The sequence below is a fragment of the Oreochromis niloticus genome, linkage group LG16 (assembly GCF_001858045.2).
Source record: "Oreochromis niloticus isolate F11D_XX linkage group LG16, O_niloticus_UMD_NMBU, whole genome shotgun sequence".
NCBI classification, from domain to species: Eukaryota; Metazoa; Chordata; class Actinopteri; order Cichliformes; family Cichlidae; genus Oreochromis; species Oreochromis niloticus.
The window spans coordinates 30,532,607-30,652,177 of NC_031987.2; the positions used below are offsets into that span (position 1 = coordinate 30,532,607).

Below are 119,571 nucleotides of genomic sequence, written 5' to 3' on the forward strand. Positions count from 1 at the left end.
ACAGTTTAATGTTAAAATGGCAATCCTTCATATTATACATATAAGAATTTTCTTTAAAGCCTCCAACACATACAAGTATTAAATGCTGTCTATCTTTTTAAACTGCAGTGAACTGTACGACTGCTAAGTAGGCTCTGAGGTGGAAGGCATGCCAGCTTTATCATGCAGGCCTACAAATTTAAATGGTTTTGAACATGTTTTTTTCCCTCTTGAATAAAATTTGAATTTTGATCATCCATCCATCCATTAATCCATCCATCCACTGTTTTCCACTTATCCTTATCAGGGTGCGGGGAGGCTGGAGAGGTCTTAGGGCGAGAGGCAGGGTACACCCTGGACAGGCTGCCAAGCTGCCGCAGGGCTAACACATAGAGACAGAAAGCCATTTGCATTTACATTCACACCTATGGGCAATTTAGAGTTACCAATTAACCTGTTCCCACTGACTGCATGTCTTTGAATTTTGATCATTATTTACACAAAAAATAATAATTGGAGATCACAAATGAGGAAAAAGTTGCCTGTGGATGAAGGTCTTTGTCACCACTTTCCTCCTTATGTCTGGGTGATATTCCACTGTGTTAAATCCCCCAACTAAATGCTGGAGGTCTCTCATTTATGTCTGACAGATCAGATGACCCTTGTACTCTAGCTGTGTCTGTTTTGAATTGGCTTTAACGTTAAACCATTTCTTTTTAACTTGAGCCACAGTCTGCGTCTCAGAGGATACAATGGTAACTGTCTCTGTTATTGTAGCCCAAGTTTCATTTTTCTTTACCATCGTCACACCTGCAGAAACACTTTTGAAAAGTATGGAAACCTTTTTTTTTGCTTCCACCTCAGAGACGATTGTTTCGATTTCTTCAGTAGTAAACTTGTTTTAAAATTTTGCTTTCTTTTACTCACCACATTTTTGTAACTTCACCACTTTTTTGGACTCACCTGGAGGTAAATTTGTTTCCTTATACAGAAAAATGGATGTATGGAGGTGGTGGTATTCGAATTGCAGGCAGCAAGCACGAGCCTGCTGATTTAAAATGAGTGCACTGCGGTAAGAACAAAATTGGCTGGTGCATACGTCATAAATCTGACAGTAATTTTTCATGAAAACTCATTTTTTGCACAGACTAAAAATGTTTCCACACACATATTGGTAAACGAGGGATGGCTGTAGCTCGGGAGGCAAAGCAGGTGATCAAAAGGTTGATGGCTCAATCCCCATCTGCTCCAGTCTGCATGGCAAATATCGCTGAGCAATATAACCCCAAGTTGCTCTTTAATGCATCATTGGAGTTTGTGAATGGTAAATAGAAAACATTTACATAGAAAAAGCTCAGAAAAAAAGTGCTTGTATGAATTAGTGTGAATGGGTGAGACAATGAAGTGTTTTAAGTGCTAAGAGTAGCTAAGAACCGCTCCATTTACCATTTGCCATGTCCTTTGGACAAATAAGACCAAAGTGGAGATGTTTGGACATAATCCATAACACTACATGTGGAGAAAACCAAACCAATATCAGCACCTCACACCAGCTGTCAGGCACAGTAGTTTAATTTGGGTTCTTTTTATTTTGCAGCCTCGTGGCCTGGGAACCTCACAGTTACTGAGTCAACCATGAACTCCTCTTTATTTCAATACAATATTTAGCTGTCTGACAGCTGAAGTTTGGCCCAAGCTGGCTCATGTAGCAGAACAAAGATCCCAAGCACAGCAACAAGCTGATAAAGAGAAGAGCCAAGGTGCTGCAATGGCCCAAAGTACAGACCTCATAGGCATCCTCTTCTTTCTGAAATCAATCACCATGTCATGAGTTCTTCAAGACTACTCAAAAAAAAAAATCATCAAATAGTGTTCTGTACTTCTCCTCCAGCCCATCACTAATACTAATCATGTAGATGATTACATCATCCACTTAAAAAACTAGGTTGGTATTTTCACCTGTGGTCCTGCCATGGCATCACATGTGATGTGATGAAGGTACTGGTTTAATTTTAAGATTAGTCTTAAAACTTTTTTTGATAAGGCTCATAGTTGGCTTTGATAACACTTAGTTGGATCAGAAGACCCTTGAACCATCTCTTAGTTGCTGCAGGCTGTGTGGCTTCCTGAGCACTTCTTGTCCACTGTGGTGTTTTCACTCCCATGTGTTTATGCTCCACTACAACATTCATTACCTTTTGTCTCCTCTCTCTTAAAGTTTGAGTTTTGTTGTTTCTCCCTGTGTTCTCATTTTTTCTCTTCTCTTTCCCCAAACCTTCCCAACTAGTCATTATAGATGGCTGCCCTTTTCCTGATTCTGGTTCTGACTGGTTGATGAAAAAAGGTTTCTTCCTGTAAAAGAAGAAACAATCACTGGGCAAGAGTTTTTCCCACTGTTGCCCAGTGATTGTCGGAGATTTTCCTCTAATATGGTTGTTCACTTCACTAAATAAAGCACCTTGAGGTAACTGTTATATGAACTGGTGCTAAGTAAAGCGATGTGAAACAGAGTCAGGTTGTCAGGATCACAAACAACTGGCTAGCACAGGTCCTGAGAAGCTTGAGGTTGATGCCATCAGGACAAGCAGTATGTTTAGATTCTCCAGCTGTCTCCTGACCTGGCCAGAGTTCACCTTGGGGGAAGAGAGGGAGAAGGGCAAAACCACTAAAGGTAATAAAGGTGTGTGAAGTCCAGGGTGTACAGTGCAGGAGGTAGCAGAAAGCTGTGAACTAAACTTGTTGAAGAAATTGTTTAGCCCATTTGTTCTCTCCAGGTTCCACTGGTTGTCTCCATTGGTTACCTTGAACCCAATGATTTTCTTCATTCCACTCCACACATTCGTTGTGTTGTTCTGCTCGTGTCTGGCCTCCAACATCCTCCTGTAGCAGTCCTTGCATTTCCTCAGCTTCACCTTTGCTACACACTGAATTGAAACTAGTCCATAATTAAAATCACTGGAGTTCACTAAATTCCCCATCAGTTTTCAATTGGTTTAGTTTGCTACATATTTCTAATAGAAGTTTCTGATTTTAAAATGATTCTTGATCAAGCCAAACCAACATACTGGGTTTGCCGAGGAGAGAGAAGTGAAATAGGATAAATACAAAATGACTAAATGTAGGGTGATATTGAGAACACGTGCTAGAACACAGAAGCAGTGATATTTTTTCAGCTTCTTCTTCTTTTGCTTCTTCTGCTTTTTTCCTCTCCATTTCCTTTTTCCATTCCTGCCATGGCAGTTATGGAACTGATTACTCTTTCAGCAGAGGAACTGCTGCTTTATGTCATTAGGTGAGGTGAAGTGAACTGGACCCAATGATCTGGATATAGGGAAATAGACAGTGGTAAAAGTGACTGCAATTTAAACCTGTGTCCTATTAAATAGCACACTTACTTTGGTTAATGAGGTTCACTGAAATTTCAGCTACTCCCTGTGCTGTTTCGGCCAGTTGTACAAAATTTGTAGTTAAAAAAAAAAACCCATACGCACTATTGCTTCAACAGATATACACAACACATAAACTTCATGTTTTCTCTTTGGTTTTTTTTCACAGATGTACATTACTATCTACGGAGATTAGATAGCAAGTGTATTTAATTATACATCTTTTTCCATCACTCTTATTATTGACTTTGTCCCAAACTACATCCCCTCATGCTGGCTGCTGCAGTAACCTAATTTCCACTCTGGGATCAGTAAAACCAGTCAACGCATCAGTGCAAGTCTGCCAAAACATACAGTAAATTTAGGAATTTACTGATAGATCTGATAGACCCTATGCCACTTGCTTAAATTAAGTTGGCAAAGGTATGGTCTGACACAGGCCCCTCTGCTGGCAACCGCTGCCACTCAGAATTGTACTCTCAATTAGAATGAACTTGGCCAGACTTCAAAGGCTGTTGTAAACCATCAAATTGACCCTTTGAACTCAGAAAGGGAAACTTACTTATTCACAGAAGCTTTTTGGGGAAATTCTGCTGATTCAGGTCGACATTTATTACACCACCAAATAACTAACAGACTCTAACGGTGCAGTTATTATGATAAATAGGCTAATTATCAGCTTTGATCAAGCCAGAGTCTCAATGTGAATCATCTTTGACTATGACAGTCATGTGTTCTTACACCTATCTGCTGTAAATCGTGTGAACCTGCAAAAAAAAAAAAAAAGAAAGAAAGAAAAGTTGCAAGCAGTCTTATTAGGTCAGGGGTGGGGAACTCCAGGCCTCAAGGGCCAGTGTCCTGCAGGTTTTAGATATCACCCTGGGTCAACACACCTGAATCAAATGATTAGTTCATTACCAGGCATCTGGAGAACTTCAAGTCATGTTGAGCTGTGTTGGATCCAGGACACATCTAAAACCTGCAGGACACAAGCCTGTGTGGCCTGGAGTTCCCCCCACCCCTGTATTAGGTGATATGAAAAGCAGAGTGGCATTACTAAATCTATTTTAGCTCTGAAAAAATATCAGTCTCTTCTGCGTAATGTTTACCATGTTGTCTCTGTCTGTCTCCTGTTGGATGCCATATTGCTGTCTACAATCCAGCTAACAAGAGCTGCAAGTGTTAAAAAAAAATTCTAAAGTTGCAAAAAGAAAAAATGAAAAGAAGATCTCAGCAACATTTTTGTGGTGCTGAGAGTGCAAATTGCACTCTCAGCTTACATTTTAAGGCATCCCGTTAGTCATACGTTGACCTGAAACACAATGTATTGTACGGTTTAGTCGTGCCAATTTTGTGCAAGAATAGCATGTTCTGTAGCTTCTTGTGGTGCTGTTAATCAGAGAGCTGATTGGATGTGATTGAAGACACCTTAAGTGTCTCTACACAACACTAATCAATGGATAAAGAGCTGTAAGTGTTAGTGTGACTGCTTGTTAATGACAGCGGTTCCCGGCTACCCTCTGGTGGCCGGTATTTGTTGTGCAACAATAGAATGAGATCCCCACAACATCACAAACGTTGGTTCAGTCACAGTGCTCTCTGCTGGCAGTACACATTTAGTGCATCAAATTGAAAGATTGCATTTCGACATTTTCAGCAATATTTGCTTGAGTAAGGTCATGAGTGCTGTAACAAATGCTATCAAATTCAAGTTCTTAAAAGGTTTCTGGACTGGTCCAAAACTTTGTGTTCAAGGCAAATGTGCACACTTTTTACAAAAGAAGATTAGATAGTAAATGCAAATGCATGCCCTAGATGAGAGCAAATCCCAATAGCTCTATGAAGAATACACCATGGTACATGATTAACCTATAACCAGAAAAGGGTTACTGCGGCCACTCCCTGAAGAGGCCCCTCAGCTCAAAGGAGAACACTTGTTGGCCAGGCCTTACCCCATTGGGACAAGCCAGGTACAGCCATCCTGTGGGTCCACACCCACAGAAGATGCTGTAGCGGTTGGGTGCAACGTGGCTCAGACAGCAACCAGTGGTCTGATGGTCCAATCCTCAGTTACTGAAATTAGGTCCTGGATCATGGAATGTTACCTCTCTGGCAGGAAAGGACCCCGAGCTGTGTGAGAGGCGCCATCTCGATATGGGTGAACGGCCTGTTTAAGGGCATGGCAAAGAATTTCTATTGGATTTGAGTCAACACTTTGGCTAGGCCACGCCACAAACCCTCATTTTACTTTATTTTTTGACCAATTTTTTGACCAGTGGACTCACTGCTGTGTTTCACATTATTGTCCTGCAGCAACATCCAACTCTACCTGAAATTCAGGACACAAACTGGTGGCTGTATGGTCTCCATCAGGTTTTTCTTTCAGCAAGTTGTCCAGGTCCTGAAGCAGCAAACCACCCACAGACCATCACACTACCACCATCATGTTAGACTGTTGGTATGATGTTATTTTTATGAAATGGTGAAATGTTAGTTTTACACCAGATGAACTGCATTTTTTTTATTATTTTTTTTTTTAACTTTTTATTTACTCAGGTTATATTTTTCCAATGTTAAAATTTGGTTTTAACATTTAAGTTTGACAAATATGCTAAAGACTAAGAAATGAGAATGGTGAAAACTTTCACAGCACAGTAGAAAATAGGGAAAAGTATAATAGGTGGATTTAGTGGATCTTTATTTTAAAATCTTTTTTTTTTCTTTAGTATTATGTCTTTTTTCTTTTTTTGTCTTTGAAGTCACTTAATATGCATGTACTGGACAGGAATGACATTCCTGTAGAATGTCTACATAGTAAAAGCAGATACCAGAAGTTCAGATAAAAGCCTGTTGACCACCAAATGTAAACAACAAGACTGAATAAAATCAAAGGCAGAGCCAGATTTGTGAATGTTTAATACAATAATACAGAAAACAACTGTACAGTATACAGTGCACACTCTCACACTTTCTCTCACACAAACTCACACTCAAAATCTCACCCACACACAGAGTCAAAGAGCACACAATAACTATAGCACACATTGCATTAACAAACACAGTGCTCACAGAATCTAAAGAGCTTTGACTTTCAGCCATTTTGGCTCCGGCCTTTGACTCATTGCTATAGAAACTGGTGTTTCTCTTGTCACCGTGTTGATTCTATGGCACTTTTCTTTATTCACAGCCAAGAGGAGTGACAGTGGCCGAGCACAGGAACAACAAGAGCTGCCTGAACTCTGGGCTGTCGATTTAAAGGTAAATCTTATTTATTTACTCATGATCACACTTCCTTGGACTCAGTGTTCGTCATCATTTTCCATCATAGTGCTAATCTCCACAATCTCTACAATGATGGAGAATACAGTGTAATGCTATCCTATGGGTACATTGGCCCAGAATACGATAAGATGGCCCATGTTTTTAAAAAAAAGGTCACATGTAAACATGTAAAGAAATTCACATCAATTCACTGCTGCTGCTCTGCTCTCTGTGCGTTCAAACAAATTGTGTGTGTTTTTTTGTTTTGTTTTGTTTTTTTACTGCTATTAGCCATGGAAAAGGAAAAGCCAGCTGAATGGCAGTCATAGCTTTTTGGCTTCCGCATGTACACATTTTTCAAGTGAAACAGACTCTTCAGTCAGGGCTCAGATTTATTACAATCAGTTCTAACACAGAACTGACTCTGATTTGATCCTACAGATGAGCTCTGATGTCTTTTTTGGAGATTGCAGAATACTTGGTTAGGCTTAGCAGCCAGCAAATCCCTTATTAAATCTTTGTTAATCTTTAGTTACCAAGCCTCTCACCTTGGAGCTAATTCTTTCTATTAGCTTTCTTAAGTACAGCTCCCCCCTTCACCTTCTACCTAACCAGTAAACATTTAAAAAGATACTAATTAAATAAGCAAATTCAATATCAGCTTAATGTCAAAAGTGGAAAAGAAATAATAAATTACATGCTGTTTCCATGTAGTGTATTAATAGCATATTGTTTAATGTTAAACTAGAATTTGTTGAAATGTATACTGTAAAATGTGGAAGCAAGAACATGTGATATTTTAGATTATTCGAGTTTTGAGCAGCAGCTCATGACAGCTGTCAAATCATATTCTGTGATCTGTGACATCTGTGAACTGCAGCAGAGCAGCAACTAGGTCACCTCCAGGTAATGTTCACTACATTGTGCACGCAAACATTAGTTATGCATATAATACAAAATTTAATTTAATATTTATTACTTTGAGGAGGCATGTTAGACCAGCAGAAATAGTCAGGGCGGGGTTAATGAATATTATATCATAATATTTCTTCAAGTTGTAATTGAGATTTGATAAGAAAATGAATTGAAAGAGTGATTCAGTTTCAATGAAATGCTTTTGACTCAAATAAGACACCACTAATGGTGTAAACAAGCTGTGAATAACATCCAGACTCTGTCCTTCTACACAATGGCTGTATGGTTTTTTGCTTAGCTACATTTACCACTAAGCTAATTAAGCTCATTGTATGATTTTTATAACCAAACTGATTTTGGCAAAACATAAATAACTGAAATTTGATAATACATTTTTATACTGTGCATTTCAAAAGCATCGTGACTGTTTAGCCCCCAAAAATAGCCTAAGTCCTGCAGGCCAGAAGAAATAATTCTGTATGGTATTAATAATCTCAGCATAGTTAATTATGCCAATATGCAATCGGCCCCATTTAGCTTGCTACTTAGGCGGTACGATAAACAACTGCTGTAACATCATCCAACATGTTTTTGTTTGACATCATGGGTAGAAGTGTGAGATAAAAAGGAGCAGGAACAAAGAACAGAGCAGCAATCACTTTTCACACTCATATTATAAGTTTAAAACATCACACCTGTTGTTGTGCTCAGCTGCATTAACAAAACCTTGACAACTGCTTCTTAACAGCTCAGTTAATTATTATTCCTAATAACAGACATTCAGTCTCCCATCTCCCTGAATAGGGTTTTTCAGCCGCTCCACACTCTTTGGTTTTGACCTACCTGCCTGCCTCTGTTTTTATTTAAATGATGACATCTATTTCACAGACAGCATTCCTCTGAATCTCTAATAAAATCACAAAACATTTTCACCACGGTTAATGGGCCATGAAGCTGCTAAGAAGCTGTTATCTAATGAATCTTTTCACTCTGAATGTGATATTTTCATGGTCAGTTGTAAAAAAAACAAAAGGTCTAGTGGCCCTTTTCAAAGTCACTGAAGGACCACTTAGTCAGCTGCTGTGTTTAAACAGAGAGTGTGAACTCTGCACGGCAACGCCCTGTTGCCAGGGTCGTCTGCCACAGTCAAATACAGTGGTACGTTTGGCAGAGGGCAGTCAGGCATTTTCAGGCACTTCATCATCCTCTTTCTCCTCCTCTGGGGCCTCCCCTGTAAAGGTTACCACAGCTAATGGTGAGTTTGAGAGTTAAATGTCAGGAAGTTGTTACGTTTGTTGTCAAGTTCATACCATTCAACATTTGGTCTGGTGACTTGTCATGAGATTCACCAGGAGGTGAGCAGTCAGAGTTCTGTGGCTGATCGGCAGGGTTACGGTGGCTGGTTGAGGCTTGTGATTGGAGGTCCACACTTTCTTTTTCTTCTTGCGCCTTGCTGGCCAGCTCTGTTCACAATAGGCAAACACAGGGAAATATATAAATTTTCAACTGAAAAAAAAAAGTTCCATCAAATCTGGGGATCTTCTCCAAGCCTGCGTCCTTGATGGTTTGAGACTCTTACCTGTTTCTAGGACTAGTGTTGGAGAAGTTTACACTCAGTTCAGTGTTTAAATTAAACCAAAATAACTCGCATTCATGTCACTGACTTTTGTCACTTTTGAGTTTTTCCTTTGAATTTTCTCCTGCCTGTTGTACCATGGTTGTGGTTGTGTCAGTGTTGGAGGTGTTATTTACCTAGCATTAGCTGGATTGCTTGGACACTTATTTTAGTTCATAGTCTTGCACCAAGTTTCCCTGCAGCCTACAGGACACATGTTTTTTACATCTGATATTTGGTGGATATTTACATTAATGGCAAAGCTTGTGTGTGGATACATCACCACAGCAACCTGACTGGCAAATGTTTCCAGTATCAGATTCTATCTCAAAAGACGATACACTGTCCCACTATATTACATTCCCAGTATATTAGATATGATATGTGGTGCTAAGCCAAAAATCATACCTAACTCAAATGTTGACCACCCAAAGGTAAACAGGTGGCACTTGCACAAAACTTTAGAAAAAGGTGGACAAATCTCAGTTCAACAATTTAACCTCTCACTGTATTGCGGTCATGTCAACAAGGCAAAAATGACTTTGCAGTGGAAAAAAGCATATCGATTTTGTTGGGATATTTATGGGCAGCACCGTTATTAAGTTTTTTTTGTCTTACAAATTACAGCAGTCTACAGCTGAGCGTGTGAAAAAAGCACAACAAGGCTAAAAACACAAAGATGGTAACTTATATTAAAATAAGGGTACAATTTTCTTTGGCAGAGCATCTCAAGAGCATGTTTTATCAAATTGCAGATAAACATTATTTTCTCCAAAGAGACTTTTATATATTTCTCTTTGTTACACTGAAAAACATCTCTTTTTTTGAGAAATCACTTGTAGATTGTTGGATGCTTTGTCTTGTAATGGTCCAAAAGTGCAAAACAAAATAATAATACTCCAAATAAAACATTTTTTTTCTAAATTTGGTTGTAGAAACTTTACCTTTAGGAATTTACCTCAACTGATTCTGAGTTTCTTGAACATTTGTTTGTGACTGTGTGTGTACCGTGCACAGATAGTTCTTTCCATCTGTCCTTGTTGCTGGTAATGACACCAGAGAGGTGCAGCTTCAGTGCCGGCAGATCAATGGCTGTCAGGGAAAAGTCCATCTGTCCGTCATCACTGTTCCCATGGCGAACACTACTGTGTCTCTGCACTGACTCCACGGTAACTGAACCACTTCCTGTTAGACTGAAACAGAGGGAGAGGTGTAAAGAGATGAGAGGGACTGCCTTTTCCATCCGTTTATGCACAGTGCCACCGCAGATTTCAATCGGGCTGAGGTCTGGACTTGCAAAGACTTGTTCTGATGTGGATTAAGAGTTTCAGCTGTTATCAGGTCTGCTGCTTCTCTTTCGTTGTGGTTATTCACTGAGGAATTGTTCATGTTAAAAACCTTGTGTCTAATACACATGTTGAATAAGTCACTGAACCTACAGCAGTAATAGCAGCAGTACCTGGATCTCCTGTTTCCAGTCTCTCTGGCCTTCCTGTCCTCTTCTATTAGAGGACCAATCACCTTCTCTGTCGTGTCAATCAGTACACTGAAGGTTGGCTCCACAATGAAGTCTATGAAACCTGAATCCCAAGAGAAATGTTAGGATAATAGAAGAAGAGAGAGGAAAATATATAACAAGCACATCATTACTAATAATAACTTAATATTGGTTCTTTTTCTTATAATAAATCACTACCAGATAGTAAACATGAGAATAAAGTTTCACCAGCTGTTTGCAAATCCAGCACAAGTTTATGAAGTCCTTTCTCATTGTGACTCTTACCTATCTGAGACTGGGCAATCATGGTAGCTTTACGGTCACAGAGAGGAGAAAACGGGAGCCCAAGTTCAACCTCTTTATCTCCCTGGAAACAATGTAGAAAGTGGGACAATATAACACTGTGTCTTCAAGTACTCAAGTTAACTTTATGGGATTTGCATTCAGTTTCTGCTTGAGCCTTACACAATAAAACACAATGGAGACATCCTCCTCTTTGGAAACCAGCTAAAATATTTTCATCATTACAACATGGGCAATAGAGTCTTTCAGTGTTTCAGAGTGTTTCAGTGATAACACAAAAATGTATTCTTACTGATACAAGTTGACTGGAATTCGTTGGGTGGACTCAAAAAAGTTAAGTGTTGTATAACAAAACAAACAGCTATGCAGTATGCAGGTATCTGTAAATGGTATAGAGCTCATACAGTTTCTAGTAATAATATCAATTATGTCGGCTATGACAACTGAAAAATGCAGATTTTATTCATTCTAAATGGCTAATTAGGCTAACGTTACCTTTATTTGTTAATGCAGGAACAATTAGTTAATTTTTCTTGACTGGTTGATTCATTTTTAACAAGAACCAAAAACATGATTTCCCAAATAGATCCAAAACGCCATGGCTCTTTGTGAAAAAGTAATTTTCCCTCTGCCAGATTATAACAAGAATTTACTGTGGTGTATCACAAGTTTGGAGTTCAATTTCTCTAGCCACACCTGTTCTCAATCAATAAATCACTTAAGTAGGACTTGGCTGACAAAGTGGAGTTGACCAAGGTAGTCATCTGCCACAATCCAAAGAAATTCAGGAACAAATGAGAAACATAGTCACTGAAGTCTCTCAGTCTGGAAAAGGTTATTAAGTCATTTCTAAAGCTGTGGGACTCCAGCGAACCACATAAATGGCGGTGAACCTTCCCAGGAGTAGCCAACCGACAGCAACGACTTATCCAAGGGGTCACAAAAGAGCCCAGAACAACATCCAAAGGCTACAGGTCTCACTTGTCTCAGTTAAAGTCAGTGGTGTGAACAACTCCAAGATAAGCAAGACACAGGGCAAAAATGGCCTGCATGCCAGAGTTCCAAGAAGAAAAACACTGCTAACCAAAAAGAACACAAAGGCTCATCTCACATTCGCCAGAAAACATCTTGATAATCCCAAAGACTTTTAGGAAAATACTCTATGGAACCATGAATTCTGTTGTCTACCTGCTGCTGTTCGTGACCTCAAGCTGGAGCACACTTGGACTCTGCAGCAGGACAATGATTCTAAACACACCAGCAAGTCCACCTCTGAATGGCTTAAGAAAAACAAAACGAAGACTATGGAGTGGCCTACTCAAAGTCTGGACCTCAATCTGACTGAGATGCTGTGGCGTGACCTTTAAAAGGTGGTTCATGCTTGAAAACCATTTAGTGTGGATGATTTACAACAATTCTGCAAAGATGATTGGGCCAAAATCCCCCCACAGGGCTGTAAAAGACTCATTGGCAGTTATCGCAAATGCTTGATTGCAGTTGTTGTTGCTGCTAAGGTTGGCCCAACCAGTTAAATTAGTTTTAGGTAGCAATCACTTTTTCACACAGTGATTTTTTTCCCCTTAATAAAAAACACCTCAATTTAGAAACTGCATTTTGTGTTTAGTTGTGTTATTGCTGTCTAATATTTACATTTGTTTGACGATCTGAAACGTTTATACGGAAGAGCATTAGGGCCACTGGAAAAAAAAAAAAGTGGGCATGTCTCTTTTTTTCTTCTTTTCCTGAATTCTGAGAAAAAAAGTCAGAATTCTGACTTTAATCTCAGAATTCTGACTTTAATCTCAGAATTCTGATTTTTTTTCTCAGAATTCAGGAAAAGAAGAAAAAAAGAGACGTGCCCACTTTTTTTTTCCCAGTGGCCCTAATCCTGTTCCGTACATTTAAGTGTAACAAACATGCAAAAAAAAAAAAGGAAATCTGGAAGGAGGCAAACACTTTTTCACATCACTGTATATTAGGAGTCAAGTGAAACTGATTTACTTGTAAGTCTGGAAAAATTAATTTTGCAGTAGGCATTACAAAGAGAAGGGTATCACAATTCTGTGTTATTATATGGAGAAATCCTGATTTAAAGAACCTTCTAAATTGTTGCTAAGCCATGATGGGAAATAGCAGTCAAGGGTTTACTAATACACTTTTACAAAGTATACAATCACTGACAGTGCCTGTGTTACACTGATTTTTAGTGTTTTATTGTTTTACAGAGGATGATTCCTTGGCTTGATTTGATAGTTGATTTTAAAGTCCATGAGGATCCTCAAAAATGAGAACCCTCACTGACAGATGTTTGTACCTGTCTAAAAAATTCCTCCATCAGACTGTGGGTCCAGCGGTAGTGCAGTGGCCATGCTTTGGCTGGATGGCTGATGTCTGCAGCATGAAGCATCAGAGACAAAACCTTCACTTTGTCTATACTGGAAAGAAAAAGGAAACAAAATAATTTCATTAATATCTGTCATTCAAAAAGAAACCATATTACCTTGAACAAAAACTGAGCATCTACTTTTTTTGACCTGTAGAAGATCAGCTAAGATGTCTTCTGAGACTGACTTGTGAAGGAAAGAAAGTGCTCTGCTACAGCATCTGATGTGTTATGTGAACAGTGCTGTGCCTTTTATTTTGTATTTTGATCATATTGTGCAGACTGTACAGTTCTCCCCGCTGCTGCAGCAACAAAAGCAGAACCAGCGTGTTGACAGGCTGATGACAACGTCTTCCCCCAAAATTCATCCAAGCGTGAGCTGAGAATCACGACAGCTGCCAGCACCCCCTCCATACACACTCAGACATGCTTACACACAGAGACACACAGATACACATGAACACACCTCCGCAGGTCCAGCAGGACTGACAAACATAGAGGAGATACTGGACTCTGGTACTATTCCTGTGATAGCTCCTACAGGGACGCACAGGGCAATCTGGTCCAGCAGCCTGCAGGAGCTTATGTTGGGCCTTTTCACCACACTCCCACAGATGATCTGGTCGTCTCTGTCAGATAGACTAGCCTTGCACAGTCTGCCGGAAAATCTTTTATGAAACTGCAGAGGAATCTAATTTTACATGTTTGAGTGGGAAAAGTCATTTTTGTGTGAAGAATGAAAAGTATTCGTAGTTCAGGGTATCAGCGGGTTTAGAAATGGTAAATATTAGATTTTTAAGATGAAATTGAAGAAGTCTATTTACATAAGAAAGACAGAAAGACATGTTTCACTCAGAGAATTTTATTTACCTAAAAGGTTCTTAGAAGTCTTACAAAGTTCAGGGTTAAATCAACCAGAGGCTCGATATAAAACAATGTGGTGACCTGAGACAATAGAAAGTGAACGACAACTTCAAGCGACAACGGCCGAAACAACCATCGTGTACAAGAAGTGGGCCTACTGGAGAAAAACCTTTTCTACACCTCTATCATGAGCCACTAAAGTGACTACCAGTGAGAGTGAAAAATATTGTTGACTGACATATCACCTGGTAGTAAATACATCAGCCGGAGCATCTGCAGGCGACCAGCTGTCAGCTTCAAAGCACTGCGCAACAAGCCTTACTTGATCTTTCTAATGTCCAGCTCAGGGCATAATTCTGGTCACAAAAGGAAATCTATGAGAACAAGATGAGTTCTCCCATTCACTTTATCAGTCTACAGTGTCAGCTTGATAGTTTAGCAACATATTGAATACAACATGATGCTCATTTTGTAAATTATGAACTTTATCAGAGGGGAAAGGGGGATGAAGGAGAGTATACCTTACTTCCCAGTGTGACTTCCCAGTGATTGACTGGTACTAGCTATTACACCATGTGTGCCCAGTATGCCTTGGTTACTATGCTCAGCTGGAGGTCTCAAGACGGGACCTCACTAACAAATGGGTGACATGATGGTGGCACCATCTAAGCTATAGTCTATGGCTGTGTGCTAACACAGGAACTAATTTTATGCCATCGACACAGCACCATCTTAAACATAATTAGCTGCTGCATCTGTTGCAGTGTTAGCTTTCACAGCTGTAAGCCGACCGTTATCGTGAGCTTTCCTCCAAAGCCAACAAATAAGTGACATTTTTCACGGCACGATTTTATAATTAAAGGCTTTCAGGTTTATCGTTTCTTCCAATGACAGACTGCAGACATTCTAAAGTGATATGAGCCAACATTATCTGGAGTCACCAATATGTTGTACAAACTAACCAAAAACATTATCTATAATATCTTATCTGCAAGAAGGACCCTCTCCTGAATCAATTTTATTGGCAATTAAGGCCTCAATTTTGCATGTGGGAGAAATTAAGGATCTGCAAAGATCCTGTTTAATAATACAATAAATTGACTTTTTCCAGTTTGCCAGTTACACAAAATTTGTGGCCACAGCAGGACGTGACATGCTATTTTCATGTGGTGGAAATAAACTGATAGAATGAATCTGTTTCTTTTTACTTTTCCATCTGACCTGGAAAAGTTTGGTCACAATGATACATTTATGCAAAATAATATATTTATTTATTAAATAAAGTTGTGGAAAATATGAAAAGTACACGAAGGCATGGATACATTATGTTTTGTTTTTTAACAAAACAATGTATCATTGGCTATCACTGATCTAATGATAGCCAGTTATAAAGGTCAGAGGTCACTAATAACGGCTAGAGTTCTGACCTGTGTGTCTGTGTTAGGGCATTCCTCATGGTCTTGATCTGCTGGAAATGACAGGACATGTCTGTTGACATCACCATCTCTATCACCAGAGACCTCAGCTCCCTATGAAAAATAAATAAATAAACACATCCAGTAATCACCAATCAGTTCTCATCAAAGAGTCCACACCTCTGAAAGTTTATCAACTTGACATTGTCGGGACACTGTGGGAACTCAGTAAATAATGAAGGTTTAGGATAAAGGTTTTGTTTTAAAGTCTGGCTTAAAACACCTTTTGTTTCATTCTAAGAAATGTATTATAACAAAGTTATATGTGTGTGTGTGTGTGTGTGTGTGTGTGTGTGTGTGTGTACGTGTACGTGTACGTGTACATGTTTAGACATCTTTGTGAGGACAGAAAATTGGCATGCTACTGTACTTGTGGGGACCAACAGTCACTTATCAGGACAAAATGCCCGTCCACACGAGTTTGACGGCATTTTAGTGGCTCAAAATGTGGTTTTAGTGTCAGGGTTACATGGTTATGGTTAGGTTTAGGCTGAAGGTTAGAATGAGGCATTGATTTCTGGTTAGGGTAAAAGGCTACATCTCATTATGTCAATGAGATGTCCCCACAAGGATATGACTACACACACATACACACGTGTGTAGAAAACACTTTAACCAAGGAAACATATTTAAAATATTTTGAGTCACCTGATTTTTACAGAATCTGCTGGGAATTCTGTAAATATCATCAGAACAGTAAGTATTTTAAAATAGCCCTTTCATTGTCTCTTAGAGAATGAGTTCTGTACATCAACACAAAGGACACAAAGTGGAGTTTTGTATGTAGTTGTGATGTCAAAGCTCAGGGTAAGGGCCTTTGGTGCATTAAGATGGAAGCACAAACATCAAGCAACGGCAGTAAGGGCAAACCTCCAGTCATCTTTGTTCAGGTTGACCAGGATATTCATGTCTTCTTCTGCCATCAGCCTGTAGGCAGCGCTGACATGATAGTTCTCCAGCACTGACCTGTCATTGTACAGAATGGCCACTTCCGACCTGACAGACAGACAGACATGACATCCAATCAGATATCTTCTGCAGTTTGTATACAGAAGCCCCAACATCAGCAGATTTCCTGTTGTTCCCCTACTTAAGATTCACATCTATTCTTTTAATATTTTAAACCACACTTGCTGAAATTTTTGAAAAAAAGAAGGGTGGGGGGACTCCAGATGAATCCCACTGTGTTTTTCCTAGAGCCTCCATAAACCTGTCACCATGCTTTTGAATCAAGCACCTGGAACTCTGTTGGATGAATTCACAACTCATCCAATGAACTGACAGATTTCCATTGTTTTATTCTGTAAGATAAATATGTTTTTCATGAGTCTTTAAACACAGGCCTAATTAATATGTGATGTACTACATGACAAACTTTATATTGTTAACTTTATATTGTGTTTAGTGTTAAATGTCAAATATCAATTATCTTAAGTTAATTATCTTGAGAAAAACTGTCCCTCTCAAATCAGATCCCCTGATAACCTACATGAAGTGTTATCATCTGCATTACCTGGTGTGGATGTGGAAGTTGTTGGTGGTTCCTGTGTGTTCAAAGTCGTGAACTGCTGCGGCAAAAACCATTGCAAGAATTTCCAACTCGCTCAGCCAGTGCTGCACACATACACACACATGATTAGTTAGCTTAGTGAGCTGTCTTTGCAAACCATGTGCAGACAGCACAGTTACACAACAAGATTGTGACAAAATGATGTCTACATGGGTGTTTTTGAAAATTTACTTCTGTCTTTGTGTGGGCTAATTTAAGGTTTGGACATCAGCAACATTTTGGAAAATGAGGACATGCTGCGTAGTCCTAGGAAAGACTGTTTGAGGATTCAGCTTTTAAGGGTCGGGTTTAGGTTAACAGCAGTGTAAAGGGATGCCAGAGGTTCCCCACAAAAAGATGTGCACGTGTGTGTGTGTTACCATCAGTCCAGTGTGTAGCATCAGAAAGTGGGCTGTCTGAGTGACATCAGCAGCATGGATGAGGTTGTGGTAGGGGTTCCTGTGTTTGCTGTAACCGTTCTCAAGCGCTTCAACAAACTGCACCAGAGCCTGCACAGGAATCTGAACACAAAACTGTAAGTTAGCACAAGGACTAAATGTACTTTCCCCAGTATTAAGTCCGCCCACCACCAGATTTGAACAAAGTTAAACCGCGAGTACCCTGAACCTGTTGATGAGGTCATAGCGGGTCAGAAGGTCGTAGACTAGGAACTTGAGGGCGTGCTCTCCTGTGGCCTCGTGGAAGGCAAAGACATCAAAGGACCACTGATCCACCTCCTGAGAAATGCATCAACAAATACCATCTCACATGTAAGCTATGATTACAGCAGGGGGGTGTGACATAAAGCTGGTGAGACCTGAGTGAAATGAAGATTTCTGCCAGTAGAGGGCGCTGTCCTGATAATGTTTGCTCAAACAAGAAGGATATAAAACTGAGATTAATTATTACATTTGCGTACAGAATTACATTTAAAGTCTCTCATTGGGTCGTGCTTTGCATCATGCAAGAAGCGTGGACTAGAATAATTCAATTTTTTTCTAAGTTTGTAGACAACAGGAAGTGCAGAGGAGGAAACATATATCATTAGTGTACTAAATCTACATTGTCCTTCACCACGGTGTCTTGCCATTCTCTGCTTCCTTCATTTATTATTTATCTCCTCCTTTCCTTCTCCGCTTCATTTTTTTTGTCAATATTTCATTTTCATGGCTTCCTTGCTAATAACCCCTTGCTATCCAAAGAACTTCTGTTTCCTCCTTTCAGTCACTGCTTTTGGTTTTTCCACCCTTCTTTTCTTTATCTTACTTTCCTTTTCCCTGGTAAGCTATCCAGGCTGTACCCCGCCTTTTGTCCTTTGACAGCTAGGACATAGGCTCCAACACCCTCCCCCAGTCCTGACTTGGACAAGGGGTTAAAAAAGGCTGGCTGGCTGGATGGATGGATGTTTTATTAGCTCCTTTTATTTCCGCCTTCCCTTTACAGCTTTACCTTTTTCTTGTGTTTCCCCTCATACTCTTCCCAAATCCCACTTTTTCTTCTCTTCCAAATGTCCTCTCTTATCTCCTTTCATTGCCATATCTTTACTTCATTCCTTTCCTCCCAACCAGGTCCTCACTTCCTTCTCCGTCTCCTTTATCATTACCCCTCTCAGTCTTTCTCTAGCTTCTCCTTTCCTTTTTCCAATTCGTATTTCCTTCCATGCCTTCTTTCCTTTCCTTGCCTTCTTGCCTATCCTTGTCTTCTTTCCTATCCTACCTATAGCCTTTTCTTCATTCTTTTCTTTTCTACTTCCCGTTCTTCCTCTTGTTTTCCTCTCACTTTCTTCTCCTTTTTGCCCATTCCCAAGTCCTCCCTGACTCATTGACTCATTCATTCCTCTTTTCCTTTCACATTGCCTCCTTTCCATTTCAACTTTCTTCCAGTATTTCTTGTCTGCCTCCACACTTCCATATCACTTTATTATTTTTTATTTTTATTTTGCTTCCACTTTACTTCCTCTACCTTACTTTTTTACCCTCCTTGTCATTCTCACTTTCCTTTTTTCATCATCCTGGATTGCTTTTCCCTCCGTTTCCTACCTTCTTACACACTTTCTTACCTTCTTACAGTCTTTTTTTCCATTCTTTATTTTGTTTAATTTTTTGTTTTTCTCCCCCTTCATTTCCTTTTAAGGCTCTGAACTCAGAACTCTTACTGAAAAGGTTTTAATTTTTTTCAATTGCTAATCAAATGCAGGTTTAATAGAATAAAATGTCACCTGCTGCCAGTGGGACCGCAGCAGTAATTTTTACCTTCAGAGCTGTCAAAGCTGTGGGAGGATAGGTCAGACCAGCCATGTTGGACGTCCGTCTGTACATCCTGTTGTCACACACACAGATAAAAATATCACGCACTAATTTCACACATTGATACAGGCAGTGGCATGCATATAAACATTCCCCGCACAGACCCCCTCCAGCCACTCTCCTCCACAGTTTGTGACCAGGATGGATTGTTTGTTGTCATGGTAACCGTATTCTAAACACACACACACACACACACACTCAAACACTCACAGACACACAATGAGCGCTGCTTCGGTGCAGCAGATATTTTTTGATTTCATGCGTCATTAAGCTGCAGCAGATGAACTGATACCATTCTATCACTGCGAGTCATTTACAATATAATGATAGTGGACTTCACAGTTTCCCTATATGATCTCCATCTCCAGCTCTCTTGCACGCTAACATTGTTACACTTCATGTTGGACCCCTTAATCACATCTGCGGTGGAATCAGCCGGATGTTCTGCCGTTTATTTTGAAGAAAATCTATGACTGTTCTCTGTTCTGTCTGCAGGTGTTCCAGATTTCTGCTGCAGATAAAAATAACTGAAATGACTAAACATCTGAAAGTGCTCGTTTGAAATAATCATTTGACAGAATTCTGCGACGCCTCACTGCTTTTCTGTACATATATAACAAGTTTTAAGATAAATTAGCATATAGAGCACTAGGCTCAGAGGTTAAGAGAAACCTCTGCATGTCAATGAAGTGGCAGGAAATACATTTATGATGTTACTGTAAAGATAAGATACAGTTATATTAAAAAGTATACTTTTTATGTTGTTTATGGCTCTTCAACATCATATAAAAACAATTCACATATCCAAGAAAACTCTTTTGCAGGTGCTAGACTATGGAAGAAAAATGTCAATAGCAAGAAAAGGCTAAAGTCTGCACAGCCCTGTTTTCTCAGCAGTCTTTTATTAATAAAGGTCTGTCATGGTAAGCTTGGGTTCCTGTTTTTAGTTCATTTAAGGGCAGAAAAATGAAGTAAATTCAACGTGTCATAAACTGCAGATCTTCTAAATGACCAAAAGTGAGTCAATGTTCATAGACTCACATGTTTAGCTGTAATTGCAAACCACTCTGAAACCCTGCACTGTAACCTACGGCATAACTTGACATGCACCTCCCTAGAAATGTAACTAAATATTGTGATTGGCCTGTTCAAATTCCTAATGTGCATTTCCTGCTACTTTTTCACAGAAGTTTTTTAATTTATCAGTGAGAGAATAAAAATATTGTCATGATCTGAGTGATGTCTGGTGTTTTTCTGTTTGGGTCCTGTGTTCTCCTGTGTCCACCCATGTGCCCTGATTGCTCACCTCCTTCTCTCACCTTCAATCTAACATCTCTGGAAAGAGAGATGGAACAACTGTTCCATCTCTGCACGCAGTAAGAGTAACTCCCAGCAACCCTCAGGTTTACTCAAACAGCTAGCCACACCTCATAGGCCCTGGTCCCAAGTAGCTCTGGACTTCATTACCAGGCTACCCATTTCCTCCAGGAAGATCGTAATCCTCTCCATAATAGGCCGGTTCTCAAAGTTTGCTCATTTTGTTACTCTTGAGAAATTACCCACAGCTACCAAAACCACCCAACTGCTCATTGATCATGTTTTCAGGCTCCATGGCATTCCGCTGGAGATCATTTTGGACAGGGGTCCTCAGCTCACCTCCCAGGTCTGGAAGATCTTCACTGCAGTGGGAGCCAGCGTCAGTTCCAGGTTTCACCTGCGGACCGACAGCCTGACCAAGAGGCTCAATCAAGAGTTGGAATTGGCTCAGTTTTGTTATAACACAGAACTCAGCCATCTGGTCCTCACAGTTCCCATGAGTAGAGTACAGAACAACTCACTCACCTTATCTGCTGCTGTCTCTCACCTTTCAACGTATCCTTAGGTTACCATCTGCCTATGTTCCGAGAAGTAGAGGCAGATCTCACTGTTCCTTCCATTTAGCACCACTTGCAGATAGCGCATTTAGGCCCAGAGGCCGTACTCCGAACAGTCGATCAGCACTGCCACTATGCAGATTGCCTCCAAACACCCACTCTCAGATATGAACCAGGACAAAAGGTTTGACTAGCCACTAAAGATATTCATGTTAAGGCCATCTCTTGCAAGCTCGCTCCCTGTTTTATTGGATCATATGAGATCGAGATTGTCATCAGCCTTTCAGTGGTTAAACTCAAGCTTCAAGCATCCATGCACATCCATCCCACATTCCACATCTCCCAGGTCATGCCCGTCCACTACAGTCCATTGTGGCTCTTGTTCTCCTGCCAAGCCTCTGATTAAACTTACAAGCAGTGCAATCTCCTAGGGGTAGGCAACTCCAGGCCTCAAGTGCCGGTGTCCTGCAGGTTTTAGATGTGTCCTTGATACAACACAGCTGATTTAAATGGCTAAATGACCTCCTCAACATGTCTTGAAGTTCTCCTGGTTATGAACTAATCAATTGATTCAGGTGTGTTGACCCAGGGTGATATCTAAAACCTGCAGGACACCGGCATGCAAGGCCTGGAGTTGCCTATCCCTGCCCTAGACGCTGGCTCCTGGTAAAATCCACCAAGTCCTCTTGCAAATTCTTTCCCCAGAAATGCAACTACTCACTGTTCTCAATTGCCTGACTTCCTGCTCAAAATCACTCTTGGATTTCTGGAAACAAAAGGTTGGAACTTCATCTTTCACACACCTTGCCATTCAGCCAGACACTCTCTCGGCTACCCTCACTTTTCACCTGCAAATAAATCCTAAACTATTGAACTCATACTCCCCTTCGGTCGACCGCACTGCAGTTCACAATTTAACCTCCCTCTCCCTCCTTTTCAGTGCTTCCACGTCAGTGACTTTTGTTACAATCCCCACGTCATCTTTTGTATATCTCTGTGTTCAATACAGCTTTATTAAATATCATCATCGTTTGTCCACTGAGTCTGCTTTTCAGTCCGCTCCAGTGTAGTAGCATTCTGGCCAGTGACAAATACAACTAATAATAATGATAGCATCAATGTAAGGACTCAAGTGTCAGCAAATTCCTGGAGGGAGATCGCTAAAACTATTGGAATGAAGGTGAGGGAATATGTAATGAAGTGGAAAAACTTGAGAAATAAATATGTTTGACCCAGGAGGAAAAACATCCCAGCATTTTATTCATTTCTATCGACTGGCACCGCATATAAAACACTGGGCTATTACCACAAGCTTAAATGCCCGCAATAATGTCGTCCACTTATATAGGTTTTGTCATAGGCTCTACAAAATTCACTTCTCACATAAATTTAAATCAGACCTTAAGGCCATTACACATTAAGTGCATTGCAAGCTAGGCATGCTTTTCTGATCCAAACTTGTTTTGTAAAGTATGCGCAAACCAATGTGCTGCGCTTTTGTGAAAAATTCATCCTACAGACTTGGAACTACAAGCACACATGTTGCCAAATAATGATCTGATTGGTCAGATCTGTCAATGCTGGCTGTGTGGCAGGCAGGAGTAGGACCCAAACGCAGGACTCAAACACAAAGGGATAACTAAAAGAGGCAGCTTTTATTTGCTGTATCAAAATGCTCAGATACTAAATTCACGAAAACAAAACCTAACACTGGAAAATGAAAACACGAAACTGGAAGAAAACTAGAAGAAAACTCAAGGAAGTGATGGACACGAGGAGCCCAGGAGAACACACACCAATATGGACAACACAACAACAAGCAGAGGAAGACAGAGGACTTAAATCCACAAAGAATAATGAGGGGATAGGAAACAGGAGGGAACACAGCTGGTAGTAATCAGGCACAATGAGACAGGGAGAAGGGAAACTGAACTCACTCAACACGGGACGAGAGACTGTCAAAATAAAACAGGAAAGACACTGAGACGCAGAATAAGAGACAAGGGCTTGACACTGGGACCGGGGGAGAAACAGAAGCAGAGAACAAGACAGAATGAGGACACAGAGAAGACGAGAGACATGACAGACTGGGGAGAACACAGACGAGACCAAGATGACCACAGCTTGAAAGGGAGGAGACTAAATGAACAAGAATCTAAGAACTAGAAATAGAAATGACAAAACTAGGAAGATATGTACTATTTGAATGCAATATGTCCAAATGTTACACACTGAAAGTGTTGAATTTTGAGGAGAATTGATCCTCAACAGATACACTGAGTCGACATAAAGTCACGATGAGCTGCTCCTGATGTTTCTAATCAAGAAAACAAAGAAAGAGAGATTCTGGGTTCATCCAAGTCTCACAAGAAGGCAGCAGCAGGGAGAAATTAATGGTTTGATCCAGGATTTGAAGCTGTATCACCACCGCATTCACACATATTTCAGGATGTGAGTGGGGAAGTTTGAACTCTTGTTGGCAGAGTTGGAAATAACTTCTGAGGAGGCAGAGAAATCATTTCAGAGAGCCGACTGGCCAGAGTAGTGTCTAGCTGTGTGTCTGGGGTTAGTATTATTTTACTATTACCATATAATTGTACCTGTGCCTATTTTGAGCTCCAAGCACACTTGTTGCTACATATAGTGGTCTGATTGGGTCAGATCTGTTATTTTGGAGCTGAAAAACTGGAAAAATCAAGCTTGGTTGAAAAAATAAATGCTGAAATACTCCATATCCAGCGAAATGACAAGGTCAGTGTGAAAGGTTGCAGTAAGAACAGGTGAGTACAAAAAATATTTTTCTGCACAAAATATTTGTGCAAAAGTACAAAAGTCATTAGAGTCAAACAGCAGGATAAATTTTAATCTGATGTTAAAACAACTGTTTTATCTTCCTTTACCACCTTCCTCTTTTTCTTCTCAGATTGCTCTTTCCCTGCCTTTGGTGCCTGTCTACATTTCTACAGCCTTTTTTCAATTTTTATTTTGTTTTAGTTTTTTTCTATTTAAGGTTCTGAGCTCTAAAAAAATGAGCTCTGACTGAAAAGGTTTTTATTTGTTTTAACTTCTGATCAAATGTCGGTTTAATACAATAAAATGTCACCTCCTGCCAGCGAGACAGCCGCAATCGTTTCTACCTTCAGGGTCAGAATATGCCAGAAAACTCTCTCCAAGTGCTGGACTACAAAAGAAAAATGTCAATAGCAAGAAAAAGGCAAAGTGTGCACAGTTCTGTGCTCCTACAATTATTAATAATTACCTGTCATGGTCAGCTGTTTTTAGTTCATTTAGCTCTATGGATAGTTTCCGCCTGCACAATATTATGGTCCCCATTAGAGTCACACAGCAGGATAAAATAGGGTATGCTTTACTGTGTGATTGACGAGTTGCTGCAGTATGAGGGTGAGTGTAGAATTCCTCAGTTTCTAAGTCAAACCCAACATTCATGAAATGTAATCGTATGAATGCCTCAACATTGAATCTGGTCCACATGTACCTGCAAGAGCATTCACAAGGTCTAGCTGTGGAACTGGATTTGAGTCACAGTCAGTGTTGGAACTCATCCCCTGGTGTTCAGGACCTATGAACCAAACTAGGAAAGCCACTTCGCTTTGGAGCTGGCTTTGTGTGCAAAAAGATGATCAGGTTCTAGCGAGGGGCGAGTGCAACTAGAAGATCAGTATTGTCTACAGTGTGATTGTATGTTGAGGTCTTAAGAGTGAAGTAAGGTCATTTTAAAAAACAAGCAAACACATAAAAACACCCAAAGTGGAGAGTACAGTTATCAGAAGTTCATTTGTGGAGTGTGGCATACTGTTCATAGTAATTATTTTGGAAGAAAAGAATAAATCAATCAAATTGCAAAGCTGGAAATCAGGGAGGAGGTAAGGGTGGACTGATAGGTCAACCAAACATGAAAGCCTGAGTCCCTCGCACTTCACGTTGCTAATGGTGAATTCTATGGCAGCTACAACTCACTGAGTTTCATTAACATTCCAGGCTTTTTTCACATTGCTAGTCTCTTCCTGAGTAAGTATAAAACTTATAGTTATTTACAATTCAACATTCATTTCTGACTCTGAGTTGACTCAATCCTCCCCTGTGACCCTAAATTGGATAAGTGGATGAAAACTGATGAATGAATGGGTGGATTATGGGTTATTATGCTTACATAAAACCGGAATATCTATATATCAGTTGAGAAGTTGCAGCACACATTATTATTATTATACAGATTTGTGAATTGTCCTGCAGGACTCAGTTCATGTTCATAACATGTTTTTTTTTTTTAAATTTTGTAACAGTCTTATTATATAAGGAGATAATGGGCAAGGTCAGAGTTACTTCATTATTTTCTAGGTCAGAGCACCTGGGAGGACATAAAGGAAGAAAGTGAGTCAGTATATAAATTCACTCCAAGCTCTGCAGCCATTTTAATCCTTGAATAGGTCAGTTAACAGCTAATGGGGTGTGAAGCAGAGGTACTTAGAATTGTCTGCAGTTTTATACACACTGAACAATGATTTAAAATGAGATTTACAAAGCTTAACTAATGCCTGCTATGTTTAATGGCCATTAGCAGCAGTTAGAGTGAGAATCTCATTGCTGGTGCAGTTGCGAAGGCACTTTCTCTATTCATGAGCATTTGTTTTGAATTCACAAAACCTGAATGCAGGCTTTTGGAGAAATTATGGGACTGAAACAATTTGTGAGTTTCTTTTCTTCACACTACCACTCCCTACAGTATTTCTAGCATGCTTATTAGTGAACACAAGCCTTCTTTTTAACTGATCAGAGCAACATTTACCTCTCTACAAATATCCCAGCCTGTACTGCATGAACAATGCTCCTGAATCTTGGCTTCTCTTCAGGGCGACGCTTGGCCACACCCATCTTCCTGCTGAAGGTGCACGCCAGCCAGTCACGCACCTCGCTTGGCACCGACTCCGCCTGCAAGTCACTGAGCTCATCCTCAGTGTCCAGCAGGCGCCTGCAGAGAGAAACAGTCACATTTTTGGAAACTGATGATAAAGCTTTATTTTCTATACAGCCATTCATTCAACAGCCTGCTCAGGCTCACCTGGTCTCATCGGTGTAAACAGCATCCAGCATGGCAGCTGCAAGCTCCAAGTGCCTCCGGAGCTCCTGCAGGTCCACCACACCACGGTCCATCTGCTCCAGGACCGCCTTCAGCCTGACAGCACAAACAAATATACAGTGCATTACACTAATTGAGTTAACACAGTAGAAGAACAAGTAAATGATGCAAAAGCTACAGAGTGTGTAGTATTTGTTTTCTTTTTTTTCCACTCTTTTTTAACAATTTGACGCTGTTGTCAGTTATTCAGAGGTTGGACACCCAGTGTTAAAGGGCTAGGTAACATTTAAAATCCTGTCAGGACCACTTTATTTGAAAGGAGATTGTTGTTTATATCTGCAGTAATCATATTTGTCTGTACAGTTCTGTTCTGTCTTTCCATGTGCATACATCGAAAGCCAAAAGGTAAAAAGAATGCAACAAAGGCCCCTAACACAGCAGAGCAGGCATCAGTTAGAAAACATATGGCATTGATTAACGGCATGTAATGCTTTGGCTGGAGGGAATCTGGGTTGCAAAGCAGCTTGCAGAGGCAGCAGTATCTGTATGGAAGATGAAGCAGCTTAAATATGAGTGAGTAGAATAAATTGAAGAATGTCAGCCTGGACATCAGCTGATGTGTGATCAGCTGATCTGGTGGAACTGCAGGCTGAGCTTTACTGTCCGGCCTGACAGAACTAATGTTATGCTCAATTTTCTGTTAGATGCAGTTTAGTCACAAACACAACAAGCACTTTTAATTCGGTTATATGGCATTAATTTTATACTTTAATATAATCAGGTATCTTCTTTTTCTTCTTTGCTGCTGTGTATATCATTCCTCGTATTTACAGCTTGTATTAATGTAGTTTGTGCTGCAGAACTGTCAAAGTACTCCTGCCTCTTTTCAAGTATTTTTGCTTTTTTGTTTCCCTCAGTGTCAACTTTAGTTATTTTTATCACCGTGGAGCTAAATTTGTCAGCTGGGAGGTAGTATGTGGTATGTCTGTTCTCGGCTGAAATCAGAAATTATGTGTCATCATGACTCTTTTTTTTAAATACCCAATAATTCAGGCCTAGTTCCAGAGTGTCTCAGTGAAAGGTGTGGTACTTCTCTTTGTTCAGGGTGCAGACATCCAGCTGCCATTACCATGTTTCTCTGTATGTTTGATTCTGGTATTGTTTCCCCTAATAGGAAGGCACATCTAGGATACTGGACAACCATTGACATCCTCTGCCTCTTCCTCCCATAGTGTGTCATTTTTTTTCTGTCTCTCTGCTCTCTAACTAGTTCTCCTCACTCCAGCAGATGGCTTCTCCTCCCTGAGCCTGGTTCTACTAGAGATTTCTTATTATCAGGATGTCCTGAAAACTCCCTGAAAAGAACTTCAGTTAATCCAAAATACTGCAGCAAGAGTACTGACAGGGACTAGAAAGAGACAGCATATTTCTTCTATATTGGCTTCTCTTCATAGGCTCCCTATTAAATCCAGATCAAATTCAAAATCCTGTTCAAGGTCTTAAATAATCAGGCCCATCTTATCTTAATGACTTAGTACCATGTCACCCCATTACAGCACTTTGCTCTCGCACTGCAGGCTTACTTGTTGTTCCTAGAATATTCATAAGTAGTATGGAAGGCAGAACCTCTAGCTTTCAGGCCCCTCTTTTGTGAAAACAGCTTGGAGTTTGGATTCGGGAGACAGACACTATCTCTACTTTTAAGATTAGGCTTAAAACAATTTTGATATGTCCTTTTTGATCAAGTTTATAGCTAAGGTTGTACCAGGTGACCCTAAATCCTCCCTTAGTTATGCTGCAATAAGTATAGGCTGCTGAGGGATTCCTGTGAAGCACTGAGCATTTCTCCTCCATTACCTTTTTCACTCACCGTGTGTTTATATATGGAGGGCCAGGAGTGACACCAGTCTGTATTTGATTATGAGTTAGTTTTTTTTTTCCCATCTACCATCCCATCACAGCCAACTGGTTGTAACAGATGGCCGCCCCTCCCTGAGCCTGGTTCTGCCGGAGGTTTCTTCCTGTTAAAAGGGAGTTTTTCCTTCCCACTGTCACCAAGGGATTGATCATAGGGGGCTGTGTGATAGTTAGGGTTTCTTTCTAAAACTATAGGATCTTTACCTTACAATATAAAGCCCCTTGAGGTGATTGTAGTTGTAAATTGGTGTCATTTAAACAAAACTTAATCAAAATGAATTGAACTGTATGCCATAAATCAGAGTAAATTTTGTTTGTGCAGGGCTCGCAAAATTTCAAAATCCCTGGTAGCCCTTCGGGCAGGGACTCTTCAGTTTGTGGTAGCCCAAAATAAATTTAAGTAGCCCGAATAAAAAAGAGAGCAATTTTTTTTTGATTGATGTTTTGTTTCCTGTTTTGTTTCCGTTACAATATTATACTTTAATGTATAATATTGTAACGGAAACAAAACATTAATCAAAACATTGTTGAAACACAAATTAAACATTGTATAAAAATTACAATCATCAACTCAAATACTTGGTTCTAATTGAACAGAAATTTCTATGCACTTGTAAGAACTGTGTAGAACATGAATCAGTCTGTGACAGGTCCTGAATTTGGAATTTCCACTGAAGTCACGGGTAAGAGATAAGTGAAACCAAGATCTAGGACATTTTTTTTTTTTGAAATTTGCAAAGACTGCTAAATTTTGCCAATGGTAGTTCACTCTTTGCAACATAGCACACTGTTCTAAACAGATTTTTCAGGTTTATTTTTAGTATGTTCTTTGCAATTGGTGTTTGTTCTGGGAAAGATATTGCAGACTGAGCAATATTGCATTTCTTGCATTTCTCATGGGTTCTAATGGGGGTCTTTCTTAAAATTACTGGTCCCAGTAACAAAGGCGCTTGTCGACTCAGAAATCGAGGGAAAACCAACAACACACCCGGCAGAACATTATGTTATTTACAGGGGTGCACATAAGTGGTCCGCAGGTGCGCATTTGTTGTCAAAATAAAAGACGCGCACCAGATAAGAAGTTGCAACGCGCGTTTGCGTACATATAAAAGGCACTGTTTTTGTCCGCTACAGTGGGATTTCCACGGCATATTCTGCACCACATCTCTGTGTGTTCATCATTTGTTTGAAGCCAGCTCACCTCCTGCAACCACTTTTCCGAGAATACGCGCTTCTTTTGCGGTTCGGACTCCTCCTGACATTTCTTTGGAGGTGGAGGAACACCAAAGTAATTGCTTAAAGGAGCTTGCTTCTTCGACATCTTTAGGAGTTCTAAACAAATGTCTGTCCTCCTCCAGAAAATCTGGAGGTGCGCGTTGCAACTTCTTATCTGGTGCGCATTTTTTTTTTTTTTTTTTTCTTCTGACAGCGAATGCGCACCTGCGGACCACTTATGTGCACCCCTGGTTATTTAGCTTGTCATATTCCAGCCACAGAAATTCTTTTGTCCATGAAACCATAAAGCTGCACTTTCTTTTTCCCTCATAGTCTGATTTGTCATAACTTTTCCGTTTTGTGGTAGGCTTTTCTTTGGCTGCCCCTTCTTCACCCTGACTTGTCTTATTTGGCTCAGCAGAGCTAAAATATATATCCTGCTGCTTTTACACACGCACTCACATAACGGTCAGCGATTCTCTGCGCAATCAACCTCTCACATGTTTAAGCTTGCTGTGGGAGATTTCACTTGTCAGGTTTGAATAGTAAGCTAATGAGTGATAAGACGATGTCAGAGGAATTGGTGCGCAATTAATCGTCACTCACCAATCAGTACTGCCGCTCTCTATACACAGTTCGCGCGATCGCAAAGTGAAAGCAAAAAACAAGCGCAAATTCAAACGCGATTTCAATATGTCACATATTGACAGTGGCTCCCCGATGCCAATGACATAATTACCCAGCTACATTTCCAAAAGAATGCAAAAGCATTGACATATATTTTTCCTTCCTATGATAGCCCGACGGGCAGGACTGAGATAGAATTTGGCAGCCCGACTGGAAAATTCGCTAGCCCCGGGACGTCGGGCTAGCGATTTTGCGAGCACTGCTGTGGTGTCAGAAATGTAGTTCCTACATTATAACAGTATTGTGAATTATTCAGAATGGCTTTCGCTAATAAGCTTTGTCTGTTAACGCGAAGTGCATCAATCAAAACCTGTGTAACAGTCCGTCTGCTTTACTATACTAAATACTGTACTTCACTGGATTTAAATGTACATATACTGTATATGTGTATGATATCCTGCACCTCACGACAGCAGTGATATGCTTTTAGTCTGCTTGCAGTTTTCACACACCTGCTAACTGGTGGATTTTCATTCTTAGCACCCACACAGCTGCTGTCCTGTTCACACCACAGAACCAGAACATGAAAATCTGCTTCCTCCAGATGGACACATGACACGCTGCCTCCTGTCAATCAGCTGACACCCACAGAAAACGACTGGAGTCTCCTCCGGGAAATAAACATGCTGCCTTGTAGAGTGCATCTTCCTTGTGTCTTTGCCAGCCAACAGCGCCCTTATGCCAGTTTGAAAAGTTCTCAGAAGGGTTGACCTATGACTTACTTTTAAATGATGAAATCAGATTAAGTTACATATTACAAACTAATGACTTCATAGAAACACAGTTTGTACATTTTTTTTGAAAGTCAATACAGGTTAATTATAATGTGGCGAGCTCAGACACGGAGGAGACAGAGGTTTCTTGGGAGCACCCGTTTATTTATCTCTGCGCGAGAACACTGCCGCTCCCTCACTGCTCCGCGCGGCAACCACACAACAACAACAAAAAAAGGCGCTCTCTCACCGGAAACACAGTCGCCGAGAGAGCGCGTCACTCGTCACCATAACAACATGACAACAAACACATAACTGTAATAACAGAACCCCGAACAGCCCTGGCCCGCTACAATAAGCAATATACTTATAAGCTCTCCAGGCTTCGTGAAAGACAATTAGTGCTCTTGTTTGGATGTTGGCTATTTTCTGTCAAGAGAAGTGGTTCAGTATGTTGATGTCCTGTCTCTGGGGAGGCCAATCCATGACTAATACTGTTCTATTGCGTGGTTTTCTATCCAGTTGTGCTTTTACTCCACTAGCAGTAGTTGATGCTAATCATCAAGTTTTCCAGATGGTATTGCCTAGTGGATCAAAATCTACTTTTCTGTACTCATAATTCCAAGTTTTGACAGCCACCCTTCCACTGAGACAATTTCTGATGAGCCTTTGGCAATCAGTAGATCAACTGAAAGGCCAGATGCATCTGTCAGGTCCTTTATTAGGTCTAGGTCTTTTAGCTGGGTGATAAAACGATAACGATATGTATTGCGAAATAACTTTTTCTCGATAGAAAAATTAAACTATTGCGATAGGCCTCATCCCTCTTGTCCTCTTAAAAAAAAAAAAGAACAGCCAATCCAAATTAAGTAGCGCAGAGCCGAACCAATCACAGCCGCAGGGTCACGTCACGTGACTTGTTACGTCCAGCACAAGCGCCAAAGCGCACATGTGTATTTGTTTTTGCAGCCGTGCAGCCCGGGTAATGGAGGAAATGAGTTTGCCGACTACAGAAAAATCAACCGAGAGCGTGAGCGAAGGTTACCGAAGAAAAAACAGATGATGGTTCCAATGCCGGAGAGCTTGTCGAACGGAAGGGCCACAGAAGTTCCGTAGTGTGAAGGTATTTCGGCTATTTCAAGTCTGACAAAAAACAGAGTAGCGCGCACTGTAAATTGTGCCGAAAGCAAGTCTGGAAATACAATAAAGCGGTGCATGCTCAATCTCTGACTGAAAGCGCTAATTCGTCATTCGGCTTTTGTCAGACTAAAGTAACTGTTAAAAGTGTTTGAAAAGCTAAGCTATACAACAAGGAGAGATTGAGAATTTCCTTTTAGTTCTCAGTTTATTTGATATTGACAAAAGTTAGTCAATTTTGTCTGTTCTTCTGTAAAACGACCTAAGATTTATTTTTAGAATTAATATTTTGTTTCTAAGTGGAATTGACAATTTAGTAGTCTGTTTTGTTTGTTCTATTTTGAAACTTAAATGCTTTAGCGGCTGCCTTTTGTGTAGTTTGCAATATTTGCCTTTATTTATCTGAAACTGAAGTCTCATGTTCCTTAAGTACATCTACCCTGTTGAACTTATTATGGGAAATAAATATTTTAATTAAAACAAGCTGCTAATTATTTCACATTTTACTTGTGAGCAACGGCACATTTAAATCTTACAAATATAGTTATTTGGCTTATATCGTGATATATATCGTTATCGCCTGAAATGAAAAAAACATATCGTGATATGAAAAAATCCTATATCACCCAGCTCTAGTCTTTGCCCAAGGACATGACTCTCAGATACAATTCATTTGCTGTAGATTTGTTGTAGTTTTTTAGGCCTGCTACTTATTCTTTTGTCCTCCACTTGTACAGTTTCCTCAGTTTTGTTTTGTTTTTTTCAGACAGACAGCACATAATGCTAAGACCTGCAAGTTTACAGCAAATAGCTCTCTGGGAATCACCATGTTGGTATACAAATACTATTTTATGCCTGTCAAATTGTTATCATTCACATTTTTCATACATTCAACTAAAGAAATGAGAAGAAATTACATGTTTTTCCCCACCTAGTAACAATGTGACTACTTAATTTAAATTGGTTCTTTGATGAGACACTGGTTCATCCCTTGAGGTAGGTTTCTTATTTAAGCTTGAATGACTTGACTTTTTATTTTTTTTTGCAGGGTGGTATTTGTATTTTTACTAAGGTAAACAATCTAAAAGAAATACTAAAAAGTTCGTCCAGATAACGTAAAAGAGGTATTACGACCAACAAGAATGCTTGATCTGGAAGGATGGATGGAAATGCTGGTCATCTTTAACTGCAGTATAAAGTGATATTTTTTATGTAGCGGACTGTCGACAGGGTGATTTAAAGACTCTGCTGTGTCCAAGCCTTTTAACATTGCCATGGTGACCTACCACCACACTGTAAACTGTATGAAATCTGTTTTAGTTGCCATGGTAACAGCTGAAGTCAGAGTAGGAGACGGTGAGAAAGATAACTTCAAGACTAGAGAGATTGTGATTCAGGTGCGTCATTTTCAGGTGTCAACAAAACACCATCTGTTTTCTTTTGTAATAACTTGAAATATTCCATGTTATTATTAGTTATTATTATTAGTAGCTGCTGAGTTTTACAAATGTCACTGTAGGTTAGAAGTTTCTAATGCGGTGCGTTTAAAACTGTTTCAGTAAAAGACACAACCCCAACCACAAAGGTGAAGTCCCTGTATTCAGTGAGACTTGAAAATAGCCGGAGGCCTTTTTGTGTGGAGTTATATGCATATTCTCCCCATGTTTTCCATGGGTTCTCTCCAGGTACTCCGGCTTCCTCCCACAGATCAAAGAAAGGCAATTAGTGGGGTTAGGTTAACTGGTGATTTCTAAATTGCTCATGCGAATGGTTGTCTGTCCCTCTGTGTTAGGCCTGTGTCACAGTGGCAAACTTTTTAGGATGTACCCCCCTCTCAGCCTATGGTAGTTGGAATAGGCTCCAGCTTCCCAGCAACCCTGATAAGGATAAGCGGAATAAAATGGATGGATGGATGGATGGATGGATGGATGGAGCAAAGCAGCCGTAGGGTTGTTTTCCACGTGACATCTATTTAACTAGACAAATGGAAGACACCCCATGCTGGCAATTAGAAAGAATGACTTCAAGTTCTGGATCCAAGATGTCTATGTTTACAGTCTATAGTCACAAAGCTAAAAGCAATATCCCCTGAGAACACACACATTTACAGTCAGATTTGTTTCAAAATTACACAAAATACGTAAAGAAATAGGGAGGTTTTTTTAAAAGAGCTGAAACGTGTTTTAGTGTTGCACGTCAAACAAGGCCTACCTCTGGGAGTGTAACTGTTTTAGACAAAGACAAAGTTATTTTTTCTTCAGAAGAATTTGTCCTTTTTATCCCCTAACTTTTAAATTTCAGGGTAAAGCAAGTAACACCTTTTGTGTGTTGATGATGGTTTCCACAATTCTAAAATAACGTGCTAATTCATTTTCATATTTTTATGATGCATAATAAGCTCAGTGTGCTTTTATGGTGAAAAAAATCTTTGTGCACTTAATTATCAAAGACTTACTCAAAACAACTGCAGAAAGGATTTAATCATGATTATGAAATACTCAAAAAATATAGACTACTAGTCAAAAGTTTGGAAACATCTTCTCATTTAATATTTTTTCTTTATTTTTACTACTTCAACATACATGTAGATACATATTGAAGAAGACGAAGGAGAGTGATGGAGTGCTGCGCCAGATAGCCTGGCCTCCACAGTCACCTGACCTAAACCCAGTCGAGATAGTTTGGGATGAGATGGACCGCAGAGAGAAGGCAAAAGGGCCAACAAGTGCTCAGCATCTCTGAGAACTCCTTCAAGACTGTTGAACCCGTTTGAGGTGACGACCTCATGAAGCTCATGGAGAGAACACCAAGAGTGTGCAAAGCATCAATCAAAGCAAAGGGTGGCTATTTTGAAGAGTCTAAAATATAAAACTTGTTTTGAGTTAATTCACACTTTTTTGTTTACTACAAAATTCCAAATGTGCTCTTTCATAGTTTTAATGCCTTCAGTGAGAATCTCTAATCTAAATAGTCATGAAAATAAAGAAAAACCTATAAAATAGAAGATGTGTCCAACTTTTGACTGGTAGTGTAAGTTTCACAGACCAAAAGACCAAGGAAATGTTGTTAAGTATCTAACCAACAGATCAAAACCTAAATATTTCTTCTACACTTTATAAAACAGAAAAAAGTGACAAAATCGGCAGTTTAGAGAAGCTGATTTTTTCTCTATTTTGTATTTTTCATTTTTCATTCATGCTTGTCAGTTGTCACAATGATTTTCTGCCAAACAAATACACAAGAATACAACTAATTGTTTCAACTCCCCATAAAAGCAATTGTGCATGTATGTGTGTGCCAGTGCGTGCCTTACCTTTGCGATGTACTTTTATATTTCTGCCTGTAAACAAACAAGAACAAACAAGAGTTAATCAAATCGGCCAATCACATGGTGAGTTTCACCATGTTAGAAGGCACACCTTGAAACAAACATGACAGACTAACAAAGATATTTCTTCTCTGAGTAAAGTCTTATCTTCATCAACAAAAACACATCTTCACTTGGAACTAATAAATAAATCATAGAGTATTCAGAAGCTTGAATAAATATCTATATCTGTATATAGAGATATATTTCATTTGTACTGGATTACTCATTAAATTGACAACATGATGTATTTTACAAGACTTTTTACAAGACCAGATTGCTCTTATAGTGGCCATCAGAAAAAGTGCCGGTTAAGGTACTTTGGCACATTGGCTTCACGTTTTAGACCTTGATGGCATGTCCATCATTTATATACAGTTTATGAGTGCACACCAAAGCTACCTGCACTAATGTTAGCGGGTTAGGTGGAAATGCTGCTTGGATTTACTGAAGTGAGTCAGGGGGCTGCATTACAGAGAGCAAACTCAAACACTGCATGCGAATAGCAAACTGTCATTTCCATTAACCTCGAGACAGATAAGAATGACATGCAACCACGGGAGCGTTACACTACAAAAATGGCAACTGCTGTTGCCTCAAAAGGCTTAGAAGATACGTAAAGCTAAACCATACATATATGATACATGGCCAACATACTCAAAAACTGTTTGTCCTCTATGTTATCAAGTTTTTAAAATGTCCCTCATTCCAATAAAATCTGAAAAGTCTGAAAGAGACCAGTTAGTAAATCATGTTTTCTACCCAGTTTGTGTGCAAGGGCGGCTCAGACAAGCACTCCAAAGCTCTGGAGCAGAGGTTTTCGTTCTGGGAATTGAGCCGTCCCAGCAGGGTGTCAAAGAGTTGAACATGGAGAGCGGAGGTGAAAGGAACCCATGAATGCTGGGTATTTTGTGGAGATTGGTGGCTGATTTGGTTGCTTTTCAACACTGTCAGAGGTTCCAGCAACAGCAGTGGCTCATGGAGGTAATTTAGGTACTTTAAACCCGTTAGTAGCAGATTGCAGCAATTTGCATCAAACATGGAGCTTCCTATGAGTCATAACACAGCCAAATATGAACACACAGATATGATACACCTCCTTTTAGATTCAGTGTACGGAGGATAGTAGCATATTCTGCAGGCATCATAAATGAACATGTTCTTGATAATCAGCCTGAGAATCCTCACATTTCTATGTTTCCTTTTATAATAGGCACATGCCAAAGAAGAACTGCAGATAGACTGCTAACAATGAAAGAAACTATAGCAGTTTAAGTGAATGACTGACTCTGTTACAATACAATTCGTGTTTATATCACCAAAAGCCCCCAAATTATTAGAACCCTACACAAAGAATAATCATGACTTAAAAGGGGTTCAGGGGTTTGCTGTCAGCTTTTTTTGTCCTACATCAACCAGGGATCACACATACCCTAGCCACTTTTTTTTTCTTTGAATATATTTCTAGTGTCACACTCCATTTCAGACTCAATTTTTCTCATTCATTTCTCTGAGCGTGATGGCTGACAATGATGTCACTGCCTCCAGCTCAACATTTGAATTCACTGAGGTTGATGATTCCTGTCTTACGCCAAAGGGGGGCGTGGATATTTTCCCAACAAAGTTGCATCAATAAAATGTTTGGAAGCTTCTAAATGTGCCAGCGCAGACAACCTTTCCCTTTCCCTCTAAAACACAGATGCCTCATAGTAAGGTCCAATCTAGGGAAACAGCACCTGTTAAATGATTTATTGTTAATTTTGTGAAACTGTAAAGCTGTTGCACATGATTACATTTTACCCTGTTATGTGGTGAAGGATGCAAAGTAAAGCCAGTCCATGCAGACTGTTCTCTGATAAAGGCAGAGGCCAAATTAATGAACAGGGTGCCTAAATATAACTTTGTACTGACAAATGATTTGCTGGATGAAATATTAGTCTGCAGATTTTTGTAGCGATGAAAGGTTAAAGAACCTGACATTCCAATCGTGATATTGGGCATGCATGCAGGTTAAAGCTGTGTCACATGTAAAGAAACATATGTTGTATGTGTGTTTGGGATGGATTTTCAAGTAAATGCTGACATCTGACAGATACACACATTTCTCGCAATAATGAAAAAGCTCTCTTACAACTAATGTGTCATGTATGGAAGCTCACCTTTGTTACATTATCATCACACAAGGTCAATGATGTATAGGGGACAAATTTTACGTTTTTTTTTTAAACTATTTTTAAAAATTTAATCAAGTTTTTTTACTGCCTAAATTAAACCAAGTACTTATTGCTGACTAAAGCACACGGAGCAGGTTGTGAAAACAGAACACAAGCAGTATTTGACATGACTGGATGGAAACACATATTAAACAAATACTGACTTTTTAAAAAGCAGTTCATGGTTCCTTTTCTGTCTTTTTCACTTCTCTTTGCAGGAGCTATTTTGCTGTTTGTTTTTGGGCATGTTTTTTGCAACTCTTTTTCATTTTTCTGCTTATTTTGTGTCTTTTTGCAGTCAGTTTTGTCTCATTTTTTATTATATATCTCTTTGTTGTTGGTTCCTATCTCTTTAAAGATTGTCTTTGATGTCTCGTGAGTCTGCAGATATTTTTTTCCAACATTTTAAGTCATATTACATATTTGTGTCTCCTTCAAAGAATTATTTTGTGTCTTTATGATGTTGTTTTTTGCCACTTTTTAGTCATTTCTTTAGCTTTGTAGTCATTTTATGTCTCCTAGAAGTTCTTTTGTGTTACTTTGCAGTAAATTCTTGTCCCTTTGTAGACATTTTATGTCTTTTTGAAGTGTTTTTATGTCACTTTTTAGTCATTTCCCACCATACATTGGACGTTGGATGGACATGCAGATCTGATCTATATTGGGTCCATTGGTCCATAACCAATTCCGTCCAAACTAGGTCCACAATTTGGGCATCCAGCCATGACCCACTTTGGCCATCAATATGACATTCAATGTTTGAACTTTGGACTGAGTAATTTTTTTGTGGATATCTATAACAGGTACAGGAAATTTACATGATTAATAAATCTAAGGGTGTCCATACACCCTTCATCTGCTGATCAGAAGGTTTGTGGTTCGATCCATGGCTCCCCCAGTCTGCATGCCAAATATCCTTGGGCAAGATACTAACCCCAAGTTGCTCTCCATTGCATCCATCAGAGTGTGAATGTTAGTTAGGAAGCACTTAAAAGCATAGAAAAAAGTGCTTGTGTGACTGAGTGCGAATGGGTGAATGTGATATGTTCTATAAAGTGCTTTGAGTGCTCTAGGAGTGAAGAAAAGCGCTATATAACAATCAGTTCATTTACCATAAGTGCACATGGCACCAGGACACTGTAGGCCGCAGGTCGATGATCAATTTTGTAATTGTATCATCAGATCTGCAGCCATATGTTCTGGACACTTGGGTTAGAAGATGTGCTGAGCTGTCAACTGATCACCATGTGGTGGTGAGTTAAATCAGGTGGCGGGGGAGGATGCTGGACAAACCTGGCGAGCCTAAACGTATTATGAGGGTGCACTAGGAACGCCTGGCAGAAGCCCCGGTCTGCGAGATCTTCAATTCCAACCTCCGGCAGAGCTTTAACAGCATTCTGAGGGAGACGCATTGAGTCCGAATGGACCATGTTCAGCACCTCCACTGGTGAAGCTGCTGCACTGAGCTGCGGCCACAAAGTGGTTCGTGCTTGTCGTGGTGGTAACCAACCAGATGGTGGTAAGAACCAAATGTTGAATGCCAGTGGTGAAGGGAACCATCACGCTGAAGAAGGAGTCCTATTGGGCTTGGTCAGCCTGTGGGACTTCTGAGGCAGCCAATAGGTACAGACAGGTTAAGCAAAACGCATCCAGGGCAGTGGAAGCAAAAACTCTAGTGTGGGATGAGTTCAGAGAGGCCATGGAAAAAGACTGTCAGATTGTCTCAAAGAGATCTTGGCAAACCGTCAGGCGACTCAGGAGGGAAAAGAGCTGCTCTACCTACACTGTGTATAATGTGGGCAGAGCACTGCTGACGTCGACTGAGGACATTGTCAGGCAGTGGAAGGAATACTTCAAGGACCTCCTTAATCCCACTGACACGTCTTCAGTAGAGGAAGCAGAGTCTGGGGATTAGGGGGATGACTCATCTACAGTCGTCCCCCTCAAATACAGGAGGAACAATGCGGTTTTTTGTCCTGGTCGTGTAACACTGGACCGGCTCTTCACCCTCTTGAGGATACATGAGGGGGCATGGAAGTTTTCCCAACTAGTCTACATGTGTTTTAGGGACTTAGAGAAGGCATTCAACCATGTCCCTCGGGTATCCTGTGGGAGGTGCTTCGGGGGTATGGGGTGTCCGGACCGTTGCTACGGGCTATTCAATCCTTATACAACCACTGCAAAGACTTGGTCAACATAGCCAGCAATAAGTCGGGCTCGTTTCAAGGCTTCCACTGGTCTCAGACTCTCATCTCTGCTTTTTGCAGATGATGTGGTTCTGTTGGCTTCATCAGGTTCAGCCGGTTTGCAGCCTAGTGTGAAGTGGCGGGAATGAGAATCAGCACCTCCAAATCTAAGACCATGGTTCTCAGCGGGAAAATGTGTGAGTGCCCACTCCAGGTCAGGGACGACTTTTTGCCCCAAGTGGAGGAGTCTAAGTATCTTGGGTTCTTGTTCATGAGTGAGGGGAGAATGGAGCGGGAGATCGAGAAATGGATCGTCCTCATTGTACCGGTCTGTTGTAGTGAAGACAGAGCTGAGCTGTGGTGAAGCTCAGTCAGTCTACGTCCCCACCCTCACCTATGGGGAGTGAATGAAAGAACGAGACTGAGGATACAAGCGGTGGAAATCAGATTTGTCTGAAAGGTTCCTGGCCTCTCCCTTACAGATAGGGAGGGGAGTTTGCGCAGTGGGTTATATCTCTATGTAGTCATTTTATAACTCCTGAAGTAGTTTTGTGTTACTTTGTGGTTTTATGTCTTTTTTATCATTTTTTGTCATTTGCCTCATTTAATGGTTACTTTGGTTCACTTTGCAGTTGTTTTGTGTCTCTCTGCAGTCATTTATATTCTATTTGTAGTTTTATATTCCTCTTTTTTGTAGTTGGTTTAAGAGTCTTTGATGCTATTTTTTAATGACAGATGTTAAAAGCCACTTCAAAGCAAGGCTCTGGTCCTTTGGGCCTGGACCACTTGGGTTCCTGGGCCTGTGCCTAGCAAACCCTTCATGAATCCACCTGTGCTTGCAAGTAAAGAAAAGACAATTAAAATTCAGTCACCAAAATGTATCCCTCGCAGGTTTCTAAAATTTACAGTTAAGGTTGGCATTATTTCACACAGATTTGTTTCAGACATCAACAATGTGAATATGCACAAAAATAAAATATGGCTAAATAATTTGCTATTTGGTGCTTTTTACACAACATCACTCTTTCCAAATGAGGCCAAAGAGGTGGTACTGGTGAAGTAGCAAGATTTTAATGTTAATTTACATGTTTTGTCACCTTTGATAAATATGACCAAATCCCATTTGGAAAGTGTTATCACTTCATTACATGTTAATGAGGTCAGAAGAAAAGGGACAAATAGAGCTGATTTTGCTACTATTAATACCATGCAAAACAAAGTCAATGTCACCAAAATGCAAGCGTTAAATCATGCATCATCGAACCTAAAGACCTATTGGAATGTAAATTTGAACAGCAGATTACCCCACAAGTAGATGACGACGATCTAAACGCTCCATTTGGTCTGAAATTAGCCAGTCACAGCTCTGGAATCTGACCCCAGCAGCTAATCACAGCTCTGACACGTCTCAGCTTTGAAATGCGACTGTAGAGACCTGTTATTTCATGGTCGAATGGTAATTGTACGCCGGCCTGCGTGGGCGGATCAGAGCTGAATTACAAAGCTGTATAAGGCACGCTGATCAGTGCCAGGTCGCTGCATTGTTTTCTTAGTCAGAGAAAACTCTCCAGCACGCGGCAGCAGCAATAGTGACAGGTGAGGACAGAGAGTTTCTGGAGAATGACTCACACCCCTATCATGACTTTTCCAGGGTGACGCCTTCAGCAAAAGAATTTGCATTTTGCGTCTTTACCTTTTTTTTTTTCTTTGTCCTTGTACCAATTGTTTTGTGATTTCACCTACACATTTTCTTCTCTGCATCATTAACACTGAGCTTATGGAATGTATTTTATTTTGTGCACTGTTCTGTTTGCAATGCATCACTGCAGGGTGTGTGCGTGTGTGCGTGCGTGCGTGCGTGCGTGTGTGTGTTTTTGATGGTTAACTCCATCAAACCCGCCTACGTCTAGACCAAGTGTCCTGGAGAAAAAGCTGAACCTCCATTAAATTGAAGCAGTGTACACACTACACAGTATCAGCCTTTTGTTGTTTAGTTTCTTAACCACCCCATCAGGGTGGATTCAGATTGGTCCTAAATTTAATTTTTGAAGCATGACAACAAGCCAGACATGCAAAAACAATTATAAAGATTAGTTTCTACTTAATCTGACCTGGACAGTTTGGTATTTCTTTTAATACATCCTCAGATGGCAGAACGTTTTTTCCATAGCTGAGCTTTTTCAGCTGATTCCTGCTCTTTAATGTGTCAGAAAAAAGTTATTTTTTGCTTTTGTTTTTACACTTCCTCTGTAATTCCACTCAGCTTCTCACCAAAGCCTACTTATAAACAAAAAACAATAAACAGCATAATAAAAAATTATGCATCTAAATGTGTAAAAAAAAAAAAAAAAAAAAAAATCACAAAAGTAAATGAAAAGCTGTTCTATTCTCTTTCTGTCGTTTTCTAGTTTACTGCATCGAAATGTTCTGCTGTTACCACGGAAACTAAACTAGGGAAAATTTTCAAAAATAAACGAATAAATAAATATCTCCACACTTTTTTGTTTTCTTGTCAAACAGCTTTAAGCTCTGTGATTAATTTATATATGAACTTTATGTCTGCCAGGAGGAAATAATATTGTAATGAGCACAAAGACACAATCGCTCACACAAAGAACTAGGCAACAGCTGGTTTTGTGACCACTTGAATGGGTCTTAATCTTGTATTCATTCATGCTTGCTCTATTTAATTTGGAGAAAGTTTAGAATAATTTGTAAGTTTCAGAAACTTGCTTTAACAGGTGTCACAGGTTATAATAGAGAAGTCAATGTCACAAGGCCCTTCTAAATACAGAGTCCCCAAACTTAGGGAGGGTTGTGCCTGGAAAGGTCAACAGTGGCAGGCAGAATGTCTATAAATGGAACAGCAGCTCTGCTCTGCTCTGCTCTGATGATAGCAATACAAATGTACCTGGCAGTAACATGATGAAGTAACCTTAATACTTTTTTTTTTTTAATCAAACAAAAATTTGCAGTCTGTGAAAATGAAATGTAACAACAAGGCTTCTCTTTATTTTATTTTTTCTTTTCATTTTTGGTAACTGCACATATGAAGAGACCCAAAGTCTGGGGGAGCCTTGGCTCAGTCAGAACGACCATATTCGAAAGAAGATTTCTTTCTTTTCGTTTGTTTATATTCGGTTGCATGGCTCTTCTCTGAGAACCTCACCACCCTTCCTATAGTCTATGGATTGCAGGTAAACTTGGCTTTGTGGTGTGTCTGAACCAACTCAAACTTGATTCAATTCAAATCTATTTATATATATGCGACATGCTTTATATTGTAAGGTAAAGAGAAAACCCCAACAATCAGATGACCCCCTATGAGCAAGCACTTGGTGACACTGGGAAGGAAAAACTCCCGTTTAGCAGGAAGAAAACCTCCAGGAGAATCAGACTTAGTGAGGGGCAGCCATCTGCCATGACCAGTTAGGGCTGAGGGTAGGGAGACAGGAGGTTCAGAGATACTGTTATTCAGGGAGGAATGTGACGTGAATGTCCATATAGTTTTTCACAACCTCTCAGCCCATAGTTGTTGAGATATCCAACATTTCCATTTGTGGTGCACCACTCAACAGACTGAAACATGTAATAATGATTATGCTAGCTCTATATCCACTCGTCTGCCTGCATCCCTCGGGGTTTGGCGCTGCTAGTCTATTCTTCACATTACTTCCACTTTCCTGTGGTGTCAAACTTAATTTTGATGTCATCACTTTCGCCCAGTCATTTTCTTGCTTGTCTTCTGCAAGCCAATCATACTCTGTTCTGTGTGCTCTGAATCTCGCTGCTTTTCTGTCATCCTGCCTTTCAGATTCTCATTCGTGCAACCGGCCTCCTCCAAATCTCCACCTCATCCTCGCCAGAATAGACATCGTCCAAGTCTCCACCTGCTTCACCTCTCTGCCGTCCTTCCTACCATCGCTGGACTCTGTTCTACTACGAAGATCGGAGTCTAATTGCCAAACAATTATTAATCAAGCTCCATATTTCAATAAATCATTGAGAACTGTTCATTCGACTGGTCTCTTCTTAGTCACTGCTACTTTGCAACCAAGAGTGTTACTTTATTTACAACTATGCCTCACAGGTTGTTAGGTCAGAGGTGCCAACAATTCTTGAGTGTGATTAGCATTCAGGTGCAGCAGGGGATCTATTTACTGGGTGCACAGGCACTGAGGGGGGACACACAGGCACGCAGAGCTTCTGCTTACGCACAAGCAACATTACTGTCAAACTACAGATGCCTGTTGCCATTACTCACTACCCAAAATAAAACCAGCTTTGTTGTTTTATCTAAGACCTTTTCTCACTGAGCAGAAGAATCCTCCGGAAAACTAAACAAACCTCGGAGTGTGTTCACTCCCCGTGACGGAGTTCCCCTAACCTCGGAGTTCAGTCTTGTCAGGTTAGTAGACAAGCTGAATTCTGCATCTTTATTTTTACACCTCTAGTGTTTCTCATTCTCTCACTGTTGACAGAGAACACATTCACTTGCCAATGTTTATTAGAGGATTTGGCAAAAACGAAACACTTGTCTTGGCGTCAGCTTCTTCAACCAACACACCAACTTCTGCTGATAAATTTCTGTTTCTTTTTTTTTCTGTTATATTTTCCTCTGTTGCCAGCCGGTTACCAACACAAGATGCTGTATAGCAAGCAGGGTCTGTTAAACAGAGCAAGAGTATCCAAGGGGCATAAATTAAATGTGTGTGTTTAATGGTAATGATGCCATGCACATTTCATTTAACTGCTGATGAGAGATACTGTCAGTAAACCAAATACTGGTGGTGACCTGGTCTTCCATAAGATAGTAAATTAGAAGACGTATCACAGACATACACAATACATTGTGAATCTTGTTATTAAATGTTTTTGTGAACAGAAACTGATAAAATAAAGGAGAGTTTAACTTTAGCTGTCAAGAAAATACATTGGCAAATGTACTCTTAACAGCATTAAATCTATTAATTTTATTTCTGGACATAATTTTCCCATTTGAAACAAACACTGCCCAACAGATGAAAAGTCAGCCGTTCCAAAATATGCCAATATGGCTTCACTAATGCTACCTTAGCATTACAGAATGCTAAGTTAGCGTTCTGTAACTATCACCATATGTGAGAAGCTGGAAAAACAGACCAGCCAAATGCATCAGTCTGTATTTGCCCATTGGCTATAATGGGCTGTTAAATTTTGAATGAAGCAGCTACCATGGTTATTATGCAATGTCCTCTTTGCTGTGTTTGAATGATATCATATTACAATGTATTTCCTTGATACATATTTTCCTTTTTTGTTGTTAAATATTTTTTGTCTAATCTAATCTGCCAACAGAATGGAAAAGTCAGAAAAAACAGACCTAAGTGTAAAATTTTCTGGTTTTTTACATTGTGTTCACTACAATTTCAAAATTGTTAGATTACTAATTATTAAACTGAAGATGTCAAACATTGTCTGTTAACGTCAGGTTTTGTGATTTTGTAATGATTCAAATGTCATCTGTGCAATATTTCACCACTGTATATGTGTAAAATGTGTATGTATTCTGTTTCTGTCTTTACATAATCTCTTGATAATAATCTCTATTGTTACTGTTTTATGTATTTATTCTGTTGAATAGATGTAGCAAGTTCCTTGGCACCAGGTTATCTTATCTTATCTTATCTTTTAAATGCTCACTTGTAGCATGTTCGTAAATGATTCAACTTTTGATCAAAGCACCACTGCTCAGTCACAATCCACACTGTTATTGCCAGAGGCTAACGACAGAAGAGTCACCAGCATTGCTCAGGGGTGCAGGACGTTGCTGATTGAACAGACGGTCCATCTCACTGGTAGATGTGCTATTTATTTGCTTAAATTATTTAATAAACTACATATATAGGTATTTGCAGGCAGTGAAGTTAACATAACTAATGCAGGAAATATTGGAAGCCTGGTTGTTCTTGATGGCATCATTGCTTGGATGTTTTTGTGGATACTTGGATCATAAGTTAGCTAGCTTTTCCTAACAAATCCCTATTTTAATTTCCAAACCTCTTTGACAAATATCAGAAAGCCTCTGAAAAAAACCAAACTGGCATTTTCAGTTTTAGTAATTCTTAGAAAGAATGACCATGGCTGTGCCTCAGGAAGTATAGGTGGTCATCTACTAATCAGTTCAATCCCTGGCTGCTCCAGTCTGCAAGTCAAAGTGCCCTTGGGCGAGATACTGAACCCTGAGTTGCGTCTGATGGGTTCACTGGGGTTGAATGTGTGTGAATGTTAGATACAAAGCACTTAGACATAGAAATAAGTGATTGTGTGTGTGACTGGGTGAGAGAGACATGCTGTATAAAGTGCTTTGAGTGCTCAGGTACTATATAAGAAAATGTCCATTTACCATTTAGACTAAAGGAAGATCTGAAACTGAGAGAAAAAGATTTAGAATTTTAACTAGCTTAAGGTGGAAAAAGTGACCTGGTTGAAAGAGATCTGACTGCCTGTCATGGGCATGTCATGTTACCAAGACAAAGGGACAAACCACTTCAATCAGACATACAGACTTGTCACAACAGGGAAATGTAAATGTATGCTTTAATACAATGGGTCCATCAATGCTTTTCCTACTGTGACAAGTCAGCATGTCTGCAGGGAAACAGATTTGTTGACTAAAACATCAGTGTATGCTTTAGAGTACCACACTGACCTTATACATGGCCAGTTTAAACAAGAAAAAACAGGTTATTATCAGCACAGCAGAATCAGAGCTATCATTTCCTCATTCCTCCTTATTTCCTTTTTATTCCTCCTTGGGGATCTACGTTATTGCAATGAAACCTCACAGAGGATTAAAAAAGCTTAATTCTTACAAGCACAACGTACCTGGATTTTTTTCACTTGTAGCCATGCCATGCCATTCTGGAGATACAGCAGCTTTTAAAACATATGCATTAGTACTCTTTTTACTCTATACTATTCCTTTAAATGTGTAGTTTTTAGGTTTAACTGGACAAAACCAGAAAAAGAGCTACAACTAAACTGAACACAGCACTGTCCAGATATTTTGTATGTGACAAATGTTTCTGGTGAAAAAATAAAGAAGTCTTTAGACACATTTATGTGCTGCTTTAAAGACATCAGGCAAACAAATACAAAAGACTGGGAAAGTTATGTAAAAAAAAAATAAACAAATAAACACCCAAACTAATTTTTGACGGAGCGTGTCACAACTAAACTGCAAAGAATTTGAGGATTTCTTTTGTAATCTGCAGTCAATAAATCATTAAGTCTCTGAAGCTTGAGGAGTTTCTGTGTGGGAGTTACAAAGTTGGAAAGTAATGCTGAATGGATGTGAATACTTATGATTTTTTGGCCGTCCGTCCAACTAAAGATAAAATTTCGGATGAATTAAGCAGAAAATTGTGTCCTTCTGTGTTTTGGGGAATCGTGGGAGCAGCATACTTCAGGCTGAAGAGGAGCAGGATTATCCAGCTTGTTACCAGAGTATGCATCAGAGCCTGATTTGACGGTACGGTTATGCATCAGTGGTAATCGTCACAGATATTTGGATGTCTGTGAAGGCACCGTGAATGCTGATCAAGACATGTTCAAGGTAAAAAGAAAGTAAACAAGTATCCAGAAAACAATAAAAAATAATCTGTTCTTCAGCAGATCTTAAAATTAGGCAACTAAAACCCCAGATGAGCTACAAAACATGACACTGGTTTGCTGGTCTGGAGCATCAGGGCAGAACACAGCATATCGTACCAATGTTCAAGCAAGGTGGTGGTCGTGATGCAGCTACAGGACCTGAGCACCTTACAGTTACTGAGTCAGTTACTGTATGAACTCCTCTGTTTACCAAAGTATTCTAGAGTCAAATGTGAGGCCATAGGTCCAAAGCTAAAACTTGGCCTACACTGGATCATGCTGCAGGACAATCATCCCATGCACAGCAGAAAATCCACAATAAAATGACTGAAAACGAAAAGAATCAAGGTGTTGCAAAGGCCCGGTCAAAGTCCCGAGCTCAGCCTGATTGAAATGCTGCAGCTGAAGCGTTAAGCTTTGATTATACTGTCCACATCCGTGAACCTGCAAGGGTCCACTCAGGTCAGAGTGACGGAAATTCCATCATCAGATAATCAGTTTGAAGGTCTGTGCTGATGTCTGAATGCCTGCCAGTGTTTTTGAGACCGTGTGTACCCATCCACATAGACTTTACAATACAGTGCGACAACTGCACATGGGCCTGTGGAGGCAGACTTCAAAAAAGTATAACAGCAGTGGCTACTCAGCCACTGCCTGCAGAAGGGTAATCAAAACTGTGCCTCGAAACTTCAGTGAACTGAAAGAGTATGGTAAAGAAGAGTGATTCCAAAAGCTACTGAATTTTGACTTTTGTTAAAACAGCAGCGACACTGTGTGACATTGTGTGCTGCTGTTCATTTGAGCTTGAATTTAACTCATTTTAAAATTTATCTTATGCCGTAATACATAAAAACAGACTGACAGATAACTGCCAACTCTCATGTTCATACCAGGGGCACAATTTACAGTCACCAATTAGCCTAACATGCTTGTCTTTGGACTCTAGGAGGAAAAGCCACACAGGGAGAACATACAAACTCATCACAGCTCAACAGGAGGGTCAAACCAGCAACTTCCTGTTGTGAGTTGTAGTTCCAAAGATGTGGTTAAACACAATTTATAGTTGTTAAGTATGTAACCTGATGGAAAAATTACATGTTTTTTATATATTACAATACTAAAACTGTTAATTGTGTGTCATATGGACGATTTAAACATCTAAAACCAAAATGTACATATGTCAATTTGCTGACTTTAAACTGTAGTCGCTTAAAATCTTTACTTGGACTAACAGGATTCATCACATTATGCCCATAGGGCATTCACTGCTTTGAAATGCTCAGTTTGGGAGCATTTCAAAGCCCGTAGTCAGATTTGTCAAAGAAAGGATGCGCGAGTGATGAGGTTGTAGTTCACATGTAAACAGACTGAAGCATAAACAGGACATTCAAACATTTTGTGTTTGCGTGCCTGCCTTCATCTCTGTCTCTGTTTTCGTCCGTCTCCCTGCTGATGTGTTTTTCTTTGCTGAGAGTTTGCTGCATCGCAACGCTCAGTTGTTACCATGGCAACAATGGAGAACCAAAAAGAAAAAAAAGGCACGCTGGGCTCTTTTTTGTTGTTGTTGTTGCTTTTGGTTTGGTTTTTTTGTGTGTGTGTGTGATCGCCTCAAATTCAAACAGATGTGCAAGGCTGTACCGCTGCAGCGTAGGAGTCAGCCGCTAAGAAAATATCTGATAGACAGACAGACGAGAAGCTGTGACTTCATCAAACACACACACATACAGACACACACGCTTTCTCTCCCGTGTTAAGTGATGTTGCACGCCCACCGTTCCCCGCTCATTTTCTGTCATTCGTCTTCCCTTCCATCGTCGGTCCGTGCCAGAATCACCAAGGCAACCAGTCGACCGCACTGATGCCGTCCCTGAGGCTGTCAGTCTAACAGCAGCTCACGGATCCTCACAGCGTGATCACCAATTATCGATAGTGCTATTGCATCGACACACTGACATTACATCATCAGCCAGCTGACTGCGTGATCTGTGTTTACTCACATTCCTCTGAGCCGGATCAGGACCTGGTTGTTGTGATTCTGCTCCAGAGCGTCCCCAAAGTCCTGCGCCTCCTCAGACTGCTGTTGCTCCTTCTGCTCTTCCTCAGTCCGTGACATCTCCTCACACTGCACCTCCTCCTGCTCCTCCTCCTCCTCCTCCTGCTCTCGAGGTTGCTGCTGTTGCTGCAGCTCCTCACTCTGCTTTACCTCCTCCTCCTCTTGTTGTAACAACTCACTTTGCTGCACCTCCTTTTCTTGTTGCATCTCCTCAGTCTCTTCCTCCTCCTCCTCCTCCTCCTTTTCAAAGTCCTGTAGCTCAATTTCCTGGACCTCTTCGATCTCTACCTCCTCCTCCTCCTTCTCCCGCTCCTCTGCCTGTACCTGCTCCTCTTCCTGCTCCTGTTCCCCTTCTGGGTTTAGCATCTGCTCAAACAGCCAGTCCTCCTGCTGCTTCAGAACCTCCTCCACCTTCTCTTGCATCATCCACTCATGCGCCGCAACCTCCTCTTGTTCTAGCTCTCCCTCCTGCCCATACACCTCCTCAGTATCTCCATCCTGTTGCTGCACTTTCTCTTCCTCCAGGTCTTCCTCCAGCGGATGGACCTCCTGTGGCTCCTTCTCTACCTCTCCCTCCTGGTCCTTCATTTCTTCTTCCATATCAAGTTCTCCCTCCTGTTGCTGCAACTCCTGCTCCTTAGCCTCCAGCAACTTCTCAGGCAGCTGCGCCTCCTCCGTGTCCTCATTCATCTCGGTTTGTGGCAAAGCTCACCGAGCAGAGTTCAGTCTCTGTGAAGTGTCCGGACGTCTCTCAGTCCGACAGAGTCGTGAAAACATCAACACTGATCGCAGCCTTCAGTTCAGCAAAACTTCATCCAACTTTCTGTGATGTCACCTGACGAGCCCGGCCAGTCCAAAACGCTGATTTCAGACTGATTGGTAAGGGAAGTGGAGGGGTTAAAGGTCACGAAAATTCGGGAGGAGACAAAACAGGGAGAGCAAAAACAACAAAACACGTCTCACAGAGCTCTCGGAGCGCAGTGTCAGCTCTGTGCACCGACACTGCAGTGACAAAATGATCCCACTGAATGTCCCAGAGCATCGCCGTAGCAACGCAAGGAGGAAGCCGACCAGCAATAAAGATGGGATAGAGTGAGTGAGAGAGAGAGAGAGAGAGAGAGAGAGAGAGAGGAGTGGTGGAGGAGGACAAAAGAGAAGCAGAGAACATTGCAGTGCGTTTCCGTGGTAACCCAACAACGGTTGCCAAGAGTGATGGAATCCTGCAGCCGACAGACTGCCCTCCTCCTCCTCTTTCTCCTCCACCTCACCCCCTCCCAAATTCAAATGCACATAACTTTACGCTCCATTCAGACCCAAACAGCAAAGAGGCAGATTAATCTGTCCTCTCCTCACTCACCCGCAGTGCCTGCCAGAAAGACTGTACAGTGAGCTGTGTGTGTGTGTGTGTGTGTGTGTGTGTGTGTGTCGGTTGTTTTTAAACAATGATGATGTAATGTTCCTGAAAATGAGAGTCACAAATCCGCTCCAGTCAAGTGGTACAATCACACAGAGAAAGTAAAGTGCTAATGGCTCCCTCTAGAGGCTGCTATGATTATTACAGCCATAATTTCCTCATGGAGCTGGGATTTTAAAGCTCTGTAAACTTTAAAAACAGCAATTTGTCCTCTGTCTTTAGCCACACAAATGTGAGGACATGTTTCTGACTGCCCCCTAAGTTTAAAGGTTCCCAAATGGTTTCCTGGAGGAAAGATACAAAATCCCACGGCCAGATGTGCCATGGGATTTTGTAAAAAGTGTATAGCATTAGTGCAATTGGATAAAATGTTTTGAATTCATTTTTAATTTGTTATCCACATCAATTTTCCTAAAATAAAATGTTCCAGTGGCAATATGGTGGGAATTATGTGATCATGATAGATAAAAGTCTCTGGTCATGGTCAAATAGTCGGCAAAATAGCCTCATATAATGTGACCTACCTAACCATACAATCAAGCAGAGGTCTATCCACACTGTATGTTAAATCAAGTTGGAAATTTCACCAACTCTTATGGCTGCTTCTCAGGCACTTTGTCTCTTAAGCAAAACTGTCATTTCAGGCAGCAACCCTGACTGACAGTGAAGTGGTTTGTTAGAGCAAACATAGACTGCTTTCTCTTATGTAGCTGATCACCAGTCCACATGACCCTGAAATATGATATCTGTTGGGAGAACTTGGTCTTAACGTGCCAAGCAAGTTAAAGAGCTACTTAGAAAGCAAACATTGATTACCTCAAAAGAGCACTAGTCTCAACCACAGGCACCAAAACTGCTTGGTGGATTGTGTAATAGTGTGCAGCAGGGGTGGCAAAAGTACAGAAATTCTGTACTTAAGTAGAAGTACAGTGTTAAAAAGTAAAGAAAGTAAAAAGTAGCTCCTTGAAGGATGTTTCTACCACATTGTGTTATATTAATGTAATAACCAAATAATATTAGTAGATAGGAATACAAACTTTATATTAGACTAATTTTCTAATTGTACTGAGCTTGAACTTGTTAAATAGAACATGAGCAAAGAAAAAGAAGGAAAATAAAAATAGCTTTATTTTCTGTTGCCTACGCTGTAGATGTTGACTTTGCATCGAAACAGGGAAATGACGGTGGGGGTGGGGGAACCCTAAAATCAGTTGTAATGGCTCAGTATGGTGAAAAGAATCACAGCTCATGATCATTTCTACTCAGCAATCCACTAGATTTTCTTAATGTACAGACTGTGATCAGCTGACCTGATGCTACTGCTGGTCTGAGGTTTATTGCTCTTTGTGGATTTACACAACTGAATTCAAAGAGATTTAAGCAGATGTGTTATAAGTTGTTCATCCTCTACACTAACAGAAAATTCTTTATATTAACATTATACTAGACTGAATAAAGTTGGTAAAAAGGTGGAATTCAGTGAATGAATCTAAGCAACATGATGTAACCTAACTCTGACCATAAAACCATAGCCACTATGCACCAGCCACACACTTACTTTAAATCCATCACACAGCAAATTACCTGTTTATCATGCACTAACCTGCAGAATATTACTACATTCAAATAAGACAGTCAGTCTTCCTCAGTTTGATTTACACAATATGAAAAAACATAATGTCACATGTACAGACCCAATATCTAATTGAAAAACATGACTTACATGTAAGCTTTAAATTTCCAATTTATCAAGTGTAGCAGAGCAGTCCTTACCTTTAAATCTAACCTCTCTTCTTCCTCTCCTGTCTTTCTTATCTTTCTCCATCTCTGACTGAAGTTAGCTCACTTTCTTTTCTCTCCCTGTGAAATGCATCAGCTGGACTTTTACCTAGCAACACACTGTATGACAACTGCACACAAACAGTTTGTGTGTTTGCTGATGGTTGTTGAGCTGATAGAAATGTTGAATTTAAAATTACCTGCCACAACATGTTATTCCCTTTATGTTTGCTTCTCTTCTGTAGCGCTAGCTAGATGCTAAAGTCCCGTGACCTTCAGTCCTTCAGGTGTGTCAAAAAATAAACAACAAAAAAACAAAAAAAACAACAGCCCACTCTGATTATGGCAAACGGTGGGTGCATTATCCGAGGATAACTGCTAACTTAGTGCAAAGTTACATGTTCATAACAAAAATCAATGCAACAAAGGTAGAGCATAGTTCCAGTTATACTTCCACAGAAAGCCTTATTATTTGTCAAATAAATCATCATCATAAGGCTGCCAACACCATGGTTAGCACATATACTATGGTGCCAAAAGTATTCACTCATCTGCTTTCACACACATATGAATTTAAGTGAGTTCCCATTCTTAATCCATAGGATTTAGTATGATGTCACCCCCACCCTTTGCACCCTTTCCATATGATTTAGGAGCATGTTTATGGGATTTTTTTTTTTTTTTTTACTATTCTTCCAGATGTTGGACGAGAAGTCTCCTATCTAATTTATCCCAGAGGTTTTCTTTCAGGTTGAGGTCAGGACGCTGTGCAGGTTAGTCTTCCACACCACTTCTTCCACACTAAATTCATTCTATGTCTTTATGGCATTGAATTTAAAGAATTATAAAGATATTCATTACATCTATTAAATTGGGTCCTTTAACATGGGAGTTTGTGGGGAATTGGCTCTCTTGGTGACAGTCTCAAGTGGAACTGTAGTGGAGCTATAGAACTGTAATTCTATAGCTTTGGTTGTAGAGCCAGAATTTGTCACTATGTTTATTAAGCAGGATTTTTTTCTCCCCCAGATGTTTGCTATGTCTGCAACAGGTTCATTTTTCATCCCTGCATGCATCTTACTCAGCAGCAACAACATTCTTACCAGGTGTTGTGGGTTTCCAAAATGCAGAGGTTGGTGGGTCCATAGACAGGGTTTTCAACACTGCACCCATTCCTCATTTGATTCTGCAGCTGATTCACAGCGGAGTCACCTGATGAGGTGGAGAAAGGAAAAGTTTGATTTAAAAGTCATTGTTGATATTGAAAATACTGAGTTTGACAGATTTTTTTATACTTTAAAACTGTGTTAAACAAAGAGTTTCTGAGTGGAATCCTGTTGTTTTGGAGTCTGTCTATGCTTTTAAGGTGAAGGGTAGGATTATAATAACTGTGTCCATGTTCCCCAAATGAGCTGCTCTTGTGGTTGTAAACAAGCCCTCAGGGCAACAGTTTCCCTCTGATTGGCCAGCTGGCTAATTGACTGTTAATGGTTTCTTCACTATAAGCACCAATGCTAAAGAGACAATTAAAGATGACCATGTGGGCGACTGGAGGAGTGTGTGTGTGTGTGTGTGTGTGTGTGTGTGTGTGTGTGTGTGTGTGTGTGTGTGTGTGTGTGTGTGTGTGTGTGTGTGTGTGTTTCAGTAAGTAATATATTCAGCTTTTTGTTTGTCAAAAGGCTTTTTAGGCAACAAGTAGCTCATGAACGAAGCTGAGCAACATATTAATTAACTATCTGTCAGACAGACACTTTGACAAATCCACAGTTTTTATACCATCTGAATTTTATTAAGTGGACCTTAATGGTCACTTTCAGATTTTAAAAATAAATTCTGTTTATCAAAACTTTATCTTTTTTATATAAACTATTTTAAGAAATATAAAGTTGGAGCAAAGATGTGGAGTCACTAAAGGTTACACAAGATCTTACAGTCACGTCAATATGTATTTGGACAATAAAATTGTTTTTATAGCTTTGCCTCTGCACATCACCACAAGGGATTTCAAATCAAGCAACCAAGATGTGACTGAAGCACAGACTTTCAGTTTGAATTCAGCAGCTTTTATAAAAGTATTTTTATAACTGTTAGAATTACAGACATTTTTATACAGAGTCCATTTTCAGAGGTTCAAAACCATTTAGACAACTAACTGATGTGCAGTTTAATTGCCAGATGAAGCCTTTTTTGCAGTTATTCCATGTCAAACTAAGAAGATGAAAGCTGTTGATTCCAAATATAGAACTCTTATGTGGTATGCATTCACTGGAACTCTTATTGTGAGTTTCAAAGAGATGTCCCTGTGAGTGGAAAAGATTGTTTAATAAATGTAAATTACCACTGATTACACTCAAGAACAAGAAAGCCAGATTAGACCATATATATGTTTATAATAGGTGGATGGAATGGTTCCTATATAGTGCTTTCTACTCTACTCGAGCACACAAGAACATGTCATTCACACATTTGTACAAGTGCTTTCTATCTGGCATTCCCACTCACTCATGAACGCATCAGGATCAACTCAGTGTTCAGTACCTTGCTCAAGGATACTTTAGCATGCAGAATGAAGCTGTCAGGAATCAAACCACAAACCTTTAACCTCTGCTCTACCTCCTGAGCCACCACCATATGAAGTGTGGAGAAGGAAAAAAAATAATCTGAAATATAACACATCATCTGTAAAACATGAGGCAGGCAATGTTATGATGTGGACATGTATGTGGCTGCCAGTAGATTTTGATAACTTGCTGTTTGCTGATGATGTGATGGCTGTACTTTCTGCTGAGATTCACCCAAATGCTGTAAACTGATCAGAAGCCACTTCACAGTAAAAATAGATAATCAGCCATAGCAAACTGCAAAATCACCCAAGACTCAACCCAGTTGAACAGCTTTTCTTCAACACAAAACTAAATGCAGGGACCCACAAACAAGCAACAACTGAAGACAGCTGCAGTAAAGGCCTAGCAGAGTATCTCACAGGAGGAAACACAGCATTTGTTTAGTTTGTCCAGGTAATGTTGAGCCTCTGAAAATAGGTGATTATGTACAAAAATGGCAACAATTAATGAAATGAAATGTTAACACAATACTTTTTTAATACCCTCAAATCAAAGCTGAAAGTCTGCACTTCTGTCACATTTTGATTCTTTGATTTAAAATCAACTGTGTTGGTGTACAGAGGCAAACCAAACAAAAATTGTCTCACTGTCCAAAATCCAATGAACCCAACTGCACTGTGTTGACTTGCCTATTAGTAGAAAATTATGAGAGATAACTGATTTCATGTAGCACACTTAAGTTTGTTAGTATTTTTTCATTCTTTTCTTTTTGAATATTATTCAGTTCAGTTCAATTCAGTGTTAGCACGAATTCACAACAAAAGTTGCCTCAATGTATTTTGCTCTGTAGGTTAAAGAGAAAACACCAGCAATCAGACAACCCAGCCATTGGCAACAATGGGAAGGAAAAACAGCCTTTTAACAGGAAGAAAGCTCTGGCAGGAGAGGGCAGCCATCTGTTGAGTGCTTATCTTATAAAGTTACACCAACACACAAAAGACTAAATATGACAAGTCTCACTAACACTCTGTTTTAAAGAAATATTTAAATATCAAGTTTATCTGATTTCTTTCAACAGCATAGTTTGTAACCCAAACATTTTATCAGTAGTCTATCCAAAGAAGTCTATGTTTAAATGATTTTCTGTTTTACATATGAAAGTTTGTCATACTCATCATATAGATAATTATAAAGATCTATAATTTATTTTTTAAAGAGGAAATATAGATAGGTATGGGGAACTAGAAAATGACTGTCTGACCTGAAACTTTCTGAACAAGCGAGCCATCACGAGGCATCACTGTCACTGCCGTCTTTCTGTCCAGCACCGAGCAAAAGGAGCCCATTGTCAGCAGTAACCACAGAAGCAGGAGGAGGAGGAGGAAGGAGGCTCCAAACACGCGGATGCTGTGTATATATTTTTACCTGTTGTAGATACATCTTCCTTCTGCTTTCATCCACATGCTGCTCAGTGTGGCTCTGTGGCTCTTTCCAGATGTTGTTAAGCTCACTTACTCTCTCAGGAGAGGGGAGATCGTTTACCCTTTCAAGCAAGTGGGTCCTTGATGTGTGTGTGTGTGTGTGCTTATGTGTGCATGTTTTTGTATTACTCAAGCTGTGGGGGTATAAATCTGTATACACAGTGACAAGCTGGCATCAGGTCAGGGCAAGTAAGGCAAGCAGTACTTGTCTAATGAAATATAAATATAAACATCAGTTAAGACGTGAAATGAAACCACTGCCTCTCCTTTCATCCTTATCAGTGTTCTGTCATAATAATTCTTAAAACTTCTTCTTTAAAGTACTGCCACCCTGTGGCCACAGTTGGCTATTGTCTCTGGAATCAGGCTTGCTCTGTTTTACTATGAAGTTACTGAAAAATGTATGTCTGTGATTTATCATTGTACCAAATTAGTTGCCTCTTACTTTGTATCTTGGCCAACATGTATGACGTTGAGGAATTAAGGCCTTTACACACAGGACATGAAAAATACTTTGTATGTTAAAATTATTTCTCAGACTCATCTATTCTTATTTCAGCCATTCACAGTGACAATGTAATTTCACAGATTTGAGGCATTTATTTTCTGAACCAAGTTCCATTTTCTGACTTCAGACGATTCAGACCGCTGCATTTGGTGAAAAGTGCTCCTGAAGCTCAAAATACTCACCAGAGCTGGTGTACAAATGGTAAAATAATACTTTTTTTTTTTTTTACCTCAGACAAATAGCTAAACAGTTTTACTGCTTCCTCAGATGTTGTTCCCAACAAAATACCCCACTGACAACCTGAAATATGTATCATTGCAACTTCAACTCCTTGATTAAACGATGAAATTCTTCTTGTTACAATCGGTTGGTGTGGACTGCACTTGGTCTGTAATGGCTATTAGAGTCCAGTGTAAACACTTTTTTAGGTTTTGGGGTTTTTTTACTCCTGTACCACATAACTAGGGAAAAGCTTAATGACTGAGCAGATGTCAACTTGCATTTTGTTTTAATTTACATCCTAAATATTTTAGAATTGAGTGCGAGGCACAACAGCTCCTTTGTGGACAGAATACTCCTATACCACATGTTGTGTCTGGTAACAAAACCTTTGAAACATTGAAGGATGCTCCACACCTGAAGTATCCACATATAAGATCAAAGCCAATTTTAGACTACTTTTGCAATTAGACCACCTAAATGTTGACAGGTGTGGACTCACTGGTGGATTTTTCTCGATTTTCCACAGGGTGACGTTCAGAACTGCTGGATGAAGCTGACATTGTTTTGAGTTTCTTGTCATTTGCTGCCCGCTGCACTTTTATACACCACCTTCATTCTTGCTCTTTAACAATCCAAATTGGGAACACATGCAAAATAAATCTATTTAAATCTATCTCAACACTATAGTGATAGTTGCTATTCATTAGATAGATAATACAGGAATGATTAACAACACCCACAAAACTTTAAAAATGAAAGCATTAAATATTTTAGCAGTACTTGGTTTAAGATTTGTGAAGCTTTGATGGTCATCAAAAACATATTCAATATTACAGAATGAACTGTCGCATGTTAAGCTATATTGAAGGGATTTATTTTTAATCCTTCATTCTGAATAATATTGCATCGTGGATAGAAAATTTGGTAACTGCAATCATAATAGTTTCTGAACCACGAGACTCCCAAGTACTTATTTTTCAGCTTTTTGTTGCCCCCAAATTAACTTTTTTCAGATGTCTTGATGCCATCAAATTTAAATTGAACCAATATTTTCATGAAATAGTAAAAATGTCTCAGTTTAAACATTTCGCATGTTTTCTATGCTCTCCTGTGAATAAAAAATTGGTTCTTGAGATTTGCATGTTATTGCATTCTGTTTTTGATTATATTTTACAAAATGTGGCAATTTTGGAGGGGAATTTGGGTAGTAATAAAGTAAGAACTGAAGGAATTTTTACCCCTCAGCCATAAGAGGCTGATGGGATATTGTCATCAGGCAGGCATGCAGGCAGCGTGGACACCTGAGTTTGTGAATGCAATAACTCAAGAACAAGGTGATGTAGAGTTCGAATCTTAGTGAGCTCAACCTCAAGGTCAGAGTTCAAGTTTTCTGGAAATCTTGTGAATGCCATAATTTGAGAATAAGGATTCAACTAGGAGGCTAAGGGTTATGGCTAAGAAGTACCACTGGCAACTGCCAATTTGACCAGCTCTTACTAACTCTGCTTCACTTGCAAGTAATTTCTCTGTTAGGAACCTTTCCACACAAATTTGACTGTTCAAAGGCACCAATACACTGTTTTGTGTTCTCATCCAGCACCTGCAGTCTCTCCGCTGTGTGTGCACGAACAGGCAGTTTGGTAACTACGAAAGAGCCGTAGGGAAAAAGGAGGTCTGACATCAGAACATTTTTTTTAGCTGTGAAAGTCTTATAATTATTAGTGCAATAGATATACAAGTCCAGCCTTTAAAAGAGACCCAGCATTTTGACTTTCTTGTGTTTTGGTGTCATTTTGTATTACTGTTCATGTTTTAGGCTCATTATTAGTCTCAAGTTTAGTCTGTTTTGGGTTTCTTATATTTGTGTGTCTCTGTACTCTGTGTCCCTCTCTGTATGTTTGTGTTTATCCCCACGTGGATGTCCTTGTGTCTTATTTCCCTTTTCTGATCCCATGTGCCCCCTCCTCGCGTTCATTCCATGTCGCCCCTTTCTGTCATGTTTATCCATATTTCCCCAGCCCATCATGTCTCTCTCCTTCTCTCGCTCTCTCTCTCTCTCTCTGTGTCTCGTGTCCCTTAACTGTTTCTGCGTCCCACTTGTTGTCTCCTCCCGTTATCTCCCTAGTCAATCTTGTTTCCCTGAGTGTTCTTTCCTCCCAGCTTCCGTGTCATCTGTCTGTTGTGCGTCATGTTCAGTTTTGTTTCCCCCTCTCTCGTTAGTTAGATCACATTCAGCTGTGTTCCCTCCTGTGATTTGTTCCCACGTTTGCCCTTGTGTGTATTTATGTCTGCAGTCTCCCTCACACCCAGCTGTGTGCTCTGTTAAATGGTTTAGTTTCCTGTATTCTTTTGTTCAGTTTTGTTTTCTACAGGTATGACAAAAAAACTTGTTACTGTCGCTTTCATAACTGCAAAAAAGTTACAGCAAGCATTTCTGTTCCAGTCATTGACATCTGTATTCACCTATTTATTTATTTTCAATTCTGGTTAGAAATAACACTCTGGAGTTTGTGGCTGCCCACCACTCCGAAACAATAAGGATGGGTCAAAATGAATTTCCCTCAGAGATACAAATCTAAATGACAGCATTCAAGCACAAAGACATCGCCCTCAAGAATTAAACACAAAGAGGTAAATCATGTCTCAATGAAGAGGAAAGAGAGAAAACATGCTGGAAATTTTGATGAATAATGATTATAAGTTTAATTGGATGGTACCTCTGGATAAGCCAGCCCTCTTCTCCTTAAAAAAAACAGACCATACATCATAATAATCCCAAATGTGTTTTTATACTAAACTACTTTAACTAAACTAACATTTTGTCTTTGTACTTCAGGACCCATTCGTTGCTGGTGTTTTGTAGTTCCTCAGTTGTTCCAGGAAGCCGGGGTTTGGTGAGGAGGTGGGGCGAGCTGACTTGACCAATGAGAGGGCAGCATCAAAAGACTGGCCATCGCATGACATCAGGTAGCCAATGACCACAGCCGGTGCACGTGACACCCCAGCGTTGCAGTGGACCAACACCACGCCTTTCTAATGGAGAAACGCACAAAAATAATAACATTAAAACCACATCATTAATAAAAGATCAATATTCCATTCTTTACCACTTGGGGCAAAATATCCTAATAAGTTAAGTTGTGTGTTTCTTATTTGGTAACAGTCCTCATCCATAGGCATGTGGGGTGATGAAGGCACAGCTCCTGTTTGTCACTCTTTCATCTTTGCTCACAGCTTGGTTAAGTTTAGCTTCCAAAAACTACTTGATTAGTATCAAATTGTGAAAAAGTAGTTCTCATAATCCATAGGTAACAGACAGACCTTTGCAGGCCAACATCCACATGTTGTTGCTGTCTATTTCCACTTGGGACAGTGTTTTAAAATAATCTTTGCTGTGTGCTCCTCTTTCAAGTTTGTGGTGTTGTTGGTTCTTTGCCCCTACCACAGAGAACATTACAGAATATTTATAAAAGATCAATATTACATTTGTCCTTCCAATTTCTTCAGCTTATTAAGGCCAGCGAGGCGTTACCAAGCCAGCCGACACATGTAATCTCTCCAACATCTTCTGGGTTTACCCCAGGGCCTGCTCTTGGTAGGACACGCTTGAAAAAACTCACACAGAAGGGGTCCAGGAGGCGTCCCAAATCGCTCAATTGGGACAAGATCAACGTTGAGGTCTAAAAAATAAAACCGGTGTAAAATTGTCTTATGCTGTAATGCTTTTACCTTTGGGAGTCACACCTGAGTTGAGCACTTTCTAGTAGTAGTAGGAGAAACAGGCTTTGTTTGGGCCATTGCCCCAACACTAATAATACCTATATTGCAACCCAGTGCCTGATTTTTCCCTTAATCCTTTGTTTGTTTGTTGCATTTAAAAATAATAATAATGGATTGCATTTATATAGCGCTTTTCGAGACCTCAAAGCGCTTTACACTTCCACTATTCATTCACTTCCACATTCCTACACTGGTGGAGGCAAGCTACAGTTGCAGCCACAGCTCCCCTGGGGCAGATTGACAGAAGCGTGGCTGCCATATCGCGCCATCGGCCTCTCTGGCACCAGTAGGTGAAGTGTCTTGCCCAAGGACACAATGGGCAACACAGACAGAGCTGGGGATCGAACCGGCAACCTTCCGGATACAAGATGAGCTTCCCAACCCCCTGAACCACGGTCGCCCTGAACACCAGTGTATCATCTTCACAGACAGATCCCTGGTCAGTTTTCTCCGTATAACTTCTAAAAGTTTTTGTATTGTAAACTTGGACATGGTGGCAACAGAAAGGGCCATGATAACAGTATTTAAAGTAACATGCTGTAAACTAAAGTGAGATATTTTTTCTGCCATTAACTTTAACGAACATAATTTAAATTTTATGTCATTGTTTGTTTGTTTTTAAATCTACACATTTGAAAGAAAAGAAATTAATCTCGGCACCTTATTCTTTGCATCCATAGAACATGGATGTCTACATTAGAGACAAGAAAATGAATATTAATTAATATTAAATTATATTCACTGACAGAATATAATTCTGAATAAACATCTCTCTCTGTCTGTTCTGTTGTCTGTTTTGTTGTTTTTGTTGCTTTTAAAAATATTAAATTTTGACTTTTCCTGATTCACCACATTCAAAACAGCGGAGCAGAGCCGTTGCTTTGACGTCAGGATGTCCAGGCTGATCTTCAAGTTCCAACAAGCTCTTTAGTTAATAGGCTTGTTTGTTTGTTTGTGTCTTTAGATGCACATTAGCTTCTCTATTACAGTCTGTATTTTCCTTCTCATGAAAGCTGTACACCATAAGCTGTGTCTCAGTTACCAGGCTGAGCACTCACTGAAGCCGCAACCAAGCTGATTTGACCAACATGCAGAGAAACAGCAAGAGCTATGAGAAAAAGTCGCAGTTCTCCATTAAGACTATTTGAGGTTTTTTTACACATTCAGTGATGTTGTGAAAAGCTGACCTCTTTATCAAACAAATATTTCTAAGCAGGTACAAAATTACAAAAACAGTCATTAAAGTCTGATTTGATGACCCAGTGGTGCATTATGTGAATTATTATTCTAATCTAAATCATCAGAATATGTGATATTTTATATTGTCTCCAAATTATTAGCAATCAGGGGAGAAAGAAAGTACTCACTCTGGCATGCAAAAAAATATTTTCTTTCTCCGGGTTGGGATCATCACAGATGATGAATTTGGGACAATTTTGAAAAAAGGAATTTCTCAGAAAATAAAGGTCATAATGCAAACTCAAAAGTAAATTTGGCATCAATTTAGTTACATTAATTTATATATTTGTCCTGCAGTCATGAACTCCGTCACATGATGCCTTTGTGGCTGTTGCTGTCGTCATGACAGCGCCCATATCTGAGCGTCATTACCAGCCAGATGGCCCACCGAGTAATTCGAGCCTGCATTTCAAAGTAAAAGAATCAGTTTGATTATCAGAGCTGGAATTACCACACACAGAAACATATCATTATGAGGATACACATGCACACACACATAGACTTCCTGTAATCAAACACCTCTAATGACTTTGTAATGACTCTATGTGTGTGTGTGTGTTTGTGTGTGTGTGTGGGTGTCATGTTAAGGTGAGCAGTGAGCTTCGCTGCTAAAAGCTTGTATGACACTGAGATCTGATCTGAGAGCAGTTTAATAAAACATGACCAAAACTAACCATCTATTATTTAAAACCAAGGATGAGGCGAGAAGGAGAGGAAACACGACAAGGTGACAAGGAGAGGTTACAAGGTGAAGAAGTGTTGAAACGTTTGTAACATGTTAACACATCCCTCAGTTTAAAACCCTTACATCTGACTACTTGTTGCTATATGCTAGTTAGTTTGTTAAGTACTTCATTCAGCAAAAATACCCAGCTCTGCTGTTAATATTGATTAATAGACAATTAATATAAATATTCATATTAATGTGTAGACCATGCCTATTCATCAATATTTCTTTTTTTAATTTATTTCTCTCTATTTAATCATCTGTAATAGTTTTCAAAACATGCAGTGTAAAAGCCTCAGACAGACAGCATGTAGTTAGCAACGAGATCACATGTGAGTTATGCCCTTTAGCATTCATGTTTATCATATTAAAGTTTATCGCAGCCATTCCCAAAGTCAAGAGAGCTGCAGCAATCTTAAAAAACAGAAAATCCCATGGGGCCCATGCAATCTTAAATCTTCACTCAAAATACAAGAGAAAGTATACGAGTAGAAACAACTATTCAAAAAACACACAACTATTATTGCTAATGCTACCCAGTCATATGGAAAGTGTTAAGGCCAATGTGTGACCCAGCTCCCACTGGGAGAAATTACAAGTGAAACAAATTTAAGAGTAATAATCAATATTACTAATTACCTCCTAATACTAGTTTTAATTCACCTTTTATATAGATAAATTTGTTTATGGATTTATTATTTAGATAAATCCACATGTAACTTAACATTAACGTTAATAATAAACACATGCATAAGAAATGATGTCACCTCAGTCTGAGCCTGCTGGATGAAGTCACAGCATTCCTGGAGGTGAGGGAGGAGATCGGTGTCGGGATGATCCAGAATACTGACAGTCTTATAGATGAACAGGTCCGGAAAGACATTCTCCACCCCAAAGGCCACATTCAGGATGTGAGACACCTGAGGAGGATGACGTTTCACTATCACTATACTGATATTCATAAAATGAAGCTTACCTGTGACTACACAGTCAGATAAACAGAGAAACTGGAACAGAAACATAATTTTGCTTTGATAGTAGTGACTAGAGATGGACCGATCCGATATTACGTATCGGTATCGGTCCGATACTGACCTAAATTACTGGATCGGATATCGGCGAGAAATAAAAAATGTAATCCGATCCATTAAATATCAAAAAAACACCTCACAAAACTTGCGACACGGCGTAACTCGGCTCATAACCGTAGCACGTCGGAGCAGTGTGCTCACGTGATAGAGCGGCTGTGTGTATTTGTAGCCTCGCTACCAAACCAGCATTTCATCTCCGAGGAAGTTATCCCAGAGAGAAGTAAAGCAAGTGTGTAAGTTCATCTCTGAATGTTTGTAAAGCATTCCCACGTTAAGCTTAACAACCGATATATGGAGCGACTGCCTCTCTCTCCCTCACCTTCCTGCAGCTACTTCAATCGTGAAACTGCTTAATGATCAGCTGATCGGCTTTTCTGTCGGGAGTCCGTGTCTCTTCTTTGTTTTTGGCCCACTTTGCACCAGAAAGAGGAAACCAGCGGCTGAACAACAGCAGCACGTTTAAGCTTGATAAGCTGTTGTTAGAATTTATTTAATATTACTTTCTACACCAGGATCCTTTTCTACCTAGCTGACGGCTGGTAACTGTGCAGGGGCGGATCTAGCAAAGTTTAGCCAGGGGGGCCGATAGGGCATAAACAGGGAAAAGGGGGCACAAAGACATACTTTTCTTTCTTATTCTCATTTAAAATGTCTAGCTTTTAATAAATAATTATCTGAATCTTACACCCAAAGTTTTAATCTGATGTAAAATGTATAGAAGTCCATTACTGTATATAGTAACTGTTAAGTCTAATATACCCTAGTAAGCTATAGTACTTTTTCCTTTGGGAAGGTACCATCTGTGCAGTCTGCAATTCTGTTGAAGAAAGATGTTGAATCTATTTAATTATTCTTGAAAAATAATTTATTTCTGTGCATTTTTTTTTCACACTGCATCAAATTAAAGTTGATTACATCGATTAAGCATCATGAGGTGGCGGGTGCGGGGTGGTTCTCTATTTTTTTTTGCTGGGAGTTTGCAACCCTATTAGTTAGGTTGCTTAATATTTCTGCTAAGTACTCTAATACCAGATTAAAAGTACTCTAAATACCAGAATAGGGAGGATGGAGTAGGTTTAAGTTTATTAGATTGAGCAGTGTTGCTGAACTATGAAATATTTTGGGTGCAGTGTATTTTTTACACACAGGTATAACAGAATAGCTTTAGTGTTGTTGTTTACTTAAACTTGAGTATGAACTTATACAAAATGCAGCAAGATATTAAAAAAACAGTTTTATTGATTAAAAAACACACTATATCGGATTCATATCGGTATCGGCAGATATCCAAATTTATGATATCGGTATCGGAATCGGACATAAAAAAGTGGTATCGTGCCATCTCTAGTAGTGACTGAAACTAACTCCTTGCTTGTAGGAAAAGAAGCTCACCTTGTGTTTTCTCAGCGTGCCAAAGTCATGTGCAGCATCCTGAGAACCTGCACACACACATACATAAAACTAGTTAGTGTGCGGTTTGACTCTCTCCAGGGTGCCGAATGAAAAACCTGCTGTGTGTATGCCCCAGCATCTACTGCAGGTCATGGGGTCATCAATGGTCTCCCACTAAATCAGTGAGCTCCGGGGTCACGTCTCCTCCTGTCTCTCGCATGTAGGGGCTCAAATTACGAGCTCAGAGGTTATCGGCACTGCTGGGCTGAAGGGGACATCCAGGACAGGACATGGGGAGGAGATGGGCTCATCTGCTTAATTTTTTTGTACTTCCTAAATTCATATCTAGGTGTTTATTCTGCAAGTGCTAAAAACTAATAATAAATAGTGAGGATAATTGTATTTATACATTGTAATTTTCAGTCAAAACAAAGCCTCTAAAAGGGGAGCACTTCCCCTTAGTACCTTTGCATTTTTTTTCCAGATTATTTGGCCTTTGTGTTGCTCCAGTCTCCAGGAGTTCCTATGTGGATTGAGTCTTTCTGGGTGTCTGTTATTGTAATCCAAAATTGGCTCTATAATGTTGAATCAGGGCTCGCTGGGTGCCACATTATCCATTACCAGACTCTTGTCTTTATAGTTGTATAGGAACAGCTTAAATTAGCTGCTGTTTCTGTCCTCTAAACCTCTCTCTCTCTCTCTGTAGAGTCACTGATGGTTGATTCATCTAAAATTGTTTTGTTTTTTTAATTTCCTCACTTTTTTGGCACAAGCTGAATAAGCAGGAATCTCATGTTTCCAAAGAGACACAAAATCTCTGTCTGTTTCCAAACACATCCTCCTCTATCACCATGTTTTCCACTCACCTCAGCTTTTCACTTGGCTGTCCAACAGAGGAAAATGCCAGTAAAATGCTGAACCCCTTTTAACCAAATGAAATCACAGCCTAGTGTTTTACAGTGGTCGTACTCTTTAATATTTCCAGGTATTGAGACAAGCGTTATTTGTTTAGGTTACTCACCCAGTAGGAGGAAGGGCTTGACAATGCCAACCTGCAGGTCCCAGGAAGTGTCAGGGACATATCCCAGCATCTTCTCTGAAGGGGGGGCAGGGTCTTCGACCACAGTGATTGTTGAACCCTTCCAAGTCTCAATGATGCGACGGCCACTCAGTGAGGTCACACGGGTGCACTGCTTCCTCAGCCGCGTCCGAGAGAAATTTTGGATCTCCTCGGTCAAGGACTGCATGCTCAGACTGACCTGGACTGCACCTGAAAGATAAATGGAAATTAATATTTCAAATAACTCCATGTCATCTGTTTAGAGAACCGGATGTGTACAAACGGGCTTACAGTTTCCTGCTGTCTGAGGCAAGCTGTTTTGTAAAATCCCTGCATCGTTTTAGAAGAATAGAAAGCACATTTTTCCAAGCCATTTAAATGGTTTACATCTTTGATGACAGGGAATGGGAGCGCAGAGAGGATAGCAAGATCAGAAAGTACTGACACAGACTAGCTGAATAAGAAAGCACCTCCCCTTAAGTTTGCTCATGTCTTTTGAGCTAAGGACCATAAATAAGCTCTTTGAATTTTAATTTTTAATGAATGTAACACTGTGGCTTAACAAGAAACCCCTGGATCACTTACAAGTGGTCTTAATAGCTGCTGTAAAGCTTTTTAATTAGGTCCTCTATAAGGTTTCATGTGACACTGATCTTGATTTCTTTTCTGTCTCCCCATCAGGTTCAGAACTCAGTTTATAATCCTGCTGATGGAGCACAATCATGCAATGATTCCCCAATACTCCCACATCACCACCAGTTACTGATGTTTACTGAATAGAAAGAAACAGCTGTTTACAGTTCATATTTTATTTTATTTATTTTGTCTTCTAAATTATTTTATTTGGCTCACTATTTTGTCCATTTTGATCATTATGCCCCAGAAAGGTCCAGTTTAAATTTGGTTGTGTACTTAAACCTCTGGACCATTTTGGTTCAAATTGACATAATTGACTCTGGCTGTGATTATCATCCTCCATCTTTGGATTTCAGGTTAACCATGCTTTCTCCAACTCACTTTGATTGTGTGGTGTGCCTCAGGGCTTTGTTATGGGTCCTAGATTGCTTCCGCTTCAGCACATAATTTGTAGAAGTACAGTTTGAGAGGTGTTATCACATCTGTTTCACTTTCCAAATATGGCTAAACTATCTTTTCTGTGCTGTCAAAAATCAGAAAGCCAGTAATTTCCTTTTTGTGTCCTTATGTGTGACCTTCCTGATTTTGTCACTGCATCCTGTTTCATTTATCTTTACATGTTTCACAGGTTTCACAAGTCCACGGGTTTCTTATAACTTCACTACTGATGTTTTCATTCATGATAGCCTGATAGCCTGATAGCCTGATTCATTTGAAAGCCTGATACTTAGCCTTGTCCACCCTAAAACCAGTCTTATTTGTTATCATCGTCCAGCTGGACTTTACACAGAGTTTCTGTCCAATTTTTCAGACTTTTTATCTGATTTAGTGCTCAGCTCAGATAAAATAATTATTGTGGATGATTTTAACATGACAGCCTCAACACGACATTTAATCGGTTATTAGACTCAATCGGCTTCTCTCAAAATGTAAAAGAACCCACCCACCTCTTTAGATCTTGTTTTAACATATGGCATAGAAAATGAACATTTAGTAATGTTTCCTGAAAACCCTCTGCTGTCTGATCATTTCCTGATAACATTTACATTTACAATAATTGATTACACAGCAGTGGGGAGTAGACTTTATCACAGTAGATGTCTTTCTGAAAGTGCTGTAACTAAGTTTAAGAATATAATCCACCCACTGTTATCATCTTCAATGCCCTGTACCAACATAGAGCAGAGCAGCTACCTGAACGCTACTCCAACAGAGGTCGATCATCTTGTTAATAATTTTACCTCCTCACTACGTACGACTCTGGATACTGTAGCTCCTGTGAAAAATAAGGCCTCAAATCAGAAGTACTTGACTCCCTGGTATAACTCTCATGCGTATACCTTAAAGCACATAACTCATAAGCTGGAGAGAAAATGGCGTGTCACAGATTTAGAAGATCATTATTTAGCCTGGAGAAATAGTTTGTTGCTTTAAAAGAAAGCACCCCGTAAAGCCAAAACATCTTACTATTCATCACTGATTGAAGAAAATAAGAACAACCCCAGGTTTCTCTTCAGCACTGTAGCCAGGCTGACAAAAAGTCAGAGCTCTACTGAGCAAACCATCCCTTTAACGTTAACTAGTAATGACTTCATGAATTTCTTTACAAATAAAATTTTAACCATTAGGTAAAAAATTACTCATAATCATCTCACAGATGTAATATCATCTACAGCTACTTTTAGTACCATTGATATTCATTTAGACTCTTTTTCTCCAATTGATTTTTCTGAGTTAACTTCAATAATTAATTCCTCCAAACCATCAACGTGTCTTTTAGACCCTATTCCTACAAGACTGCTCAAAGAAGTCCTGCCATTAATTAATTCTTCAATCTTAAATATGATCAACCTATCTCTAATAATCGGCTATGTACCACAGGCCTTCAAGCTGGCTGTAGTTAAACTGTTACTTGAAAATACATCTCTAGACCCAGCTGTCTTAGCTAATTATAGGCCAATGTCCAACTTTCCTTTCATCGCAAAAATCCTTGAAAGAGTAGTTGTCAAACAGCTAACAGATCATCTGCAGAGGAATGGCTCATTTGAAGAGTTTCAGTCAGGTTTCAGAGCTCATCACAGCACAGAAACAGCTTTAGTGAAGGTTACAAATGATCTTCTTGTGGCCTCTGACAGTGGACTCATCTCTGTGCCTGTCCTGCTAGACCTTAGTGCAGCGTTCGATCCTCCTCCTCACATACAAGGTCTTAAATAATCAGACCCTATTTTGCTCACTATGTATAGCACTTTACTCAGTCCCTAAGGACCCCAAAGCACTTTACACTACATTCAGTCATTCACACACTGGCAATGGCAAGCTACATTGTAGCCACAGCTGCCCTGGGGAGCACCGACAGAGGCGAGGCTGCCAGGCACTGGCACCACCGGGCCCTCTGACCACCACCAGTAGGCAAAAATGGGGTTAGTATCTTGCCCAAGGATATTTGGCATGCAGCCAGGAGGCAGCCTGGGATCGAACCACCAACCTTCTGATTAGTAGCTGACCTGCTCTGCCACCTCAGTTACAGCCATCCCTATTAGTTAGGGCTGGATCCGGTGACCCTGAATCCTCCCTAAGTTATGCTGCAAAGGGTGTAGGCTGCTGGGGGATTCCCATGATGCACTGAGTATTTCTTCCTCAGTCACCTTTCTCGCTCACTATGTGTTAATAGACCTCTCTGCACTGAATCATACTTGTTATTAACCTCTGTCTCTCTTCCACAGCATGTCTTTCATCCTGTCTTCCTTCTCTCACCCCAACCGGTCGCAGCAGATGCCCGCCCCTCCCTGAGCCTGGTTCTGCCGGAGGTTCCTTCCTGTTAAAAGGGAGTTTTTCCTTCCCACTGTCACCAAAGTGCTTGCTCATAGGGGGTCATTTGATTGTTGGGTTTTTGATGTATTATTGTAGGGTCTACCTTACAATTTAAAGCACCTTGAGGTGACAGTTGTTGTGATTGGGCACTGTATAAATAAAATTTAATTGAATTTTCACACATTAAATGGAAAATTCTTGTGATAACTTTTAGAATTAAGTGTGGCTGGACAGGTATTAGAGAGCTACTGCTAACATTATGTCTCCATCAGGACGTCAGGGCTATCATATCAAAATCTGCCAGTTGCTCTTCAGCCTAGACTCAAAATTGTGACTGTGGCTGTGAAGTCCCTGAACTTTATAAATCCAACTGTGACTTTATAATTACCATTTGCATTTCTGCATGACTTCTGATCTAAAAAAAAAAAAAAAAAAAAAATGCAGGAGCTTTTTAAAAATTTTGGTTCAGAAATAAATTTCCCCATCAGGCTGAACTAAAAAATGTTAGTTATCTTTTAAAGGGGATCCATTTCTTAATTTCCAATTATATGTTTTATGCTTACTCTACTAGTTTACCTGATTCAAAGTTGAGAATAATCCTTATTTATTTTATACTGCCGTTGGTGCAGCCTTTCAGATAATCCTTTCTCTAAAACAAGCCATTTTAATCCCTTTCCCTTTAGGGCCACACACACTTGGTTTTTCTCTGACTTTCTTCTGATTGGCTACCACTTGCAAACTAAAGGTTTAAAAACAGCCTGAGCTATGTGTCTGAGAAGATCAGGCAGGTCATGCAGACCTATCCTCACACAAATAAATGAGAGTGCTCAGATCAGGTAGTCCCTGTGAGCTGTTAGCTCACAGGGACTACCTGCCCTTACCCTGACATCATGATAAGCAAAATAACACATCTAATTTAAATATGCAAATTATTATCTAATTCAAATATTTTTTTAAAATCAACTATTTAGGTTCTGTCCACCTTGGTTTATTAGGTGGCTTAAATTTGTTTTGGATAATCTGACCTAATCATAATGTTAATTTCCTCACCTTGGAACAACAACCAGCACATACATGCTCTGTAATAACATGCACTATCTTTATACAGTACCTGTCTCCTCTGATTGTTGTAATTCAGTTCAGCTTGTATTAGTTTCTCTCAAGGTAGTCTATCTTAAATGCCAGAAACCAGAGAAGGCGAAGGATCCAGTTCAGTTTGCAGAAGAAAAACAGATGCGTCCCTTCGTCATCTTTTTTTTCACAGTAGACATGCAGTGTGGTTCAGATGCCTAATACTGACTAAACCTGGTTCCCGTTAGGTCAGGAACTCTGCTGGAGGTGAGCTGCTGCTGTGTAACACGAAACCTGCCGCCTGTCTGAATTTCACCTGTGCACTCTAACAATGACACATTTACCAAGTGCATAACAAACAAACAAAAAAACAAACAAACAAAAAAACTTAGACTTTACCCCAATCCTTTTCATTTTTCCTATGTACTAAATGAATAAATTCTCTTTCCTGTTTTGTTGCCTCGCTTTAATCTAGAGCACATGCAGATAAAGAAAAATGGCAAAATGTATACTTTTCTATATGATTATATGATAAAATTACAGAAGTAATGTCAGAATATTTTCAAGGAAGTGAGTAAAAAATGACTGGTAGTGTTGGTGTTGGATGTTGTTTCTTACTTTTTCACTAGAGGGAGCCACATATTTGCTTTTGTTAAGCAGCATTAATGAAAAACTACTTCAAATCTGTTGCAGCACCCAACGAACTGTTAAAATAAAGAGCTACAGCGATGTTTTTAATCTGATAAAGGCAGTTAGAATGAATTGTCAAATGAATAATAAGTAGAACACTTATAAAGACACCAGAATGCTTCTGATTTGTGGCAGCTGAACATACAAAACTCTGTCTGTGTACTTTTTATCAAATTGCAGGCAGGTGTGTCAGTAAAGTCAGCAAATCAACAATCTGACATTCACACGGACAGATGTGGCTTTTAAACTATTAAGTCATCTAAATCGGTGATGTCAACGTCATTTTACATCACGGGCCACAAATAGCCCACTCTGATCTGTGCAGACATATCCCTGAAACATCACTGTATAAGAAAAAGAAGTGCAGTTTCAATAAAATGTCTCTTTTTTATAACATGATAAAGAAATGGTGCTGTAGTACATTTAGATGTGTCAGATAAACTGTCAGCTAAATTCTTTGGACTTAAATTGTCCAAAAATAAATGTTTCAAATTACAGAGAAAGTTCTGGTGTTTTGTTAATGGTAATTATAAAATGGAAAGATGTAAAATTTTATTTACTTATTTATTTTACCATGAAAACGTTTTGTTTTTTTTAAAAACCCTGATATTTCTACAGTAGATGGTGGAAAAAACAGAAACTTTCCTGTCACGTTGCTGTTAATTGTTTATTCATCACTGTACTATGAATGGCTGTGGGGGAGATCTTCATCTATAGGACATCAAAGTATATGAAAGTACAGGTAAAATCCTAAAATGTATGCCCCCCTTCACACTGGACTGCTTTTTCAGCTTATTTACCAGCCATAAAGAAGGTTTCTACTATCAAACTACAACTTTACTCTGGTGTTAGTCTGTCATCAGTTAGCCGACTGCAGCTGGTCCAAAACCCTGCAGCACGGTTACTAACTGGCACACACAAGCGAGACCACATATCTCCCATACTGGCATCCTTTCACTGGCTGCCAGTTAGTTTTCGAATTAATTTTAAGATTTTATTATTTGTTTTTAAGGCGTTGCATGGGTTAGCACGCTCATACCTTTCTGATGTTTTAAACTGGTACACTCCTGCAAGATCACTGAGGTCTGCGGATCAAATGCTCCTGGTTGTCCCGAGGTCCAGATTAAAGTACAGAGGAGATCGGGCCTTTGCTGTGACTGCTTCTAAATTGTGGAACAAACTGCCCCTTCAAATCAGGACCTCCCCAACATTGGACACTTTCAAAACCTGAAACCCCACTTTTATTCCTTGGCTATTAAATCAGAGTTTGTACTACTTTTATTTATCTTATTTCTTACTCAAATCTCCTAATTTTATGATTATTTCCTTAACTTTTACCATGTCTTCCTATGTTTTTATATCTTTTGATTATCTTAAATGTACAGCACTTTGGTCAACAGTTGTTGCTTAAATGTGCTATATAAATAAATTTGACTTTGACTACAATCTTGCTGATAGATGAAACTGCATTGTGGGTAATGTAGGCAATGCTGTCAACAAGTAAGAAGATCATATGAAAGCAAAAAGGCCACTTTTTCTGATTCTGCTGCAGTTACTTTTTAAAACTATCCATCATGAATCTGACAGTGTCGTGGGAGTGCGATGTGAAATCAGTTCTCCTTTAACACCCCCGTGACTTCTCCTTAAACACCACCCTCAGGGCAATGCTCACGTTTTTAGCTCCAATTTCAGGCTCTGTAGCAAAATCAGTAATCATTCCAGATTACTTTCAGTCCTTTGCAATACCATCTGTGTGTGTGCGTGTGTATATGTGTGTGTGTGTGTGTGTGTGTGTGGATGTACTTGTGTGTGCGGTGTGCACATCTGTGTGTGTGTGTGTGTGTGTGTGTGTGTGTGTGTGTGTGTGTGTGTGGATGTACTTGTGTGTGCGGTGTGCACATCTGTGTGTGTGTGTGTGTGTGTGTGTGTGTGTGTGTGTGTGTGTGTGGACAGCTGCAGTCTTATTTTTGTTGGAAAAGATTCTGGTAGTTTCCAAGAATATGTCCACATACGGAGAGAACGAGTTTTCTTTTGGCTGAAATTTTCATTCCCTCAGCACACATGTTAGTGTGGCTATCTTTGTGAGGACCCTCAGTGACAGCAGCATTCCCACGCACCTAAACCTCATTCTAACCTGGACCCCTTTAGAGGTCTGTCCCAAAACTTACACTGGATCCCACAAGGACAGAGGTGCAGACACACATTCACGCAACGGAGTCAGGTTGCAGGTTTGTTTTGCTTCTCAGACAGTGGAGAGGAGAGAAAATGAGCAGGGTAAAAGGCTTTTTTCACTTTCACTGGAATGTGCATTCACTGTGCATGTATGTTAAAGAAACAGTTAATATGTGTGTGTGTGTTCATTCCTCTGATAAGATTTTCCTGCCAAATGCGAGAGGTGTTTTACGTCAGAAAAAAAACACACTTGGGAGAGAAACCAAAAGAAGGAAGCAATAGTGAGAGGAGGGTGGAAAGGAAGAAGGGAGGAAGGAAGGAATGAAGGAAGGATAGAAGGGAAAGTGCTGACTCAGTTATCTGCTTGTTGATCCATGAGTCACAAAACCCAGAGAGACCATGTCTGTGTGTGTGTGTGAGTGCTGGCTGTAACTCAACCCTAACATGGGAAGCTCCTCCAACATCTGACAACCATTACTGCTGTCAACACACACACACTGCTGTAGTTTGCTGCGTCATTTTCAGTTTTATTGGACCAATAACAGAGCTGTTAATACAACAAGCCTGCAGAGGTCAAAGGTCAACACCAGCCAGTGAACCACTGAATCAGTTACAGGTCCCCAGTACTTGCTGTTAGCAGGTCGTATCAAGTGCCTGATTGTATTTGCAACAACTATAAGAGCACAGTGTAAGATTGCAACCACGTGAAGAAACGTGACATTTTGTTTTATTTTCTTTTGCTAATTTCGGGTGTGGGTCCTTCTACTTTTGCTCTCTGTTTCCTTTAGTTATTCCACAGGGAATCCCTATTTTTATTGGAAGCTTCTCTGTATTGTTGTTATTGTTTTCCCACACACTTCATTAACTCTCAGTACCAACCGTAGCTCCCCCAGGGCTGAAAAAAAGGTGCAAAGACCCAGGTGGTTCCTCAAACGACCACCAAGCAAATCAGCCAAAGACTTTTATGTTTAAATCTCAAACTTTATAGCAGAAAAATGCTGTTTGCAAATCTCTATAGCTAACTTTCTCCTTCATAATAACTGTAAGGGGTTTTTTTTCCTTTGGGATGTGGACACTTTGCTTGACTTTGGTGCTATCTGACAAATAACATGGCCTTTGGTACTACTTAACAGTATCCATAGAGTCATAGAGCTTTCTAACTCAACCTGGTAGCCTTTAGATGGTAACGTAGCACTCCACCCTCTAATCTACAACAAATGAGGGGATGTCACAGTTTAGTTCACACAAAAGGTTGGATCAAACTCTATTCAGCTTTTCACTTTAAACATTTTGAATTTTCATAAAGATTATGCTTCTGTGCCCATGCACTGGTGATGGTCTGTTCTGCATATGCAGATACAGAATCTGTTTTACAGAGACTTCTTTCAGTGGACAATTTGTAATCTAGTCTTGATCAGTTGTAGACTTTGTGATGTGTCTGTGTTTGTACTTTAAATGCATATTTTTAATTTTTAATCATTTCAGCTTCTATTCCACTTTACATCAGAGGAAAACATTTTTGCTTCGCCTACATGATAGCTTTTGTCACAGGTTACTTTTCAAAAGAGAGCACTTTGAGACTTCTAAACTCCAAACATAACAGGAAATTTGATACCTGGGTCCAGAAAGTTATATCAGTATAGATTAGTTTGTGAAATTGTCTTTGTTTGTTCTTGTTTGAATTTGATATTGTTATTCAATTCAATTCAATTTTATTTATATAGCGCCAAATCACAACAAAAGTCGCCTCAAGGCGCTTTATATTGTACAGTAGATCGCACAATAATAAATACAGAGAAAAACCCAACAATCATATGACCCCCTATGAGCAAGCACTTTGGCGACAGTGGGAAGGAAAAACTCCCTTTTAACAGGAAGAAACCTCCGGCAGAACCAGGCTCAGGGAGGGGCGGGCATCTGCTGCGACCGGTTGGGGTGAGAGAAGGAAGGCAGGATAAAAGACATGCTGTGGAAGAGAGATAGAGATTAATAACAGATATGATTCGATGCAGAGAGGTCTAAATGGTACTATTCAAATGTCTTGAGGCATTGCAGCAGTTTATTGAAACACATACATGAACAGACAGTATATATGACAAAAATAAAGTTTGTTCATTTTTAACTATCCTAAAAGTCAACATTTGGTATGACCGCCTTTACTCTCTAACATAGCCTGAACTCTCTTCAGCAGCTTCCTTGTCATTTCTTTAAGCAGTCTTTAGCACTAGTTCTCCAGGCTTCTTGATAGACTTTCCAAGCTCTTCTTTGGACGTTTCCTGCCTTTTGTTCAGTTCTCTGTGAAGATGATCCACCACTGCTTCAATGATCTTGAGGTCTCGGTCCCCTAGCGTTCTTTTGTGTATCTCTATTCCAGTGTGCCTTTACTATATTTGCAGAGTGTTTGACAAATTTGTACGTATTTTTCTATCCAAACAAGGTTTTACTGCAGTGTGTTTGGGGTCACTGACATGTTGAAAGGTGAAACCACTGCTATTCACATGCTACATGGTATTGCATGTTGGATCAAAATCTGCATTCATAATATCATCAGTTATGACAACACTACCAGCTGTAATGCAGCCCAAACCATGACAGAGCCTGAGTTTTACTGACAGCTGCACACTGTATGCGTCCTCCCTACATACTGATAGCAATTTGAGGCAAAAAAAAATCCAAAGTTGGAGTTATCGTCTGAAAATGGTCAGGTACAAGAATTTTTCCCATTTGTTCCGGACATCACTTTCTGCAGTACATGGCGTTGATAACACTTCAAGTGTTTTCTACTATTAAAAAAAAGACAGCTTTTATTTTTCTCACGCTCTTACCTTCTCTTAAAGTTAACTGTATGAGGTCTAGCCACTGATTTCGTAAAATGTAATGGCACACACACACACACACACACACACACACACATCTACGAGCTTTTCACGGCTTTACTCGTGTTGACTTTTCATCTAAAAGGAATCTATCTTTTAGTATGGAGGATAAGAAGGAGGAAAGGAGAGGAGGAGAGGTGAGACGAGTCCAGGAGGGGAGCTGGAGAGAGAAGGAGGGATAGAGGAAGAGGAGGAGGTTGAAGTGTGCATAAGAAAGCAGCTCCTCCCTCCCGCTGTCTGCGGACCGGACGGCAGCAGCAGAAAAGCACCAATCAGCAGGAAAATCGCGTCTAATTTGGGATTTAACTCGAAGTGAATGAGCGAGACTTCACCGGAGCACGGACCTGCGCTGCCCTCACTTCATTGTGCCCCCCTACCCTCTGTGAACCAACCGACATGCTCTCTCTGGGGCTCGCCGTGTCTCTGCTGGCCGTGTCCTGCGCGCTGTGGCCGGCTGCGGTCCGGGCGGCGTCCTGCGAGACGGTGCGGATCCCGCTGTGCCGGTCCATGCCCTGGAACATGACCAAGATGCCGAACCATCTCCACCACAGCACGCAGGACAACGCGGTGCTGGCCATCGAGCAGTTTGAGGGGCTGCTGGGTGAGTTACTGCCCCTGAGTGCTCTGATAAACTTTTTTTAATTGGGCAGTTAATTAAGTCATTGAAGAACCTGGTGTGTAATTAACTGACCGTAGAAGCAATCGCACAGTGATTTTTCAGGTTCGAATGAAAACATGTAAACATTTCCCCCACAACTTTATTTTTAACTTACTGTTCACGATTTTTGAAGTCGCTAATAAGCAGTTAAAGCGCTGTTTTAGAGCGCACAGATTATTTAACAAGTCAGGCAAAGGCTGAAAGAACCTGGAATGACCTTTTTTCTCGCTGTGGTATCATCTGCACGTTGCCCTGACGTTAACATAAACACCTGACCAATCATAACATCGCTGTAATGTTATTTGGCACATAACTCAGAAATGATCAAATTAAAGTAAGGAGGCTTTAATGTACATACAAAAGGTGGAGTGACGAACAGATACTTGAATAGGTCACTTCTCTAAAATTACCGTGTTTTTTCCAGGGCCGTAATCATCATATATATTTGAGGGGACATATGCCCCCTAATCAGATATATTCAGATTTCCAACCTTCCAATGTACTTATGGAAACCATAAAAAATAGTTTTTCTTCTGTGCAATAACAGAAGATCACATCCTAAAATACTGATTAGTGAATGTTATCATGAACTAAATTGATGTCTTTATTATTATCATTATTATTATTATTATCGTTGTTGTTGTTGTTATTATGTGCACAGCAGTGGGTAGGTATAATCAGTGTCAAATACTTTACTCTGCTTTATTTACCTTCTTTCTTATATATGCATGTGATTGGGATTCAGTAATATTTTTATATCAGCTGTTGACCACCTGACCCTCAGACTTAGGTCTCTCACTCCCAAAAGTTGACTAGTAATAAATGCTAATCAAATATAAACTAATAAAATACTAACTACTGCCAAGTATTTCCTGCAGGAAAAATGTCAAGGCGTTTTGTGGTGGAGCAGGGCTGGATCTGGTCTGATCACTGAAACCATCGCTTCACTTAGAGATTATGGAAACCTTTTTCTATCTTTCTTTTTTGGCTCCTGTAGCAGTACTCTGTAATGGAGCAACCATATTTTGAACAGTTGGTCAGTAACAACCCACTTTCTGGTCTGACTGTAGCACAATCCAAGACAGCACACATCAGAATTATAGCTGGCTACAGGAGGAGGAACCTGAGCGTTTTCAGCCTCTTGGGTTCTCATGAATTTGGTTACAAGAGCGTTTAAGATTCTGAAATGATCTCTGAGCTGTGGACGTTGTCCAGGAAAAAGAGGAATTTCAATTGTTTCACCGCAAGGGATGACATTCCATTTTTTTTCTAATTAGCCAGCCAGTTGACCGTGAAGAATCATAGCATGAGTTGGTTTGAATACTGGAAATTGAATTCCTGGTATTTCCTAAAAATTCTTGACAAAAATCTGTTTCCATTTTCTGGGGAAAATAGCTGCGGTATAATAAAGTTTGAAAATGAGCCCGTTTGGCATCATTTTTAACTGGTTGAGAAGCTTGTAGTACAAAAGACTGATTTTTAAACCAGTGCGTTAGTATTCAAACTTGTGTACATGTATCTGGCATTTCTGCTGGAAAAATCTTTGTAATTATGTATTATTTGCAGTTTTGAATAGGATGGTAGTCTAAATATTTTTATTCAACCAACAATGCATCTGAGGCAGAAGTCATTTTTCTAGTAAAGCTGTCAAACACTCATGGTTTTAACTAATCAGTCGGCTAAACTAATCCGTTTTTTTGTCTTTCTTCCATATTCAGGGTGTATAACTGAATGACCAAGGAGCACAAACAAAACAATACAACCACACTCATTCAAATAGTGCAAAAACAACTCGGCTCTTTCCATTTTCCGTTTTCTAACACTGTGATCAAAATGTTGGTCCATTTGCTTTGTAGGAAGAAACAAGACTTGTAAACATGTCACTTTAGACTGTGGGAACTTTTGATGGCCATGTTAGTTGTCTGGTAGTAAATTGTAGGCAAAAATAAAAAATCAATCAGGAACATAATCAGTGGAGTAATTGACAGTGAGTTCTGACCCTGCTTAATCCTGCCTGGAGGCTTTTACTTTTCAAAAGTGTTAGCTTTGGCTGGCCATGGAGTCAGCATACTTAGAAGGTAAGCTGACCTTAATGCCAGCACACATCAGCTGGTCACCTATTGCATCCAATTGGCAAATTTTAGTCTTTAGACCTCTGACCTCATGTTCCTAAATATTAGAAGTATGGCCGTCTGTATCGACAACGCACATTTACATATAGTTATGAAAGTGCTGTGTTTTCTGAGCAGAAAATGTTTTCAGAACTAGAAATAATGAAAAACTTGGAAAACGGCACAGAAGTTTTTATTTATTTATTTAAAATGACCACCTTCTTTCCATTTTAATCTTGGCTTGTTGAGCTATAAATCCTGAGCAAAACTGTAAAAACTGTAGGGTTATGGGAGTTTTTTTTGTTTGTTTGTTTTTTAAAGATAAAGGGGTCTGGTTATTTTACTTAGATATAATAGGATGTATTCTTCTCCAATCTTTTCAAAAACAAAAGGTTAAGACAGCGGCAGTGCTGTTGTCTGAGATGACCATACACATTACACTTTCACCTGCTTCTATCGTGATATAAAGTAGTCTCCACCTCTATACCATTAACCCCTGTGCTGTTTACCTTCACCTGCACTGAAACTACTGCTACTACTAATGATAATAATAATGATAACTGGAATAATTTAGCCACACATAATAACAGTTCAACTCCAAATCTAACAGTCTTCCATCAGGGAGACTGTTTGCCTGATAAGTTAGCCCCACAGTGGAAATAAATAGGATTGGTTCGTTTTGCATATTAAAGAAAAAGTTATTCTTGATTCTTTGTCTTTTGAAATTGCCATGGTGCAATGCACAGTCTCACTGCTTATTTCACTCATATATATCCTAGCAAGTCAGGTTAACAAAGACTTAATTTTTATTGCAGGTGATTTTACATTGGTTTTGCATTATGTGATTTAAAAGTAGTTCAACCACATGAAATGTTATAGTTTTACTGTAGCTGCTAAGCAAGGCTAGTTAGCTCTTTAAAAAGCATAGCTTTAACTTTTTTCCCCTCATTATGATTTTATTTTCACTACCATTTGATGTATATGGTAATTAAGTATGTGGTAATTTTACAGTTAAGTAAAAAATTCTAATCCATCAGCCTGATAAAATTAGGCAAATTAGGTTTAAATAGTCTTTTCTCCTTCCACTCAAGTGGAATAGGTCATTATAGAAGTCAGTGGAAGTAGGATTGCCTCAGTCATAATGCATGAAATTTACATTTAATAAGTAAACTGTAACAGGAACTGCCTCGGAGCATATCTGCGGATACCAAATATTACTATCTCTCTGTAGGATTTGACAAGTAACATTGCTTTTCAATCCTGCACGTTCTCTACACACGCCATCGCTGTCTGGTTAAAAATAAACTAACTAAACTAAATATTAAAGGTTTGGGCAGGCTGCCAAAGTTACGTTTGGTTTGGTTATTTTGGCTGATCTCCTCCATCCATACTAACAGCAGTTGAACCATAAATTCCAAACTTTCAGAGGGTACCTCTCTCCTGACCTACTCTTTACATATTAACTCCAAAATTAAAATGTTTTGCTTCAAAGAGTCTTCATTACTCTACTATACCTGTTGCCACTGATTTCCAGTCCAGGTCTTGGGTAATTTTCCGTACCTCAGTTTTTTTGCCCCGTTTCCTTTCCTTAAGGATGGGTTCTTGACAACCACCCCTCGACTGAGACCGTTTCTGATGATGCCTCAAAGAGACAAACAGTAGATGGATCAGTGGAAGGGCCAGATGCAGCTCTCAGGTTCTGTGTCAGGCTGGATTTCTTTTATTTATTTAAGAGATACAGTGTGTAAAATGTCACCACGAGATGTCAGTATATTGCAGTCAACTGAATTCTGTTTCAAGTGTTTAATTGAGGCTACGGTAGGGACTATGGGACAGACAACTCGTGTGAGTGGTTGAGGATTTCCTGACCTTTTCTGTTAGTAAATGCTGCTTTCTTGCTGTTGTTAGTTGCTGTTAGCCTGTAGGATCCTTGCACACTTGGCAAATACACTGTCATCACGTGAGAATCCATTGACAAATAACTGTGACAACATCAGAATAAATAAGCCCATTTATGCACATTTTCATGTGTTAGAGCCCCGACCTCTGTGTAGGTTAATGAGACATGAGGTAAGGAGGTGGAAAGAGGATGGAGCAGTGGTGGAGGAGAAAAAGGTAGCCAATGTCCAAAGAAAATCTTTCACAATATACACAAATGCACACTGACTTTTTGTTTTATGATAAATTATATATATATATATATATATATATATATATATATATATATATAATATGCCTTAAGAAGTTTCAGTAGCCAGCAGCTGTACTTTATGGACATTTTTCCTACTAATTGGTGTGTTAGCATACTAAAATGTGCTAACTTAAAATGGTGAATAAGACACTTTAAAATAGGGCTGTATAATAACGTCCTTGCTGTAAAAGCCAACCTTTTTCTTACTTCAAACCAGCAGTTTGACTTGAATTCTTTTATCGCTTTCTACAACCATATTTTGAATTCTTTACTAATGTAGATTTAAGTTTGAAATATGTATACGTGTTCATTCTTATTTTTTCTCTAATCGGATCATTTCTCCCAGTTGTTTAACTTGTAATAAGCGACCGTTTCACATTTCCATGTGAGACAAGTATTGATAACTGCATATGTGGTCACATTCATCAGTAATCTTCCCTGTTTGAGGTTTCTGCAGTCTCATTTTCTGCCATATTAGTTCATGATTTATCCATGTCTGTCTTCAATAAATACATTTAGGTGCTGGCTGAACTTTGAGCTTGGCTGAGGTGGGTGGAATGGAGATTTTAAAAAGTGGTAAAAAGGACTCTGCTTTAACCAGAAAAATGTCCTAATGAAAGAGCTGTGGGCCAAAAACCAGGAAGCAGTTTGAGGTCACAAGTTCAAACTATTTCTGTGACTTCACTGTGAAGTGGTACAGCCAAACCTCAGACCCACTCTGCAATAAAAGCACTGATCCATCTCTACCCAGTGCTAAACTCTTTCTGGTCTCGTCCTGTTTGAAATATGCAGCAGGATGGCAGATGGTGCAAGTCCAGTGTTAGTTCAGCCAGGGGTCCCTGAATGCACCATGTCTTCACTGACATGAAGAAGACATGAGTCTATCACCGTCCTTAAATATTTTTACAACAAGTGTGGATATGAAAGCTTCTTGGTCGTGGCATGTAACGTAATTCTGAAATACCATTTAAAAGTTGAAGAACTCCCAGTAGCTGAGCACTTGGTGACAACCTCTCTGTCTTCCTTCTCTCACCCCAACCGGCTGCGGCAGATGGCGACCCCTCCCTGAGCCTGGTTCTGCCAGAGGTTTCTTCCTGTTAAAAGGGAGTTTTTCCTTCCCACTGTCGCCAAAGTACTTGATCATAGGGGGTCATATGATTGTTGGGTTTTTTTCTCTATGTAATATTGTAGGATCTACCTTACAATATAAAGTGCCTTGAGGCAACTGTTGTTGTGATTTGGTGCTGTATAAATAAAACTGAATTGAACTGAACCAGGAGAGAACTTTTAACAGCAAGTACCTCTGGAAGCAATAGGATTTGGGAGGGAAGCGATCTTTCTGGGCTAAGTGGAAAGACAGAGAAAAGTGTGGAAGGTCCCTTTATTAAGCGGTCTGTTTGAAATGGAGCAGCAAGCTTTGGGATAACTTTGTCTTTCTCCAGAGTAGGAGTCACAGGAGCTTCCAGTCATCACCAATGACTTGTGTTGCTACCACATGGATTTAAAAAGAAAATAAAAAAGATGTTTCCAGGATGGACACCATTTGCTAAAAAATGTCTGTTTTTTAAATGCTTGCAGGTGTTCACAACATATTTTCCTAAGTGCTCCAATTTGTCCTCATCATTTATTTTTTTAACCATATAAGATATTGTGTAACTTTCTTGAGTAACATTGCATGTTTGCTGTGTTAGACATGTGAGCTGTAATCCATAAATATTGTGACTAAAGCTGCCTCTGGCAAAACATCTGTATTTAGAGCTATTTGCACTGATTGCAAAAAGACATCTTTCCACAGATTGTGCCTTTATATACGAATTCCTGGAAAAATGTCTTTTTACCACTTGATTGCTTGGACGCTCTATGTTAACCTGCAAAAGTATTGAGTTTATGGAGGGAGGGTGTTGGGTGCACATGGAACTCATATTCACAGTGAGAGTGGGCAACTACACTGAGTTTACTTTACTTGGGAAAATCACAAGTTCTACTTAAAACAGTACAATGGCATAAAAGTTCGCACCAGGTGTACATGATACACCTGGTGTGGGCGGGGGAGTGACTCCAGGGCGGGTGGACTAAATTCAATAGCTGCCACCCCACTGATTTTTTTATTTGTCATTGCAGCTGCTCATGATTTATGCTCTCTAATGAAATTGCACATATAACCTGTGTTTCCCTTCTTGTTCAAGGTACTGGTTGCAGTCCGGATTTGCTCTTTTTCCTATGTGCCATGTATGCGCCAATCTGTACTATTGACTTCCAGCATGAGCCAATCAAGCCCTGTAAGGCGGTGTGCGAGCGGGCAAAGCTCGGCTGTGAGCCGGTGATGAAGCGTTACAACCACAGCTGGCCCGACAACCTGGCCTGCAGCGAGCTGCCACTCTATGACCGTGGAGTCTGCATCTCTCCTGAGGCCATCGTCAAGGCAGACGGACCAGGTACACTCATTCGCTTGTATTATTGATGTTATATGTGTGGCTGCCATTTTTGTCCTGAGACAGCCTAATTCTGGAAATTGTTCTGATGTTTCTGTGTTTTGGTTTGGTTTGGGTTTTTTGTTTTTGTTTCACCATCACAAAATGATGTTGACGTTGACAAAGATTATTAAAACATTTTTTTTTAAAAGCACAAAATCCAAAGAGGGGGGAAAAATATTAATCAAGTAATCACCATTTTTATAACTAATAAGACTTATGTCCAATGCTAATGTTCATGCTGGTACTTGAAGGATGTCCTTTATTTAAAATTGACGGTAAAAGGATGGTAACAGGAAGCTGTTCAGTGACTCTGGTTGAGATGCAGAAACATTAAAAACATCATAAACAACATAAAAAAAACTTTAAAATCAGCTCCTTTTTAGAGGTCTTGAATGAAGGCATGAGCGAGTATGACCAAATGATTGATTCAAATTTAAAATGTAATCTTTATTGAGCTTTTTGGACAGTTAACATCAGCTTGTGAACAAAAAGTTCATAAGATGATTATTTGAAGCCAGACACTGTTTAATTCATGTATTTGACCACTGGAGGAGCTAAGTAAAGTATACCAGGCTCTACTCTTACTGATACCACATACAAGTGTCTGTCAGCATGACCAAAGACTGTGAAAGATGGACGTAGCTACAGTAACATGAGCCCCTGATTGCTTCTGCCATTGCCTTTTTGGTATTTTGAGACCAGATGTGATAAGAAAGGGGTGACTCTGGTAATCCTGCCTCTCAACACTTAGAATGACCAAAATTACAAAGTGGACATGACATTTTATTCAATATCACTCAGAATGAGAGACTCAAACCATAAACTCGAAAAAGTGTTCATACAGGTCAGGGCTGATGCCAATTTTCCTGCAGATTTCTAAAACACCAGAATGGTCAACCCTTGTAGAAAAGAAGACAGATTTCAGTTGCTTTGCATTGGTTTCTACTTTTCAGACCTGAAAGCTACGTCCATCTTTCATAGTGTCTGTAATAATGAAAGGACCATCTTCATTGGAAGGTTAGCCTTTTCACCAAAGATACTCTGAGTGTCTCCTCAGAATACAGATATTGCTTCACTATTGAGATTTTTCTGAATCAAAAAGAGCAAATATTTTTCTTTGTGAAGACAAAGATGAATTTGTTCACGTGATCGCCCTTCAGCTATTAAACACAAACCTGCAGTTTCTAAAACATTTTTCAGTCTCACTGATTTGTAGTATTTGAGTTTCATTTAAAACATTGGGTTTTCGTTATTTAACATAGTTTCAGGGTATTTTTAGGAATTCTGTCAATTTCAACACAACTTTTGATTTTGAATGTGTAATTAAGTAACAAAATGACTCTGCAGATTAGTCACATAAGTGCCATAAAGGGCAGCTATATTCCATGACCAGCAGATGGCTGCGCCTCCATGTGCCTGGTTCTGCCGGAGGTTTCTTCCTGATAAAGGGGAGTTTTGTCTTCCTACTGTCACCAAAGTGTTTGTTCATAAGGTGTTCATCTGATTGTTGGGGTTTCTCCATGCTATTGTAGGTTTACAATAGTACAATATATATACATTGGCAATAACCCTAGCATAGGTGATCCACATAAATAATACCACGTATGATATCCTTAGGAGTGAAATATGACAACATGAAAATGACTCGTACTCAAGTTCATGCATAGTAAAACCAGTGACATCTTAAATGGTTTGAACTACACTCTTTTGTCCTCTTGAGAGTCTCGACATGGAGGCTACCTCCGATGAGGATCGCTCACTGCAATTTTTAGTACATATCAGTGTTTTCTATCATGCTATACTACTCTCAGCAGTTTGTTTCTGCTCCCTCTCAGATAACATGAGTCATTCCCTGTCCAACTTCACTCCCACAGACTTTCTCAAAGAGCTCCTTGATACAGGAGGCCCACTCATTTTACACTCAATAAGACCCTCACTGTCCTCTGCTCCTTCAAACAGATCCAGGACCAGCAAGTCCAGAAAAAACCTTCATCTCAATCCCCTTGACCTCCATAACGATACACCCACATATCTCTGTTCTGCCCCAGCTTGGCTTGGCTCAGCGGGGCTTTGGGATTTTCCCTTGGTGTAATTTGTTGGTTTGCTGAGGTTCTGTCGGGGTGGATCATTTAAGTCATTCCAGTGATTTTCTGTGGGACTCTGGTCTGCATGTTGCTTTACAGAAGTATGTTTACAACTAGAAGCAGCTGCAGTTTGTCAGTGTATTGAAACACCAGCTCACAACCCCAGTTACCTTTGCACACCTAGAGGTACAGGGATGCATGAGAACAGAGACTTGTACCATAAAGCTAATTCCCAGGTCGTTATCAGTGTATTATGCTTTTCCCGTAATTGGATGGCACCCCGCATAGCTCTTTTCCCTATCCTCTGTTGTTTTTTGGGTAGAGCTGCACATAAAGTGGTGTGAAAAGGTATTGCCCCCTTCCAGATTTTCTTTTTTTTTTTTTGGTATGTTTGTCACACTTAAATGTTTCAGATCATCAAACACATTTAGATATTAGACAATGATGACACAAGAAAACACAAAATGCAGTTTCTAAATTAAGGTGTTTATTATTAATGTGAAAAAGAGTGCAGCGGCAACTCATTCAAGAGGTCACAGAAGACCCCAGAACAGCATCCAAAGACCCGCAGGCCTCACTTGTCTCAGTAAATGTCAGCATTCATGATTCCCCATAAGATAGAGACTGGGCAAAAATTGCCTGTGTGGGAGAGTTCCAAGACGAAAACCACTGCTGAGCAAAAGGAACATAAAGGCTTGTCTCAGCTATGCCAGAAAACATCTTGAGAAAATCCTCTGTGGACTGACGAGACAAAAGTTGAACTTTTTAGAATGTGTGTATCCCATTACATCTGGCGTTTTTAAAAAAAAAAAAAAAAAAAAAAGTAACAGAGCATTTCAGAAAAGGAACAACATACCAACAGTAAAATTTGGTAGTGATAGTGTGATGGTCTGGGGCTGTTTTGCTGCCTCAGGGCTTGGTAGACTTGTTGTGGTAAATAAAACAATGAATTCTGCTGTCTACCAAAACATCCTAAAGGAGAATGTCTGGCCATCTGTTCATGACCTCAAGCTGAAGGGTACTTGGGTTCTGCCACCCACTGATCAAAAACACACCAGCAGATCCACCTCTGAATGGCTTAAGAAACACAAAATGAAGATTATGGAGGGGCCTAGTCAATGTCTTGACCTGAATCTGATGGTGTGACCTTAAAAAGGTGGTTCATATAGATGTAGCACAGCAGCCACCAGCGTGGCATAGTTTCTGTGCAGAACTGTACACCTACAAAATTGGTAACTGCAATACATATCTCTATTGACAGTTGTCTGGCTAATCGGGCTAATGCATTCAGGCAGTTTTTAAGTCTGATCTCTGTAAGTTCACCTCTTCCAGAGCAGTTAAACGCCACACCACAGGCTAATGTGCTAATCTGCCATAATGATCTAGTTTTTACAATATCGGGGGGAAAAAGAAAAGGAGAAAAAAACTGACTGGCCTATTAACCTTGTTTTTTTGGGGGGGGGGTTTGCAGAAACCCAGCAGATAGAAAGTTATTGTAGCATCTCAGGTCTGTATTAAGAACCTGGCTTATTGATACAGATTCCAAGGCTAAAGCCTTTTTTTACAGAGCAACTTTGGAAGTTTCTGAAAAATTGACATTTTCCACAGTTGCTTGTTCTGATATTAAATTCACGAGATGGATGAATGAAATGGATGAAAATATTCAGTTTGGTTTAGAGAAGGGTGTTGCCTGGATGTACCTTGCAGGAGGCAGCATTTATAAATAAAAAAAAATAAAAAATAAAATAATAATAATAATAATAATAATAATAATAATAATAATAATAATAATAATAATGATAATGATAATAAAGAAATCCAAAGTCCCACATATCTCCAAAGTTAGTTTTCCCTCCTTCTGGACCTTTTCCCACAACCTCCAGGACAGTCTAACCATCCATTTTGCAACTTTGCCCGGGTCCAGATCACAATGGTAACGGTGATCACGAGCCTTTTGTTAAAAATATTTTCCTGGTCAGGTGGGATGCAAATTTCCAGCCTCTTCTTCCAGTTGAATATCACTACAAAACCCCCTATCTTGAAGCAACCTCTACTGGCTCCTTTCTGTGTAAAGGGAGGAAGTTTCGCTTTACACATGTAACAGATGTCTGACTCAAAGGGTAAGCCCAACAAACTGAGGGCTATTCGTTTTAGTCGACAGTGCCTTGGTTAAAAGGTTAACGCTTGAGGATCTATGCAATGCTGTTGGTATTCATACACTATAAATAATGTTGCTCTTGGAACATTTATTGCAACTGACTAATCACATTGTGGTGATGTCATAGCTTTGCAACTAGGCAAAAAAGACCAAAATGTACTCCCACAGCAGCTTCAGAAAGTTGATGAGAGCCCATAATGTGGAACAAAGTCTGTGTAGGAAGCGGACTTCAAACTGCAGTTCATGTCATGTGACAACCAATGGGGTAATGATGACTTAGGTTTGGATATAAAGTCGTCGTCATCATAATAATAGTTGTGGTTATTTTCATTGTTATTACAATTTCTAAAAAAAAAAAAAAAAAAAATTCAGTTTCATAAAAATATACTTTGGTTAAAAATGAACCTTTTCACGAAATTGTCTTTCAAAGGCCTTTGAGAAAGCACTGAAAGTAAACTTCCCCTGATGGTTCTGAAGCAACATTAACAAAATTATGATGCTGTAAAAACATACACACAAAAAAGGAAACACTCCCTTTTAACAGAAAGAAACCTCTGGCAGAATGAGGCTCAGGGAGCGGCTGCTTGGGGGTGAAGTAGTGAATATCAAAGTCATAATGACTGTTCTGTGCAGTTTGTGCATTACTGACACTGAGTAATGATCCACTTGTTTGAGTTGTATTCCAATAAGACCACCATTTTTAATCACGAACCAAAATGAACAAGTTTCTTTCATTTCTGACAGCCATCTTTCTGTGTCTCTATAGATCCATACCACCAGGACCCAGCCAGGTGTAACCCAGGTAAGGCTAAACCTTAACATATCCATTTTCTTAACATGGTCTCTATGTGAAATATCTTCCAGGGTCTAAAAAGCAAAGCCTTAAGCCTACAGGATGGTCAGTAGGGGGCAACACCTGAGGGTTGCAAAAAACCCAAAACTTCTAGTCCTATGATCTATGTGAAAATGACTCTTTGACCCTTATATCTGTAAACACATGAGTTTTGGGGCTCACAGTCTCATTCTGGGTCATTATTGAATAAAATCTTTACTAAATGTTGTTATAATTTTTTTTCATTCATCATGTCAGAAGGATTATTCCAGCATTATCCAGGATATGATCATTAATCAATGATTGGTTGTGTTTAAAGAGTTCAGGAAAAACAGCTGTCACCCTCGATTTCTGTCTGATCCGCCCCTCGTTCATCACATCAAGTTTCAAAACCTTAAGCTGGCTAAAGTAGAAAATAAAACTGACCTTGAGGCCTCACAACCAGATTACACCAAATGGTGATGAATTGGCTGTGTGTGTGTGTGTGTGTGTGTGCGCGTGTGTGTGTGCGTGTATTTGGATGTGGAAACGATTGCATTTTTTTTCTGACCACTGGACTACCCGATGTCAGTAGTTTGTCTGCCGCACCTCAGAAGCTGGAAAGTCTGACACACCAATTTTAAAATTAGTTCAACTTGGGTAAAAGGTCAGCACAATGGGATCTAGATCTCTGTGTTCCACCCCAACGGTTTGAAAACCACTGGTATGAATTAACTATGAACCTGTTAAAACACTTTACTAAAAAGCGTGTCTTTCCTGGGTTTGATTCCCCTGACAGAATCCAGTCCAGACTTCCCAATGGACTCAAACAACCTTCACTGCAGAGGACCAGATGGAGGTAACTTCTGTCTAATGTCCGACCTTTGGTCTAGTTTACGTCATTCTACACCAGTGGTATTGATAATATTTATATTTGGCCCTGAGTGTAGCTTAATAGTTACAGTCAGACCACATTTGGCCAATTGGAAGTACAAAAATTGGTAACATGAGGCAACAGCTATGTTGGGTGCTGTCCAAATGGCCACGAAAGCAAACAAATTTGGATGTCATTTCAGTCCATGTTTTAAGAAGAACCAAATTCATAGATACCCTCAGACAAGCAACAATCTTGAGTGGATTTAAACTTGCGACGATGATCTTTCTTGGCTCACTCAAATTAGGCATTGCAAATTTAACTGGGAAATGTGGATTTTTAAGATGGAGCTTGGGAAAAACTTTCCTTTGTCAGTACTTATTTGAAAAGTTCTAATTTGTGTTTCCATAGATAGATGCAGATGTAAGTCAGTCAGAATGAATATGAGAACCTATGAGAAGAACAACTACAACTATGGTGAGTCATCTGAAGTTTTTGTTTAAAGTATTATTTGTATTTTCTTTTGTACACTTAATGTAAATGCATGATTTATTTGAGGTCACATTTTCACATATCTGTGTATAATTCTACTGAGATACAAGTCAGATCAGATGTTCTGAGATGATTTTGGAATCTTGTTTTTCATGTTTAGTACCTGGAAAAGCCTGTATTATGGAGAGAGTGTCATGTGTTGTTCAGCTTTCATCAGGTGGCTAATCTTGTATCATATTTGATCCTCAGATGCTATTGGTGACACTAATAATGAACCAAAGTCTTTAAAGTAATGTGATCTGAGTAATCCCATTGTTCCTTTTCACAAGTCTGTAAAATCAGTACTTGACTTGCTTTATACCTTAACTGCAAGAAGGTTTTTAACAACCTTGTACACAGATATTTTCTCCCTGAATATAAAAGTAAAAAACTTCTGTGCTCCAACTAGATTAAATTGGAGACAAAAATGCTTGAGGCCAGAAAGGCTTTTCCTGATGAATACAGCACGCAGGCTTGATTTGGCAAATCCAGCAGAGATTTCCATGTGGTCCTCACTAGTGCTTTTGGCCACAAAATCCATTTGGGAAAGCTTTTAGATTTTTATTTTTTTCCAAGCAATCATTAAACAAGAGCCCACTTTCAAAATCGTCTGATATAATTGAAACAGAGGAGTTTAGTAAACCTGGTAGCATGCCATAGTGCAGAAGGTGGTCTTTATAAATCTTACTGCTTGCATTCTCCCTTTGCTAATTAACACAGATTCTGATATTACACTGGAATCCAACCTGCCGTGCTGGTTCTGCTTACTTCTCATCCATCTGTGTAGCTTCCATTTCCTCTTTTAGTGGCCTTTTTTTTTTTTTTTTTGTCTTACAGTGATGTCTGTTTTTCTGAGTTAGTTGCATTCTTTGCTATGTTAACCCTGAGACTTCTGCATGGGTTTGTTTTTGTTAGGATGACAAGTTTAGCAAATTCCGTGCACTGGGCTGGTGCTGCTGGATGATTAATATATACATTTTTTAATTTACTTTTGAAGTGACAGGTTTGTAATCAGTAAGTCTAATAAACACATTTTAATTGTGAAAAAATAGGCCACAGGGCTTTTTGGAAGATCAGTTTCTTGACTGTCTCCTTATTGGCCTCATGTGTCAGCGCTTGAGATTTTCTTATGTGAGCATGGGAATGTCTTTGTAAGCTTTGTAACGTTTAGGCCAAATTACCCAAGTCATAGCTAGCTAACGTCTAACTGCCCTGAGCTGGTTATTTGTTTAGAAAGTGCATATATCAGTTTTATATCTTTTGATTTGTACCATTGTATGATTGTCTCCACTTGCATTTTGCTAGTGATAATGTTAGCAAAAAGGATACAGTTAGTTAGCTAGCTATAACTTAGCCAGATTTGTACAGTGCAGCTATATTCCAATGTAAGATGGGTTGCAGTTGCTTTGATGCTAGTATTACAGTAGCTAACATTAGGCAGAAAAACGATAGCTCAGCATTAGCATTGATATCCAAAGTCAAACTACCCTCCATGACTCAAGTTCCCTGCAGTTTAATTTTCTTTTCAGGCAGACAGGCTTCATTAGTCAGTGTTTGAGTTTCTTGCTTGCTGACTTGGACAAATTGCTCAATGCCAGTAGCTTCCTTATCCAAGCTGTGCTGTCCAGTAAAGTTTTTCACTAGTAAAATGCTGTATGCATGTGTTTAATAAGGTCTGGTACCAGGCCAAGAAAAATTAAATAATGATTCACACTTAAACCAGGAATTTAAAAAAACATAACAACAAAAGGGTGTGTTTTGATGGGTTGATGCGCATTGGTAAGAGGAATTTCTGAAAATCTCATATTCAATTTCCATGCTGGTGCCTTTGTTCTTCAGTGATCAGAGCAAGGGTCAAGGAGGTGAGGAATCGCGGTCTGGAGCCCACCGCTGTGGTGGACGTGAAGGAGGTGATCAAGTCTTCTCTGGTCAACATTCCCAAGATGACGCTGACACTCTACTACTCATCCTCCTGCCTGTGTCCTAAGCTGACTCCTGGAGAAGATTACATCATTATGGGCTACGAGGATGGTGAAACCTCAAAGTATGGGCAGTGGAAGATATAACTGATAATATAGTTATTGACATCAAGAAGTTGGTAAGATAGAAGTCCAGAACCTGTTGAGACTGGGCTTTATCTAGAGAAAAATCTCACTCGTAGATAGGGATGGGTATTGATAAGATTTTAACGATTCCGATTTCATTTTCGATTCTGTTTAACGATTTGATTCTTTATCGATTCTCTTATCGATTCTTTTTAAAAAAGGAGAACACACAGATCGATTAGCTTAGAACTTTGTTTTATATCTTCTCTTTGAACAAGATAGAAATTTAGGAGTAACATGGCCTACGGCTCTTCAATGGGGTGTCACAGGGTCCCCAGGAAAAAAAATTGTAAATGTAAAATAATAAAATATATATTCTTCTGCAGCAATAACAAAGTGTAACATAAATTATTCTGTAGCAATTAAACAAGAATATCCATCCAATATAATGTCCCTGCCTACAATTAAACACATTCACTTACCGAAAATCGGGGGCATCTGCTGTGGCAAATGGGTGCAAGCCTTTGACCACAAACTTAGTCACTGCTCGGTGACATTCGTCTATCCTGGCCTGAAAGGAGACGCTACCGGTAGACTGCAGCGAGAACTGCCAGCATCTGAGCCAGCCAGACTCTGTCTGTCTCATCATGGTCACCTAAATGCAGCGCACAGTAATGGCAGGTTTTGTAATAAGGCAGATCGCGCTAACATAATATGCACTGTTAGTTGATTATTTACCTGCCGTATTAACGGGAGAGGACGTGCAAACATTACCGCTGCTGCTGGGTTGAGATTCACGAGTCCGGAGCGGAATTAAAAACACGACATTCATTTAAGGTTATCGCGTGTTTTGTGAGCAAATGCTTTTGCATATTCGTAGTCTTTCCTCCTTTAAATGAAATATCTACTTTGCAAGTATTGCAAGTTGCCCTGTTGTCATCCGTTCTCGTAAAGTATAACCAAACTTTTGAGCGTTTGAGCCGCTTAGGCGCCGTGTTTCCTGCCAGGTAAATGACGCTCCGCAACGTGGTGACGTCATTCAGGGCGACTGGAATCGATAAGGGAATCATTTGCAAAAATGGCAAACAATTCCAAGGAATTGAAACAGTGGTAACCAGTTCTCAACTAGAACCGGATTTCGATACCCATCCCTACTCGTAGAACCAGTATGCTGTCAGACTTTCTGAGACAGCTTCTGATTGTCCCTTCGCTCTGCAGGGTCCTATTGTGATAAATTACTGATCAGAGCCAAATGTTACTTTTTTCCTTTTCTTAAAAAAAGTCGTATTGTAGTTTCTTCTTTTGCTAGCTTAAGTTAGCTGTTAAACTATGCCAAATATTGTTAAAAAAATTTTCTTTGCAGGTTGCTCCTGATTGACAGGTCCATTGCTCAGAAGTGGAAGGATAGAATTGGCAGGAAGGTCAAGGTGTGTGGTTAAATATACCTGATTTTGGTTCTGGGTTAAAATGGAAAGTCTCTAGTGTTGACTGGTTTCAGACCCTTTGCTCTCAACGTTTTTTTTCCCAGCTTCTGCCAACTATGAGCAAATTAACAAGTCAGGTAAAACGGAGTCAGCAATTTCAAATAAATTATCAGTTTTCTTTGGAACAGGCTTGCAGCTCTTGTTTTCTCACACTCTGAAGATTTGGCATTGTGACTGTGGCGAAACACGCGCCCATCATTGTCATTGCACATGGCAGCGTGCACCGAAACTGCTCAGCGCACTGTAGTTTGAAATGTACCAGAGCAGGAGCATCGGGATTCCCCAGAGACTTAGAGGGAGATTTCAACAATTGGAAAAACTGAACAGCTCTGCTGAAACCTTTAAAAAAAGATTCATGGACTGACTGATTCTTACATAGCGCTTTTCTACTCTCACCGGAGTACTCAAAGCGCTCTATACAACATGCCTCATTCACCCATTCACACAAGCACTTCTAAACTCAAGTGCAACGTAAACTACATTCACACTCCGATGAACGCATCGGAGGGCAACTCGGGGTTAGGATTAGTATCTTGCCCAAGGATATTTGGCCTGCAGACTGGGGAAGCCATGGATCGAACCACCAACCTTCCGATCAGTAGCTGATCTGCTCTACCACCTGAGCCACAGCCACCATGCTTTGCTTTGTTTTCTGTTTTTACTGCCTTTTTTGTTTTCTTTGAACGTGTATCATTTAAGGGAAGATTGCAGCAAGTCAGTCGCCATAGGCTTGAGCATAAATGGTTACAATGCTGTCACACTTTGCGACCAGTGACTAATACATTGATTGTAGTACCCTCTCCAGAAAAGCAGCAACCAAGGATCTTTATTAGGGATTGCATTTTTATTTGCTTATTGTCTCCAAAGATGGGGCTGATTCCTCCCAATCATTTCACTTTTCTGTCTTTCCTTCTGTCCAGAGATGGAACCAGATGCTGCACAAGAAAATTCAGGGTCGCCACTGAGATCTTCTGACTTTGCGTGCGTGTGACTGTGTGTATGTGTGTGTAGATATTGCACTATTACAGGCTGTTGTAGCTGAATGTAGTTCATCTCTTCATCTGCCACTGTTTGAAGTCAGTTTTGTCATTTACTTCCTTTGCACAAACATCAATTAATGTGTGTTTGATTGTGTGTGCGTGTGTGTTTACGTGTGTGTGTGTGTGTGTGTATACACCTAAAGCGCTCAGTTAAGATGCCAGAGGGAGGAGCTTAAAACTGCGTGCAGCCATGTATTTTTTTTTTTTTTTTTTTTTCCTCCCGCGGTGGCTTTGTTGGCTACACAGCTCCTCTTCATAGTTACAGTTTTTATTAATCCTGGATGTTGACCATGTTACCATGGTGATGGAATGGACGACATTTTAAATGATACGAAAGCCATTTGGACTTGGACATTTTGAATACATCTGTAGCCATGACCTGCCTTCCACTGAGCTCCTAAGAAAATGAAACATGGATATCGATGCTTTGTTCAGACAGCAGTGGGAGTAGAAAGCAGCAGAAACTTGTTTTCCTCATTATCAGTAGATCCAGTTATCGATGGATTACTGAATGGGGCTCATGAGCACAGGTCACAGCCTTCTGTTTTGACAAATTCCAACTTTAAAATCTGCAAAGAGCTTCAAAAAAGTCACATAGATGTGTAAAAAGACAGTAAATGACTGCAAAGATATGGATAACAAGTTGAAGACCAACAACCATATAAAGAGATAAAAATTATCAAAACTCTGTGTGGCACTGTTTTAAAAAAAAAAAAAAAGAAAAGCCCTTTTTAAAATTGCCTGTAAAATTTACATTTTGCAAATTTGTTAGACATGGATAACAAATTTTTAAACATTTTGTAAAGCTTTTTATAACCTTTTTTTTTTTTTTTTTTTTAAAGCAGTTGTACATAAAGAATAAAACCAAAAATCTTACTGCTTTGATATGGCATTCAGTATCAGGATTTCATGTTGGCTGATGGTTTACGTGGGCATTATGAGGGTGGGGGGCAGATGCAGGACATCAGTTTCATTATGCTTTAGTTTAACAAATGTTTATTCTCCCCTCAAATCTGACCAGCAAACATATTCTAACATGCATTTTCTGTTTTGGTACCTGTTAAAAATTAGTACTATATTTGTGCGACCCACACCGTGACAAATATAATGTTTTTTTCTGAGTAAAATTTTAAATAGAAGAGGAATGTCACCATAATTTAGAGGGAGTTCACCCCAAAATCAAATTTAATCCACCATATCACAGTGCATAAGGATGCGTGCGTCTGCTCATGACAGGATGTAAACGCTGATGGCGTCACCCTCGGCTGAACTGTAGTGTTGGTAGTGTCAATGTTTCTATGGCTGATATATCCAAAACTGAACATTCTGCACCAAAAATATTGATACATTTACATGCACATCTCAGTACATGTGAAAGTCAACTGTGGGTTATAAAACTGCAGGTCGTTTTTTTTATATTTGCAAGGGGTCTTTCATTATTTGACTAAAAAAAATTATCGATATGTGATAAATTCAGAAAATGACAGTCGGTAGTCAGAAAACACACATGATGGCAGACAAAGTCCTTAGATGTGTGCTTGTTACATTTCTCTTAAATTCGGTAACATTAATCTGTATTACATGGATCCTGTATTGGTACATATCTCCAACATTATGTCCAAACCTGTTTAAGAAGGACAGCCAGTCAGAAGAAGGTGATCTTGAATGGCATGTGAAGGGAGCTAAAATAAACTGCACCAAGGCCAAGAAAAATAAGGATTATCTTGAGCTGAGAATCATCCAAAACTAATTGAGTAGGATCGAAAAAATAATAAAAAAATCATCTTGGAAATGTTAGAAAACTGAATGGTTAACCAGTTTTAACAGTTCTCGTTAAAATTGTAGGTAGATATTGAAAAAAGGACTTATTTTACATGTTATTTTTGTTGCAACTAAACTCGAGGCTTTTATGGGAGTGATTTGTGGACGCAGCCCTTGACTTTGTGCAAGAGGCAAAGCAAAAACGTATTCCCATTATGATGTTCAAGTACTATATACTGACATGTAGCACACATGAAGTGCATTACCTTGACAGAATGTGCTGTTAGGTTAGCCACAAAATCTGGGGAATAGATATAATGATGATGAAGCATATAAAATAATGGCTTTTGCACAGATTGACAATAAAAATACTCTACTGTTGGTCGTATGACCAAGGTAAGTTGGCATCATTTGCCTTAAGCATTCCCTTTTTTGTGTGTTTGTGTTATGTGGTTTTCTCTCAGAGGAATGGCAGGCTTTGCAGACTTTTCCTTGGATGTCAATCTCTTACATCTGAAAAATGTATGACTATCACCTCTACTTTTAAAGTCATTTGAAAAACTTTTTGTTGTTGTTGTCACAGCAGCCATCCAAACTGTTACCATTTCCACCTGTGCAATCCCTACTGTGACAAATGTGATCAGTGAACAAAGTCTTTTTTTATTGAACTGCAATTTGCTGCTGCTGCTGTCTGAACACAGCCTCAGATAAACGGTATTCTCATTATTGCACAGTAACTCTGTTCATGTAAACACACTAACACTCAGTACCACACTGCTCTGTACTAACACTCTATGTTGAATTCTGGACTTCTCGTAGCAGTTTGAACCATTAAACATGATTTAGACAAGATAAGCTGGAGTGCGTCTGGTTTTTTGGGGGTTTTTTGGTTTTTAAAATCGGCCTTAAAATTGAGGCTGATCCATAAAGGGCTTCACCACCTTGAACTACACCAGATTATAAAAGCAATAGAGATGAAACCTCTGAATCTCAGTGTTTCTCATTGATGGGAGTAAAGTTTAACAAAGCAGACCAGTAGCAGCATGAACCAGCCACTGTGTGTGTGTGTGTGTGTTTGTACTGCTTCCAGTAGTTCCTGAGTACTAATTTCCAGCAGTGTTTTCTCAGCTGCAGTTTCCATGAGAGGGAAGAGAAAATGTTTTCATGGATTTACTGCCATTACACCTCCTTATCCTCCTCCGCTCTAGTCCTCCACGCTCTTCTCCTCTCTGGTCTGTGCTCCGTGTTGACTTCAGCTGACTGCCTGACTGAAAACACACCTGGTGCTAGGATAAGGTGTAGTCTGTTTCTGGAGGCTGAGTGGTTCTATTCATGTTCCTGAGTGCTGACACAGCAGAGAGTTTGACACTGGCTGACCTCGTTGAGAGAAGTTAAATCTTTCTTTTTTTTTTCCAACATCTGTTCATCAAGTTCTTAAACGCCCATTAAAATAAAACTAAAAGCACAAGTAGAAATTTTTCTTTGGCTTTTCTCATGTGTTGTCACATCTGGTGTTGTCAAATATTTGGTTGTATTTTAGCCCTTTTTGTAAGGGTACTTGACAACGTTTCAGTGCTAGCTTGGTCAATTTTCTCCTCAATGTTTTGACCCTTTTTCATCTTTTTTCTATGCAAGATGAATCTGATGTAGTCTGGTATATTGCCATATCCTAGGGTGTTTTTGCCCTAGCTTTTCCTATATCTTCACTGATCCTTGCCTTTTTTTTTTTTAAATTCAATATTATCAACATTCAATACAATATAATATTTATATAGCGCCAAATCACAAAAGTGGTTGCCTCAAGGTGATTGGTATTGTAAGGTAAAGACCCTACAGTAATACAAAGAAAACTCCAATAATCCTATTATGAGCAAGAATTTGGTGACAGTGGAAAGGAAAAACTACCCTCTAACAGGAAGAAACCTCCAGCAGAAGCAAGCTCAGGTAGGGGTGGCCATCTACTCGGACCATTGGGGGTCTGGTTGTAAGGTAAAGACCCAACAATAATGGGTTAGGGTTTTATCAGATTCTCTAATGCACGGTGTCAAATATGAGGCCCGGTGGCCAGAATCGACCCAGCAAAGACTCCAATCCGGCCCGCTAAACAGCTTTGGAAAATATGATGGAGGGTATAAATTTTTGAACTTTAAGTTATATTATCCGACATTTTACAGCTTTTTTTTCTGCTAATAAAGACCTCCCCCCACAGCCATTCATATTACACCGAAACTGTAATAGACAGAAAGTAATACACAAACAATTAAATGACAGAAAAGTTCTTGTTTTTTACTTTCTAATTTAGATATTTCAGTTCAATCAACAAAAATTTTGTTTTGAAACTACATGACAGTCTGGACAGTGAGCTACCAGAACTTTGACTGTAATTTTACAAATTATCATGTAAAAAGACTGAGACGTGCTGTGGAAATTGCTTTTCTCTGTGTTCCATTAGGATATCTCAGTATGTTAATTAAAGATCTTTACGCTGACAGAAAGGACAGTTTCACTCATCCGGCCCGCATTTAGATCAAAGTGGGCTGTATGTGGCCCACATACAGTTTGACATCCCTGCTTTAATGTGTCTCTGTAGCTGGTGTAGTCCAATATTTTGGTTATGTTGTTTCACATGTTGGTCAGAATTACTCTGATGTCTTAACCAGGGTTTAACCTATATATATCTATATATCTGTTTAAATCTAGTAATTTTGTAATGTGTTAGCAGTTTTTTATGTTATCGCCTTACATTTTAGCTCTAGTTTTTGGGCTCATGGTTTGAAACCATAGTCACCTAGCAGGGATTCATATCCCATTAATATCCTGACCTAGGTTTCTAGGCCGGGTTTGGTATTAGTGTTTTGGGGGGTTTAAGCCCTAGTTTGGTCAGTTATGACATAATGTTTAGTCCTTTTTTCTGTTCTGCTGCCTTTATTAATTTTTCTTTCAATATTTTCCAATCTAATGTTTTTCTAGTATAATTCAAACCCTGATTTGAGCCAGTATCCACTGATGCTTTGTCGCCAGTTCAGTCTGGTATTTGCCATATTTTGGTCTTCTAACCTTTTGATGTTGCAGTCCTGATTCAGATTAGTTATTATTTTTAGCCCTGGTGTGTTTCCATCTTGTGATGTTTTGGAATAGTTGGCTAAATATCTGTTTGTTAGCCACATTCTCTGAATTTCTTTTGGCCACTATTTTTTGTTGGTTTTGGGGCACTAGTTTTAACCAGGGCTTCATCCAGTACCAGTGCTTCAGTTATAGTTCATTCCAGTATTATACATATCCCTCATTTGGTCTGATATATGCCCTGTTTTTTGTGTCCAATCCTTTTTTTTCTGTGTTTTAGATCATGATGTCTTAAATTTAGTGGTCTTGGAGTTGTGCTAATAGGGGCTTCAGGGTCTTGTTTAACACTTGGTGGTGTTAAAGGTTAAACAAAATTTCTCCAGTGTTAACAACATCAACAAATGATCATGGAAATATGGAATCTTTTTTTTTTCTTAATTATGTTTTTTAATGATGATGTTTAATTTAATAAAATTAAACAGCTTAAGCATACACAGAGCTACTCTGGCAGGATTTTCTCTTGTGTGTTAATCATTGTGATAAGGCATGTAAAAGTTTGTTCTATGCAGCACACAGCGTCACAGGAAGCAGTGCTCTCCAACTCAAATACAGCCAGCCAAATCTCCAAGCGTCCAACACGGAAAGTAATTTTAATCTGACATCATCATCAAAACACACACGCACAGGACTACCAGGTCGGTTCCCACAATAACTCAGTGAGTGTTTGTCCAACTTGTTGCTCCATTTCACATAATGAAACAATAGAATGCACACGCAGTAAGTGATTCCAGTGGTTTATGGAGCAGTGCTGCGTCAATGCTGACCTCCAACTGCCCACAAAACGGAGAGAGAGAGAAAGAGGTAAAGGGGGGACTACATAGAAATGTCCTCCTCTAATAATGTTCAAGTGGAAAGTATCTAAGGTCATTTAGGTAATTACAGTAATAGAGAACATTTTAACTATTGGTCTTTTCCTGTGAGAATTTCTATGTCTGATGGTTACACTGTATGTAATTATATACAGATTTACATAGAGAGGAACGTGATGCTGTCCAATAGTATAATGTGTAAGGTTTGTGTAACAGGTGAATTACTAAAGGTAGACCTGAAACACAAACGCCTAGCATAAAATTTTTTATAGGTGTCACTGATCACATGGACACATAAAGTAATTTAGTTTTCATGTCCCCCATAAAATAACCCACGCTAACCTCAGTAATCGTCTCACTTTTCATCTACCGCATACACACCATTGTTGCTTCAGTAGAAATTAAGAGGGTTAGTAGCAACCAGGCCCTGCTAATCAAACCAACTCTATAAAATCAGAAGTTTTGGCAGTTTGTAGGTGTGCAGCATTCTCAGGTGTCTTAACACATTTTCAGCATTCAGCAAAAACAAACACCTCATAGCAGCTGTCAGTGGCAATGGTGGAGGGGTGATGATTTGAGCTTGTTTTGCAGCTGCAGGACTGAGTTGACCATGAACCAAACCAAAACCAAGGTGTTCTAGAGTCAAATGTGAGGCCATCTGTCTGACAGCTAAACTTGGCCCATATGGGGTAATGCAACAGGTCAGTTATCCCAAACACATCAGCAAATCTACAACACAATCGCTGAAAAAGCAATGAATCAAGGTGTTGCAGTGGCCCAGTCGAAGTCCAGAGCTCAAATGCTGTAGTGGGACCTTGTAAAGAAGAGTGGGCCAAAATTCCTCCTCAACAATGAGAGACTGATAAAGTCCTACAGAAGCAATTACTTCAACTTACTTACAATTACTGCTAAAGGTGGTTCTACAAACTAATTGAATCATGGCATGCACTTTCACAGGACCGCACAGAGCCCTGGGAAAACGTTTTTTTCACAGGACTATATTTGACCTTTTTTCTGTTTTCGACACCAACTGGATGGATTACTGCAAAATTCGCATTCCCACTGGGATGACATTAATTGTTGGTTATACCCAAGATGTGATTTGTTGCCAAACAAATAGGTTATCGGCAAAATCAAGAATAATCTTCACGAATCACATGGATTTAAATGGGTGTAGCTACTGTGACGTCACTGGTTTGTGAACTCCTTGAGATGAAAGTTTTCACTGTCATCACATCACAGTGTTGGCTTTTTCAAACTGGAACCAGCAAGCACGCTTGTTAGCTAACAACTTTAAAATCATGAGTCATTAGCCAAGACGCATATTCAGTTAATCCTGCTTTCTGACTCTTAGAATGACCAAAATGTATAAAACTGAAATAATGTTATATTAGGTATGAACCAAAATGAGTGAGCCCATCAGGAAAGTGCTTACTGCAGTCAGAGCTGAGAGCCCTTTCCCCAAAGACTTCTACAGGGTTTTTCATGCAACAGGTATCACCCCCTGGTGGCCATTAAAAGGCATTACCTAAATTGGCTTTGCTTCTCAAAGCCAGAGACTACATTCATCTTTTACACTATGGTGCAAATTAGCCAAATATAAGCATCACTGCTGCTTAGTAGATTTTTACTTTTGAGGTAGACTCTCACCTACTGCTACAGAAGACAAAGAAGAGTTTCTCATGATCATCAAGAAATCTTTAATGTAAACCTGGCCAGGGTTTCCCAGTGTGATCATCAGAGACAGATTAGATGAAAATTATATGCACAGAAACATTATTATCACCACCTTTTTCTGTCTTACCCAAGGCATGGATAAACTTTAGGCTTCAGTTCACAAGGTTAGCAGACCAGCTGCTATCTACAGCTTAATTTACTGAGTGTTTGCTAACTATAGTAGACGAGTTTTCTTCAGACCACATAATACAGAACCGTGACACAATGTAATGTTCTCATGGTAATGTAATGTGATGCAGGTCCGTTGTGGATAAGCCCGTGTTCCAAAGGTTGAATCAGTGCACAGGTTCCGTTTCCTGATCAACTCTTTCTGGGGAAGTCACTGCACAGAGGAGCAACAGTGACACCTGCTGCCCTTCTTAAGATACGCAGCCATTACAAACCATTAAAAAGCTCCGAATTATTTCAGTACAGTTTGTTGTTTTTGTTTTGTTTTGTTTATTTGTGTAAATTTCCCAAGATCAATGCATCAGTTTTATTTGTTTTTTACTGTGGAAATACATATTACATATAGCAAGTAATTAATGATTTAATTAACTTTAACGCATAACCACATCCATCAGTATAAACCGTTTTTTTTTACTCAGGATTTCAGCGGGCACCCAATCTTTGATATATTCTGAGCTCTTTTCAGAGACTTTATAAACCCTGTCTGCACGTATTTATCTTGTCAATCCAACTTTTCTTAAGCTCCTGTGTCCTGCACAATTTTCAGCCAGATGACACAGTGAGTGAACAGTGAGTGAACAGTGACACCTGCTGGTCAAAGTGTGAATAACTAAGAAAACATCTACCGCTGTGTGTTTACGTTCTGGAGTCCATACAGAGCATTGAGGTGGACGATCATGTTTTCTGCCACCTCATGTCCCTCTGGATGCACCCCTATCCAATCCCCCAAAACTCAGTTTGACACACAGAAAAGCAACACTGTTAAGAAACCATGAGATTGAAATGCTTGGCACTTTTGCTTGAGAAAAAAAAAAAACAAAGTAATTGAAACAGTTAATACTTTGTGATTATTTCTTTTTTTCTGAATCTTGTCAACATCTTTGTAAACTTTGAATTTAACCTGCAGCGATGGTTGTAAAACTCACAGGGATGCACACACATCTAACAGAAACAAACCGTTTTATTCTCAAACAGTTTTTACATGAGCAATAAAATACAACACTATGTCAACATTTGGATCTGTGAGTGTGTGTGTATGTGTATGTGTCAGTAACATGATCAATACACAGTGTCCCAAAGTTTTACTTCATAGAGTAAATAGAAACAATGGAGACAATTATAAACCAAACATAAACAAGGCAGAAGTGTTCAGTACATTCAGCACAGCAGGTAACAGTCTGTCCCAGTGTTCCAGCTGTAGTTTCTATAAAGGAGTGTTGACCGATTAATCATCTTGCTGGGACAATCAAATTCACTTCCGTCTCTACCTGACCAATCAGGTGGCTCATCTCCCTCACAGTACCGCCCGCTTCCATCACAGCTCATCCTACAACACACAAACGTGTCAGACTCCAATTCAGCTGCTGGGTTGATTTGTGTTAGAAGTTAACCGGCGCGTACCTTTGGCTTGTTGTGTAACCGTGGCAACAGCTGTTGTAGCCGCTGTCTGACGGTGTCAGCGATCACGTTAGCGTCTCGGCTATTGATATGCTCCCCACTCTGTTCATGCTGTCAGAACACACACATACACACACATTATAATCTTTTCCACCATTAAGTCAATCCATAACTGACTCTTTCCCATCAAATCTGATGATGAAGGCTGTGCTTTTTGCTTTTTAAAAATAAATAAATAAAAACAAGCATATAAAAAAACTGAGGCATAGAGAAAACATGGCAAACAACACAACTTAAAAACAAAAATAAAAAGAGGCTACAGCCATGAAGTCTAATCCTAGAACATTCTTACTCTGAAGTGACAGTGCTAGTCACGGTGTGTGTGTGTGTGTGTGTGTGTGTGTGTGTGTGTTTACCCTCTTTTTTCCCAGATATGGGTAAAATCTGACAGTTGGGTAGGCGGTGATTCCAGCTGACTGACAGGTCTGATAATGAGCCTGACAGTCAACTTTCCCTGCCCGGACCTCGCCTTTAAGCATCTGTCAATCACACACACACAAAAAGCATGACTGCAGGACTCTTGACTACAAGAGAACCATACTTTTAAACTCTTAATTTGTGCTTCGTCCCACAGTCTGTTGGAGGAGTTTACTTCCGGTTTGTCTCATCAGTCACTGCAGAAAAAAAGCAACAAAATTCATGCAGAGAAGCAAAGTTTTCTCACCCGAGCTAGGACCTCAAACTCTGGGGCAAAGTGTTGACAGGGTCCGCACCAGGGGGCATAAAAATCCAGGACCCAGTGATCCCGACCTGACAGAACCAGAGATCTGAAGGTCTCTGGAGTAAGGTCCACAGAGGCTCTGGGTAAAAAACTGTACACACAAGAGAATAACTCATCTATTAACACTGTACACGTCCCATTTCACTGGTTCTTTTAATGCAGGAAGAAAAAAAACCCTAAAGAAATACAGAAAGACAAGAAAAGGCAACTTGCATCTCACCTCAGTGCCCATGTTCTCAGTGAATGGGCATCTCTGTGCCAACCGTTATAACTCCTACAGAGACAGGCAGGCGGAAAGGAAATCAGTAATCAATAATCTAAGTAAAAAGAAGATGTAAGAAGGTAAAACTAATAATTCTGATCATCTGACATGTTGTGATGAAACTCATATCCGTATTCTCGTCTTATTATCCTGGGAATATTCATTTCCCGACATCTGAGCATGTAAAGTGAGTTACATACGTATAGCGATCTGGCTGCCGGCTGTTTCCAGGGTACAGGCGGATTTCTGGGTATGCTCTCACACTCTGGCTCTGACAGAACGACTGAAAGCGCTGACAGTCGACCGAACCGACCAGGATCTGACCTGAAAGCAGCTGGATGGAGAGACAAACCAAGACAGCGTCAGGTTAGAGGCTGCTCTCTCCTTCTGATAGCTGAGTCCTGACCCTCTGTTTTCATCTGCTGATTTCTGTCACTTGCTTTAGGTCCATAAAGAAAATCACAATGTTCCTGGTTTTCTTCACAAATTCAGTCATAGGTATTAATTTTAAAACTGACATCTAAACTGAATTTCTTTCCTTTAAGGTTCATATATTTTTGGACCAGGACACAATTTGGTTATTTTAACTGTTTAATAAATCTTATTCAAGCTTATGTTATACAATAAATATGGGTTTAAAGGAAATAATCTCAGCTTTGAAGAGTGTTTCGAAATATGCTATTATCTGTCAAGGACAGGTCATGCTGCAGAAACAAATCTATCAAAGAGAGAGCAGGAAAATTGTGAATGGCAAATTGAGACCTTTGTACATTCCGAAAACAAAAGACCAAAAGTGTCTACTAAGGTTCATCTAAAGCATACAACAGCAGAACAAGCTGGAGGCCGTGTCATGGCTCGAGCTTCCAGTGGCTCAGGGTTACTGAAGTTTACTGATCAGGTGACAATAGAGTGAAGCAGCTAGATGACCTTTAAAGTTTATACAGTTCTCCTTCTTGTGTTCTTTCAGTTTGTGTCTATTGTCTATATGGCACATGTAAAGTGAGTTATACCCGGGCCATGCGTCTCCATTCAGGCATCAGAGCCTGACAGGGACCACACCAGGGAGCATAGAAATCTACCGCCCAGATCTGTCCTTCATCTCGACCTGCAGCAGAGAAACAGACCACTGTGTTAGACTTTAACTTTAATAATCCCCCCTTCCTCTATGGTGCTTTAAACTAAAAGATGGGAATGGGTAGTTTTAATAAAACAGCAATTGCAGCTGTCAAGTTCTTTTACAACAGTGCTGTTCAAAATCTAGCCCTTTGTGCAAGAAGCAGTTTATTGTCAGGAGCAGGTTTTACCTTTCACTTTCTCTGTGAAGCTTGAAGGATCCAAAGTCAGGACAGATGGATTAACCAGGTCCTGCAGAGATAGAAAAAAGCCCTTTGTGATCTCACTGTCTTTTCAATACTCCACTTTGAGACCAAAGGCAACCAAAGGAAAACAGCAATGAAAAAAAAAATACTATGCATCAAATATTATTTTGTAGTAATATTGACAGTGGTGATGGGCTCTGTATTGCACTGATGTGTTAAACGATGTAAATGTGAGCATTTAACACAGGTGTGACTAAAACAAACTTTCAGAATAAATGTGTTTGGGAGCAGCGTGTGAATAAAAAGTCTGACAACATTAAGCCCACGCAGGCCTCAGTTTTAAACAAAAACACTGATAACACAACAGCAGCAGTGATGATGATGCTGGCAGTTTAACGTGGACCCAGAGTCTGTTTACACACCACAAAGAGCAAAGAGGCAGAGCCATTACCGAGACATTGAGCTCAGGAAGAATGAAAGAAAAAGGTTTCTAGTGACGTAAACAGCAGGGCTGTTCCTGTGATCACCATTAATGCCTTTAGTGGAGAAAAGCGAGCGGGAGTCCTTCATCAAAACACCTGATCATCAAACTCTGACGTAAAGAAAAGCAAAGTATGTAGCTGCTCCATCCACCGCCGTTTGTTTTACACAGAAAAATCTGCAGTAAATCTCCAGAAGTTGTATTAAAATGTTCAGATGAACCGTTAACTTCGTCCGAACCCATGTTCAGCTCTCTGAAGGCTGACAGCAGCTGTCCTATTTTAGATGGAAGCAATACCTGCTGTAAACAGGGGTGAGTCTAAAGGGGGACATGGGGTGTAAAAAACCATATTAACGTCAAGTGCTTTCATAAAACATTTCAGATTAAAAGTGAAATAATATAAAATATTGTATTAATTAAATTGCATCAATATTTAAATATATAAAAATAAAACCTTTTTTTTCACAAGCCAATAAACATGTACACGGGCCATTAAACTAAGCCATCGACCTGAGGGTTGTTAGCTTGGACACTGGATTATTGTTAATTTTAATCAAAGTCTACACCATTGTGTCATCTGTTATCAGCAGCACAAAAACTTTCCTCCTGTTAACATTAGAGAGGTTAATTTTCATGCCTTAGTTTAGCATTTAAGAATGTTTTCTTAAAAAAAATGAAATTAATGTGGTATGCAAATACAGCTAAAGGGTTTAGCTGGGTTTCTTCTTTTACATGCAGTGAAACTTTAAAATATTGCAGTTTCTAAAATGGAAACCAACGAGCAGTTCATTCTGAAAGACTTGTGTTCTCTTTTGAGTTTTTATTATTGCTCATAAATGAAACTCCAGTATTTCTTATCCGATTACTTGATTAGATTACTCATAATACAGCTGCAGCTGTAAATTTCGTAAAGGCACATTTTGACCAAATGGTGTACAGATGCAGGGATAAATCCATAAGCAGGGAGGAGCCATTTCAGTTGTATTTGATGTAGTACCTGTATAAACTCCAGGATGCCGTCAGCTGAATGATGGCCTTCATATTCATGCACAGAAGAACCATTAAAGATCACTGTGGTGGGATAAGCCTGAATATTATACTGAACAAAGAGAAAAGTAAATTACTAGTTGGTCGGCACATTTTAGTGTTAAGCTTAAAAATCAACAATAAACACGGACGTGTGTGCTTACTCTAGAACAGAGGTTGTGATGGATGGTACAGTCCAAAGTGCCAAACTTCATCTGCCCAGCTAGCTGGATTGAAGCTTTTCTCAGTTCGGGCAGTAAAGCTCGACACGGGGGGCACCACTGCAAGCAAGGGCCAAATGTTTGTGAGGTTAATAAGTAGCACCGACAACTCTGAATTCTTACCCTATGTTCAGATCTGAGCTACCAAGGCTTTAGGCTGTTGGTGGTCGTTATTACTTCAGTAGTTTGGTTTTTAACTAGTGCTATTTACAAACTTCAGTTTTCACAAAGTGGTAATAGATTAAAACAGATTTTAAGTCCCATTTTCTCACTTTTGGTTTTTACTGTTTGGTTCAAATCACTATGGATGACAAAGCTTGATTAATTAACCCTTGTTCACACAGCGGTCTCAGGGTTTCAGGGTAACTGTTTGTGTTGTAGGTGTAGCACCACCACCAGCCCTGAAGTTAAACAAAGACTGGCTGCGTCATCAGTGCCAAAAACATTTGGAGCAACCAACAGATTACTCTTGTGCTTGTGCTACATTTGGTCCCTTGCTCAGAGCTCAGTCACACTAGAATAAAAATAGTATTAAACTGTCAAACCTTGCAATTATAAAATAAATTTTTTTAAAAATAACAGTGATTGCATTGAGTATTGTTTGCAACTGAAGAATGCACAAATAGCTGAGGCAACTGACTGGACACCCAGAAGTTGAGCGTGCGGCTCTCTCAGTCTCTGGGTGAACAGCTTCAATCACCAGGGCACAGCACAGCTCGCCTGGTGGGAGACGTGTCTCCAAACAATCCCAGTCCAGCTCAGACTGGATGCAGTCACGTGAAGCTACATCAGGGTCAAAAGCTATTTGAAAGTGAAATTCTGATATTTTTTATATTAAAAAAATTTAAAAAATTTAAAAAAATTCTTTAATAATTATTTTATCTTAAATAAATTACTTGTTTTCATTAATTTCTTTTTTTGGGCTTCAAATTTATTTTTTTCAGTTTCAGACTCTTGATCCTGATTATAAATTAGATCCTCCGTCTAATTTATAAACAGAATGAATGTCAAGAGACTGCAATCAACTTGAGTCAATCTGGACTGATAAGAGCAACTTGCCTCATCGATCGCTTTTATCAATGTTTTACAGTCAAATTTGTCACATTATCACAGCTGTGTGTAACTTCCTCAATCGCATTCAGCCAACTCCCATGCTCCCTGTTTCTCATGAAAACGCGACAAAATATCAATGGTTGGAAGAAAGAGAACAGTATGGATATATTTTACAACTGATATCAAGGAAAATAAGATGCTTTGTAAAAGTTTTACTGGTTGTTCCAAAGTGGTTTACACTTTGTATTTTAGTCACTGAAGCAACTTTAGATTTAGTCTACTATAATCTTGTAATATTTAATCAACTAAAACTAAAAGATTTAGATGCGACAACTACAAACTCTTTTGTAGTGAATCAAATGTAAATAAATAAATAAAGGAAGAGTTTGTTGTTCACTTTTTTGGTCACAGCTTAATAAATAATTTCAACCACTAAAATAACCACTCAGTTGAAAATCTGCCAACAAAAGATAAAGCACAACATCATAATGCCCCATGTACAATGCTGAGAGGGTATAAAAAAATCATAATAATGTCACAGTCTGTTCAGCTCAAGTATATTTATTAAAGTAAGCGGGGCCCCTGTTACCCAGTTTTGTGATTAAAGTAGTCAGATACAAACCGGAGCGAAGAAGTCGACGAGCCACGGCTCCTTTTTGTCTGAAGGAAAGTTGTCCGGCCCCAGAGTGGTGACAAAAGCTCGAACGCTGTCCCTCGCAAAACCCACAATATTGTACAACACATCTTTGCCTACACAAAACACACGAGTTAATGCAGATGAGCAAACCCTCTCTGAACTGATTAACTTAATAAACCATTGTTTAACCAACCTTAACAAACTGGGTCCTCAAATAATAACATGAGCCCTTTTTTGGAACTCCTCTATCCTTGTAACCTTGTAACAAACTGCTAGTTGGACAAGACGTACATGTCCTCCTCAAACATGCAGAGATATTCAAACTAATTTAAACAAATAAAATGCAAGTGGAGAGCAACATGGGAATACAGCAGAAGTACAATCCAAATGTAGTACTGACCATGGTGGATCTCAAAGTCATGGATTCCCAGTCCTTTAAAGACAGCCATACAGGGTTTATGAATGTAAAGAGACTGACACAGCTCTGAGTCCGCTATACAGTCCACTCTGCCAACCTGGAAGGACAAACAGTCAGTCAGACATACAGGCAGGCAGACAGATACATGCAGAGACACGGACAGACAGTCAGATGGACAGATACCTGTATGTGGTCATTTCGGAGGAAAGCTTGTAGCTTCTTGTACTCGTTGGAGGCAGAGTTTTTGTTACCAAATGTAAAACTGATTAACCAGCGATGATGGGCCAATTTACTCTGGACGAAACAAGTTACACCGCATCAGAACAACTTTACATTGTACTTCTGTATTATATTGAACTGCGCTGTAATACAATACAAGTAATTGTATTATGAACAGGTGGACTGTGCATCTGAAGTCAGAATACCTGGAAACTGTCACTGGTGAGAAGTTCCAAATCAGGTAGATGGTTGATGACCTGATTATAAATTTCTTTACTGTCCAGAGTATTCAGCCACTGAAACACATACACATAGTCAGTATTCCAGTACTATACACAGTATTAGCACAGACAGTAGTGTGTTCTGCGTCTTACAAGTACACTGCCTGGTTTATTCAAAGCACTTCCAGGTGGGAATAAAGCAGTTGCTCCACTGGTGACCTGAAACACAAGTTCAAAGCAGAGCACTATGTGTTGACCGAATATCGTCCTCCCTCCTGGCTGTAGCTCAGGGGGTAGAGCATCTACTAATTTACTAATTGGAAGGTTTGGTTTGTTCCCTAGCTGCTCCAGTCTGCATGTCAAACTATTCTTGGGTAAAATACTGAACACCACATTGTTCTCTCATTGGAGTGTGAATGTGTGAAAAAAGCATGTATGAACGGGTGAACGAGGCATGCTGTATAAAGTGCTTAGAGTGCTAAGGTAGAGTAGAAAAGCACTATGTACGAACCATTTACCCCCATCTTTGCAGATGATACTCTCACTTACATTGTATATAAACCCAACTACACAGATATCTCATGTAAGTACTATTACTATGGTACTTCTGACCCTTACCTGGAAACTTGCACAGATCTGTTCATCTGTTGTGCAGTCCATCCATCCCACCTTAACTAGACCATCCTACATTCAGACACAAACACTTAGCAGTTATAAAGCGATCAAACAGGCACTGTAGTATTTATTACAACACATACATCAGCATCACAGCTACTAATAAACTTGTCATGATAGAACTACAAATAAAAGTTAGATTTTTTTAAAGATTTTTAACATTACACGATGTACGTTACAAATGAAACACAACTTGAGGATAGTGAGCTACCTTTATAGGATTCAATCAAACTGCCTAGACGACACTAACTGTGATAGGTCTGTCGGTCACAGACAGACATTGTTTACAATTGTTTGTTTTTTTTGTCTTTGTCTGTTCTGTAGGACAGTGTTAACATTATTAGTGACATATATCCTCAAGGCCCTTTCACATAGGACACGACATGTGCTGCGCTGACCACTAACTAGATCGAAGGACTCAAATTTTGTGTTGTGCTGACCGTTGTGCTCTGCCTGTACATCTTTTTTTTTTGCAGCCGTTTTACATGTAGTAAGATGCCCCTGCTCCTTGTCATTTCAAAATATCTCTCTCTCTGACTTTTCTCTCTTCTCAAGTACTTTATAGGAAAAACAAATGACCTCTTCAAGCATGTGAAAACTTCTAAATCCATCCAGGGCCAATTTAACCTATCCCGTAAAACACACCCGCTGTGTAACTGTGATATCACATCTCTAAAGCAGTTTTCTTCTGTTCTTCACACAGCTTCAAATGACAGAAAATCTGAATGATCATTAGAAGCAGAGCATGTGGTCTGCACCGGGCCTTATAATTTGAAAACTGACTGGATTCTCTCTGTGCCTAATTTACTGCCCTCCTTATTTGCTCCGTGCAGCTTGATGCAACTTCCATAAAAAATATTTTATGTAAGTGATGTGGAGCACAAAGCAGTTTCAGGGATTCTTCTGAAACATACTGCAGTGTGTCTGGTGGAATTTAAGCATTTCTCTGAGTGGGTACTTCAGGTGTAAGAGTCACGGGCCTAAGAGGCTGGAAACCACTGCTGCATGCCCCTCCCTGTATGGCTTTGTAAAATGCTCTACTGGCTCAAATCTTTAAAGTGAATTCATTTATTCGGTAGACATAGCATGTCTCTGTGATAAACAGCTGTAACAACATTACTGCTGTTGTCTCACCAACATTCCTGCCAGCTTCTGTCTCGTTCTTGGCTCCAGGCAATCTGAAAAAGAGACAAACAGCCTGTATTTTAAACAACAAGCTTGATAACACCAGTACACTCTGTGCATCCACGTATCAGAGCACGTGGTTATGTAGACTGATTTGTGACACAACTGCCTGTCTTTTCATAAAAAGTTTGTATGTGTGTGTGTATGTGTGTGTTAGCATGTAAAAAAAGTGCAAGTGTTACCTCCACTGTCAGAGCAGAAGGTGATCAGCCAGCCAAGCCCTGACGAGAACGCACTCTCTATCTCACTGAACACATTACCTGGAAAGAGAAAGGTTAGCATTAAGTATAGGATGAGGAATAAACTCGAACAACAGAAAAACTCTCCACCGACTGTATTTCAGTGAAAGTTTAGCCAGACTGCTCACTAACACAAAGTTAGCTCATCTCAATTTAGAAGAAAAATGTGAGCTGTGTGGTCGCAGGTTGTAGTTCACCTTGCCAGAGCTGAGTGATGGTTGTAGTGATGAACTGCATGGAGAAGCGAACCAGGTTGTCTCTATTGCGCTCCCCATTGAATTTCTCTGGTCTCTACAGAAATGCAAAGAATTGAAACATGGAACATGTTAAATAAAGCTTTCAGACGGTGAGCACAAAGTTTTATGTCTGGGTTTTACTTTGTGAGCGTGTGAATGCACAAACTCATCAGCGGAAAAGTGACATTACAATACACCAACTAAACATGTGCCCCAAGCAGCAGACATCAAAGAAGTTTAACAGAAATAACTACTCGGCTGTCGGGTCTCCAGCTGTCTGTATCCGCATCCACAACAGAGTGCAATCAAATCTCTACATGGTTCTCCAACAGCGTCAGTAGCTGAAGTAAATGTACCCTTGAACGAGAATGTACTCACTGATTTTCCTTAACATGCACTTTTTGTTTAGTGTAAACAAACAAAGGAGGCAAAGGATAAATAAGCTGTTTGCCTATCATAGGAAAAGTTCAATTATGGACTAACACTGTTAACTGTATAAAACTGGTTTCAAGCTTTTGTCATTACTTTGATGAGTCTGTTAATCTCGTTTATCAACGTTAGGTTGAAGCTTTTAGCTGGTGCCTGCTCAGGTTTGTAATGTTCAGGTGCTTGAGCTAACTCAGTATGTACATGTACAGTGGAACCCCGACTTACGGAATTAATTCGTTCCAGAGGGTCTTTCGTAAGTCAAAATTCTCGTAAGTCGAAGCACCTTTTTCCATCGCCTTTTGAGTGAGGCGATGCTGGCTGAAGACGAAGTTCTTGGTGGAGGCTGAAGAAAGCATATGTATGCATGCATACATACGTACGTGTACATGTACATAACATTATGGAATTTAATTCTAAACATTAAAACTAAAACTTACATTTACGTTAATTAATGTACGTACACTGTGCAATGATATTTTTTTTAACATTTTTTTAAACTCGCTCATATTTATGCCTTATGCCGGCCCTATTATGAATGAACAATAGGCTAATTGCAAACGAAAAGCACACGAAATAGCGCACTGCAACACCAATACATCTTTCACGTGGAACAGCGAAACGCATTTCGCAAACGGATTTCGTTACACGGGCATTTTGTCGTACCACGGGCAAAAATATTGCCGTTAAATGCCTTCGTAACTTGAATTTTTCGTTAAATGGGGTCTTCGTAAGCCGGGGTTCCACTGTACTACATTCATTTTTCAAAGTTGAGCTATATGCATTTTTGCTACAAAAAGCAGTAAACACACCTGTCCTGATCTGTATATGTACAGACTGGGGTAGCTGTTGATGCCTTTCCTCCTGCAGAGATGATTGTTGTCTCCACAGTTCACCGCTCCAATCCTGATCACACCATCCATCTCCTTGGCAAACTCCCTCCACTGTGACATGCAAAGGTCAAAGCAAACAGACACGTACATATTTTAGTGTCTCACTCTGTCTGACACAGAGTCTAACTCTATCTATGTGATTATTATCAAATTACAACTTGAGCAAGAAACTAACAAAACCAGGAATGTTTTTCTAACAGAGGCATATATAACACAGAAGAAAATAAAATCATAAAAGGGTGCAAGACTGAGGATGTGTGTTTAGTGTGTTTCTTGTGTAGTGTTACCGTCGGAGCCAGCTGGTGACAGTGGGAGCATCGTGGGAAATAGAAGTTGATGAACCAGATTTCTCCGGAGTTCACTGCTGCTTCTGAAGCACACACACAGACACACAGACACGTCAGTCGCTACCCGTTTACGCTCTTGTTTCTCACATGATGTTTGTGTCGTGGTGCCTTTGAAATCCTTTTACTGTTGCTCCCACTAATAAGAGTGGGGTAAAGCTGTAGTTTGGAGAAAGCTGCACAGCTGCTCTGCTTTATACTGAGGTCTGAAGACTTAAAGGAAAAAAGGTTTACGGCACATATATACACACACAAAAAAAAACAGACAGGAAACAGCAGTTATTCTGGAGTTTGACCAGCCATTCCCAAACCTCACAAGTTTGAATTGCACCCTGCAGCCCACCCAAAACTAAAATCAAACAAGATAACCATTAAACATTCCCTTTGTGTTTTCACTTATTCACTTTGATTTGCTGCTGACAGGTTTACTTCCAGATTGGGCTCTTTGTGTCTGATGACAAGATATGAAATAAGTTCAGGATAAAAAACAAATTTCTTTTTGGAACCAATCCAGCACTCAAGACAAACAACCAAGAGCTTCTTCAGGCCTCTTCACTCATGAGCAGAGAGTTTGAAATCAGAAGAAAAGCCAAACACATCCATTATGAAAGAATAGAACCTGATGTTCCACACACAATTACAATGTGTATGTAGGACTATTACAATTACAATGTGTGGAACCGCACATAGTAATTACAAGTGTATAAATGTGCATCTGGGATGTCAAACATAAGACTGAGGGGCGAGAACTTCAGATTAGATTTTGGACTTTGTACTGTAATTTGTCTTTCAGACAAAATGATTTTTCTTCAGTCCTCTCAGACTGCTCATTGTGGATTACTAAATGTGAACATTTGAGAATGGGCTAAAATGTTTTTATACAAGAACAAACAAACTGGAGATGTTTGTTTGTTTGGTGAGTTGATTGGTTATTTGGGGCCATTGCACTGTTTTTCTGTTCCAGCACAACTAAGATTAGCTCAGGATCTGTATGACCAATGAACTAAAATGTGTTTGACACCTCTGAAGTTCCTTATGCAATATATGATGTCTGTTATTAAACAAGAACAACATCTGCATGGAACTCAATATGACTGACTCCAACCGAGTGACAAAAACTGAAAATAAAACAGTAGTCAGGAGGTGTGAAAATAAAGAAGAGATTGTACTAATGACTGAGACATAAAGACAACTCCCATTATTTCTCCTCAAAAAGATTTCAAAAGCCAATCAAAATAAATTTGAGAAATCTTTAAATTTAGATAGTTCTTACGTGTTGGCATTTTCTGACAGGAAAACATCAAACAAACTAAAAAGAATGAAGGTTTTTCTCATTTGTACACTAAAGCAAAAACAGAATATGTTTTATATCTTACCAAAGTCTCCACTGTCCAGCGTGATGATCTCCAAATCATCGTCATATATACCTGGACAGAAAGACAAACTTAAATACTGAACAACTCTTTGTTCACAGCAGAGCTAGCTATTCTTTTCTTTTTACAATATCCTCATAAAACGATTTCTATACAAACCATTGTAAAAACATTAAAGTGTTGAAACATCTCATTGGTTGTATGTCTGTGAAGGTTCTCAGTCATCCAGGTCATCGTAGTCAAAGGAGTTTGCAAAGAAAAGCGTCTGGACTTCTTTAAGTTGCTTGAAGACGTTTCACCTCTCATCCGAGAAGCTTCTTCAGTTCTAAGGTCAAATGGCAAATCTCATTGGTTACTTACCAAAGTCATATCTGTAGTAGTTCCAGCTCTCATAGCGTCCTCCCTGCTGCTCGTCCAGCCCTTTTTCTCCATATTTATCATATTTCTTTCTCAGGTCTTCATCCTTCAGAACTTCATAGGCACGATTGACCTGCAGGAACTTCTCGTGGGCTGAGGCGTCACCCTGAAATAGTCGATAAGCACCTGTTTTGTCAGGGTTTCATAGAGACGCGACAAATTTCAAAGAATTACGGTGTCATTTTTTTGTGTTTCTGGATTGTGGTTTGTCCATGTAACTCACAGGGTTTTTGTCAGGGTGCATGGTGAGCGCCAGCTGCTTAAAGGCCCGTCGTATCTCTTTGGTCGTCGCTTCCCTGCTGACTCCCAGCAATTCATAGTAGTCCTGGCCCTCTGCCCAAACTGCCACCAAAAGGACGGTGAGGAGCATCGGCAGCACCGTAAGCCAGACGGACCGAGGGCGCTGGGCCCTGAGGGCAACCCTGTGCGCCATGGGGAATGCTCCTTCAATGAGTCAACGAGCAGCTGCAACTAAAGGAACTGGGGCAGAAAGACACAAAGATCAGCTCTAAATACCCTGTCCACCCAACCCTGTAGCCATTACCATCCCCCTGCCTCACTAGTATCACAGTAAGTGAGGCAAACAGCTTCTTTCCACAGCAAGAAAAAAACAAATACAGTCACCACAGGAGAGCCAGCGTGTCACCTTAGGAGTGTCGTTTACATATGTGGCCTGTTTGGATTGGCTTAAAGGATGGAAGCATTATCTCTACTTTTATATAGCCTCAGGCTTTAGAAGGACAAGTGGTCTGCAGCTAAAAGAAAGAGCAGCATTTTTTCACACCATTGTCTTTTGCATTGCAGTTTCCTGCACCTTGAACTATTCAAACAGTTGCTTTGATATCTGCAGATTTCTTCCCTGTTTTCAGGGTCACTCCAGGGGGATCGCCTACTTTTACAGTACAACAGTTTTCCTTGAGAAAAAGGAACATATTACAACATATTTAGTTTTACATCTTACACAAACAAAAAACACAAATTTAAATGAAAGCTGCATCTGCTTCCACGAAGCTGCCTTTTAATTAAATGGTAATTACATTTAATAAAAGGTAGCTTTCAAAGTAAACGCCTTTATTTCTCTATTCTTGAGCAGAAACAGAGCATCCATGTAGATTTGGGAACTGTTTACAAGATTAAGGAAGAAATAAATAGTAATAGTACCACTCAGATATTTTAATAAAAATTTCAGAAGATTCTGAAAAACAAGCCTAGTGAAAAATCTTTTTCTTGATACAGTAGAAGATGCCAAAAAGGTGACACATCAAAGTACATGCACTGTTAACACGCCTGTGGTTATTACCACTGCTGGGTGTGCACAGAGGAAAAAGGAAAACAAAACATTTCTGTTAGGTTTTCTAGCTCTTCATTAGGACCCCTGAAACAAGCTAAGCTAAGCTAACAGCCAGACAACAACAACTATTCCCGTTACAACTTGCTCAGCTAACTAGCTCGTTAGCTTCACTGCGACACGGAGCTGTTTGCTGTCGTGTTGGTGAAGCAAAAGCCAATATTCGTGTAATATGTAGCAGACATTTCAATATTAATTTTTTAATGCGTCGGCTTTGTTACCTTTAAAGAGTCCCAACTTCCAAAAGTCTGGAAATGAAGATCCGCATCAGCGTCCGGCTCGGACCCGGCATCAAGTTGCACACAAGCTGCTTCCGTTTATTGTGCTTCACAATAAAGGTCTTGCAGCTAAACGGTACACTCTGAGTCTCACACAGACAACATAAAACTGTATGTATGTTCAGAAAGCCGCTCGCTAATCTAATTTCATTGTGGTACTCTGTTAATGATGGCTGCTGTTCCACCCACCAGCTAGAGTTGTAATTGTATTTTAATAACAGAAGCTCTAGCCACCGGATACATCTTGGTTGTCTGTAGTAACTTGACAAATATTTAACAGTACCAGCCACATATTGATGACGTTCACGCAAATGGTGTGTTCGTTCGTCGGCGGATGTGCGATCCCAATGCTTCCAAAACTTTTCCACGGAATTTCAGTGTCCGGAAAATAATTATGAGATAAATATTCTTAAAATAATTAAAATAAAGTAATCAAATGGGGGAAATATAATTTCAATTAAAAAACGTTGATTTAGTTATTAGATCAATGCATTTTAGTTATTCTTGAATTTTGGGTAATTAATTAGCAATCCAGCCGGCGTGTACCTTCTAATATTTCACAACATATTTGTTTTCTAGCATTCCCTGTGTGTATGTAAACGCCCTGTAAGTAATGTTTTGTTTGTTCTTCCTACTAGTGCTTTTCTTTTCATGAATTTCTCGTGGATGCAATTACTCCATCAGTCAGTACAGGTTCCGAAGAGGTTATTAATGTGATGCTAAAATGCTGATGTTTATTTGAAGCTTTTAAAAAGTTCATTTACGTTAGACTTATCAGGTACTTAGGCTATAGTGCTTTCATTGAAAATCCTCGTTTGGCCAAACCAAGGGGTTAATAATGCTACAAAAATCTTTTTTTTAAAGCTGTTCCCTTAAGAACTGGCCACAATGGATCATCTTTGTTTGTTTGTTTCTGAAGT

General features: G+C 39.6%; 4 protein-coding genes and 1 long non-coding RNA gene across 8 annotated transcripts; 2 read left to right on the forward strand and 3 right to left on the reverse strand.

Annotated features, from left to right (window-relative positions):
• Positions 1-6,264: 6,264 nt before the first annotated feature.
• LOC100710253 (phosphodiesterase 1A, calmodulin-dependent) lies at positions 6,265-50,923 on the reverse strand. Its single transcript, XM_019353389.2, has 16 exons — positions 49,574-50,923; positions 35,489-35,515; positions 26,489-26,602; positions 26,216-26,398; positions 19,481-19,547; positions 17,849-17,965; positions 17,609-17,749; positions 17,193-17,293; positions 16,550-16,675; positions 15,632-15,733; positions 13,272-13,392; positions 10,940-11,021; positions 10,616-10,736; positions 10,165-10,349; positions 8,852-9,004; positions 6,265-8,772 (listed from the first exon to the last, which is right to left on the reverse strand). The coding sequence occupies exons 1-16, from the start codon at positions 50,317-50,319 to the stop codon at positions 8,720-8,722; spliced, it is 2,439 nt and encodes an 812-aa protein (XP_019208934.1). The 5' UTR covers positions 50,320-50,923; the 3' UTR covers positions 6,265-8,719.
• An 8,025-nt stretch (positions 50,924-58,948) lies between these two features.
• Positions 58,949-60,563, forward strand: LOC109197502 (uncharacterized). The gene is made up of 3 exons (XR_002058556.2): positions 58,949-59,969; positions 60,089-60,228; positions 60,434-60,563. It is a non-coding gene; the product is annotated as an uncharacterized LOC109197502 (long non-coding RNA).
• LOC100710511 (dual specificity protein phosphatase 19) lies at positions 60,223-71,598 on the reverse strand. Of its 2 annotated transcripts, XM_025903549.1 has the most exons (5): positions 71,445-71,598; positions 66,848-67,096; positions 65,827-65,873; positions 64,111-64,263; positions 60,223-60,630 (listed from the first exon to the last, which is right to left on the reverse strand). In XM_025903549.1, exons 2-5 carry the CDS (start codon positions 67,071-67,073, stop codon positions 60,430-60,432), a joined length of 627 nt encoding a protein of 208 aa, XP_025759334.1. In that variant the 5' UTR covers positions 67,074-67,096; positions 71,445-71,598; the 3' UTR covers positions 60,223-60,429. The 2 variants fall into 2 exon arrangements, with proteins under 2 accessions (XP_025759334.1, XP_005475323.3); XM_005475266.3 differs by lacking the exon at positions 71,445-71,598 and having other exon boundaries at positions 66,848-67,443.
• Positions 71,599-77,292: 5,694 nt separating this feature from the next.
• Positions 77,293-98,219, forward strand: frzb (frizzled related protein). Of its 3 annotated transcripts, none has more exons than XM_005475265.4 (8): positions 77,293-77,743; positions 84,289-84,537; positions 89,585-89,620; positions 90,429-90,488; positions 90,915-90,980; positions 92,874-93,078; positions 94,443-94,506; positions 94,608-94,736. In XM_005475265.4, the coding sequence occupies exons 1-8, from the start codon at positions 77,539-77,541 to the stop codon at positions 94,719-94,721; spliced, it is 999 nt and encodes a 332-aa protein (XP_005475322.1). In that variant the 5' UTR covers positions 77,293-77,538; the 3' UTR covers positions 94,722-94,736. The 3 variants fall into 3 exon arrangements, 2 of the variants coding, with proteins under 2 accessions (XP_005475322.1, XP_003449631.1); XR_003216806.1 differs by lacking the exon at positions 94,608-94,736 and adding an exon at positions 95,484-98,219 and having other exon boundaries at positions 77,295-77,743; positions 92,874-93,132; XM_003449583.5 differs by lacking the exon at positions 94,608-94,736 and adding an exon at positions 95,484-98,219 and having other exon boundaries at positions 77,296-77,743.
• Positions 98,220-104,144: 5,925 nt separating this feature from the next.
• dnajc10 (DnaJ (Hsp40) homolog, subfamily C, member 10) lies at positions 104,145-118,772 on the reverse strand. Its single transcript, XM_013274023.3, has 25 exons — positions 118,595-118,772; positions 117,249-117,505; positions 116,969-117,131; positions 116,612-116,662; positions 115,179-115,261; positions 114,811-114,942; positions 113,534-113,627; positions 113,280-113,357; positions 113,047-113,090; positions 111,856-111,921; positions 111,391-111,456; positions 111,223-111,312; positions 110,981-111,091; positions 110,780-110,894; positions 110,365-110,492; positions 108,633-108,749; positions 108,440-108,541; positions 106,947-107,007; positions 106,653-106,747; positions 105,843-105,976; positions 105,601-105,654; positions 105,324-105,471; positions 105,016-105,138; positions 104,603-104,710; positions 104,145-104,528 (listed from the first exon to the last, which is right to left on the reverse strand). The coding sequence occupies exons 2-25, from the start codon at positions 117,456-117,458 to the stop codon at positions 104,517-104,519; spliced, it is 2,385 nt and encodes a 794-aa protein (XP_013129477.1). The 5' UTR covers positions 117,459-117,505; positions 118,595-118,772; the 3' UTR covers positions 104,145-104,516.
• Positions 118,773-119,571: the final 799 nt, after the last annotated feature.

Coding starts and splice junctions, on each gene's coding strand:
- LOC100710253 (XM_019353389.2), bottom strand. CDS start 50,319: ATGAATGAGGACACGGAGGAGGCGCAGCTGCCTGAGAAGTTGCTGGAG. Junction 35,516..49,573: donor CTGATCCGGCTCAGAGGAAT/GTGAGTAAACAC, acceptor GTTTGTTTACAG/GCAGAAATATAAAAGTACAT. Junction 17,294..17,608: donor TGCTACACACTGGACTGATG/GTAACACACACA, acceptor GTATGTGTGCAG/CACTGGCTGAGCGAGTTGGA.
- LOC100710511 (XM_005475266.3), bottom strand. CDS start 67,136: ATGGAGTTATTTGAAATATTAATTTCCATTTATCTTTCAGGTGCAGTC. Junction 64,264..65,826: donor GCACGCTGAGAAAACACAAG/GTGAGCTTCTTT, acceptor CATCCTCCTCAG/GTGTCTCACATCCTGAATGT. Junction 60,631..64,110: donor TCCAGCAGGCTCAGACTGAG/GTGACATCATTT, acceptor TTTCTCCATTAG/AAAGGCGTGGTGTTGGTCCA.
- frzb (XM_005475265.4), top strand. CDS start 77,539: ATGCTCTCTCTGGGGCTCGCCGTGTCTCTGCTGGCCGTGTCCTGCGCG. Junction 84,538..89,584: donor CGTCAAGGCAGACGGACCAG/GTACACTCATTC, acceptor GTGTCTCTATAG/ATCCATACCACCAGGACCCA. Junction 94,507..94,607: donor GAATTGGCAGGAAGGTCAAG/GTGTGTGGTTAA, acceptor TTTTTTTCCCAG/CTTCTGCCAACTATGAGCAA.
- dnajc10 (XM_013274023.3), bottom strand. CDS start 117,458: ATGGCGCACAGGGTTGCCCTCAGGGCCCAGCGCCCTCGGTCCGTCTGG. Junction 108,750..110,364: donor TCGTCGACTTCTTCGCTCCG/GTTTGTATCTGA, acceptor CCTTGCTTGCAG/TGGTGCCCCCCGTGTCGAGC. Junction 105,655..105,842: donor CGGCAGCCAGATCGCTATAC/GTATGTAACTCA, acceptor CTGTCTCTGTAG/GAGTTATAACGGTTGGCACA.